Source organism: Ambystoma mexicanum, chromosome 11, assembly GCF_040938575.1.
Source record: "Ambystoma mexicanum isolate Mex_15411 chromosome 11, UKY_AmexF1_1, whole genome shotgun sequence".
NCBI lineage: Eukaryota > Metazoa > Chordata > Amphibia > Caudata > Ambystomatidae > Ambystoma > Ambystoma mexicanum.
Window position 1 is genome coordinate 279,316,586 of NC_090934.1, and position 144,179 is coordinate 279,460,764.

Genomic DNA, 144,179 nt, shown 5'->3' on the forward strand with positions numbered 1-144,179 from the left:
GGAGATGTCAAGCCCTGCCAAAGAGAGACCTCCTCCCACCCAAACCAAGACAATTTGATGCAGACAACGAAGAAGAACCACAACCACGGCTAACCTGGTCCAAGACCAAAGAGTAAGGGAAGTATAATACGCACACCTAGATTAGACACATTTAAGCCTCATTATGACCCTGGCGGTAGAGTGATAACGGCGCCGGTAGTGCTGCTGGTGCAGTTATCACTCTACTGCCACATTACGAGTTCTGCTCGCGGGGCCGCTCTTCACGCCTGGTCAGACCAGAGGTGCAGAGCGGCACCCGCTAGCCGAACAGGATGGTAGCAACAGACCCGTTACGAACGGGTCCGTTGTTACCATCCTCCTCATTCCCATTGAGCCCTGTGGGGTCTCAAATGGGAATGGGGACGTACCGGGTCTGGGTCCCGCGAATGGGAATACCCAGGCCTGCAAAAGTCGGAATGGCCCGGTTAGTCCCAATTAGCGGGACCCAGACCCCGGTTTGGGGGTAGCCATGCCGGTAAAAACTCATAATGAGGCCCATTATCTTTTCCTTACAAAAAGTATTCATCGATAAAGTGCAGACTGTCCAAGATATATGGTCCCCCATCGACATATGTCTTTTCAAGAGTATTTCATTAGATTTGTGATACAGTCAAAAACAGAGCAAATGATTCCTTCCTGATTGTTATTTCATGTGTTCCTGCTTTATCTAGCTCCGACCTACACACCGTCGACCCGTGGGGACACATCCATCATTGTCCTATGCAGTGATCGACCGATTGATGATTTATTGGAGCGATTGTTCTATGAAACACTCTCTCAATACTTAGCTATAGACGTAGAGCTTAAACTGAAACAATGACCTCATAACTATGCATTTTTGAGAATTTTCAGGAGAGTTTTACAGGCCCTGGAGCAACACAAAAACATGCTCAGTAATAACAAAATGGGAAATGTAATTTGAAATGCTGTTTTAAAGTTCTGTGCCTTCTGCTGTCTCTACCTCTTTACCCTCCTTGTTCTACGAAGACCTTTATTTTGATATGCACAAGCTTTAACCTCTACTAAAGTTACCCCTTTCTATGCCATCACGGAGGCCATAACTGGCCAGCTGATAAGCACTGCTAAGGAAACAAAGAGACTTAGGCGCAGCGCAGAAATAAACTTCAGCCAGGTAAATTCTCATCTGATTTGGCACGTATTTCAAACAACATGTGGTATAAACACATGGCCAAGGTAGGGAAACAGACCACTGGAGAGAGCTGTTACGTCTGTTCTTTCATCCCCTAAGCCATGAGTACATCCAGGACATGCGTAGCAACTGAAATTCCAAAGGCCAGAGCACAATACCTCATGCATGTAACACTCTACACCACAAGAAGTTGATTACAAGGGAGGTGAGTGACACCAAGATAGATGTCCAAAAGACATTCCCGCATGAAGATAGTTACATCAAGACTCAAGAAATGATGGACAATTACTGGAGTACAGACAAGACCATAGAATATTTCACTGAAGGCCTGCAAAAGGGAGAAACAAGGGTAGTGACGCAAAAGTAGTTACACTGCCCCAAGACAGGACCAAAGGAGATAGGAAGAATGCCAGGATGCTGGGAACGACCCCAGATGCTAGTATATGGACAAGTATACACAGCAGATGGGTGGATTGAAGGAGTGGTTGGGAGATAGACACATGCACTCCTAACAGTTCCAGTGGAAGTAGTGCAAAGGGAAAATTACAATTACCTCAATGAATGGGAAGCAAGTGCGAAACTGCTCACATGGGTGGAAAACAAACCAGGACCCATGCCCATCATACCACTAGAAGACACTCCTTTATGTTTCCAGAATGATGGTACAGTAAAGCTTGGCGACAATAAGGGATGAAAGCAGATCCCTGAGGTACCAGGCATGAAGGTCGGAACCGCAGTGCTTATGGACCATTACGGGACCTGCGGGTCGAGGGCATACATGCAACTGCCATCTAACTAGGGAGGAATATGTTCACTTGTACTAACACAAAATGCCCCCCAGATAAAGCAATGGCAGCTAATGCAGACAATAAATTCAACTGTCAGAGGGTTCAATGCCATCAGGGAAGAGCTGCGAGCAGTGAGGTTATTGGCTCTCCAGAACAGATATGTTCTCGACCTCTTAACGGCCATCGAGGGACACGTTTGTGCCAAGATTGGATCTTCTTGCTGTACATTTATTCCTGCCCATGATGAAGACAACGGAACCATGACAGAGGCGATTACCCGGGTATCAGAGCCGTATGCTAAGCTGGAGGCAGAAACAAATCCTGTAGGAAAGAACAAAGGCTGGCTGTCATGTTTATTTCATGAAAACCAACATGGTTGTGCCAATGGACTGAAGGTACTGGTGGCAGCCCTTGTACTAGTGTGGTTTGCCTGTTGTGTCATAATAATAGACATAACACAATGCAAAAAGACCACTAAGAAGAACATAGGGATTAGGAAGTATTGTTAGACATAGAGACTGTAAAAGATGAAGAGACAAAGATATGGAATACTCTGAAATAACAACTGATGCAGTGCCATCTGTTCTTTGCAGGAACGGTGCTCGAGTTCCCATTCAACACCCGTGACTATTGGGGAGAATGGGTTTGTTTCAACCCTGGTGGAGACTGCAGTTACTTGACATGGAGTTTGGACGACCATGCTAAATACCATGGACATCTCGGAGGGATAACAAAGGTTTGGCTCCCAAAGTTACATGTGAACAGAGAGAGTCATGTAGGTAGTGTGGTCGACACCTCAAACAGAGTGGGGATTGAGTACAGAGGTCCAGACATTCATAAGACTCTGAGCCCCAAGACTGAGACACAACAGATGCACCTCTCTCTTAGGCCCTCCACTGCCATCGTCAATGTATCGCAGATGTGAAAAATGTTACTCTCTCAGACAGCCATTCAGGCCATACCCACTTTATCCTCTGGAGGAGATGGAGAAGCCATCAATCGAACAAGTAGACTGACCGCAAATCAAGAAATTAATGACATCATCACAGACATCACAATGTAACTGCACTTAGACATGAAATACATATCCATCCATTTACGAAGTTACATGAACATGTATTAGCTTATTGCATATAGACACAAAACACATGCAGGTAGATGACAGATACACATACATATCTCTCTATATATGTTGTAGTCCCTGTACTTAAGTGCAGGGGAATTGGAAGGCACTCCAGGAAGCGGTCTTGCATGCGGGAATCGCAGCAAAACACAGAAGCAGCAGACCATTTGTATCAGCCAAAAAGTCTTCTTTAATACATTAAATGTCCAGGACAGAAAGAAAAAGCAGCACAAAAAACGACGCGTTTTGAGGTAACAAACCGCTAGCTCACGTTAAGGGTGAGAGACACAAAGGAAGGACTATTTGTACAGATTTACACTCTATGATCGTGGTATAGAGAGTCACACACACTTCCTCTGACTCTATTGCACAGATCGGCCATCTTTGATTGGGTTAAAAAGCTAAGCCACACGCACTTGCAAAACAAAAAACAAAACATGCTTATTTGTTTTTTTGATTTCTTGGAAATAAAGCATTCTAAAAAGCGGGCAATGACATATTACAGAATAGTAACATTTCTTACAAATTTTTTCTATGAAATAAACAGTACAGTATTTCAAATTTTAAGTGCCTAGTGCACTCCTTTAAGACTCTTGTGTATTAGAATTACTTGTTTTAATGCAAGTACCTGTTTAGTCTTGCTGTGCAAAATATGCCATAACCAACAAAATGTTGTTAAAGTGCTATGTGCAAACAGCAGCCACGGAGTACAACTCCTAGTAAGTAAAGTGCAATATGCATTTAGCAGCCTTACAATATTATTCTCTGTATGAGAATAAAATAAAGTGCTTAGTGCATAAACAGTTATTTTGTACTATAAAAATACACAGATGTCATTAATTACCGCTACCGTTAAAAATTCTCAACAGTCCACAAGTCAATTGCCTGCATATAAGAAAGCCTGGTTAGCAGAATAGACCATAAATAATATTGCCAATCCAAAAATTATAATCAAAGATGGAAAGAGACAGGAAGGGAAAAATGTGTGTATACAAATGATTGTGTACCTCTGTTAATTAATACTTCAACAAAAAATGAGTTGCTCGCCCTGACAAGAGAACGAAGTGAAAGAAATATAGGAAAAAAAAATTATATATTTTAAAATATATTTTAAAAAGGAAACGCAATATCAAGGTAGAGGAAGATCTAAGATATATTTAGTCCTTCATTGATTGAAAGAAATTAATTTGAAAGACCCTCTAACCTTTATACTAATGGATAACCAGTGTTCTGTCTGAACTGCAAACAACCTTATAATCAACAGAAGGTATTCGCATTTACATTGGCACAAGGCTAATGGTAAAATTCATTGTGAAAGAAATCATTAAAACACATGTTATTCGAGGAGACAGGAACTACACAGTCTTTGCCGGTATCTGGGATTTTCTTAGGCAGTTCATACTTGTACTTATTTCAAAAAGTTGTTATAGAAAATCAGGTGCCTATAAAGGTATATAATTCTTCATCTAGATTGTGGCCCTGTGGTTTCTTGGTCTCATAATCCAGAAAATATCTGGTTTCTGTTTGTCTCAGTAAAAGTTCCCTGTTTCCCCCTCTTGCTGGTTTTTTAATGGCATGTATTCCAAAGTACCCAAAACCATCCAGTTTCCCTCCGTGTTTCTCTTGGAAATGTAGGGCCATCGGATATGTTGGATCGACATTTTTTATCGCTCTTATATGTTGTAAAATTCTGAGTTTAAGTTTGCCGATGCTACTCCCAACATACCACTGGTTACCAGGGCAGGTAAGGACATACACAATGTACTCCGCCTCACAAGTGAAACTAGACTTTATGGTCACATTATTTTTTAGGCCCGGATGTTGGTAGTTTCTGATATTTTTTGCAAATTTGCAAGCCTTACACTTGGTACATTTGTGGAAACCTTCAGGATTGGCACCTAAACCAGTTCAGGACCATAGATGTAGTTGTGGGACTCATGTAACTGGACACTAGGCTGTCCTTCAGAGAGGTGGAACGCCTGTAAGTGATGTTAATGTTTGCCTCCAAGGTTCGTCCCAGATGCTCATCTTGCTTAAGTACATGCCTGTGTTTGTGTATTATGTGGCAAATGTGCTGTGAGGCCTTGCTAAATGTCAAGATGAGTTGTGTATCTTTTTCTTCTATTTCATTTTCTGTTTGAACCTTAGGCATCAGCAACGTCAAACGATCCTTTTGTCGAGCTTTAAGATAAGCTCTCTCCAATACTTTTTGTTCGGATAGCCTCTTTGTTGAAACCTGAGGGCCAGAAGTCTAGATTCCTTATCAAAAGTTTCCAGTAAGGAACAGTTCCATCTAATGCGGATAAATTCTCCATAGGGGATGCTCCACTTTAAAGACGTGGGATGATTGCTTTTTGCATGTAATGGTGTGTTGGAACTTGTAGGTTTCCATACATTTCAGTCACTAGACTATCTTGTGGCACAGTTACAAGTATGTCTAAATAGACAATACTGGTCTTGCTGTGGCACTCGGTAAATTGAAGATTAGAACAAATAGATTGTCTATGTAACGCAGCCACAGGCCCACTTTGTCCGTTTGGTGGCTGTTTGAGGGGACCCACACTGCGAACTTCTCCCACCATCCCATCGTTAAGTTTGCGTATAGGGAGCAAACGTTGTCCCCATGGCTGTTCCTTGCAACTGGGTATAAAACTTGTTATCAAATAAGAAACTAAGAAAAATAAGAGGTTGATCATCTCTAAAATCATTTTTCCATGCTCAAGATAGTTCAACAATCTGGTTTTGATGAAGTACTCACAAGACTGTAGTACATCTTTGTGTTTGAGTGAAGTGTACAAAGATACCACGTCTAGTGTGGCTAGTAGATATGTCTTTTCCCAAGGTATGCCGTCTATTTTATTCAGGAAGTCCTTTGTATCTTGTAAGTATGACGGCAGGCTTGTGACAAATGTTATCAATGTTTCGTCTACTAGTTTCGACACGCTTTCTAATAGTGCCCCACATAGGGTTGCAATAGGTCGCCCCGGTGGTCTAGTTTTGTTTTTGTGGACTTTTGGTAAGAAGTAAATTGTGGGCATCATTGGAAACATAGGATGCAGATATTTACACATTTCTTCCCCCAATAAGCCTTTCTCCCTCCATTTCATCAATAGCTCAAAAAGCTTATCATTCATTTCTACTGTTGGGTCCATATCCAGCAATTTGTAACACTTGTGGTCCCTTAGCTGTCTGTTATCTTCAATGATGTAATCGGACCTATTCATAATGACAATGTTTGTGCCTTTGTCCGAAGGTTTGATGATATCATCTTACAATGTTCTCATGCTGGATAGGACCTCCTGCTCTCGTCATGTTAAATTGTTAGAAATGTAGATCTTAGTTTTCCTGAACTTCTTGAGATCATTTATAACCAGATCTTGAAAGGCCTCTATGTTGCCACCAGGATTGAACATGGGATTAAAATGTGATTTGAGTTTGAGATTACTGTTACAAGGCCAATCAGTGCTGATGTTCATGAGTTCCCATTGGGGATCACTTATGTCTTCATTTTCTTGCCATTCGTTTTCTAGATGTATGAGATCTCATAATACATTCATGTCTTTGATGACCAATGGAGTATATCCCGATCGTGGTTCGTCATCTTTAACCTTGGGGGGATTGGCTGCGTAGAATTTTTTCAAGCGGATCTTACGAATGTATTTGTCAAAGTCTATTCTTGTCTCAGCGTAGTTATATGGTGTGGAAGGGCAAAAATTCAGACCAAGTTTGAGCACCTCTAGTTCTTCTTCTGAGAAGACACGTGATGTTAAATTGACAATGGACATGTCTGGTGGTTGATTTTGTATTTCCATCAATTTTTTGTTCCAGAGCGTGTCTGTCTGTCCGTCTTGTCTGCTCCCACGTTGTCTGAGGTGCTTGCTCCTCCTTGTTTTTTTGTACCTCGAGACTTGGTCAATTTTCCCCGTCCTCGACTCATCTCTCTATATATATCCACATTCTACGTCAAAACTGAACTGCAAGATGACAATATATTCTTATACCAAGCTTGCATATGCTTGACTGCTGCTAACATGGAAAAGCCGTAAGGACAAATATGGAAGCTATAGTCCCCCTGAAAGGAATGAGGAAGGGGAGAGAAGCTTCAAGTACATGGAAGGGCTTGCATGATGGCTGCAGTCAGAGGATAGCAGAAACGATGAACTCAGCCAAGGATGAGTGGAGACGGAATGTTATTGGTCACCGAGACGATAAGCCACCTGTGAGAAATTCAGACTAATATCCTCATACTTTAAGGCAAGAGAGCTCCCTTTCGTAGTCTCAACACAACTGACTCAGCAGAGCAAGACAATGTCCATTCGATTGAGGCGGATGGAGAAAAGCTGTTCCCACCAAATCAGAGGAGGAAAGATCAAGAGTTGCTTACGAATTAACAACTGAATGCACTCTCCCAGGCTTAGGTGAACAGAGATGGTAACATTAGGGAACACACATCCCTTCCATGTTCATTCTCATTACCTTGAGAAGGTACACTCAGCCTGGTAATCGTCCAGAGTTCCAGGGTTAAGACTGGCCCACTCTACCCAATCCAGAGTCACCTTTAACATAAAGATATAATATGTTGCAGGAGCCAATGGTCACCCTAACACCATGCAACATTTTAGATTGAAACATGCAGAGGTGGTCCCAGGAGGGGCCACCAGATATGGCAATCCAATAGTAGAATTAACCCCATAGGACATATACCTTTTTTGCCTAAACTGACCGATGTGAACGGGACAGAGCTTGGTTTTGTTACGTCACACCTGGATAAAACTGGGTGACACATGCTCAGAAGATGAGAACCCTGGAGAATGCATGTTTTCATAGTATGATCCCTGTTGTTGTGTTAGATAATAAAGACAGAGCACATTTCCCCATGGCTGAGTGTTCTGTTATTGCAGTGGGGTGTTTTTGAGGGGCTTGAGTGTCTGTCTGCTGGTAATTGGGGTGACTGCTGTAGAGCCCCACCACTACAATACTTAGCAGGGTGAGTGTGTAGTGAGCTAATTCTTATTTTAGGGTGAAGTTGTACCTTCTGCAACCTGGTTGTGTAGTGGAGATGTCCTCTGAGAAGTCCACTGAGATGTCCATGGTGAACGTGTAAAAAAGATACACCGATTGCAGATGGTGTTTAGCATATTCTCTTTGCAGAGAGTGCAACAAAGCTGTGCACTACCATGAGTGAAGAGAATATGCCATGTCCTGTAAAGTGAGATGATGTCTTGGCAGGGGAAGGGTGAAGCTCCATTCTCTATGGAGCCTAGCAGATGAAATCTCTTTAAAGGCAAAGAGGCACCTTTTGCAGATATAAGGTGTAGTGTGCAGATGTCTTCTGCATGTTGAATTGTGTTTGGGAGATGCAGGGTCATTTTGGCAAAGCAGTCCATAGAGAGTATGGGGGTCATTACGAGATTTGCAGTAGAGAGTTAATGGGGTCTGGTAGAGTTGCTGGCCCCGTTAACCCCCAACCGCCTCATTACGGGTTCCACATGCGGGACCCACAAAGGACGCTTGGTTTTACCTGGCGACCTTTGCGGGTCCCACGAGCGGTCCTGCATGCTAATAACAGGCCCGTGGTTAACGGGACCATTGTTAGCATGCTGCCCATTTCCATTGAGTCCTATGGGGGCTTGAATAGGAATGGGGATGGGTTCCTGGAGTGGGGAAATACTGGGCCCTCCAAGGACGGAATGGCCCAGTATTTCCCCATTCCAGGAACCCAGACCCGGTACCTGGAATGGGGGTAGCCATGCCGCAAATAGCGGCATGGGTACCTCCATTGTCGTAATGACCTATATATAGAGAGGAGATGACCTCTATAGAATGGATGTGTGGTGAGGAGATGCCCGCCACAGTGTGACAGTCTGGTGAAGAGACACCCTCTGATGGGTCAAGGTGTAGTTAGCAGATGTCCTCAGCTGGGAGGTGTTGTGTTAGGAGATGCATGCTGCAGAATTAAATTATGTTGTGGAGATACCCTCCACAGAATAGAGCTTTAGTAATGAGATGCCTTCTGCATGGTGAGGGTGTGCTGGGTAGATGTGGAACACTGAAATGCAGAATTAGGGCCCAATTCATGGAATCAATTGTGTGAAAAATAGGGTACTTATGCACCATTCTGTGTGCAGATCCCCGTTCTTCGATTCATGGAATTGAATGCAATGCACTTTTCCTGGAGTTCAGTAGAGTTTGTGCTGGCTCGGCACGTCTCTGCGAACCGCTGAGTGTCTTGCGTGAGACTCAAAGCTCAGCTTGGGTGTGACTTGTGCAGAGAGATGAGAAGGGGGGCGGAACACCAGAAAACGGGAGGAACTTGCGAAGTTCTGAAGGATGGCCAGCAGGCAGTCCCTTGCATGCCCACAATTACGCGGCAGGAGACGTATTCATGGATTTCATCGCGCAATCTCTCGGCCGGGAAATAGTCACGCAAGTCCCTCATCTGATCAACCACCCAAAGGCAGGCGTAAGTACACTAAGGTGGGGTTGCATGTCGGATTTATGGGGGTGTGTACGCAACTGTGGTTCTGAACTTCCTTAGGGCTGCATATAAGCAGTGTAGTGGGGTGCAGGAAAGGTTTATGGGTGTTTGCACACAGATTTTGTGAGTTTAGACTGAGTTACAATTTTTCATTAGCAGGTTGTCAGGGTGCCGAGAACAGTTACGGGGGACCCTGCACAGGGTCCCCGAGATGCAGGCCTGCTTTCGGGCGAACACACAGACTGTTTGGAGGGTGTGTGTATTCGCACCCAGGGAGCGCACAAAGGTGGCTGATCTGGCTAATTCTACTTTGAATGTGGGTGTTTTTGGGGCACTCCGGCTGCGAATACCGTTACTTTGTACAAAGAATTCCATGAATACGCGACGCACGCATTTTTAAATCTGCCCACAGGCTTGCACAGTGTCCTTCTCGGAGCGTTGCACTTGCAAGATTTCTGCTACATTCCCATGAATGGGTCTTTTCGATATTAGTCTTGCAGATGGGGCGGTGGGAGGAGTTATGAGAATGTCAGGGCTGTGTGTAAGATTGGTGTAGTAGGTGCACATCATCCTTTTGGATGGGGAAGCGGAAAGAAAGAAAGAAAGAAAGAAAGGAAGTAAGGAAGAAAGAAAGAAAGAAAGAAAGAAAGAAAGAAAGAAAGAAAGAAAGAAAGAAAGAAAGAAAGAAAGAAAGAAAGAAAGAAACACCCTTATATTTTCGTTTTTTTGAACATTTGCAACATGATCAAATCATGTATAGCTGTTCAGTACAGTACTTTTGAAATCAACATGCATGCCCTGCCCTTTTCTTTGCACACATTAGTTGAATTTACATACACTGTATTTGTAACTTGCCTTAGGAATCAACCCTTACAAGTCCTGTAGATACTTCATTATAGGTTGCTTTGCATTATAGTCATTTCCAAGTATAGCTGGTCTGAATTACTTGTGCGGTTGGGTTTCCGATCTCTGCAAATAGAATGTTGAAGGATCTCTATGGAACTATCACTGGCCATTACACAAGCCCGTTACAACGGCTTGGACGTGTTTGCAGAGTAACATAGATTCCTCATAAAATGCAGGAAACCTCAGAATGGACTTCTGCTCCAGATGATGTTTGTAAAATGTGAGAAGGGAAGAAGAAGCAGAAATTGCAGATTCTCTGACTGATGCCATGTCACACTCTACTGGATGTGGCCTCATTGTACAGATTTGCGTGGAATCCCCTCTGCCGGAGATCGACGAAGACAAATCATTTGCAAACACATTTGCAATGCCCCCTTTTCTCTTAGCCAGAATCAATGAACAGTCGTGTGTTTGTATGAATTAATTTTCAGGGTAATTTTTATAACACATTTGGATATTTCACTGTTGGGACTTTACACATGTTCAATAAGGCGGTTGCTTCCGTCTTGTCTCATGGCACCATTCTCATACGTTTTCACAGTGTCTCTCCCCTTCGTCCATTACAATTCTCCTCGCAATTGTCGATACTGTCATGCATAGCTTTCAGTAGCCACTTCTGGTTGTTCTCGGGACTGCCTAGGCCCTTAGTCTATTTCCATTGGCCTTCCATTAAGGCCTTCGGGGTCTCCTCGTGGACAGTCTGTAAATACTTGTCATTTCGTACCAATGGCAGGTACGGTTGTCTGATTGGGTACCGTGCTGCCCAGGGTTGCCTGGTTACGGGCATTTCAACAGGTATAGATATTCTAATGTACAGAGGGCAGCGGCCCATTGCCGCCCTTTGTTGGTTCAGGTGTTCCTCGTACATCACATACCATGGCGAGTACCTTACAGGCAACTCGCACTGGGGGGCAGGGGTGCAGGTCATATCTGGGACCTCCTCTACACTCCCCCCTCTGGTCGGTTCATCGACCACTCCTACTTCCTCATTTATATTCAGTTTCTTTGATTCCTCAGCTTCTTTCTCGTTGTCTCCTGGGTTTACACAAGAAGTCGTGAAAGTATGCAATTTTGGTATCCATATCTTTATCACCCCTTTCAAGCTTCCTGCTGTTTTCACATGCTCATCTTTGTTCCAGGTCATCAACTGGCATTGTCCATTTGGACTGCAGTAAATCCATTTGCCTTCATACCTTCTTTGTTTCTTGGGATAAGTGAATGTTGTTCTCTCTGGTGCAAATTCACTGGCCTTCACAAAGTCCTTTATTTCCTCATCTGTCAGGTCTCTGGGCTTCCAGCCTGGTTCGACGTCAACCATAATTCTCATCCCAATGGCCTTCTTTGCAGTTTTCTGGCACTGTGTGATGATTATCTTGATAACACAGAATCCTAGCAGCACCATTGCTAGCAAAGCTCCCAGGAACTTGAATATATCTGCCATCCATTTCGGGACCCATGAGAATAGGTTCCCAAACCAGCTGTCATCATCTACTTCATCTGTTTCCTCAGTCATCTTGTTTTTCAGGGTCGTTAACATGCTTATGGCCTCTGTGAGGGTTCCATTTTCTACGTCGTGTGATGGTACATATGTGCAACATGATTCTCCGATTTTTTCACAAACACCTCCATCCATTGCTGTGATCATGTCAAGCACATATCTGTTCTGGAGGCTCATCAGTCTAACCGCTCTCAGCTCTTCTCTGATCGCATTAAATCCTTTTATTGTGGTGTTGATGGTCTGCAGTAACTCCCATATGGTTATCTGCAACCATTTAGTATTCACTCCAATTTGGATGTGTGGCAGGAGCATTGTGGTGAATACTGCTGAAGTGAGGCTGAACAGCCTACGTTCGTATGGAATCGCATCGAATGCTTCTTCTGATTTGGCAGAAAAGTAGTTTTCTCTCTTCATTCTGGATATCAGTTTTGCGGATCTCCTCCTTCTCAGATGGGCATCTGCTTTCGGGAAGCTGTCCAGATTCAGATCGTTTTTTGGAATCACCAGTGCGGGACATGGACAGTGACCAATGTACATATGCCCCCCCAGTTTCTTGGCAGTCTTATGTACGCTTTGGATCCACACGCCCAATAGCGGTCCATCAGGACTGCAGTTCCTTGTGCCATTCCTGGTGCCTCATATATTCGTCGTCAGTTTTGATTTTCCCCCATTTTCCTTGTACCATTATTTCTGAAGCACAGTTTCGGGTTCTCCAACAGTACTATTTTCAGGGGTCCTCCTTTGTCTTCGACCCATGTTAACAGCTTTGCCAATTTTGGCCATAGAGGTTTACATAACCTCTGTGAGTTTTCTACTGCTTCCTTGCAGGCTTCAAGGACCATCCAAGCTCGGCAGATTACTACTCCTTCTCCTCCGTCTGGGGAAACCACTGACCCCCAGATCTGCATTTGGCCTCTGTTCTTCCAGATTTGAGCCTCTTCTGCAGTGTTTCCTTGGACGTTCAGTCTTGGGTTTATTTCCCATGTAATTCCTGATCCTTTGACGTCAGGATTTTCATATATAATAACGTGATTCTTGGTGTGCGCCCTGTTTCTTGTTTTGATGTCCTGGACAAAACCGTCTTCATCTGGGAAGTCTTTTTCGTTGGCCCATATCAGTGAGGGCCAACTCTTCCCATAAACTGCCCTCTGGTGTTGCACATTGCTACGTGTGACAATCAGTGTGGGGACGTCAACTTCAACTGCAACAAAGATTTTGGACTTGCCCATGCTATATGGCAGGAGTGCACATACGCGACATTCTCCTTCTGATTGTCTTCGTCCAACTTCCTTCATGCCTTCGTCCAACTTCCTTCATGCGCTGGTACCATATGTTGTTTCCAAGATAGGCTGTGCTGTCCAGGTAGTAGTTTAGTTCAGTGTCCGTTTTATATGGGCTTCTCTTGATTCTTAACATTTTTCTGTCATTGGCCAACACTATGGGCCTCATTACAAATCAGGCGGTCCAGAAATAATGGTCACGGTAAACCCGCCACCGCCGTTGTTTCCGGACCGCCTGATCCCGACTCCTGCAGGCGGGAGGTGATGTTCCCGCCAGGTTTGACCTGGCGGGTTTAACACTGCCCACCTGCAGGCGGACGAGGAAACACCGGCAGCATCACGAGATGCTGCTGGTGTTTCCATGATCCCGATTCCCATTGAGTCCTATAGGACTCAATGGGAATGGGGATTAACACCATTCCGCTTCCGTGATTCCCGGGAAACCGGGGTTGTAATGCCCGGTAATTCCGGGAATCACAGAGGCGGAATGGTAATACGAGTGCGGCAGTAACCGGGCGGTTTTACCGCCTCGGTTACCACCAGACTCGTAATGAGGTCCTATGTCTCTAAATGCATCTGTACTGCTCTTTTGTTCAGGCAGTCTCTCGGGCGATATCCTTGGTGGGGAAGGTCTCACTTCCTGCACTGTCATAGTAGAGGAAGGGCTTGCATTTCTTTTCCTTCCCTCGTACACTCTGTTGTAGAACTCTTACCACCACCTTTGGCTCGTTATCTTCCCAACGCGTGGTGGCATTGTAGGCCTGTTGCTTATCTCTGGCGTTGGAGCAGACGTGCTCGTTATTACAGTTTCTGTGGTTTTCTTGCTCAACTCCTCATGTAGTTTCTTTGCTCTGCGTATGAGCGGGAACACATACTTGACTACCGCATGCGTTTTCTCAGTGATTTCTTTTGCGGCTTCCTCCATTTCATTGAGTGATTGTGCTATCTCACTTCGGTTCGGTTTCTCACTTTGCTCCCTGCTTTCTGGAGCTGCTTGTTCCACCGGGGATTTCTCTTTCTGGAGCTACTTGTTCCACCGGGGATTTCTCCCTTTCAGTTAGTTTGGCCTGCGGTTTTGTAGCCATTGACACTAGACCTTGTTTGTGTGCACTCAGTGTATGGGTGCGTGCCGTGGACAGTGCTATGTTATCATTCATTCCGTGCTGACCCTGTCTCCAGCCTTTCTCACCATTCATTACTTCAAGTGTGTACGTGTTGCTGCTAATTACATTCATCTGTAAATTGGTTGTTTTATCATCAGTTTTTCTTGGAACAGGGATGACAATATAAGGTCTGGGTGCTTTTGTGGGCCCCAGATGTTCATTACCTGGTGAAAGCATGGACATTGGGATGCTTCGTGCACCAATAAGAAAGGCAGTTCTGACAGTTAGAGACAAAAATACTACAACAATCACTATGCATATAGATATGACGGCCTTGAAAGACATCTTACAGCACCTTCTTCCAGGAAACCGGGGGTGCCCCTCCACTGGTGGCTCAACTAAATTACTGTTTGGGCCCCCTTCTCTAACAAGTCCATAGTCAATAGTTTATTTATTTTCTTATCTTGATTTTCGTTACTTAAAAGTTCAGCAAACACTAACATGGCAGGTGCAGTTTAATGTCCCCCCTCCTGCGAGTGATGACCGAAGTCTCTAATTATGGAGTACAGATCCTTTGCTAGACTATGGAAAAAGGTTAGACTACCGTTTTTAGCACATCACATTCTTCCTGCATTTGTGTATACAACGCATTTCCAGGGCCCCATCCCAATTCGTCTTGGCCCTGAGGACATGCAGGAATTTGTTTGCAGTGACACCATTAAAGGATGGCTTCGCTGCACATCACACATAGATAAACCATTGAAAAAATAAAAACAAAAATAACAATAACAGTGAACATATGAGAAGGTAGGAAAAAAATAAGAAAAAGGTTGAAAAAAGTAAACACGGCAGTGAAGTTTGTTGCTCTGCTCCTTTCGCTTGGTTCTTTGAGGTCGAGTTGCTGCAAAGTCTCTCCCCCCCCATTTACTCCACTGCGAGATGATGATAAAAAACAGAGAAAAATAAGAAAAATAGGAAAAGAAGTTCAGGATGTAGTTATCCCCTTTCGATTTGTTCTATGTTGGAAGCATGAAGAACTGTGTCTTTGTTTCCTTGCTCTGCCCCCGGCTGGGGCTTCTAACGGGTTTTATCTTGGATCTCTCCTTTCTAAGGCTCTTCTCAGCAGCAGATGTCCATGATTGCTTCTCAGCTGTGATGCAATAGGTGTCAGGAGTCTGTTGAGTTGTGCATTTTTTGCTGGATCACAGAGACACGTGGGCACGTCGACAGTGATGGGTCTACCCACTAGCTCTGGAAAGTTCTCAATGAGGTGAAAGAAGACTGTGAAGGCAATTCTGCCATCTTCAGGTGATAATGACAGTTGCTCTGATTCTCTGTCTCTTATGTCCCCGGTCTTTTTTTGCAGTGTGATCAGTCCTTGCCTTCTCGATCTGTCCCTCGCCGACTAATTTCACTGGAATTCTCTCAGAAACTCCCTCTGAAGGCTGGACAGTTCCATTTGTAGCTGTATGCTATAGAAGAGTGTTCCTATCTTTCTCGCGTTGACACGGTCTCTGAGGAAGGTGAAGGCATCAACCTCGGCAGGTCTCCCTACAATTTCCGGAAAGTCATTTACTAAGCCAAAGAGGACATTGTGGGCTATTAGGTTGTCCTCAGGGGGCAGGGACATTTATTCGTTTTGCAGAGTCTCAATCACATGCCTCGCTTTTGCTTTGAGCAGTCTTTGCACTTGCCTGCTGCGTGGATGGCTACCACATTATGTAGTTTACTCCACATCTGGTTAAGAAAATGATTGTTTCGGGGATCTCTGATGAACGTCAGTGTATCTGTGGTCCTCCCGACAAGTTTTGGGCGCTCCTCAATGATTCGAAAGAATAACGTGTAGGTCACTGCGTCAATGACTGCTTGAGGCGGGAGCATTGGTCTTTGAGTCACTGTGCTCAGGCAACTCGGCGAAGACCTCTGCAATGACAGTCAATAGTTGCTTGATTACCTTCTTATTTTCTGGATCTTGGATGAATTCTGTGACACTTGTTTCTCTCCCTATGAGTGATGGATAAGTCAATGTCACTAATTGGAGGCAGGTGAGTAAATCCCACTTAAGGCTTCTGCTGGGGTGTACTATAAATTCGTGAACAAAGCCTTTATGCTGGGTCCTTCAGGATAACAGTTTCAGTTCTCAGGAATATCCAGTTCTGTTGCTTACCAGAGTCTTAGAGTTATTTGTCCAATGCTCTGTGGCTCTACGTGTTTAAGTTATCAGTGTCACTGCAGGTTCAAAGTATGCAACCTTTTCCTTTGCCCTGCGACTTCAGCTGCAGATTGCGTTTGTCTGAAAAGTCTTGTATCTCATTCAGTGCTTAAAGAAAAGTTCAATGTATAGCCACAGTTTTCACAGCGAGCTCTTCAATTTGTCTTTTCTGCTTGTGAGTCCTTCTTCCTCATCCTAGACCTTATCTGCACGTGCTGTGGTCCTTCCCCATTGTCTGTAGCTTCCACGGTGGAGGCAGTAGGAGCGCCTTCTCCTATAAAGGGCTTGACGTCATTCAGGAAGATCCAGGCTCTTCTTCCTTGGAGCTTGACAGTGGATGGGGTGCAGTCCTCTGCGATGAAAGGGCCATTAAATCATGGTTTGTCCCATTTCTTCCTTGTAAAGGCTTTCACTAGAACTCTATCCCCCGGGAAGACAAGAGGTGCGCCTAGCCTGAGAGTTGCACCTGCATCAGCATTGTCTGTTGTGGTTTGTGCTGTGCTGTCCCCTTTCCGCCGTCGCAGCAGCTGGCCTGAAATGACAGATGTACTAGAGGTAAGACAGCCAAGGTAATTCTTCATTTCTGCTCCCAGAACCTCCCTAGTGGGCTGGGCATCACATCTAGCTCTATCTCGGGGGGTAAGAGGGGTTCTCATCTCATCCTTCTACCAGTGATAATCTCGTGCGGCGTGAGGTGACGGTCGGAGCCTGGCTGGCTCTGAAGCGCATATAATGCCAGTGGTAGGCAGTGCAGCCATCCCTTCTTAAATGTGAGCTTCAGTTTGGCTATAAATATCTGTACCCATCACAAACCTGAATCATATCAACATAGTCGATATGCAGGTGCTGGAAAGGCCCTTACGGTGTGGGAATGATTCCTCTCATCACTTTCAATGTGTGCCTACAGCTGAATTGCTGGCAAATTATGCAATTGACCATAAAGAATGCAACATGCTCTGCTAAATTTGGTGCGAACCAGTCTTCAGAGAGTGTTGCAGCAAGATTTTCTTTTGACATATGGAAAGGGTAGTGGAGCTGTTCTAACTCTACCTTTAAGAGGGTGACAGGCATTACTGGTTTACCAGTGCTGTCCTGCCTCCATAACCCATCAGAGGGGTTTAAAGAACACCCTCAACGCTTCCATGAATTCTTCTCATCCTGAGGTGCCTCCCCCTGGAGTTCCATTAACTGTGTCTGCCCCATATTGCTATAGGCTTCTGGAGTGGCTCGGGCTATCATCATTCGCTCATGGGTATGTGCCACCTCCACGTCCATGATTGTCTCACCCTTGGATGCCATGCGCTTGGCTTCCGTGTCCGCTTCATGGTTTCCACGTGACACGAAATCTGTTCCCTTGGTGTGAGCGGCGCACTTGACAACCGCTATGCACACTGGGAGCTGTAGTGCTTTTATCAGCCTGTCCAACAAGGCTGCATGTTGCACTAGCGTGCCGTCCGCTCGGAGGTAGCGCCTCCTTTTCCATCGTGCCAGGCCTGCGTGCACGGTGGATGTCACATAGGCGGAGTCACTGTACACTGTTACTTCCTGGTCTGCGTGATTCTCGATGGCGAGTATCAATGCCACTAGTTCTGCAGCCTGTGCCGAATAGTGGGATGGTATTTGTGCACTGACAAGTACTTGGAACTCTCCATTTGCCATGTGTTTGATCACGGCCACGCCTGTGTACCTTTGCCCGTCTTCTTGGTCAATTCTCAATGACCCGTCAACGAAGGCGACTTCTCCGCTTGGCAGAATATTCTCTCTTCTTCTGGGGATTTCATCATAAAACTCTTCATAATTGGCACAGTCATGTACAGGTTCTCCCTCTGTGACTGGCTCAGCAATAAACATAGCAGGGTTCACAGTTTTGCATCGCACTATTTTGATCGATGGATTTGAGATAATCACCTCATATGCGGATGCTCTCTGTGACGTCAAGGTGCACTTTGGCTTCTCCAATATGGCAAATAATGAGTGCTCAACATATAATGGCATGGAGCACCCATCACAATGGATGATGCTTTCTCGATGACAAATGCGGCGGCTGCTAAATTTTGCTCGCATGGAAAGTGGCCCCTCATGACCGGGTCCAAGCTCGCACTGTAATACGCTAGGTGCTTGTACCTCAGCGATGTTCGCTGAGCGAGCACTGCCGTCATAAAATTGCCATCGGTATGAGAGAAGAGATAGAATTCCTCTGCATAATTGGGTATCCTGAGAACTGGGGCCTTACAAATTGCCCCCTTTAGTTCTGCAAACCCCTTTTCCATTTCTTCAGTTTATTCAATTTTTCCCTCTGTTTACTGGGTTTTCTTTAAGGCCTGGAGCAAGGGCTTGGTGTATGAGCTGTAATCGAAGACCCATGCTGTGACATAATTGCATAGGCCTAAGAAGCTCTGCATTTGTTTTACCGTGAGCGGCTTAGCCGTGTTCATGATAGCTTCAGCCCTCTCTGGTGTTACCTTTTTCCCTTCATGTGAGATTAGTTGCCCTACGTATAACACCTCCTGTTGGCAGTATTGCAACTTGTCCTTGTCCACCTTGTATCCCTTCTCAGCTAATATGGTCAATAGCTGAACAGAGTCGTGTCGGCATTGCTTTTCAGTGGTGCTGCAGATCAGAATGTAATCTACATACTGCAAAACAACACTGTCTACCGCAATGTTACTTAGGTCCATTTGCAGGACTCGGTTAAAAATGGACGGAGATTCACAATACCCCTGTGGCAACCTTGTACTTTTCAGTCTGAAAGTAAATGACGTCAGGTCTTGTGAATCACGGTGCAATGGGATCGAGAAAAATGTATTCTTCAAATCGTTCACCGTGAAATACTTTGCCTCCGTGGGTATGTTGCACAAAATAGTGGATGGATTAGGGACTAGAGGGAACTCGGCTTGTACTGTGTCGTTCAATGCTCGTAAATCCTGGATTAAATGCCAAGACCCTCCCTTTGATTTCTTGACAGGATAATTCACCGTGTTACAAGGTGATTCTGACGTTACCAGAATGCCCTACTCCATCATGGTAGAGATTGTCTTCGCAATCCCCTCGTCCGCTTCTCTGGACAAGGGGTATTGTCGCGCTCTTGGTAGAATCGTTCCAGCCTTGATTTTAATCTTCACCTCTCCTGCCCCCTTCAGGAGTCCTACGTCATAAGGCCCTTTTGTCCATACTGTGAGTGGCACCTGGGCCATGTCCTCCTCAAAGTATTCTGGTCGTGCCATCACTAGCTTCATTCGCTGTGGCACTTCTCGTTTGATCATTTTGACCCAGAATATGAGACTTACTTCCACCCATGTCCCCTCTAAGTCAGGGTGCTCTTCGAACAGATCATCATCTGTGACGTCAGTCACTCGATACCCTTCTTCAATGGCGATAACTGTGCACCATTGCCTTCCTTCGTCATCGTATCCTTCTACTAAAACCATCTTCTCCTTTACTGCGGCAAACTGTATTACCAAAGGAAATATTTGTCCCTCTTCTTCATGCATGGGTATCCTTGGTCTAAAAAGAAACTCGTCAGGGGTCCTCATATTTTTGCCTGCGAGGCCCGGCAATCCCACCATGAGCACTCGCACGCCATATTCGAAGACCTCCGGCTCCAGCGGTAAAGCTCTCATAGCTGTTCGTCCCGAGTATGCTCTGATCATTTCGCAAACGTTGGAATAATGCATTCCTGGCATGGAGCACACTATGCTATCCTCAGTGAATGAGATTGACATATTCAGCTTTGTCATTAGATTTCGACCCATGATGTTTATAGGGGACTGATGTGAGTACTGTAAAGGCACATTCATTTCATCCTCTCCCACGGAGACCGGGAGAGCGTCTGTGAAGGGAACTCTACTATGAGCTCCAGTGAAACTCTGCGTGTCTATTGCCTCAACGGACAAGGAAAACTTGCCTTCTCTTATGCACGAACGCATCGCGCCCGTGTCAACTAAGAAGGAATACTCTTTTCCTCCTATGGTGACATTTACCCTTGGTTCCCTATTGGGGTCTGGTGTCACCGATAGGATAGAGCACATCTGAGTTTCCCGTGAGCTGTCCTATTTTATGTATAGGTTCGGCCCACTATAAGTTTGCGGAACACCCCCATTGTTCATCCCTTGTGGTACCGGCGGTGGTGCCTGCTGGGGTTGCCCCTGTTGCAAGTTCCCCAAGTTCGAGGGTTGAAACCCGTGCAGTGCACCTTGCTGCAAGCCAGCTGCCTGCTGCTGCACGGTATAGTTTTGTGCATTGCCCTGTTGTGGGGTAGCCGGTTGATTTACCATGCCTGCCCCCATCCCTTGATTGTTCTGCCACATGCCTTGGCTTCTGCACATGCGTGCCACATGTCCTGTCACTCCACACAGCCAACACACTGGCGGTGGTCGGGCCATCTGTCCATCTGGCATAGCTGGAGACTGCCCATTGGTGCACTCTGGATACCACCTTGAACATTTTGAAAACCTCCTTGGGTACCTCTAAAGCCTCCCTGATTACTCTGCCATCCTCTTCCTCCAAATCCCCTTCCTCTCGGATAATATCCAGCATTACCCTGAGTGTTCTGTGGCGGGCTAGTGGCACATTGCGCACTCGAATCGGCTGGGCTTGTTAGCATGGCTCCCTCGAGCGCATACTTCGTGAGCTTCCTTTGCACCAGCTTCACCTCTTCTCCCTGACGCGTTGCCTCTTTCTTTCGATTCTTTTCTTGCAACAGCCTACAATAATGGGCAATTGTCAACTGGATTTCGGCCCACGGTTTAGCTTCTATTCCTTCCATTTTTTTTAGTTGTTTTTGCACCGGTTCTGGTAACCCTTGGCACAGTATATGATAGAATACAGGGATAGATTATGTCCAAGACTCATGCGTTTCAAGCACCCACGCATCTTGAAAATTCTGTATATAAACAAACGGATCCTCTGACTCTTTCATCTTCCGAGTCATAATGGCTCCCATGTCTGATGTGTCAGGGTATAGCGTTCGCAGCCCTTTCCACACTGCGGCTCTACAATTATTAAATGGCGCTCCATCATGAGAGGTGTTAGTTATGGTTACCCTAGGGTAGCTTGCCCTCTTCCACACATCGTCTGCTCTTTCTCCGAGTATAGCAATTAGGAGACCCTTGATGTCCCCTATGGCTAAAGTGACTCCCCCCGTCATTTTTTCTATCTCATGTGTCCACTTCCTGGCTCCCGATGTCAACATTGGAAGCTTATTCTTTAAATATTCCCGGTCCATGTGTGGCCATGGAATATATTGTGGTCTTACTCCCCCTTTCTCTAGCAGTGGGAATTGGAATGCGCAATCCTCCTTTCCCTTTTCTTTACCTCCTCGGTCTCTTGCAGGGGTGGCGTTCCCGCCTTGCTTTCTACCTGGCAGCGCCCTTAACCTATCTGTATAGGCAGGTAGGTGCCGACGCCCCCCTCTGACCGTGGGGTGTTTCTTCATGTCGGCTGGACTGTCCAGCGGACTTCGATGTCCTACTTATGGACTCGCCAGCCTGTGACCATTGTACCCTTCGGTTCCCTGGGAGCCGCCTTTTGCGCCGTCTCCCTTCGTCATACATCGCTTCTTCTGCGTCCCCATCGGAGTCAGACTCTGAATACTCCCAGTTTGCACAACTTCTTGCATCATCTTCATTCTGCCTATCTTCTAGTCTATCTAGGGAACGTCCCCTACTCTCACTACTTTGGGTGACTTCCTCAGTGTCATATAACTGAGTGCTTTCTAAGCGCTCATCCTCCTTTCCCCCTTGGGAGATTCTTTCCAGTCCCATTTCATCATATATTTTATCAATCGCTTCCCCGATGCTTCTGGTGTCGAAGTCATCATCAATAATTGTCCTGCTTGTACCTGGTACTGCATCACTTGCTGGAAAGAACTCTTCTATGTCTTCCCAGTCTACAACAGGATTGGATTTTTTCACTTCCCGCTGCAGATATTCTATGTCTCGCGCCCTTTGTCTATGTTTTTGTTCTATTTCCTCATCTGTTTCCTTGGATTGGATTGGATTGTAGTTTTCTTCAAGTTGAGAAATGGCAAACACCCATTTCTCGACTACAAAAATAAAACTCTTATAGTACAACGTGCCAGGAAACTAATAGAAATATACCCCTCTCTGTGGGGGGAATTACCAGTGCCAAGTGCAGGCTTCTAATTTATCCCCCGGGACATTACCTACATGTTAATACCCCCCAACTCGGGATGTATTGCTTAAATGTTGATTAGCAGCCTGTGCTAGAACTTTGGTTGCTCTGTCTGCTCAAGTGTTGACTCTACAGGCAGCTCCACTTCCCCTGGGCTGAAACGTAAATAACTTCTGCCTCATAGAAGAGGTCCAAAAAGGGTGTGTCCCATATGCGGAAGCCTTCACAGTCTTAAACAGATTTTAATTGTGGATAGGAACGGGACATCATCTGTGCAAAATTTTGATTCTGTGTGTTTAGTTGAAAAATGTATTTCAGACAGTAAGTACCTTGGAAAGGAATATATTATTTGATTGCCAGTGTATCTCCACAAGTGTTATATAACCTCGTTATCACGTCTTTTGGGCTTCTTCTAATATGAGCCTCTATATTGGCCAGATCGGAACATCTCCATGACTGGTTTCGCCCCAGCATCCAACACTGCCGGATTTTTTCATTGTGTAGCCAGGATGGTGAAAGCATGATTATATGGGAATTGCTGGTTCCTTGACTTCTGTGTGTGATTGGTGATGGTGGCTGTCATGTGTGAACATGACTGACACCATTACAATGAATGCCTATGGAATACGCCTTCACAAATCCATAGAGATTCAAGCTACTCTGCCTGCACCAAAATGACATGCAAGAGGAGCTAATATTATTGGTCTGATATTTATATAGCACTTTAGCCAAGCAATTTCATATAGGACATTTTAGATACAATTATTTTACCGAAATTGAAATCATTATTCATTTAACAACCTTGAAAGGATGAAAGGCTGATTTGCCTTGCCTGGATTTCAGCAGCAAGGGCTTAACTTGCTAAGCTATTTTACAGGTGACATATGCGATCTGTATGCCTCCCATCCAGAAGGGATATGCGCAGAGCACATTTCCTGATCCATCAGAGGGATCCACTCCAAAACAGAACTGATCAGAAGCAAGCATGCAGAGGGCTTGTCCATTCATGTTTTCAGTGAACCGTGTCATTTTACCAAGCAACTGGTTGGCGTACATGGGCACTTTAGGCCCTTATTTGACTTTAGATGAATTACAGAGTTCCTCGGTAATCAGGAAGCATCGGCAGTATAGTTTGAACAACACTCAGACCAATAGAATGTCCAACCTTTTCGCCCAAGTTGAACTTGATGGGTTTTTCCAGAGGTTGATCAGAGGTTCGACCTCGTTCTTATATAAAAACAGTAGAAACTTGAGACAACTGATGATTGGTCTCTTTAGAAACAGGAGCGAATCGTGCCTGTTAGAGAAGGGGTTTGTAGGATAGTTATTTTAAGGTTCACTTACATCGATAATGGGGCATGGGTAGAGTTAGGGAATTGGGTTGGAATTGATTTGGTATGGTTGAGGGACCTATTTTGTGGGTTGGTGGAATGCAAATTGTTGGTGGAGGGACAGTACAACTCACATGTATTCTGTAGGAGAAAGCCAAAGCAGAGAGAACCCTGTGCACATTTACTAGGCATAGGGGAAGGCCAATGCACTGAGAAAACCCTGAGCATTTACTGGGTGGAGGAGAAGACCAAAGCACTGAGAATCCCATGTCGGTTTACTAGGCATAAGAAAAGGCCAAAAAACTTAGCACCGCACATGGATCTAGAAGGCGGAGAAGGCGATAGCATTGAGAACCCCACATGCATTTAATAGGCATAGAAAAAGGACAAAGTACTGAGGATCCTGAGGATCCCATGTGCATTTAGTAGGTGAGGAGAAGGTCAAAGCACTGAGAACCACGCCTCTAGTTAATATGCAAAGGAGAAGGCCACAGCACAGAGAGTCTGTGAGTGGATCGCCTCTGCAGGCATGCAGGGTGCATTCTACATGGGGCTGAGGAGATGCAATCGGCAAAGAGACTCAATATTATGGCAGGCCACAATCCCCTACATTAAACCCATGATGGATTTTGATCATCAGAAAATTATGCATGAATACTGTGGTGTGCGTTCATCCTAGAAGAGCTTGATTTCCCTATTGGGAACATTTTGGGAAGTTCTCTCATCCTAGTAATCAAGTTGCAATGGCATTGCAATTATTCTGAGCTCAGCAGGGATCCCTAAACACTACAGGACCCTGCAGTCTTACACCTTCTTACACCTTTGACTTTGCCTCTTCATTAAAAATGCTCTCTACAAACCCAAGGACAGTAAACACCACCATCACATGTTCACATTCACAGGTCAACAGTGCCATGTTCTATGAATGCGTGTGTGGGATTAAATTACTGCTGCACTGCAGTGCAGTAGTGCAGGGGGAGAGTAGTAGTCAAATCACTTACTCAGCCCTCACACTTTTACAAAACAACAAAGATCACAATAATAAAGGTAAAACAGGCACAGTTAAGAGAAATACCTCCTTTGTCTTTAACATCTGGTAAAATGGGCCATGGGAAGACTCTCAAGAGGAGTGTGAATGTGATCCAGTAGAAACCGAAAGCAAGGTAAAAACCACAATATGATATAACAAGACTCTAGGGAGCAGAATGGACAATGGGGGCAGTTATGGGTCAGTAGAACATTTTTTTCATGGTTCAATAGTGTCAAACCAGGCTTTGAGCTGTTGTGTGAGTTGATCAAACCCAGTTCGGTTGTGATGAGTCACGTAATCCCATGGGTCAAGCGGGCGTCGTGACGGCTCAAATGCAGTGGCTCAGAGCAGTTTGAAGGTGGCATTCGAGCGATGCAGGTCGGTGTGCACACTAGGATTAGCTCAGAGTCTAGCCGGTTCAATACATGTAGTAACCACTGGGTACGGTCGATGTGTGATGCTCCAGCAGTTTGAGTGGAAGGTTGATGATGGTTGTAAGCAGTGATCATGATGTTCCGGTGTACGTTTTGCTGAAACAGCAGTATGAGGTCGAGCTGGGTCAAGTCATATGGTAACTGCTGTTTCGAGTAGATGAGTGACACTCCAGTGGTTCCAGTTAAGTCCAGGGATGAGCGGATGATTCAAGTTGAACAGGTGATGGGCTCTGCTAGGACACAATGTACCATCAAGCTATTTCAAAGTTGCAAACATGTAGGTTTGAAGGTATATTGAGTGCCAAAAGCAGCACCAGCGGTTGCTGAAGTTCAAATGGCAGCACACCTGGTTTGAAGGCAGTTTGATGCGTTCAAGGGAATGCACTCCAGGGATCCTAGGTGTCTTAGCTCATAGGATGCTGTGAGTCCCACTCTGGTGTCTCAGGGAGAAGTTCAGTCCTTATTTTTGGAATCTAAGCAAGGGAGGCTGACCCAGATATTCAGGAATCCTTCACCATAATGATGTGCTGTGAAGCAGTTTGACTGGCAGAGATGTAGGTTTTGGTCGAGCAGCAGGTCACCCCAATGTCCCCTGAAGCTGGGTAGGAAAAAGTACATGCTAGTGCCTGGGACACCCAGTCTTCACCACACTGATGGGGGGCTTTGGAAAGTCAAAACTCTCAACAGATGTCCAATTGATTCTTTATTAGGTGTTCGCTTCATAGTGAATCTGAAAGGGAGTGGGTGACTCCTTCTTTTAAAGACAAAAACTCAAAGGTGATTGGACTGATGCACACCTGCTTTAGTGGTCCAACCCCTATCGTGGGAACAAGTGGGTCTTGCCTTCTGAAATTAAACTCAAAGTGATTTGTGTTAAAGAAAGTGGAGGGGACAGGAAGGAAGAGAGATATAGAGAGACAACGAGATGGTGGAATGTCCCTCCAGCTGGTCTAAGCATACCCTGTCTACACTAACTGTGCCCCTTCCCTGAACAATAGCATCACAGGATGATTTGGTATGCAGCCCTCTGGTGTGGGTCTAGTCATTTTGGGATGTGTGTGTCTATTTATTCCTCTTTCTAGGCTAGTCCCTGCTGGGAGGCTGGTCTGCTTAATAGGGTGTTGTGAGCCCGCACAAAGGCTCAAAGAGAGATACATAGGCATCCATTCTCCTTCCCTGTCACTTGGCAGGGCCAGTCTGCCTGTTCTGAAATCACATAAATACCACAGCTGAGCTAGGCTCACAGTGCTGACACACATATGAAATCAAATGGATGTGTTTGTAATAAGGCTGAGTGATGCTAGCCACTATACCCTAAATTAGGTATGGTGTCTCTTTAAAGTTGACAACTGACACCAGGATTGTAGCTCTCATAGTAATGTAGTTTTGAACAGAGGTGCATATCCTAAATGCAACCTTTGTGCTGCAGTGACTTGGCTGTCACTGTATCTGTCAAGAGCGCCTCTGTGACTGGAACCTGGTCTGTGGCAGGGAGAGCATGGCCTGCAGATCAGACAACTGATTCAGAAGGGCGCAGATGTATGCTATGCTTCATGCATGTCGATACCGCTTATTAAAGCAATCCTCATCAGATAGAAAACAAAGTGTTTTTGCCCTGGGCTTGGGTGCTGATCCAATTATTTTGCCTCATGAGGAGGTTCCATCAAGCCTGTGGGGTGGCATGAGCACGACCGCAGGTGCTGCACGCTGCCACATGTGTATGCAGAAATTCCTGGGTGAGGACGCGAGCTGCCAATAGCTTCCTCTAATGATGATGTCCCTGCAGGGAGAGCGCCATCTTTACATGGCTTAGAAAATGATACAGATTTCCTCCCAATCGATACCCTATTACGTTTAATGAGTGCAGAAACCAGCTGTGGGTCCTGGAGGCCTCAACCCCTTAATTTATGCAGTTTGGATCGCATAATGAAGCATGCTTACATTCTGCAAGACACCGGTCCCCGTGGGCCAAACTGTTTTGTTGGTGATAAGCTTTTCCCCTAAGAAGCGTCTTGAATTGCAAATGTCCTGTCTCTAATCACTTGATGGTATCTCGGTGCAGAATCCTTCTGAGGAAGATGTGCAAATCAGGGCCAATTGGAACATGTGGGCAACCGCGCATTCAAGATGCAGATCAGCGAAAAGTCTATGTGTGCTTAATAAATGAGTGGCTTAATGCACCTGTGGCAAAGGTCTGCGTGCAACCTACAGGCCGCCCACTTGCAATCAAGTGAAGCTGACATAGCCATTCATCCTCCTAAGTTCGCGAGAATGAGACTCCAGAAATAGTAAGACCTGCTACTAACACTGCTGCCTTAATAAATAGGCTGGCGTGAAGTGGCCCACGGCCGGTATTCCTTAAATATTTTATCTTGGGCATGTGTTCAGCAGGGGTCTGCCACTGGTGTAGCCGTGTAGCACTGTTGCATTGTCCAGAGGTTTGCAGGCAAGAGCAATGGTGTGCGAATGAAAATGTTCTTGGATGAAATGTGTCCTTTTTTGATCATGTTGTGTGTCACGTATGAACAGGCTCGGGCTGGCCTACAGGGCAACAGGGCAATGCCTGAAGTGCAGGACACACATGCTTGTGTGGATAACTTTGTATGGTGAAAGGGGGCCATATTTTTGGCCAAAGTGGGCTAGTTTGTTATGCAACTACACAGTGCAGTTAGTTTTGACCAGTGTTACTGACACGTTCTTAAACATGTACAATTTGCAACGCATTTAGCAAAATGTCCCCCTCGGCTATTACTATTCAAAGAGTCTTTCACAATGGGCCCATTTTCATTGATGGCCGAGACAATGTGCCTCATTACGAGTCCGGCGGTAACTGAGCCAGAAAAACTGGCAGGTTACCGCCGGATTCGTATTACCATTACCGCCTCCGTGATTCCCGGAATTACCAGGGCAATACGACCCCGGTGACCCAGGAATTCCGGAGGCAGAATTCTGTAAGTCCCCATTCCCATGGAGTCCAATAGTACTCCATGGGGATGGGGACCATGGAAACACTGGTTCCATCTTTGAAAGTGCCGGTGTTTCCATGTCCGCCTGCAGGCGGGTGGTATTAAACCCGCCAGGTCAGACCTGGAGGGAGTGACACCTCCCGCCTGCAGAACTCTCAATCAGCCGGTCTGGAAAGAATGGTGGCGGCGGTTTTACCACCACCGTTCTTTCCAGACCGGCAGGGTCGTAATGAGGCCCAATGTTATGGCAGTACACCCCTCTGTATGAAGGACATAGATGTGGATTGAATGCCGTGCTGAGCGGTGCTCAGGGTGGAGGGGTTGTTGGATGATTGCTGGAGAAGGTAGTGTTGCAATTGGGCTGGATTCAGTAAATGTCAACGATTGTCTCCCGAATACCGGTGATCCTCTGAAGTGAAAAGAGCTCTGCTATGGTCTGCCTTTGTTTTACATTTCAACGCATGATTATTGCCCTTTAGGAGGGACGGATGGTAGGTGATTAGAACTGGAGGGGGGCATAAAGCTGCATGAAGAGTGAAATAATGATTCAGGTGACTCTAATGGTTTTTCTTTCAGTGTTTTTCTTTCAGTCTTGATAGTACATTTAAAACCGGATTAGGTTTTGTTGCGCTGGTCTTGGAAGCAAGACCACGCATAACAACAAGGTTCAAATCCCGGATCCGCACTTAGAAACCAAACTCAGGTATGGTATTAGGCACATTATAAAAAAAACAATTAAATACATACAAATAAATAAAATGACTTTGCATGCTAGTGATCCTTCAGGATGTAAAAAAAAAAAAAGCTGCTAGCATAATCTTCATTCTCTTTCCTCCATACTTGGATATAACATTGTGAGTTGCCGATACTGAGAAAACTTGCTCAAGCTGGCGGGCCATATTGACTCAGTCCCACCTGCCCCTGAGATGTGTTATGAAGTGGAGTGGAAGAGGCTTAGGAGTTAGAAGAATGCCTTACTAATGATTAATTTTCCCCAACCCTATCCCACTTCCAGACACGGTCCCTACAAGTGAATGAGTTCATCCCAAACTTGCAGTCCTTTCAGCGGAATCCCGGACTGTGAATTAGTCTACCCCCACGTTGACTGCCTTTCATAGGAGAGCTAGATATGCAACTGAGCAAATCCCATGTGAGCTGAGAATATGGGAGCACTGCTGGCTCAGCACTATTAGCTCTTCAACACAAGCCTTACACGCTATTGGGTCTATGACCAGGCGTGTTGCTAGGTCTGGAAAAGAACAAGGACTGGCAGGACTCGGGGCTAGTTAGCATTTTGGTTGTAGCACCTGAGCTTCTATCCGGGGGTGCAACCAAAAGACCCGGGACTATATCCCTCTTAGCCCCGCCCCTAACAGCTCTGTCTATGACAGACTTTCAAAGACTGGCTGAGTGTCACTGAGTCGATCTCAGTTGCGTCTGTCTTCTATAAACCAGCCAGATGTGACTGAGTATCTGTATCTGAACTACCTCCCATAGGTGAGCCTGAAAAGTCTAACTCAGCCCGGATTGCCTAGTATAGATTAATCTAAAAACAGACTGCGTCTGTGCCAGCCTTTCCATGGCAAGCCAGATTTGCGGCAGAGTATATGACATCATTATGTGCCCGTTGTAGGGTATTAAGATCGCGTTTCCTGGGCCGACCCTAAAAGAGACGACCCAGGAAACGCTATCCAGACAAGACCTCAACTTGATAGGAGGAGGAACAGCGTTTGGCACACCCAAGCCAGAATAAAGAATCAGGGAGCAGATAAGTGGATTTTTGAGGCCATGGGGAGGGGTTGGAGAAGGTGAAGGAGGAAACTTTGAGGGTTTGGGGAAGGGCAAGTTAAGTAGACACAGAGGCCAGTATGGGGCAGGGCAGGGGCGGGCTGGGAAATGGGCAAATAGGCAATTGCCTCACGCAGTTGGTTGGACTGTTGCTCACTGGGCCAGAACTGAAAAATGCATAAAGAAAAAGTATTGAAAAAGACAAAATCCTGTACATTCTAGCTTACCTGTAAGGAGGTGAGTGCTCAATGGCCTGTTTGCTTATATGTAGATGGCGTCAGTTAGTCTTAATTTCAGCAATTTTGCAGGTGCGCCTGGGTGGTCTTCACATGTAAGCCTTCACGTTGAGAGGAAAACATGCCTATTCCGCAGACACATCTTCATACTGCCAAGCGGCAAGGTACCCATTTAAATGACAGATTCTGTGACCCTGGACGATAATGTTGCCTACCACTTTGGTCCATAAATCTTTGGTCTGTTGCAACCCTCAGCAACTTACCATGACTTCTACTTGCCAAGGAAGTAAGTTTCCGTCTCTTATTAGAGTTTGCCCTTGGTTTGATTCTGTAGGACTGCTTCTCTGTTTTGATGATTTTTTTTAATCACTTGTTACTATATTACAAAAATAGTTTAGTAGCAGCCTAAATAACAACTATGGATATTAGTATTGTAATTAAAGAAAAAGCAGTTAGATTGTTTGTGGTACTCACTTGGGGGCACAGTGTTTTTTTTTTTAATTATTAATTGTTTTAATTGAAAGTCAATTTTTACAAGAGTCGATGATTGGGGCACAGTTGTAAAACATGCATAGAAAGATGTAACAGCACCTATATTATTTATTAGTAGAATAAAACCAGGCTGGTTATTCAGAGTTGGACAGATATTTTGCGAAATAACGCTGGATGTGCAAGTGGTACTTCTGAGTTTACCACTAGAGTGAGTGGCATTTTTGGAATACCTCTGGAGATATTTCAGAAATACTACCTCTGCTGGTGGTAACATAACAAGGTGTCCTTTTAAGCATTTTCTTCAGCCATTTCTACCTGCACTGTGAAGCACCTGTGCAATGGCTCATCTACAGTAGTGGCGGATACCATTACTGGTAATTTTTTAAGCACCCAATTGTCAATTGTGTCCCTTTTTTTACGCATTACATGGGAAAGGCAGTAAGAATGTGGGCATCAAGCCGTTTCCATGACCCGTTGTAAAAACGTCAACAGTTTTAAGTAAAGTGCCTGTGATTCATTGAAAATACATACAATAGGTCACTCTTACTCCCCATCCCACATCAGATCCCAGGCTGACACTGCTCACAGTTCCCTCTGCTTCCATTAATTAAAATATTAACCCAATCGTCCAAAAAAGTGCAAATCGGCAGCACAATAAAAGCCAAGTTCGCTCAGCCTCTTTTGCTGTGTTGTCCAAGTGCAGTCTCCATAGCTACAATTACCAGCAAGACCCCAGCCACAACTTCTTGTCGTGTCTGGCAGAGGATGGATGGCAAATAAAGGTGATCTACCATCTACATGTGAGCCAGGGCGATGGAAGGAGGTGAATGACAAAGAAGTAATAACAAAGCAATGTGGGCAAGGGAAGGGGTGCATGCGAGGTAAGAGAAGGGACTAAAGTTAAGGATAAACTGATTGCACAAAAGGGGAATAGATGTAATATAGTTAATTGTAAGGAGGTTGAGGGTGAAGGGGCAATGAGGATGTGTGTGCAAAGGAAGCACACCAGAGGGTGATGTGTATGGAAAATAGGGTACATGTGATGGAGGTACAAATCAAGAAAGGTAGGTCAGTATATTGAGTGACTGTTACTCAGATCTGTGCCTCACCTGCAAACCAATGCAACTTTAGTGGAACTGGTTTCACTCCTTTCTTATTCTAATGAAGTGATGCATACTTGCTTTATGAACATATGTTTCAATTATGACTTCTCTTATATTTTGTCAGGTTGCTTTATCATGCGACTCAGTGCACTGAAAGACAGATTTATTGAAAAGTGTATTAGTTTACCCCTTTCAAAACTTTAAATGTATTTTGCTGGTTTTAATATTGAAGATGAAATAGGAAAAGATAAAGTCTCCCATTCTGTGTACATTCGAAACTGGAATCAGGAGCCAGTGCTCAAAACCCTGCCTTCTCCACTTCACACAATAAACAATCCTACAAAAATCACTTTGGATTACTGTGCCTTATTTTCCTTAACTATCTGTAAGGAACATCTTGCACTCTGAAACATTTGTGTACAAGCGCAATAGAAATAAAATATCAATATGGCTTTATAATCTATACTGTTACTCCATAAGTAAGTATTTTATTATTTATTTAATTATTTCTTTATTTTATTCATCTGTTTATATAGCGCTGAAGCCCGCGTGCATCGGAGCTCGTTACATGAAGACAAGACGGATTGGTTCAGGACAACAGGACAGTGGTATCAGCCACACATAAAATATCAGTGTTTGATAGGTGCAGTGTGTTTACTAGAATGAATGGTGGTATCTTATTTGAATAGGAGTGTCTTAAGTTTTTTCCTGAAGCATAGATAGTTTCCAGTCTCAATGTTGGGGGCAGTTCGTTCCATTTTAGAACTGCTTTGGTCATGAAGGCCCTACCTAGTCCCTTTGCTTATTTTGCTGGCATCACTTGGAGGAGGACTTTGTTAGTTGATCTAAGATTGCGGCTTGGCTAGTGCCACGTGAAATGTTTTTGAGGTATGCAGGGGCATTACCAAATAAGCATCGATGGACCAGAGTAAGTGATTTGAAAATGGTCCACTCCTCTACAGCTAGCCAGTGTAGATCTCTTATATAATGTGTAGTTGCAGGGAGGCAGAATGCCAAGTGAGAGTCTATTTCGTGGGGGCTGTTAGGCAGAGCGCCGGGTATGGGTTTTACGATGCCAAAAGGCAGGAAGCCAGGTATGGGTCTTTTTTACTGTGATAGCTCTTGGTTGACTCTTACAGTGAAGGCAGACTCCTAGCTTGGCTCTACCAATGCATTATCTAGCTCCCCCACCTCTTTGCATTGGACTTACCCTAAAGATGGGATGGAAGGGAAGGACATAGATGTAGCCTGCTGTGAAATTGCTATTGTCAAATTGCAAACTGGGACACAAGGAAACCTGGGCTCAAATCTCTTTCCAATTTCTTTCCAATTTCACCAAATTGTATTATCCAGGAGAAACATTTTATAAGTTTGGTATGTGGAGGAGGTTCCCTGGGGGCTGGGTCTCTAAGAAAACACAAACATAGCTGAAAGGTATGTTTCATTAACAAAAGTAATATCAATAATGTCCACCATATTTTACTTTCGATTGGGTTGGTGGGGAGCGATTAATTTGAGGTTATTTCTTCTGGACCTTGGGGCCACTGCGTTGTGGACTCTGGCCACAAAATTGCATGTGCCCCCCAAGCCAAAAGTTGCCAAACCTATCACGGGCAAGGGGTGACCAGAGACACAGGGCTAGGAGGGTTTAAAGCGTGAAACCGCCTGCTGGTTGTCAAATGCCACCCGTTGGAGGCTGCTATAAGGAGATAAAAAAATGGCAGTCTGTTTTTAACTGACACCCACAAGGTCGCTTAATGACATAGATAGCCCATCATCATCAAGGTAGGCTTTTGTTTCATGTCACCATGATATGATATGACATGATATGGCATTTGTAACACGCCTATACACAAGTGTTTCAAGGCACGACGAGGTAAGGGAGGGGGAAACAGAGGGAGGACAGAGACAACGATCCTACTAGGCCATTGTAAGCGTTTCAGCTGTGGGCCTTCCACTTGAAAGAACTTGCTCCATCACTCCCTGCATTTCTGAAGTGAATATGACATGTTACTGGGTATAGCTTACCCATTGGGAATTCCATATTCGAGCCTGGCATGTGACTGAGTATACGTTAGTCTTACTGGCATTTCGGAATTGGGTTGTACGCAACTGTGGGCTTACCCCATCATTGCTGGCTTTTCAGGGACTAACCTCATAAGTCCACGGTGGCCATTTAGATTTACGTCTAAGATGGGACTGTGCTTGTCTAAGTCTTACTTGCTGTAGGAATAAAGCCTTATGTTTAACTGGCACTACTCCAGCCCCAACAGCCGCTCAGCAAAAGTTGTACAGCTTGTACCAGTTGTCCATGATTAAATATCCCTTTAGTATTGGCTCTTGGCCTTCTGCTCGGTGGCTCTCAGGCAGTGGTCGAAGTGAGCGGGAGCAGTGTACCTCTACTTTGTTAAATTAAGTTTTACTGTTCCTATACTCTTAAAAGAAATCATTTCGGAAAGGTTTGATTTTAAAATAAAAGTGTAGGAAGAAGTTGAAACTTGCACTTTCAGTGTGCTGCACTGAACGTTCCCTCAAACAGCACCTGCATGTTTTTGGGGGTTTGTATTGCGTGTGGGATGGGGTATGGTGGCGTGGTTTGGGAGGAGTGGGGGCAGGCCAACAGAGAACATAGTTATACTACTTGTTTTCGTACACTTCGACCACTGTTCTCAGGTTACGCGAGTAGGAAGAGATTTCAATGAAAAGTTATTCTCTTGAATTGTGCTGTGCAATTGCACCATACACGAATTATGAGCTGCAATAAACATAGGGTGGCCATCACTTGAAAATACAAGTAGTTGCCAACATGACCCGTTCCAATCTGTAGGTGATTATCCAGTCCTTGTTTTTTCTTTGCCTGCTGGGGAGAAAAAGCAATGACTGGATAACTACCTACAGATTGGAATAGGTCATGTTGGCAAGTATGTCATGCACACAGGCGTTCACGGTGCCAATGTCTGCTGGTTTACACACTGTGTTCATCTGGACACGAGTCTGCATCTACCGTGGCAGCGGGAGGGGGCCAGCGAGCGCAGGTTGATGTTTTCCTCCCCCTAAATAAACCCCCCAGCTCTGCGCCGTGTGCTCATGTTTGCTTGAGTTGCATCCATCTGTTTTCTCAGGCAGAAGTAACATGGCATGTACGGCCTGGCAACGATTGCATGTGGACTGATCTCAGCTTCTTGGCTGCCATCTCCCTTTCACACTCATCTCTGGCCCCCTGCATGCCCTGGACTGTAAGGCATCTGCCAGAGTCACCTTTTTTGTGCAGATCCCTGACTTACCCTGTGATGTGGGGAGGAAGACGCTCCTTCTACACACACTGCGGTGGAATTGGTGCTGAAGACACCTCGTACTGCTGTCCCCTGCATGCTGCTGTGGCACAGGTGGTGATTCAAACACGTTTGCGATCTGCTGAAGCTTCAGGGGTATATCACTTTAGTGAGTTTATTCATTGGTTCATCATGTTTCCGGGGCACGTTGAGGCAAGAATGCTTTATGTGGCCGTGCACGCTGCTGCATGTATAGGTTGCACGTTCTGATTGAATGGTGTACAAATAGTGCACCATACCTGTTATAAAGCAGACATTACTTGCACGCATATTTTTGTTATTTGACATGAGGGCAGACTGAACTTCTCACGCTGGAAACCCAATGCAGGGCCTACTAAGCCTTTCATCCTTCCAAGGTCAATAGTTCGAGTGCCATTAAAAACATGTATTTTTTTAATGGGGTAATACTTGACACCCGTTATTACAGCGCTTAAAAGCAAAATAGATCTGATAGGAAGATCCACATAGCAATGATAATACTGATGATGATAATAATAATAATAATGATAATAATAATGATAATAATAATAATAATAATAATAATAATAATAATAATAATACGTTGTATTGATATTATTGTTATTAGTATTAGTTGTAGTACTACACGTTGGGCTCCTTTTCCAATGAGTTTAATTGCTTGAGCACTTTGAGATGTATGACCTGTAACATATTGTTTCAGTAACCACCACCACCAACAATAAACCTTTTGTAGGTGTGGGGGAAGTACATTAGCAGTCACCTTTTGGAAGTGATGACCTTTCAAAAAAGGATTCGGTTTTTGATAGCAGTTTCTTGTGTTTTTTCATCTTTAGAGCCACTTACATGGAAGTAGTGCAGAGAGTGCAGCTGCAAAGCTGTACCTCATAACATTCTGTGGCTAAAAGTTCATATCTGATGATGACGGTGTTATATGATTTCCGTAATCAAAACATGTGATGGTGGAAGGTGTGGTTTGTGAGCAGTGTGTCCTGTGAGGTCTGGAGAGCAGTCTGCTAATTACTTTGCTCCAGCTATGTGGATTTAACTCTACTTGGCAATGTTGGATTTTTGGCCAGTCTGCTTTCTGTTTCATTGCAAACCAAAACTCTTCCTCTAAATGCACTGTGCATGCACGGAGCGCTGCATTGTGTGCACTCAGTTGTCCTGTGTCTGGTGGACAGGGAAGTGGGGAAGTGGTGCTCTCTCACAAAGCCGGTAAGCCGTAGGCTATTGATCGTGCTCCATAAGTGAATACCATTCTTGCTGTGCTCTATATGGGCTTTTTATTTTCGTGTTATCGAGGATGTCAAGCAAGCCTCTGTGAAGTTACATCGCACACTTTTCTTTGTACAAATAAATAGTGAATCTGGGATGTTAATTGTTCGGGACTGCATAGTAAATTCACGCGTGCGATCTATGCAACTATAAGTGTCAAGCCTTGACAATAACAATTGGTTTTCCTTGACTGTGCCCACGGAGTGCTCTCAGTAACGTTCGTGTCTGCAGATTTTAATCTCTTTGAGCGACCTATTCATCTTTCAAGTTCCAAATCTTGTGTTCAACAACAGATTCTTTTTGAGCGTGCCACGGAGTGCTATGAGTAATGGTCGTGACTGCGGAGTATAATCTCTTTGCAGTGGAGTAACTTTGCTGAAAATGTTGGGGAGGCATGACAGCTGAGGACAAGGTGCCCCAGCCAAATGAATGGGGACAAAATGGTGTGCCATGAAAGTTGGGGGGGACCAACTTGGGGGGGACCCCCCTAAAATTACGCCCATGTCTCTTTGAGCGTCCCACCCCATTTATCAAGCATAAAAATCCCATGGACAATAATAATAGACTTTCCCTGATTGTACCATTAAGTGTTCTGTGTAACAGTCGTGACTGCGGAGCAAAGCTCCTGGAGTGACCCATCAAAGACTTGCTCCCGAAATGTATTTGCCCTTGATTGTGTTCTTGGAGTATCCGGTGCACAATTGTGGCAGTGGAGCAAAATCGACAGAGTCACTTAAACTTAAAAACCTGCCTCCAACAACTGTTTACATGTGTCGTAAACATATCAATTATAGCATCATTTTCGCTTGCTGAATTGGAGACTAACAGCTTGTATCAGTCTCCAAGCCTATTTGATAACTCAATGCAGTCGTTGAAAGAGTCGATGATATTATCCACCAGAGACTGCTCGAAAATGGAAAAAGATCAAGCGAATCACAAATTAATGACGGCATCTCCGAGTCAACCCCAAACGAACTTGCTAGGAATTACTTGTAATGCCATGCACTTGACTATACATTGACTAAACTATTTAATACTCTTGATCATAAAATAATGCAACAGAGCAAAAAGATTGACCAGATAGCTCTATGGATGAACGATATTGTCAAGGGCCAAAAATGTCGTATCCAAGGGGATCATAGTGTGTTTATTGTTGAAAACCTCATGAATTCATCTAAATCCAACCCAAATGAAGAACGTTGTGGTAGAACAGAATGCATTAGTGTTCCTCATGAGATATCCGAAACTATTTGTGCAGTGGAATCCTCCCAACTGGTAACCTGTCCTCTTGGAGCAGTAAAAATAGTGGAAGAATGTAAAAGTGCAGAAAAACAAATTCTTCCACCCGGCAGCTAATTACAACTTGTTTGATGCCAACACCCGACAAAAGAATAAAGGGCGTAGTCCCACCAAAAAGAAAAGTAAGAATCAAAAAGGATATTCCATTCGAGCAAGGTGTGGTATCAAACAATTTGTGAAGAGAATTGCCCTGAAGTTTCGATCTGTGGTTCCCATGCGAGATGCTTCATCTAAATTGAAGCCTCTAAGTTCAATGCAGAAAGATGCTTTAGAAGAGTCAAGTACACCTGTTAGTTCCTATCCCCCCCTAAATGATCTGGTGGATGATATTGCGAGTTGTCATGAAGTTGATCTAGCAACTAAGATGGATAAAGAGTTACCTGTCACTGTGCCACCAAGCCAAATGAAGAATGATGTGTCACCAGTTCTGGCGGCGACCCGTGTTGTACTAACACAAGATAAAATATTGTCTGATATTAGAATGCAAATTGAGAAATCTATTTCAAATTATGTTAAGTTACAACAAACAAGTCAATGTTCGACTACAGGGGTTCCCAAAACCATTAATGATCAGGGTGTAGAGCCTGAAAACACCAAGAATTCTACAGTGGACATTTCCTCAAAGATGATTTGAATAGCCCCCTCCTCTAACTTAGTATTATCTAGTTGTACCGAGGATAATGATGTCAAACAGCAGTCCCTGTACAACTCAGAAGTGAAGGAGTTTGTAAGTGGACATGGAAGAAAAAATCCTCAACAAGTAGATCCTCAAGCTAACGCAATCAGAGCGTTATCTTCACACTGCAACCTAGCAAAATAATGTGTTGATGGTACTAATATGAAACATCTTATCTCGAGTTTAACAGTCCCCATGTTTCGGTCTCTAATGCTCTGCCAGTCAATTCCAATCAAATACAAGGGGTTGATTTTGTCTGGGAGAATGTAACTGGTGTTGACATTGATTCTCATACTGTGAAAGCAATAGAAAAGTACATTAACGAGAATTTTCACATTAGTCAATCACCACATTTGAATAGGTACCATGAAGCAAAAAAACACGTACACTTCGAATCTCCATTAAACAAATTGCACTCTGCACACGTGGGAGGTGGCACTAATAGGTCTAACTTAGTTAGACTTAACAATAAGGCCACACCCAAGTCTAAGAATAACAGTATGGAAAAATTGAAGAAATACCATAGGCTGATTTTGAAGTGTAGAGCTGCAACATTCACAGGATATGTACTAAATCGGACGAGTATATTAGCAATCTGTGAAGACGTAGCAAGTCTTCAAGAAATAAGCTTGCTGGACTTCGAACAGGTTGAATTTCTTAATGATGATCATTTACCTGTTGTGCACCTGTGGATGCAACCCAATATTGTAAGAAATGCTTTGTGGCAAGCTCGCATGGAGCTGTTTTCCATGGGATATCTTTTGGTGTGCAATCCTACAACGCCTGATAATGAGGAAGAACAGATAACAAACAAGAATCTGTCAACTGTATCGTATGAGAGGACAACCTTTAGTCAAAAACAATGGGTGCCAGTTCACAAAGACCAGCACACACACATCCATCAACAAACAGAGCATGGGCTGGAAGTCATGATCATAAGACTCTAAAGAGACAAGGACCCATATTCTAACTGTTGTCAGTTGGAATACATGTGGTTATTCACACTTGCTCAGTTCTAGTGCAGATTTTCTTGGGGACTACGACATAGTCTTGCTCCAAGAAATGTGGTTAACCCAGATGCCAACATTGGAGGGGCACTCCATAATTTTACACTCAGCTCAAAGTTCAAAAAGTGCCATGCCATCTTCAGGCCTTCTTGTTGCAATAAAGAATCATCAAGATTGGCACATATCACTATGGGAAGCCCCACGATTATATCTGTTGATGGTCAAAGTAACACATCCTGGAGGAGTTATATCCATTATTAATGTCTACTGTAATCGGCAGGCATAACAGATGATACGTTTCTTACTGACTTGGAACATCTATTGCATGTGGTAGCTCTTGCTCCTGACATTACACATTGTATGATATCTGGAGATCTAACCAATTGCTATCAAATAAGCAACATAATAAAACGGTATCTTCCAGAAAATGGTTGATTCTGATGAAAAATAGAAACTTTGTCATGTGTAACAGCTCACTGCAGGGTAACACACCCGCACGAGACACCTGGCGAAGAAACACTAGTGCCTCCATCATTGATTACACGTTTGTCAACCAATCCACGTTTAACAAAGCAATACAATTCACTGTACAGAATCAAGTATACAGCGACCATGAACTGCTGGAGTTACATTGGTCTGAAGACCACAGGCAGAACCAAAATAATGAGATAAAATATCGGCCAGCTCTGATAGTAAATAATGCGCGAACACTATTTACATGGAATCACTCAGCCCTGAAAGCCTTCAACACGAAGTTAGAAGAAATATATTTGAAGACTCCCAGCTCTAATCATTCATAGACAAGCTTTCTCCACTTATATCAAGTACACTCTAAAGCATCGCCACATATCTTTTTTAAACCAAGACATTAATTTAATTCAGAGATAGAGGAGAGGAAAGCTTGGTTAAGGGCTACAAAGAGAGCCGTTGCAGCATCAGCAGATATTAACAAAAAAGCAGCAATCAAAGCTGCTCAATGTAAATACAGGAATTGGATAGGTGGATATCGAGCACAGTTGTTACAGACCGACGGGGAAGCAGTGTTACATGCCATATCAAAAAGGAATACAGTTCAGATATGGTCCTTTATTAACTCAGCTAATCATTCAGCTCAAAAACCAGTCCAAATAAATGGAGTGAATGAGACTCAATGGGTTGCTCATTTCACACTGAGGGTGAAACTGTCATCGAACCGCTGGGTTATAAGGGATTGTATATTTCGAAAGACGACATTCTAAATTGTATTTCCAAACTAAGCAATTCACGTGCTCTGGGCCCTGATGGGCTAAATAATTTCATGTTAAAAAACATCCGGCCCTATGGTCCAGCATTTTAAATAACTTCTTTACTTGAATAATAAAAACTAATGTAATCCCTGCGACTTGGCACACTTCAGTGATTGGCCCCATTTTCAAAAAGGGCGATCGGTCTAGTGCGGCATCTATAGACCGATTGCCCTTCTTGATGCCCCATGGAAAATATTCTCCAAATTTATACTCAGAGATTTCACCAAATGGACACAGGATCAATTTCAACGTGACCCGTTTCAAACTGGGTTTATTTCAGGTTTAGGCACTTCTGTAAACCTGTTAATGCTGTCTTCCATCATTTCGCATCATGCCATTTAGAAGCAGCCTCTGTATATGGTCTTTGTAGACCTACAAGCTGCGTTTGACTCAGTGTCAAGTCAGTTGCTCCAGAAGAAATTCATCTGTAAAGGATGCCCATCATATATTGTTTCTCTGATTTGAGATTTACACCATGGTAGTACCATTCGAGTGAGACTATCAGTAGATGGAAAATTGGCTGTGCCAATTGGGACTCATAGAGGGCTGAGGCAGGGTTGTACCCTAGCCTCGGCCCTCTTTATTTTTTCATTTCAGACATAGACAATGCTTTTCAGAACTTCATCACAGATGCACCTTAAATGCACAACAAGCCATACCATCATTGACATATGCAGATGATCTAGTTTTGATTTTGAAAACTCCAAAGGGGCTGCAGAAACTATTAGACAGCTATTGTCAAGTAAAGTATCTCACAATTAACTTGCTCTAAACCAAAGTTATAAAGTGCAATATAGAAAAAATCATAGGATGAAAAAACAAACATGGTCCTTAAGAGGTGTTACTCTGGAATGTGTGCAGCAATACACATACCTGGGCTCGGTCAATGCAAATCAAGGGAACTTAAAGGTCTATATAGAGACCCTGATAACAAAACAAACAACTACTATCTCCCAAGCTAATATGATTCAAGCTAAGTACGGTACATTTTCCTTGACACCAGCAATCAGCAATTACCTGCAGAAAGTGACTCGTATTCTTTTATTTTTTTATTTTTATTTAATTGTGTTTGGTTGAAACAACCTTTTTACAAAAACAAGTCTCACTGAATAAATTCTTTAAACAGACTCAACTGAATACATTCTTTAAACAGACAAAGAGATGAAAAGACAATTTAAGCAAACAACAATACCTAGAAAACAGACAAAAAGCAGACAAAAAAAGATAAAAAAAAAGGATACATGTTGCTACCAACAAATATCTTACATACCACTAATTACCGCAAATAAAACCATTCATTATAAAACCATATTTTTAAAATTATACAAGAAACTTAAAATGGAGAAACCTTTCCTATAAAGAGGAGTTAATCAACAATGTTGCAGCTGGCCAGGACCTGAACAACAGCAACTGTTAAAGCAATATGGACGCCAGCTATTAAACGGTACCAAAACATTTCTGGTATGAAGTTAGCACTCAACAAAACCAAATCTAGTGAATAATCGGCTCTTACCTCACTAGTTCCTTGACAGTCCATTAAGAGATGTTTCAAAGTTTGGGCTTTCGGGTTCGAACAATTTTCACACAACTTTAATGCTGAATCCCCTTGGCCTTTTTGAGCCAGAACTCACCATTTCTTACAGCATTTAAACGGATTCTGAGGAAACAGTTTCTTATTTTCCAGTCTGGAAATTTAACCAAATAGATTGGAACAAAGCCCAGATTCTTTTCTTCAACTATAAATTGATTGGATCTCGTTTTCGCCTGCATCAAGTCAATTGTAGTAATCCAATCCATTTCTGCCCGTTTTATTCTTTGGCCTTTCAGGGATTATGTAGCAAAGTGTCCAAATCTGTGCTTGCCTTTTGGTAGTTCCTCAGTGGCCCATTTTTCCAATTTTCTCAGACTATCCGAACCGCCCCTCTCGGAGTGCTCTCTAATGTCTCGGTATAGGGATTTCTCCTGTGCAGCGGAAATAAGCCTAAAGAGTGACATCAGCTTCCGTTCTGCAATGATTTTTAAGGAGCTTACCCCTAGTTCGAATCTGAGGAGTGTAAGTGATTTCAATCCGGCACACACCCAAGTCAAAGCACAACTGAAATCCTTATTTATTTTTGTCTAGAAGTTCATTATTCTGAACAATATACCACTCATATCACACCCTTCTCCTGGAACGCCCCCGGTCACACTAAACCAGGAATCAGGCTGGTTTGCAAAGGTAAATATTTATTTATGTATTTAAAATGTAATCACTATAGGTTTTAATAGGTACACAACAATCACCAATGGGGTGATGTAACACTGAATAATCTCTTTAATACACAAGGAGTAAGTAGTGAGCAAAACTATTCAGCACAGTTAATAATACTTTTGTGTTGGTTCAGATCAGATAGCACTGTGGTTGGAGGTTCCCCCTGAACACCCCTCAACCCCCAATAGGCAATGTAAAGAGATAGGAGGAGAGAGCAGGTATTCAGGAATGGAAACAATCAAACAGAATATCAATCCCACTTTCCCCTTTCAAACACAAGAGAAAACAGAATTGACTGTCAAGCTGTCAGAATGGTTTTTAATGTTATCTTTAGAATGGACTGGGCAAAAACACCCAAATATGATCAAAATTGCTGAAATTGTTATACATTCTTATGGGAGCCGCTTTGGATAGTTGCACACCAACACAAGCAATGATTTAATCCAAAGAAAACATTTGAAATCTTAAAATTCAAGTCGGAAGCAATTAAAAGCTGTTTTACACGTGTAAAAATTTCCCAAAACGAAAATTTGCGGCAAACTTTTCACTGCACAATATTCGTGATAACGGGAGAAACACATTTATTTGGATAGATAATATAGATAAGGATTTTAGTTACAAGCAGGCGTTGAAACTTTGTTTCTGTCACAAAAACGGAGGGAGTTACAAACGTTTTAGTAAAGGTCGTTTTTCGAGATAGGCGCAAGAATGGAAAACAGGAATGCACTTTTAAAAATGACAAATGGGTTTCTTACACTAGAGGATGACTATCAACAAAACAAATACCACACAGGAACACAGTCACTTGATCAGGGTGACTGCCTGATAAGGAAACTCGCCTTCTTCAGATGAGAACAGGATCAGCGCAAAGATAATTTTAACAATACTAGTTCTGGAGGAAAGATAGGAGGTTTGGAGAGAGGTTTCAGACAATGCAAAGATACTCCTAACACTACAGGTTCTCAATGCAAGGTAGGATTGGTCTAAGATAGGGATAAGACTATGCAAAGTACATATGCTAGTGACACAATTCTTCCTATTTATACTCACTGGATAAGTTTTTTTAAATGGGACCGTCAGTTTCGGTCAGGGAATAGGATCTGGTTTGGGAAAGACTGCTGGGCACATCGGACTGGGCAGGGTCAGCAAGGCATTCCGGTCAGAGCACGGCACAGGGCTGGACTGGATGTAGATTTCAGCAGCAGGGTGCTCCGCCAGCATCAGGAGAGTGAGTGAATCTGTCTCTCCTCATGAGTGGTGAGCTGTCTCTATTTATGCAATGAAATGATATCATAAAGGGGGTGTGTGAGCCGGTTTAGCCTAAGCTTGCCACTTTGAAAGGTGATTGGGTCAGAGTCTACTCTCTGTCTTGATAGGAGGAGAGAAACAGAGTGTCATCTTAATGGTGCAATTTTATGAGGCTGAGAATCCACCTAAAGACCCTGGAACACAAAATCTACTTTTGGCACAATACATATTTACACATGTGCAACCTCTATAAAAATCACATATACAGAGTGAATATTTTACATAGCAGCTATTCCTCAAAACCCCGTAGCTGTGGGATCTTGTCTCCGCCTTCCACAGAATTTTGCCCTTTTCACTATGAACACAATGTCCAATTTTTAAGCAAATTTCTACAAGTGTGCGTGTTTAACATGGGAATGAATGTATAAAGTTTCACAATTCTAGCGGAAATACATTTTGCTTAAAATCACATTTCTTGCCATTGCTGTCCAGAACATGTCACACAGTTCTTGCACCTCTTCATCCGTGCCCCCAGAAATTAAATTAACAACTCTGTTATTTTTATATTTTTCACAATTTTAAATAACAAGTTATCAGTCTTTTTAAAATGTGTTCCCTGTGCAAGTTAAGCAACAAATGGTTGCTTGGCTCCACCTCTTGGTCTCTCCCTGGAAGCCCAGGAGCCATCCCCCATGTTTGTTCATTGCAGAGGCCATTTACGACTGTCTTCACACTTCGAATTTCCTTGAGCTGCAGCTTGTCATTGTTCCTTTTCCCTTTGTAGACCACGTTCTTTCCTACCCTGTAATTAACGCCTCTCCGTGATTTCCTGCTAAGGGGAAAGACCTTCCTTCTGTGAGAAAACCTGCTATTCCAGTTTGGCAGCTTCAGCCAGGTTTAATTTAATTGTTAACTCTGTTGAATTTTCCTTAGCACAAAGCAAACTTGTATCAAATAACAGCTAGAATTCTCATTCAAGATTTTAAACCCATGGGATCAAAACAATTACAATATGGGTTACTATCAGTAACAGACCTCTTATATTGCAAACATTTGACTTTCAGTTTATACATGTTAAAGTTTAATCAGGCAATCCCCTGACAGCTGTCATCATAGCAGCCCTCTGCTGCACAGAGATTGTTTTGACAGATCCACAGACAGGCCGCTTTTGCTGTGGAAATCTCTTTATGCTCTCAGCTTTTCAGGACATTGTAAGCTCACAGTAATTCCTTACCAACTAAGTGAAATGTAGCACTCAGAGAGAATTTTGAATATTTGAAGGTGTTCTGTACCGTATTCTGAAGTTTCAGCAGCAAAGAAAAAGTGATTTAAAGAAATATTGGAGTTTCATTTAGCAAAACACTGCTTTTTTCCTTCTGCACTCCACTTTCAATTATTGTGGAGTCCAGTGACACATTTCAGTAGTGAGAGCTCTGTTCCACCACTGACAACATGCGTGGCTGATTGGGCAGCCATCTTTTTGTGCGTTGAAAATCACGATTTTCAGGGGTTTTGGCGCGCACAAGGGATTTGCGGCCATTTTGCTGTTTCTGGCACTATCATAACAGAGTGATGCAGCATAGCAGAGCAGAAGTGAGTCAATACATACCACAGGAGGCTCATTGAGACAGACATGGAGAGATTAAGGACTTTCTTCCACATCATACCCTCCCATTTCTGCCAGTCTGGTGCCACAGGAGGGGTTTAGTTTTGGGCCCATAAAGTATGACTGGTATGACTTTTGCTTTATAGAAACGGATCAAAGGCAATATGGACAAATTTACAATATTAACTAAGATTTTTTTCATCTGGACCAATAATGACAAAGTTTTGTTTTGCAGATCTTTTTCCACATTGCAAATCGCAGGAGACACATACATTTTGAAGCCCAGATATAACAGCTCTTCGACTCTCTCAATGTTCTGTCCTCCTATCTTCCATGAACTGTAAGGTATTTTTTTACGATTTTGTCTGAATACCATGATCTTTGATTTTTTTTGGGTTGTGTGCTAAGCCATTTTCCCTTGCATAACTATCCAGTCCATGAAGTAATCTCTGGAGTCCTACAGGGGAACAATTTAAAAGAACCACGTCATCCGCTTATACTAGCCAGTGAACCCTTGTTCTACCAATCACTGGACTGGCCAACGCACACTTCAAGCAGTCTCCACATATGACAAATATAAATTTAAAAACAGCGGAACACCCAAGAAACCCTGCCAAACCCCCTTTTCCACTTTGATAGACTCTAACAGATTTCCTTCCTCATCAAGTCAAATTCTTATGGTATTGGGCCTCATTATGACCCCGCCGCTAAACCATGGTGCTATTAGCACCATGGTCCATGCCGGGGTCCGCCATGGTGAATGGCGGAATTACCGCCCCATTCCAAGGTTGGCGGGGCGGTAATTCCCCATTCACCATGGGCCCTTCCCCATTCCCATTTTTGCCCCATAGGGCTCAATGGGAATGGGGAAGGCGCTAAGTACGGTGCAGCAAATTGCGGCACCGTACTTAGCACCAAGGTCCCTTTGCGGCATCCTACTTTAACGCCTGCTAAAAGCAGGCGTTAAGGTCGGGTCCCACAAAGGGACCTCGTAATCAGGCGTTAAGGGTTTAACGGCGCCGACACCTTTTACGGCCCCGTTAAACCCTTAACGCCAGGGTCGTAATGAGGCCCATTGTCTTTGTGGAACTCTACCAGCATGGCACACAACCCCTCGGGGATGCCCCACGCTCTTAACTTTGCCCATAGCCTGCAAATGTCCACCTGATCGAACGCTCTAGAGAAGTCCACCCAGGCCCCATACAGCAGACCTCCTCCAGGCTTACCCGACTTCTCTGACATAACCCCATTTAAAGCTGTTGAGAGGCCCTTAAGAAAACCAGTCTGGTACTTAGAGAGGATCTTCTGTTCTTTTACCCATTTCTCCACCTCACCTCAGAGGATTTTCATAAAACGTTTTGCCTCTATATCTAAAAGGGCGATTGGGCGATAATTGATTGGTGACATGCGATCCCCCCCTTGGAAAAGTGGAATTATTATGGCCGACTTCCATGTCGGACTGAGTGCTTTCTTTGACAGAACTTTTCCATATAACCACACTTACAGTTTGGCCCATATAGTTGAATTCTCTTTTAACACTGCATAAATCAACCCGTTTGGACCCGCTGGTTTGGAGGACGAGCTCTTCTTGATCATTTCCTCCAAACTCTGTGTGTCTAGAGGGAGTTCCCATTTCACACACTCTGAAACTACAGAAGTGGGACTTTTGCATGTGCTGAATGCAAGAGCTATAGTCCACCCAATCCTTTTCAGGGACCAGGTTGCAGAGTGAGCTTTTTGAATGACCCTCCAATGAATGTATCACCTTCCAAAAAGTCCCTGTTTGCCAACAACCTTAGCATATGTTCGCTGTCCTGCTGGAGACGCATGGCCTTCCTTCCCACCAACCATTGTTTGTACGACTGACGGAGCACTTTAGATTTATTTCTCTGTTCAATCAAGCTCAAATTCAGATTTTTTAGACCACTTATTTCTTGATTCAATCGTTTTTTCATCAATATTGTGGCTTCATCAAAAGCATGACAATGGACTTGCGTTTGCCCACCTCCTACCACACTCGGCGGGCAGGTGGACCAGATAAATTAAGTGAAACTGACTGGAGTGCAATTACGCCTTAGTATGATGTCGGGAGTTTCACTGAGACACTTATTCAGATTCACCCCATCCCTCTTATATTTTTGGAGATTTAATCTCCCTTTCCTACATTCGACCAACTGTCCTTCCCTACATTGCTCTTCAAAGACAGTTTCTGAAAAAGTCAGGGCCAGCCTGGAGGGGTCACCCCACGCCCCGCTTTTGTCTATGGTCATTTAGACATTCTGTGAAAAAAGGTCAAATGACAAAAAAAAATAATCAATAATTGAACTAAATTTTCCTTGTGATCTTGTCGAGTTTGCTGGGATGTCCCCCGGAAGGGAGCCATTCCCCATTTTCTGTCCCCAGCCATCCAGGAACTCAACCCAGGATCTACCTCTCCCTATTGAAAGCTCCCCCTTCTTAGTCGGGCATAAACAATGCAGATTTAAATCACTCCCTAATATGATTTGTGCGCCCCCATGACTCCTATTCTTCGGTATGCTTCTGAAACAAAATCACTCTTATCAGAAGACATTTGGGTAAAAATGGACGGAAACTATTGGCGTAGTGTACTCCATCTGCCGCAATGTGTACCTGTGGTATGGATTCGAAATGAGCTTAGACTGATTTTGCTATATGCACGCTACCAATGGCAAGTAATAGCCATGTTCAGAAAGTGCATTTTAGCACTTCAGTCGAATATGGTAATGGGCATGCTGGCTAAATATGTGTTTTACTTCAGTGACAAATTCATTTCAAAATGGCGTAAATTGGTGGTGTATGCCTTGGCCATGATTGATGTCTTATTGCTAGTACTCATCCAAAATCCGATGAGAGTAAAAACTAAACTCTTCCAGATTGACTAGATTCAAATATGAGCCAGATGCGAAAAAATATTGCGACTTTCATGAGAATTCATCAGTCGGAAGAGATATAGTAATCCTGAGAGATACATAGTTCAAGCTCCATCTGAGTCTCATAGACAAGACTTCACTAGACTAAGATTTAGGGGCTGATTCATGGAACAAACGTGCGCCGAAAATCTTCGCGCAAGCAGGCGCAAGCAGGCGCGCGATTCATGGAAGTCCCTGCGCGTGTCTTCCTTGGGATGTGCGCCAAACCCGTGCATGGCGCACACGTCACTGCAACATCCCGAAAGACGTGCGCAACGCGCACAGTGAAAGCGCACAACCTCTGCGCATACACTAGAAAGTGGGCGGAACACGGGGCGTAACGCGCGGAATGGGGAACAACTCGCGAAAACAAGGGCGTAACTGGGGATGTACTGCAGGGAAGCAGACGGAACGCCCACACGCACCCGAACCACACGTATTCATGGAATCGAATAGGGCAAAGCCACGCACAGTGAAAGACATGCACAAGCCCAAACACGTCCGCCACACGAAGGCAGGCGGTAGCGTCCCTGCGCATTACAAAAGTGGCAACATACAGCAATTGTGCTAGCGGGGCACGTGTATTTCGGGGGTCCGCGTGAACTTTTTCACGCGATTGGGCCTGGGGGAGCGGGCTACGTGTATTTCAGGGGTTCGCGTGAACTTTTTCACGCGATCGGGCCTGGGGGAGCGGGCTACGTGTGTTTCAGGGGTTCGCTTGAACTTTCTCACGCGATCGGGCCTGGGGGAGCGTGCTACGTGTATTTCAGGGGTACGCGTGAACTTTCTCACACGATCGGGCCTGGGGGAGCGGGCTACGTGTATTTCAGGGGTTCGCGTGAACTTTTTCACGCGATCGGGCCTGGGGGAGCGGGCTACGTGTATTACAGGGGTTCGCGTGAAGATCGGGCCTGGGGGAGCGGGCTACGTGTATTTCAGGGGTTCGCGTGAACTTTTTAACACGATTGGGCCTGGGGGAGCGGGCTACGTGTATTTCAGGGGTTCGCGTGAACTTTCTCACGCGATCGGGCCTGGGGGAGCGGGCTACGTGTATTTCAGGGGTACGCGTGAACTTTCTCACGCGATCGGGCCTGGGGGAGCGGGCTACGTGTATTTCAGGGGTTCGCGTGAACTTTTTCACCGATCGGGCCTGGGGGAGCGGGCTACGTGTATTACAGGGGTTCGCGTGAAGTTTCTCACGCGATCGGGCCTGGGGGAGCGGGCTACGTGTATTTCAGGGGTTCGCGTGAACTTTTTCACGCGATCGGGCCTGGGGGAGCGGCCTACGTGTATTACAGGGGTTCGCGTGAACTATCTCACGCGATCGGGCCTGGGGGAGCGGGCTACGCGTATTTCGTGGGCCCACGGGAAGTGACACACGCGATTGAGCGGGGTACGTGTGTTTTGGGGTGCCCGGGAAGTTCCACACGCGATTAGCCTGGGTACGTGTGTTCCGGGGTGCCGGGAACTTTCACACGCGATTGGTGGAAATCCAAGTGTGTTCTGTCATCACGTGCAATGAGGGAAACACCTGCGCACGTCACGTCACTTACGCGCATAGGCCCTTTCCTCGTATTACACGCGGACGTGCAGTTTTTCACGCACGCTGAAATGCGCATGCACGTCTGTACGCGTCACGTCACAGGGGCGCTTGCGCTTGAGGGGCCTTCTGTCCAATGAAAATGCGTGTGCGTGCAGACGCGATTACGCGCTAAGGGCCTTTCCTCGAATTACACGCTGACGTGCAGGATTTTCACGTGCCAAATCACTCCGTATCAAGCTGGCCACGCGAAAACACACGGAAGACCACGCTCCTGCCCAGAAGGCCGAATTAGTGCCCCCCAGTGCCCCGAGCAGCCTCCCACGAACCATCTGCTGCTGCCTGCCTGCCTGCCTGCCTGCTGCCACCGTGCCCTGCCATTTGGTGCCTGCACATCAGCCATCTGCAGGGGTCCAGTTGCTGTGTCCACCCCTGCTGGAACAGAAGACTCCCGACTCGGATAACATCGCTCCACAGCCCAGCCCCAGGACCCAGTTGCCCACCCACTCCTGCCCCTGGGGTTGCCATGTCGGGCACATCAACATCTGGCACCAGTGGCAACCCCCGGCCAGAGGGGCAGAGGGGCACAAGCTTCACTGCCACCGAAGTTGGTGTCCTGGTGGAGCAAGTCCTGGGGCAGTATGATGCCCTCTTCGGATCGTCCCGCGCCAACAGGGAAGGACGGGAGGGGATCTGGGCCGACTGTGTGGTTGCCATCAACGCGGAGGGGGTGGCAACCCGCACCATCCAGAAGGTCAAGAAGCGCTGGGAGGACTTGAGGTCCAGGACCCTCATGAAGGCCCGGCGCCTCGTGGAGGGGGGCCGGGGCCGCATGAGTTCCATCCAGTTGAGGGTCCTGGAACGCGCACACCCAGCGCTCCACGCCCAGGTCCTTGAGAGGGAGACCCGTCTGGAGTTGAGCGGTAAGTGGCCAAGCATTGCTGTGTGAGACAGGGCATGTTGCAGTGTGCTGGTTGTCTGATACTTGCCTGCATGTGTGACATAGGCCATGTACGCATGTATGTGTGCAGGGACATAATGGGAATGCATGTGCGACCTGTAATGTGTGAACCGCACGGTTGTTGCATGTGTTTGAATGCGACATGGGGAGCCCTGTGCAGATTGCACACATGAGAGCATGGCAGTCTCTGTTCCTGGACATGGGTGGGGGCGAGGGATGGGTGCTGATGCCAGATACATATGTGGTATCTATGTCTGTGTGCCTGACCTGCGTGTCTGTGACTTATGAGTGCCATGGATGCATGACACATGTCTGTGACAATGTACAGATTCACTGATGCAGCCTAGTCATCCTTGTATGCACTGTGATTGGGGTGTACGGGGCCAGATGGATGTGACTGGGGTGAAGTGTGTGCATGTGATAGGCATGACCCATGATGCATGTGAGTCCCATTACATTGTATGATTCGAGAGTCCATTGGACATGCATTGAAATGTCCATGGCACGCACCATGACTGTTACTGTGTGTGTTTTGCCTGGACTGACACATGTGTTGTGGTGTGACATGATGGAAGTGTACTTTGACAGTGGCACTCATCTGCTATTGCTTCCTGTCTAGGGGACCATTGTACAGTACCCTGATGCTTGTGTTCTATGTCTCCCTCTACGCACCGGCTAGTGAAGGAGAGGGCGGAGACGGCGCTGTGGAGCAAGGCGGCGGGGATGCCCCCACGGCTGCAGCGGAAGGGGTGGGTGTGCCCCCACAGGGGCCTGCTACGGCGGTAGACGGCAAGGAGCCATCCAGGTTGGTGGTTTCCACAGAGGAGGAGGAGGCCGCCACTGAGGCGCACATGGGGTCTGGTGGGGGCATCCCTGCTGGTGCAAGTGGTGCAGTCCAGGGGCAGGGGCAGGAGGCAGCACAGGTCACCGTGGAGGGGCCTGTGCATGTCGCTGTCCCTGAACCTGTGGGTGCACCACCTTGCACCAGCAGGGATGCCCCGTCCCAGGCCCGTCCGCAGGTAGAGGGGATGTCCATGTCATCTGACTCCCCTCCACCTGCGGACGAGGGGACCCCTGGCCGTGTGGAGAAGGTCCTGATTGGGGTCGCGATGCGCACGGCTGTGATTCGTGATGCCGTGCGTGCTTCCCAGGAGGAGCACGCACGTCATCACGAAGAGCACCGTGCCGACGTGGCCCAATTGGGATCGGCCATGTTCGGGGGTTTCCTGCATGTGTCGGCCAATCTGGCGGCCCTCTCCTCCTCTGTGGAGACTATACGCCAGTCGTTCTCCTTGCCGTCTTCGGGCCCAGATGCCACCAGGGCCCCCTGTGGACCTGCCCTGACCAATGCAGCCAGCTCGGTGGGGATCCCATCCCTGCCACAGTCGGGAGTCAGAGGTCCAGCAGGGGTGGACAACACAGCAACTGGACCCCAGCAGATGGAGGATGTGACGGCATCATCGGGCAGGGCACGTGCACGACGGCTTCGGTGGTTTCCATCATCCTGGATGCCGTCGTGCTGGCAGAGGCAGTGGCGTCAGAGGCAGCAGCAGGCTCGACGTGGGAGGCATCAAGGCTCGGGGCCATCAAGATCAGAGGGGCAGGCATCGGCCGGAGGGCAGGAGAACCCTGGGATGGTAGTGTCTTCCGTGTGGGAGCAGTTGGTCCAGCGGATAGGTGCGGAGCGGCAGCGGGCGGAAGAGGAGCGGCTCACCATGGTCAGGGCGGAGTTCTCCATGCGTCGGGCGTTGAGGCGGGCTGAGTGCCTCGAGGAAGCTCGCAGGGAGTTTGAGGGGAACATGGGGTTATCCCTGCGAGACCTCGGGGCCAGGACAGAGTCCCGCCTCCAGGACATCGACATGGAGTTCGATGATGCCCTGGCCGGCAACATCACAGAGTGAGCCGCAGGACTTGCCTGCTGCCATTGTATATAGTTATATAGTTAGTGGTAGGTTTCCTTTAAATTATTTTTTTTTAATTTGGTTGCGATTGGACAATGCGCCACTTTTTTGTATATAGTTCAGTTTTTAGTTAGTTGACATAGTTAGGTTTCATTTGGTTGGGCTCATGGACCCGGGATTGTCTTGTAAATAGTTCTTCTATGGATTTTTGGATTTTTTGGATTTTTTTCATGGACATTCATCTTCTTTTTGTTGTTTTGCTTTGTGGTTTTTCTAATTTCATTTCCATTCTAGTTGATTTTCAATACATTTTTATTTTCATCCTTCAATGTGTCGTATCATCTCATTACTTTCATGCATGTCATGTTGGTTGTTTTGACATTCACTTGCAGCCATTGTGTGTGACAGACATGTGTTCATTTGCATTATTTACATTGGGTGTGTAACATGTAATTGCCTTTGATATGTGGGTGGATGTGATAGTTGGTTGGGCCTTTTGGCAGGGGAGGATGGCCATTACGGACATGATTGGGGATTGTTGGGACCCAGGTGCAGGGGGGCATGGATGGGACATGGGCGAGGGCCTGGTGGAGGGTGCCCCGCAATGCTGGGGGGTGGGGGTGGTGGGGGACATGAGTTGGACATGGGTGGGGGCCTGCTGGCAGGTGCCACACAGTGCTGGGGGGTGGGGGTGGTGGGGGACATGGGTTGGACATGGGTGGGGGCCTGCTGGCAGGTGCCCCACAGTGCTGGGGGATGGGGGTGGTGGGGGACATGAGTTGGACATGGGTGGGGGCCTGCTGGCAGGTGCCCCACAGTGCTGGGGGGTGGGGGGGTGGGGGACATGAGTAGGACATGGGTGGGGGCCTGCTGGCAGGTGCCCCACAGTGCTGGGGGGTGGGGGTGGTGGGGGACATGAGTTGGACATGGGTTGGGGCCTGCTGGCAGGTGCCCCACAGTGCTGGGGGATGGGGGTGGTGGGGGACATGAGTTGGACATGGGTGGGGGCCTGCTGGCAGGTGCCCCACAGTGCTGGGGTGTGGGGGGGTGGGGGACATGAGTTGGACATGGGTGGGGGCCTGCTGGCAGGTGCCCCACATTGCTGGGGGGTGGGGGGGTGGGAGACATGAGTTGGACATGGGTGGGGGCCTGCTGGCAGGTGCCCCACAGTGCTGGGGGGTGGGGGTGGTGGGGGACATGAGTTGGACATGGGTGGGAGCCTGCTGGCAGGTGCCCCACAGTGCTGGGGGGTGGGGGTGGTGGGGGACATGAGTTGGTGTTCATTAGTTCAAGGAGACATGTGCCTTTGCTGGGGGGCATGCCCATGTTGGGTGGGCTGCCTGCGGGACATGACCAGGGATGCAGGGTAGTCCCCTGTGGTGTGGGCTGCCTGCAGGGGCTGTGGAGGGTGTACAGGGAACACCTGGGAGGACCCACACTGTCAAATCACATGTAGGACTCCCCGGCACCCCTGAAATACACGTACCCTGCTGAAATCGCGTGTAAAACTTCCCGCGCACCCCTGAAATACACGCGCCCAGGCTATTGGCGTGTAAAACTTACCGCGCACCCCTGAAATACACGCGCCCAGGCTATTCGCGTGTGGAACTTCCCGCGCACCCCTGAAATACACGTACCCTGCTGAAATCGCGTGTAAAACTTCCCGCGCACCCCTGAAATACACGCGCCCAGGCTATTCGCGTGTGGAACTTCCCGCGCACCCCTGAAATACACGCGCCCAGGCTATTCGCGTGTGGAACTTCCCGCGCACCCCTGAAATACACGTACCCTGCTGAAATCGCGTGTAAAACTTCCCGCGCACCCCTGAAATACACGCGCCCAGGCTATTCGCGTGTGGAACTTCCCGCGCACCCCTGAAATACACGCGCCCAGGCTATTCGCGTGTGGAACTTCCCGCGCACCCCTGAAATACACGCGCCCAGGCTATTCGCGTGTGGAACTTCCCGCGCACCCCTGAAATACACGTACCCTGCTGAAATCGCGTGTAAAACTTCCCGCGCACCCCTGAAATACACGCGCCCAGGCTATTCGCGTGTGGAACTTCCTGCGCACCCCTGAAATACACGCGCCCAGGCTATTCGCGTGTGGAACTTCCCGCGCACCCCTGAAATACACGCGCCCAGGCTATTCGCGTGTGGAAATTCCCGCGCACCCCTGAAATACACGCGCCCAGGCTATTCGCGTGTGGAACTTCCCGCGCACCCCTGAAATACACGCGCCCAGGCTATTCGCGTGTGGAACTTCCCGCGCACCCCTGAAATACACGCGCCCAGGCCAATCGCGTGTGGAACTTCTCACGCACCCCTGGAATACACATAGCCCTCTCCCCCAGGCCCGATCGCGTGAAAGAGATCGCGTGAGAAACTTCACGCGAACCCCTGAAATACACGTAGCCCGCTCCCCCAGGCCCGATCGCGTGAGAAACTTCACGCGAACCCCTGAAATACATGTAGCCCGCTCCCCCAGGCCCGATCGCGTGAAAAAGTTCACGCGATCCCCTGAAATACACGTAGCCCAACCCCCAGGCCCGATCGCATGAAAAAGTTCACGCGAACCCCTGAAATACACGTAGCCCGCTCCCCCAGGCCCGATCGCGTGAGAAACTTCACGCGAACCCCTGAAATACACGTAGCCCGCTCCCCCAGGCCCGATCGCGTGAGAAACTTCACGCGAACCCCTGAAATACACGTAGCCCGCTCCCCCAGGCCCGATCGCGTGAGAAACTTCACGCGAACCCCTGTAATACACGTAGCTCGCTCCCCCAGGCCCGATCGCGTGAAAAAGTTCACGCGAACCCCTGAAATACACGTAGCACGCTCCCCCAGGCCCGATCGCGTGAGAAACTTCACGTGAACCCCTGAAATACACGTAGCCCACTTGCCGTGCTAGTACAGGGTTAGCGCAGCCCTTTGCGCTGGATTTGGGGATTTTGATGGCTTTTCCCTGCGCGGAAGGCGTTCTTGGGGGCGTAACTGGCGCTGCTGCAAGGTCGCTGCCCCACTGTGCGCCACGGCTGGTTTTGGTGGCTGGAATCCATGAATACGCTGTGCGCGGAAATGGGTTTTGGCGCACGCGGCTGGCGCAGGGATTCGCACGCGCACACTGTGCGCCAGCCGCGTGCGCCACTTGTGCGCTGAATTCTATGAATTACCCCCTTAATCTTTGGCAGACCAGAGAAATACAGACAAAGCGCAAGATGATGAAATCATCTGATAATGTGTATCACTTTTGTAAGCAGCCTGAGCAGAAAGAGTCTTTAAAGCATCTTATGGTTGAGTGCCTAGCCTTAGTGAATCAAAGAACCAAACCTTTTAAAGCAGCATTGAATGTATATCGTGAGCTTACTCCTGACGTCTTATGGACCATGATACATTTGGGATTTCTTACACATTTGCGAATCAGACCCATTGATTTTTTTAAGGAGCTCAAGTTAAAAGAAGACAGACATTCCATTCACTTGTTGAAGGGTTGTGGTGCCAATATGTGACACAGAAAACAGTGTAGGTAGCCAGCCCACATTGAGCTAAAAAAAGAGCTGAGTTTAGGCTACCAATGAATTGATTGAAAGGCAGATGTCTTTTGTATTTCCTACATTTTAGATTTGATGTGTAACCCGTCTTATTTTGGTTCTCTTTTTAATTCATTTTTCTTTTTTACTGTTGGTTGTTGTGTTTTAAGTGTTTATTTGGTGAAAGGAAAATGAATAGTTTTGCTTTTTGTATGAATAATGTGTTTTATATTGTAAGGTTGATTGAGTACAGCTAAATCAATAAACAAAAGTTTTAAAAAAAGATGGTGGAATGTTATGAATGAATACCTGCCTTTGCTCTGGGAAACCTTCCCAGCCACCATCTAACTTTTAACCTTTTGAGATCACAGAAAAATAACACTACCTTACCTCTTTCAGGGCCTTCTATGTGTTTGATATGATAGATTGTGCAATGTCTGCATTTTACTTAATTCCAGGCTCTCTCGATCTAAGAGCAATCTTCACCCTGCTGCTATCAGAGGAAAATTAGAATTATAATGCCTAAATGCAGTAAGCTCTGTCCAGGCTCAGAATAAATATGGCCATTTCTCGGTTTCTGTTATAGTCCAGTCTCAAATTAGTGCACAGACTCCCTAATGCAGAATTCTTATAGTAGACACAATACCTATAGGAGACGACCCCAGTATAAGAAGCTCCAACCTCCTGATGACACCATAGAACATGGACCATTCGGAGATACCTCTATTGCTATTATGGAATTGGAGAAGGAACTATCATCTCCTATACCCACGCTGATAGTTAAAGTCCAAGCAGATATGTATAGGGTAACGTCACTGGAGAATTACACTGGTAGCATAAATACCCTAGCGTCTTCACTGGCTGCAGTAATTCAGTCCCCTACATAAAGTATTGAGGAAGTCCTATCAGAAGCCTTACTGATCAATATTGCCAGACAAATCTGATGGAAATCCCTGTTCAAGGAACCTCAAACATAAAAACTGTGGAATGTTCTGTGATGTTGTGTGATGAAAGATATTGCAAATGGTGTATCTCTATTTGTCTTCTCGTTTGGTGGCAGTAATTACTATAGACTGTGACCAGATCTGATTTGAATCATCCCAAATTGCAGGACCCTTCAGACATTACAATTTTTCGTAACTCACCACTACCTGGGTTTAAAGATGTAACATGTTCTCCAAGGTGTTAAAGAGTGGTTCCAGTGCTCACTTAGATTCTCTAGTGCTGGACCTAACAGGGGCAACGTGACCTTATTTCCGTGTGTTTTTATTCGGTGTCTTTATGCCAGTCACCCTTGCACTGTTATATTAAATCAGACTTCTGGGTTCAGGAGTTAGGAACATCTACCCCACATTTCGTGGGTTTTGTGTATCTTGAAGCAGGAATTGTCATTTCACAAAGACGCATAGTAATTAAGTCCTAGTTTCCCAGCTGTGTCATATCAGAGTCCAGAAAGCTATCCAAACAGGGAAAAATCATTGGGGAATACATAGGGCAATGGAATCGCTTACGCTTTTTCAAACCTCTACGTCTCACCACATCAACCAACAAGCCTTGTGGGTCTTACCAGGCTTGCCTGTAATTGTTTGCACGGTGGCAAACAAATCTGGCACAGAGTAGCGGGGAGGTGAAGAGGGCCCTCAATGTCAAGATAAGCACTTCATTTCAGCTCAAGAACCCCTAAAACAGATTCAATTTTGTATGATGCATTGAAAACTGCTGGGTAGAGTCCATGCAGGTAAATCAGCAGTTGGAGACCCTGGGAAACCTGCACTCTACATTCCTCCATGCAACAAGCAATCCGACCACGTCACACTAGACGTATCTAAACGTAATAGATGTGGTCGCCATGAAGAGATTGTTGCTTGGAGAGGACCTTTCTTTGAGCCAAATCTTGTGTCAGTATGGAAGTGCATTGCAGGCGTGTGGGAGTCGTCCCCCTTTTAGTGGAGACACCTGTGAGTTGGGGGAGGCTTGCCATATCCGATAAATAGTGTGGATGAGGGGTGCCATTGCAGTTTGTGGAGGTGTGGGTTGGACTATTACAGATATAAAACATGTTTGCTTTAGTTCTGCAGCAGCATAACGTGCTGAAGATTCCTTTAGAGGAGTATCTTGGTAAGTACACCCCAGATGCAGGCAGAAGTTCAGGTGCCTCAATAGGTTTGGCGTAGATTGTGAGGGTTTGGCCAGACACTGTACCTTTCTTCGTCCAATAATGGACCATTGGTTAACAACTATATAGACTATGTGCCCGACTCATGGCATTTTTTGCACGGGTCGAAGTGACTTTCACTTCTAAAAAGTGACTTTGCACTGCCGACACCCACCCTGATTCACGAAACTGTGCAAAGTGTATTTTTGCAGTGAAAAGTGCGTTCAAAGTCATGTTGTACTGCAAAAATGTCCTGACTTTGCACAGTTCCATGAATCAGGGTTTTTAACGGCAGTGAAAAGTCACTTTTTAGAAGTTAAAAGTCACTTTGACCCGTGCAAAAAATGCCATGAATCCGGCCCTGTGAGTGCAGTGACATACCTTATAGGGTGGTTTTGTAGAAAAAGATTACTGCTATAAGAATAGAACATTAGGAATGTACATGGAGAGTTCAGTCACATGCCTTTAATGTGCATCTGTACACTATGGTGCAGTCACAATAAGTACATTCCATTGGCTCGAGAATGTGTTCATTTTTCCTAAGAGCCAGTTAATATGCCTAGGAATGGCTTTTTGCAGCATTGCGGGTACAGCTGTAAATGGCTGTATTGACTCCCGATAACACAGGGGCAAACAATCAGTGAGCAGGGAGCAAGGACATTACCTGGGGGCCAATGCCACATTCACAGTGCTCCCATGCTGCAGCAGAATGCCCAGGTGCCATGTTCTTCTTGCCCCCTGTTACCTCCAGTCTGTTCCTTTTCTTTCCTGTGCCACTGATCCCTTGTCCTATTGGCAATCCCAACATGCTCTCCTCTCTATCGTGCAAAGCTGCCTCTGTCTTCACGTGTTCTCCCTCCTCCCACAGCACACCACCTCAATGCCTGCCACCGTGCTGCACGTGTTAACTTGTGAACAAACCGTTCCCCTCTCTAGTTTCTTTTTTTTTGGATCAGAGCCATTTCATCCACACCACCTGATTTCTAATGGTGATAATGGCCTAAGGGTGATATATACTCTCTGGCAACGGCCTCTGATAATGACCTTGCTTCCTTCACAGCAATACAATTGGGTGGCAGGTTGTTAGCAGATAGTACAGCCTGACCCCTGATCCCACTATCAATAAAATTAACCCTTAAAGTACAGTGATGGACCATGGGAATACAGCTATAGGCATAGCACGTGCAGTTCTGTAACTCAATAGGGAAGGTATGGAGTTTGGGGTTTATTCATGCTGACACTGCGATTACGGCTACTTTGTAGATGTACTCATACACCCAGAAAGTTCAGTCATCAATTCACGAGTCCAGTCATCAAACCTAATTTGTACATTTACTTCAATAGGTAGCATTCTATTGCCAAACTATGGATTATTAAGGCGCTGATACCACTACGGTGGTGATTTGACACAGTATAAAAGCTTTTTAACATAACGTATTGGACCATACTAACAATGTTTATTGTTATTTTCATTGTGCAGCACTTCTCGGTCCTTGTTACGTAGACAGGGCCACACACCCACACCCTTCCCTAAGGATCCCTTCCACAAGGATCCAAGCCTGTCTGGAGCCTGAAGAACAGAGCATCCAGGTCATTAGAGGTGCAGGAGCACCGACCGCTGTAGGAGCAGTGGTGCCAGCATCCATGCTGCAATCGGCCGCTCAGGTAGGCACTTTGCCTTAAACCCTGACCCCAGCATCGAAATTTGCCCTAACTCGGAGACCGCCGTATCAGCGCTGCACAATTTGTGGCATTTCAGGATAATATCCTGCCTGGCTTCGACTCAAGCCTCAAAGCCCCATTTTCGTTTTTATCTGGGTGCCACCATTGAAACCCTCGAGGTGAGCCAGTTCCAAGATGGCCGCCTGTTGGAATTGAAATAATATTATGCCTCCTATCGCAGTAATTGAATGTGTATTGGCCTACGCCAAGTTGTCTAAAATATCATGGAAATAGATTTCGCGGCAAGGTCTTGACCTTAACGAAAAGTAATGTAAGTCGCCATCTTGGATTTAGCCGCCATTTTAGGTTCTCTTGTAATGTGGAAGTCACCCTGAACATCAAAATGGAGGCTGAATAACATTCTGAGTGAGATTCTGGCCATTGTGACCTCCGCACACACGAAAAATTAATATGCCTGCAGGCCACTTGTCGGGGTTGCGAACTAAGACCTTGTCCTATCACTGACCTATGTGTAAATGAACAACTGTATCAGCGGAACTGATCAAAATGCATACATTATAGGATTGACCTGGCAAGGAACCCTAGGCCTGATCCCAAGAATGGTTAACCCGCGATGGGGTTGGCCAAGGGCTGGATAAAGGATATAAAAGCCCAAGTATTCCGAATGTACGCTCTCTCTACTAATGCATCGAACCCTCGTTGAAGTTCGTTACGTTACTCTGAGAGCCGAATAGCTATCCGTTTGTCAATTGACTTTGGTAACTGTTTTAGCTTTTAAATAAAGCACTTGTATGTCCTTTGTAACCTGTGTTGGTGTTTTTCCTTTGGGCTTCCCAGCCTCATATCAATTTTTATGTTTTCACAGTTGGCGCCCGAATAGGGAACCTCAAGATTGATGCCGGATCATTGAAGGTTGACGCAGACTATCGAACCGGGATCGGACAGTGTGATTCTGCGGGCCCGACCGAACGAGACGCGATACCTCGGCAGTGCTGCACGATCCGATCCTTGGACGATAGTCGTGTGGTCTGACACGGCATCTTGACGAGGGTCCATTTTTGAGGCGGGCAGATTTGTCGAAACCACCAAACACAAGGTAAAATTTGTTAGGTAAGTTCTTTGATAAACCGTACGGTCCTCCTTAGGTTTGGTCAGGTGCAGTCGTGGCCCGTCTCTTAATTTAACCCTGACAATTTGAATTTGGCGTATTGTATCTGCAGACACAATTATTGACCGGGTAACACCAATTTTTTGTGAAATGCCTGGGAAATTGTCTAGCTACTTTAGGGCTCTGTTCCGCAGCGATCGACATTCCTTGGAATTTAGCCGCCCGGCACCCCAGGAGGGGTTGCCGGCATGTACTATGTACTGTAAGTATGGCATTGGTAGTATAGTATTTAATGATATTTGGCACAGACAGACCAGACATGCCTCTGAATTTCAGTGGCCAATCAATGGCAGTTTTGAGATCTCCCGTATTGAATACCTAGAATAGGTCTTGCTAAAAAAGAAGGTTAGACCTGCAGCCTTTGATGTTTTACAGAATTGGAAAAAAGAAGCGTTACAGCAGCTTAAAAGTAGGGATAAACATGCACACCGTCATAAATCAAATGCCGAAAAAGTGTTGTCATATGATAAAGAAAAACATTCAGAATCAGTTAAAAAATATGGATAGGGCTTTTTCACTTGGAATCCAGAAAATTTACCCCCTAAAGATTTTCATGTTTCCGAAGAATTTATTTGAAAAATTGTTAAACGAACGCAGGCCTGGTGCCTCTGCGCCACCTCCGTATGATCCTCTACCGGGTGCTCTGCCCATTCCTGCTATTGTTCCTGCTGTTATTCCTGCTCCCCCTGTACAACCTATTGTTCCTATTCCTCTAGTTGTTGTTCCTCCACCTATCGCACCGCCCCTTCCTCCTGCGCCGATAGTTGCACCTTTATTAAATTTACCTGCACCTCCGCTCCCGAGTAGTCCCGTATTGACTTAAGTTGATCAAGGTGCAGGATCAAAGATCGTCACTCGTAATACTGTTTCTGCAGATAAGAAACAGGAATTGTTTACATGGGCTAAGAACTATATGGAGAAAGGTGATCAAGTTAATGTTTTTTCCACATTATCTAATTTGAACAGTTTTCCTGAGAAAAATGTTTTTATCGAAGGTTTGGGGACTCATTTATGTGTGATGTGGGGTAGATTACAAAATTCGGATCTTCCACAAGGGGTGAGAGATCTAAATGCTTTGGCACTTTCGAGGGACACAGAGCAGAAAGTATACGGTCATGTTGAAAAACTGTTTGAGTATAGGAAGGACTTTAAAAAGTCATGAGATGAGGATGACGTAGACGATAGTATGTATGTACAGAAACAGTTCCTTCCGTGTCGTAGATCGGCACCTGAGGAAGTACGAATTTGTACCAAAGATGCGATTCGATGGATCTCGGATTCATCGATTCCGCCAGGTGAAGTATATGACACGTATAGTCAGTATACAGTAGAAATGCAAAGAAAGGTAATTCAGGTAATGGTAAAGTACCTGCAAGAAGAATGTGTAAGAAAGAAGGTTAGTTGCCCCATAGAATTGTTGGGGATTTGTAAAAGGGCTTTTTCGCCCGACACTTCTTCGGCTGCCTTAGCGCTCGACCTGGCTCTGTTGCTTAGTAAGCGGCCGGAGGTACCTATATCTCAGTTGCCTATGAGAGAGGGTCCTCCGACCTTTGTCCCAAAGGTTGAGATTCCCGCCAATGCTGGGACTGGTGCACCCGTTGTGGATATCCCTGCACATTATGTATCGCAATTCGTTCACGTCCCGTTTTCACGACAGGAAGTGAACACTGTTAGACAATCAGTTCCCGATATCAGGAAAAACCCGACGGGGTTTTACAAAGAGATAGAGTCCGTCTTGCAGCCCTCTGTGTTCACCTTAAGTGATATTGACTTGCTATTCCCTGTACTCCTACCCGTAGATGTATGGAAGCAGGTTCGGACAATAGACGATGTGCCAGGGTTGGGAGATACGTGGGCTAATCTGATTAGGATTGATGGGGAAAGACCAGCAGGTGAGAAACCACCACAGGTAATACTTACTTTGCCTGATAGAATTGTCGCAAAATTAAAAACTATAATTCCAGAGAAAAGAATTATTTGGGACAAGCTTACGGCCTGTGTTCAAGGGAAAACTGAAGGCGCAACCGAATTCTTTAATAGATTCGAGCAGGTATTTTCTGACTTCAGTGGGCAGGATTTGGGTACAGAGTCTGGGAAAAGGTTGTTTGTGGACAAATTTGTACGTGGATTGTTGCCCGACATCCAGTCACAGATTATGTCCTCTGAGAGCGCTTGGCAGGCAAAATCTCAATCTGAAGTTTTGCACATGGCTCAGTATTATGAGAACCGTATTAATAATGAGAAGGAGAAAATAGAAAAGAGGAAAGGAGATTTGAAAACCAAAGTATTATTACAACAAATTGTTAGAAACCCCAGAGGAGGCACGACACAGACCAGAGGTCAGTATGTCCCAAAAGTAAATGCTCCTTTGGGTCCTGTGAATATTAATCAATGTGCTTATTGCCGCCAGGAAGGTCATTGGCGAGCACAGTGCCCCGTCCTTCGACAAAGGTCAAACAGTGTGTTTGGGAGTATGGGTAGACGACCCAGGGGCCGCCCTGGAGCAGGGGGCCCTGATAGAGATCAGTTTTTGCAAGATCCTCAGCAACCTTTTTCACGGGAAAATCAGACCTCGAGTGTGGACTCGAGGAGCATATTTGATCACCCTTCTGCTGCCTACCTTTCTGAAGAGCTTCCTTCTGACGATACTCTATTTCATTAGGACTGCCCGAAGCAGGGTTTGGAACCTTCACCTATTCCCGTTAATCAGAAAGGCCCCTACGTTGAATTATTAGTAGGGAATAGGAAACACCAGTTTTTGATAGACACTGGAGCACAGAAGTGCTCCATTGATCATTCTCGGGTTCCAAACATTCCACTGTCAGGGCAAACAAATGTTTCTGTAGGGTTTTCTGGTATACCAATCGTCTGTCCGGTTTCTTCACCGGTGTCTGTTTCTTTGGGTCCCTTTACGGACCATTGCCCTTTTCTTCTCACTTCGAACTGTGGAGAGAATTTGCTGGGGTTGAATTTGTTAAAGAAATTGAATGCAGTAATTCATTGTTCCTCTCATGGAGTACGGCTGACGGTTTCACCACAGCAACTTCCTAATTCTCAGTTTCTGATTCGACCCTTACCTCCCGAGTTTAGCATTGTCCCAGAATGATTATGGGCGGTTGACGACAATGATGTCGGGTACTGCAGATTGAGCCCGTTAAGATAGTTTTGAAACATGGAGTTAAACCACCACCCATTCTGCAGTATAAAATATCAGTTGAGGGCGAGCGTGCTTTGAAATGCATTGTCTCTGATTTTGTGCATCGTGGGGTGATCGAGGAGATTACAGGTAGTTTGTGTAACAGTCCGATCTTGCCTGTATATAAGAAAGGCGACAATGCAATCCCATATGGGTTCATAATTGATCTTCGTGCTATTAACAGAGTTGTCGCCCCACAATTTCCAATCGTGCCTGATGTGACGACGATATTGACAATGATCCCTGCTACGGCTACGCACTTCAGCTTTGTGGATTTAAAAAATGCTTTCTTTAGCATCCCTTTACATAAGGAAAGTAGATATTTGTTTGCGTTCACCTTGGGGGGACGCTCATTTACATTTACTAGGGCACCTCAAGGCTATACTGAAAGTCCAAGCATTTATAGTAGAGCTTTGAAAGAGCAGCTCGACACCCTTGAATTGCCACCTACTTGTACACTGCTTCAATATGTTGATGATTTGCTTTTGGCTGCAGACTCTGAAAGTGCTTGTAAAGAAGGCACTGTACTGTTGCTTGTTCATCTAGCTAAAAATGGTCATAAAGCTTCGCTCAAAAAATTTCAATATTGTTGTCAGGAGGTCGCCTATTTAGGCTACCTCCTGTCAAAGGAGGGGAGAAGATTGACACCTGAAAGAATAAAACACATTTCTGGCATGTCTGTTCCAAATACACAGAAGGAAGTCAGAGCCTTAATAGGTATGGCTTCTTACTGTAGGTTGTGGATACAGAACTTTTCGCTAGTGATAAAACCGATGTTGGCTTTGACGAAGAAGGGCATTTCTCTGCCACTGCCATGGAAATCGGAACATCAACGATCATTTGAGCTTCTCAAAACCGCGTTATGCTCTGCACCAGTTCTGGGTACCCCAAATTATGACAAGGCCTTTGTGTTGTTTGTGCATGAATGTGATGGATGTGCTTTGGCTGTGTTAACACAGGAACACGGAGGGAAGAATAGGCCGTACGGCTACTACTCCTCCGCCCTTGATCCTGTCGCATGCGCTTTGCCAAGATGTTTGCGAGCTGTCGCTGCTGCTGCCGCGTCTGTAAAACAGAGTGAGGGAATGGTCCTAGGCCATGATTTGATTTTGATGGTACCTCACTCTGTAGATATCCTATTGAACAAAACCCAAACTCAACACCTCACCTCTGCATGGTTAACAAGGTATGAATTAATTCTGTTTGCCCCTCACATTCAAATTAAGAGGTGTTGTGTTCTTAATCTGGCTGAACTCTTACCTTTCCCGGAAAACACTGTTTGCGGTGACGAAGAATTACATGATTGCCTGTATACCACTGAACAAGAAACGAAGGGCAGGATATATCTTGTAGATACTCCTTTGGACAATGCAGAAGGGGAGCTGTTTTGTGATGGCTCCTGCTTCAAACTTTCAGATGGTACATCTACAGCTGCTTACGCAGTTACTACATTGAGTAAAGTTGTTGAAACTAAGAAAATTTCGCATAACTCCGCGCAGGCCACAGAGATTATAGCATTGACCCGAGCTTGTGAACTCTCCGAAGGGCGTATAGTAAATATATATACTGATAGCCAGTACGCCTTTGGGGAGGCTCACAACTTTGGGAGGCTCTGGTCGGAAAGAGGGTTCCTGACCTCACATGGGACCAAGATTCAGCATGGCCCCTTGATAGTGCAATTGCTCTCGGCACTCTCACTCCCTAGGCAGTTAGCGATCATGAAATGTGCAGCACATCCTAAGGTCATAGATGATGTGGGAAAAGGGAACGCCTTTGCGGACCTGAAAGCCAGGCAAACGGCTACAGACCTTAGCACAGACATGTATGCGCTAAGGGAAACAAAAGATGCCTATGTAATGGATGAAGGTATTGGGTCTGTGCGGGATATTCAAACTGAAGCTACAGTAGAAGAATCTAAAAGGTGGGCCGAAGGAATGGGGAAACTAGATGATGATGGGTGTTGGGTGGATACATCTGAAGGAAAATGGTTGCTCCCTGATTCATATGTACTGGCAATGGTCACGATGGCACACGGTCCTACACATGTGTGTGCTCAGCAGATCACGAAAATGTTAGAACAAGTTTGGGTGAATAACAAGATTCTGGAGACTGCAAAACGCCATGTCCGAAATTGCATGATCTGCTTACAGCACAATGTGGGTAAGGGGACAGTAACTCCAAGGGGAAGCTTTGGGCCCCCTTCTGTTCCCTTCGAGGTCATTCACTTTGATTTTATTGAGAAGGAATGGTGTAACAATCTGAAATATGTTCTTGTAATTATTTGTGCCTTCAGTAAATGGGTCGAGGATTTCCCCGTTAAAGATGCGACCGCCATGACCACTGCAAAGATTATGGTAAAAGAATTCTTTCCTCGATTTGGGCTCCCAAGGGTAATTTGGTCAGACAATGGTCCTCATTTTGTTGCAGCACTAATTTTGCAGATATGCACAGCTTTACATATTGAGAAACGATTTCACTCAGCTAGACATCCTCAAAGTGCTAGGTTGGTGGAAAGACACAATGGTATCTTAAAGAATAAGCTTGCAAAAACATGTCCCGATACCAAACTGAAATGGCCAGATGCCTTACCTATATATTGGCTATGCGTACCACACCTCAAACTAAGACTGGGCTTTCTCCATTTGAGGTAGTGATGGGGAGACCTGCTAACATTTGGGGTCTCCCAAAACCTAAAGCCCTAAGAGAGGTGGAAAATGTATTGCTTGTAGACTACTGTAACTAGTTAACTAAAAACCTGTATTTCATTTATCACCAGGTGTATTCGGCTTTACCTGTACGGTTCACGGGCCCAGGACACGATATACAGCCTGCAAGTTGGGTCCTAGTGAAGGCCTACGAAAGGTCTTCCTGTCTCACCCCTCGTTGGAAGGGAACCTACCAGGTGCTGTTGGTCACCCGGACAGCAGTGCGGGTGGCTGGGAAGAAACACTGGATCCACGCGACGCATGTCAAGAAACTTCCTCACCCGACGCCACACGTTACAGAAGAAGCAGAACCCCTCGTTGATGCTACAGTCTCTGATCTTGGAGTAGCAAACAGCGCTGTGAGTGCGTCGGAGAATTTCTCTGAGCCCGTGGAGCTTGGGGAACAGTCCATTTCGTCTCTGCACTCTCTTGAAAAATCACTTCCGGAAAACACTGTTTCAAGCTCTGCGACTTCCGTCGCCTCCGATAGGTCGCTTCCCTCAGGAAGTGACGACGCCTTGTTTTCGGATCAAACAATCTTGGGTACCACCAGGTACAACCTTCGACGAAGAAAATAGAACTACGGCACGGGTTTTTCCGTGCATTTGGAAAAGAGAAGTGATCGAAAGTTTTCTTTTGTATAAGAAAGTTTCTGTTGAACAAAAGGAAAAAAAAGGGATTCTGCTGGGTAGGGTTGGGAAGGACTAGGAAATCACGCGACCATAGCGTCGCCAGCAACGAATATTGGGGTCGTTGATTGAGGAACTACAATGCCTGCCACCTCCACGGCTGCTCCCCGCAATGGACTTGTGAATAAGGGGGTGACCAACTTGGACAATGAACAATGTGCCTGGGCCCCGAAAACGTACTGCTGTGTTTTGATAACGATAATTGTTATTTTTGCAATTACTGCTGTAGGACTTTGGTACTTTGAAGAAATCTATCCTCTAAAACCTCTACTACCGATCGAGATTGTACCAACTGCTTTGACTCCCTCTGTACACCTTCACACTCTGTCCCCTAGAGACTCCCAACATAGACAAAAGTATCATAATAACACTCTAATGATAGTAATGAATGCAACGCATGCCATTTTTAATAAGAGTAATTGTTGGATTTGCACTCATTTACCGCAACATGGGAACAAGGGACTAGGATGGTATATTCACCCTTTACCTTTAACAACTGCTTGCTATGCCTCTCTTCGAGCACTATTCTTTGGCCGTTGGAATGATAGCATCTCAGGGAACTTTGATGGAACTAATTTGAATGATTTTGAGAAACGTGAATTAACTCCCCTGGGATGCTCGCTTTTTGCAAATAGAAGTAAACCTAATGTCGCTTCTATTAGGCCGTCTGATAAACTGTCTCTTCCTTTTCAAACTTTAATTTCCTTTAAAATGCCTCCTTCCTACTCTATAAATCATAGCCCTGACTCGGTCCCCTTTTGTGTACAAAGAAATGGCACTCGGCCAATGGGAGATTTTGAAGGTTGTATGAACATTGTAAATTTGACTGGAGAAAACAGGCCTCTGTATGTAGGGGGGCCTGTTTATTTTGTTTGTGGTAGTTTAGCATTTCCCTAGTTGCCCAAGGATTGGCAGGGAACGTGTTATTTAGGAATCATGTTACCCGGGGTATTTGTAGCTAGTACATTGGAGGTTTCTAGGGCTCGCCCACGGCGGGACAAGAACGGAGATACCCCTGGGCAAGTATTGGGAGATATAGCAAAATCAGTTGTGCCCTTTTGGGGACAAATAACAAACTCTGAGACATTAGGGGATTAGCAAGGGTACTGGAGAGAACGATCAACCGGACCACGGATATACTCTACAATATGATCTAGAACAAAAAGCAATAAGATTGGTAGAACTTCAAAATGGGATGGCATTAGATGTCATTTTGGCAGAACGAGGTGGAGTATGCAAATTGGTGGGGTCCGCTTGCTGTGTTTTCGTACCAGATTCCACGCCGACAATTTTTAAAGCAATACATAACTTGCATACTCTTAGTTCGGAAATACATATCCCTGTAGGAGATTGGAATCTTAGCACCTGGTTCTGGGATTCTTTACGATCTTGGGGTTGGAAGGTGCTTTCTGTTATTCTAGTTATTTTGGGGATCCTGCTATTCCTTTGTTGCTGTTTTCAATGTCTTCCGAGTATATGTGGAATGCTAGGGGGATGTTGTGCCCAAGCAGTGAGCACAATAGGGCATAGAATATATGCCCCAGATACAGCATCCAAAGAGTTTGTGTTACAAGAGGTTCTGATGAACGACCTAATGGCTATAGATATTACAGACAATGATTTGGGATGTATGAATGAAAATACATGGAGTTATTTGCAAAAGTATTAGAAATGATATTAGCACTTGGCATAGGCCAAAAGGAGGGTCCGTTGGAATTGAAATAATATTATGCCTCCTATCGCAGTAATTGAATGTGTATTGGCCTACGCCAAGTTGTCTAAAATATCATGTAAATAGATTTCGCGGCAAGGTCTTGACCTTAACGAAAAGTAATGTAAGTCGCTATCTTGGATTTAGCCCCCATTTTAGGTTCTCTTGTAATGTGGAAGTCACCCTGAATATCAAAATGGAGGCTGAATAACATTCTGAGTGAGATACTGGCCGTTGTGACCTCCGCACACACGAATAATTAATATGCCTGCAGGCCACTTGTCGGAGTTGCGAACTAAGACCTTGTCCTATCACTGACCTATGTGTAAATGAACAACTGTATCAGCGGAACTGATCAAAATGCATGCATTATAGGATTGACCTGGCAAGGAACCCTAGGCCTGATCCCAAGAATGGTTAACCTGCGAGGGGGTTGGCCAAGGGCTGGATAAAGGATATAAAAGCCCAAGTATTACGAATGTACGCTCTCTCTACTAATGCATCGAACCCTCGTTGAAGTTCGTTACGTTACTCTGAGAGCCGAATAGCTATCCGTTTGTCAATTGACTTTGGTAACTGTTGTAGCTTTTAAATAAAGCACTTGTATGTCCTTTGTAAGCTGTGTTGGTGTGTTTCCTTTGGGCTTCCCCGCCTCATATCAATTTTTATGTTTTCACACGCCAGCACACTAATTTCCTCACCAGCGTCCACCTGACCGAAGTGCCCATCCCCATTGGCCAGCCTCCACCTCATCAGGCGAATCACGCGCCGGCAGGCGAACGCCGGCCCCTTCCCTAAGGATCCCTTCCACAAGGATCCAAGCCTGTCTGGAGCCTGTCCGGAGGCGTCCGAGGCACAGTCCACGGCCTTTGCCCTTCGGGCTTCCCCAGGAGCACAACAGCATCCACTCCATTCCTGCTGAAAGAACACACGCGCGTGTTCCCCAAGACCCTCGGTCCACAATGCATCGGGCTGCAACATGACAGATGACTCTACCGTCCTCCTTGGGGAACCAGACCTGACTACCCACACGAGGTAACATTCAACATCAAGCCCCCTGCCACCCACATCTTTGCCAGCCACGCTCGCATACCCACCTAGCAACCTGCCTAAATAACACTCAGCACGGCTGACCAGCACCCTCTAACATTCGCAGAACTTCATCTTCTAACTCCCACGCACGTGGCATGTGATCTTATCCCACCTAATGCATCGTACGGCCAGCGCACTTGCACTGCCCCAACCACCAGTAGTCCATGTCCTGTCTATACTGAAGTAGGCAGCATCCTGCACCTAGTCTGCGCACTGCCCTAGATTTTGCTTAGCTCAGAAGCAACATACCTATTGTTGATTTTGCACTGCCTATCTAAAATCGAACCTGCCTACTGCTGGTTTTGCACTGCCTTAGCTAAAATCGAACCTGCCTATTGTTGATTTTGCACTGCCTTAGCTAAAATTGAACCTGCCTATTGTTGATTTTGCACTGCCTTAGCTAAAATCGAACCTGTCTACTGCTGATTTTGCACTGCCTTAGCTGGAATCGAACCTGTCTATTGTTGATTCTGCACTGCTTTAGCTGAAATCGAACCTGCTTCTGCTGATTTTGCACTGCCTTAGCTAAAATCGAACCTGCCTATTGTTGATTTTGCACTGCATTAGCTGAAATTGAACCTGCCTACTGCTGATTTTGCACTGCCTCAGCTAAAATTGAACCTGCCTACTGTTGATTTTGCACTGCCTTAGCTAAAATCGAACCTGCCTACTGCTGAATTTGCACTGCCTTAGCTAAAATCGAACCTGCCTACTGTTGATTTTGCACTGCCTTAGCTAAAATCGAACCTGCCTACTGTTGATTTATTGTTGATGTATTGCCCTAGCTAAACACTGAACTGCATCTACCATGCTCCTTAGGGCGCTCCTCCTCTTATTGCTCCACTCTGTGTCATCTGGAATAACAATCCTCACTCAGCCACTCACATATCCGTATCGGCCCACTCACCCTCAGCCACCCGACATTATGTCTCGCCTCAGCCCGGTCTCACAAACATTGCGTATGACGAATTCTGCACTGACACCCACCTCAGGCACCCAACACCTCACCACAGACTTCAACCCCTACCTCAATGACCCGACCCTCTGGCTTGAACACTTTGCCAGCAAGCCCACGCCGAACCAACCATGCCCCCCTTCTCTCAGAAATAAAAGATTAGGCACCAGATTCTGCATACGCCCTATGCGCTGCAATTTTCCAAAGCAATCACGACACACACTCCTGTGCCTACCAGTAGCACCCAACATCAACAAAACCCCCTCTTCAGAGGTGAAACTGCCTGTCATCAAAGGCGCTCTTATCAACGCCAGATCCCTCCCTCCCTGCCCACGCCTTAGACATAGCAGACCTTATAACATCGTCAGATCTTGACTTCATTGCCATAACCGAAACTTGGCTACATGCCGCTTCTGGTCCATCACTATCCCTTGCCATACCACCCGGCTTCAGCATAATGCGATGCAACCGTACCTCTGCTTCCCTCTCTAAAATGGGTGGCCTTGCCATTATCCATAAAATCACTCCGGACCTAAGAGTAATGACCAATACCAAACTTGAGTCAGCTGAACTACTATCAGTCAAACTCACACTAACACCCAACCAAACTGCCACCATCCACTTAATCTACCGGCCCCTAGGCCCCGCACCGACCTTTGTTGGTGACATATCCACCCTCCTCCTTGGTAACGCCAAAACGAATTCCCAAATCATCATCCTTGGCGACCTCAACCTGGGACTTGGTGACCCTAATGATCCCGCTGCACTCGATTTGGAAAACACTCTCACCAATTCCGACTTCACCCTGCACATTCTAGGGCCCACGCAGTCCAAAGGCAGGACCCTTGGCCAGTTCTAATTGCAACATCAACGTCCTAGCCACCACCCCTTGCCTTTGGTCAGACCACCACATTATCACCTTTAATATTAAAGCCTACCCACGCATCCCGACCGTGATAGCACCTGCGCTCCCAACCAGAAACAAAAAGGACATTACCAAAGAGAAACTCCTCCCTCTACTACTCCCTACACTTAAAGTGGCCACTGACGCCTGTAATGACCCAACTGTTTTAGCTGACATCTACAACTGTAGCATGCTGACAGCTATAGTTACTATTGCCCCCATCAAACTGAGGAAGGCCAAACCACGTGCACATTTGAACTCCTGGTTCACCCCACAGCTAAGAGCACTCCGTAAATCCAAACGCACTGCTGAAAACTGTTGGAAAAGCCACCCATCTGACGTGCATAAAGACGGCTTCTTCCTGGCCTCGCTCACATACAAAGCAGCCATTATAGAAGCAAAAAAAGAATCCCTAAATAATCGCATTCTGCATGCTGACTCCAACTCTAAGGAACTATTTAAGATCCTAAAAGAGCTTGAAACCCCCGTTACCCACCCTGACAACTGCATTAAAGACAGCAAATGGTGCGCCAATATCCAGGCAGCATTACTAAATAAAATCACCATGCTTCAATCCATGCTTCAATCCAAAATTACAGCCAAACAAATTAACCTAAAACTGCAATCGATTTACCTTCTCACCGCTCACCAGTGCGGAGGTAGAAAACATTATCCTGAGGATCAAACCATCCAACTGCCAGGGCGACCCCTGCCCTGCCTCAATTATCAAGGAATCCGCCCACTATCTGGCCCCTTTCATCACATCCTTCATCAACTCATCCTTTAAAACGGGTACCGTCCCTGACAACCTCAAGGACGCTTGGGTGATCCCCCTGCTTAAAAAACCCTCCCTCGACCCCAGCATACCTACCAACTACCGACCCATCACCACTGTCCCGTTCCTATTAAAAATCCTGGACCGTGCAGGATACCTGCAAATCCAAGAGCCCTCGGAAGCCAACAATCTCCTAGGCCTCAGACAATCCGGCTTCCGTCCCAGACACGGAACTGAGACAGCTCTACTAGACTTAAAAACCCAGATCGAAGTGTTAAAGGACAACGGTAAACTTGCCATGTTACTTCTACTTGACCTCTCTGCGGCCTTTGATTTGGTCAATCACCAAATCCTATGCAAGCATCTTCACTCAGCCGCCCACTTCTCACCATCCGCTACGGCCTGGATCAAATAATTCTTGAGCAATAGATCTATGCAGGTCTTTTCTCAATCTGCAGCTGCAGATCCTTCCCCGATTCACTGCGGCATCCCCCAGGGTTCTTGTGTGTCGCCAACGCTCTATAACGTATTTACAAAACCACTCTTTGATGTACTTGACCATCTGGGTGTCTCCTATACTAACTATGCGGATGACACCCAGATACTCATTCCTATCACTGGTGACTTCGTGGCGAACACCAAGGCCCTGAATGAGGTCTACCTGGTCATTCAAGCCTGGATGGCGCAACACCAGTTATGCCTCAACGATGACAAGACCGAGCTTCTCATCTTGGGCACCACGCAACGTCTCAGTAAACTTGAGCCATCCTGCTGCTCATTTATCATCGATGGCAACACCATTCATGTTTCGAAGGACACCAAAACTCTTGGCATCTATATTGACGCCACTCTATCACTAACCCGACAAACAAACGCAGTCAGATCCTCTTCAGCCTACACCTGCAAACCCATTACAGCCTGCAGGCCATTTCTGACTACACCCAACACTGTCACCCTAGCCAGAACGCTCATCATGTCAAAAATTGACTATGGGAGCGCCCTCTACCTTGGAACGAGACAAGAGAACTTGAACAAACTGCAAATTACCCAAAATAACGCTATTAGAGCAGCCCTAAACATCCCTAGAAACCATCACATCTCGGAATCCAGATCCAACCTACACTGGCTACTGGTCAAACAGAGAATTTCTCTGAAAGTCTTAGGCCTCACCCACAAATGCCTAACTAACCAAGCCCCACCATATCTTTGCAGCTGGCTTTCCAGACACGCGCCTACTCGCCGGCAAAGAAAGGCTCAGACCCACTGCCTAACCATTCCCAAATATCATACTCCAAAAGGCGGGTGGATCTAGCTTCCCCGTCCTAACCTCTAAGCTTTGGAATGCTCTCCCTCTCACCATCCGTGCTGAAGAAAGCTTTAACGCCTTCAAATCTAAAACCAAATCCTGGCTCTTTAAACAGCCTTGATGCCCAGACACACTTCGGCAAACACTTGCTACAAGCTACATCTGTATATATGTATATATTGCCTGTATGCTACTGTAAATTTGTTGATTTTATGTAACTGTTCGCTCATGTAACCATGTCTAAGTTGCGCCCTGATGCCTCCGGCCCTGATGGTGTGCGTTACAAATAAAACAAATACAAATACAAATACAATGCTTAATATCTGGTTTAATGGAGGTTATGGAAGCTTGTGTTGACACAATGGTATGAGGGTGGGATTACTGGGTGGTGAACAGGTATTCTGAGTGGGGAAACATTGAGGTTGCTGGTATCCTGTCATATATTAGTCTCAGTAGCATGCTTCTGACACTCAGGTATGCAAGGGGGCTAGACAATTCGGGTTGATTTTTATACACACGATTTCGTCGCAAGATTACTGCTTGAAAACAAAACGCTTGCAGTTCACAAATAACGTTGTGCTGCAGTGTTTTGTTCTGTTCCCATTTTGGCCCCCTGCCCCACTGTCACGGTTTTATACCACAGCACACTCCAACCAGGGTCTCCTTCCCCTGACAATGAAGGTGGTGCACAATAAAAACACTTTTTATCTTTAGTAAACCACAGGTTCTTTTATTTGAGTTAGCCCCCAACAAAGATCCTATGTCACTATGGAGTAGGAACCAGGCCGGTGTGTATCAATAGGATATTTATTAATTCATGGTTTAATGAAAAAGAAAAATCAAACAATTTTACAACACCTACCAATGTTGTGGCAACACAAATGCAATGATTCCTACAGAACAATTGGTTCAGAAAACCTAACACAGTTCACACAGATCGTTAATGGCAAAACAGGAAAAAAAGTTTTGAATCCAGTGATAGCGTGAAGGTTAAGAACTCTCCCTGCAACACTCACCCCCAAACATCAGCTAACCTAATTCCTTTCAATGGAAGGCAGTGTCAAGGAGTAAGGATAGAGAGAGAACAATTGTATTTGGAATTAAGCCCACCACCCCAAGATGGGAAGCCAGAAAAGAAAATGAAAATGCATTTTTGGATCAAAACAACAAATCTGATTTTGCTTATTACTCGCACAGCTACTCACAACTGCTATGGGACAGCTAGAAAGGAAATTTGTGTTGCTACTCTTGAGGAGCTAGGGAAGCTGAAAGACTACTAATCAGCACACAGGGCAACGTGGAAACATGGTAGGAAAATTGATTTTGGGAAGAAAGCAAATCAAAAGAAAAAAACACACAGCAAATGGAAATTCATTTTTCATGGGATTGGCAATGATAGGTAGGGAAGGAAAGGGGCTTAGCTTTCAAAATCGGAAAACATTTTTTAAGAACAAGGACAGAGGCACATAACAGATAGGATACTAGACAGAAGGGGATGCTCTCAATGGGACTACGGTTTGGGGTTTTCAATAAGACAGATGTATGTTAGGAGTTCATGGGGTAATGCACACAATACATGGTCAGATTCGGTTTTCAGTTGTAAGAAGACTAGTTCTGTTGAGGCTATACTTTAATAACTATAGTTGATAAAAAGACTCAACAAAATTGTTGATTTCGAACGGCAACAATATTGAACATGAATTTCAATGGGGGAATGAATTGATTTATTTCAAAATGATAATAAGAACTTATAAAGGCAACTGGAAGATTTATCAAAGGAATACACTAACATACACAGGCTAATACAGATTCTACTATCAGAAGGTGAACGAATAATACTGGCAATGAGGGACTTTCAATGGGATTTTCCATGGGATTTTCAAGGAGAAGAGGCATGTAAGGTGGGACTGGGGTTAATTGCTATTTACAAAGTAAGCCTTGGTTTCGGATTCTGGAAAGTCAGCTAGATCTCAAGACCCTCTGGACAGAAATCTAGATGGGATTCTGGATAGCCAGCTGGATCTTAGGACTCTCTGGACAGCTAGTCAATGGGTTTGGTCTCTGCACTCTCTTGGATGGGATCAGCTGTCTCCTCTCCATCCTCCTCCTTTCTCACCAGATTCTTGAGTGTGTGTTTTTCTCCATCAAGTACAGTCCCCCCTTATATAGCCCAAATGACATAATTAATTTTACAATCTAGGGGATTACTCTAGAATTACTCCTACCCTGGGATAGGACGGCATACTATTCCTTTCCCCGCCCCCCTGTAATCATTGGTTCAAGAGGAGGGAGCACCATTTGTCTATTTGGCATTTATGACAGTTATTTTTTCTCTTGGCCAACTTTTTAGCAAAACTAAGTTATGTATCATAGCTTCAAACTTATACTAGACACCATCATAAGAAATAAATCGGCAGTTTCAGGGTGGCATAGGGAATTAGGCAAGCTTATCGCCAATTCTGTGTGAGGTAGCATGGCCCTTTGGCACATTTTGGTCACTTTTATAAAATGTGTAATAGTTATAACTCTTCAAATTATCAAGCATATTCATAATGCCCATCTCCTTCTGTCCACCAACTTTCATATGTGTCAAATGTATAATAAGCCAGAAACAAGTCTTTACTGCCATTTCAGTCCACAAAGTCCTAGGAACAGGCGCTTAGCCTCTTCAGAACCCCCTGGAACTCACATGGAAAAATATCATAAATCAAAATTATTTCTTATTCTGAGTGCTGGGAGAAATGCCTAAAATAAATCAATACTTTAATGTACATTTGGAAGATTTGTCACATTTGGGAGGGCAGTGCTTCATCCCCCACAGCAAAATGTCTCCCCATGGCTCAGCTTGTAACAAAAGACTTTTATTACGCACTTTGTAGTTTGTCAGTTTGTCCTTGGGAGTGGGTGCTAGAGGAACTCACACTTCTTGGTCAAACTCTGGCCATCCTTGCTTTCTTTGTCCTTCCTGCTAGTCCTGCCTTCTAGGCTGGCAGAGCAGAGAATGATCACACCCTCAGCCACATCACATGTCATTGCGTAATAGTTCACTTATAAGTGTAACTTCCAGTGGGAGGAAAAGCTTTCAATTGAGAAGTGTCCTGCCTGAGCCCAAACATTGGTTTTACCATTTTTCTGAGCCTCCTCCAAGTTGATTGAAGTCTTGTGGGGGAAAATACAATGTACGTTGTTCAACCAACCCCCGACCTCCAACATATTCAGAGACAATTATGTGCGAGCAAAGCTGTCTTTTCATATTTTCTTTCACATGTGTGCAGGCCGTATTTTTCATCTGATGTTGAAATGTGGTTCTGTAGGTCATGGGATTAAATTGATTTGTGCTTTTGAGCGGGTTTGAATCTGCAGCTGGTCTATTGACATGGAGGGGTGAACCCCTGCACGGAGCTCTTTGATTTCACATGGGATAAAAAGAAAAAGCCAAGCTGTTTTTCATTTGCAGCGTTTTGGGGCGCTGCTGTTCACATGAAAGGGAAAACACAAGCAAGGCTTGTGGTAATGTTGAAATCCTTGCCCCTCATGTGATTTAACAGTTAAACAAAGCCATTTTGGATGTATCACATAACTTTGATGTTATGATGCAGGAAAAACAAACACAGGGCTGTTTTTGAAAGTAGGGCATAACTTCTTATTGTTCAGATGAAAGAAAAGCAAATGCAGAGCCGTTTTTCAATGCAGTGCATAACTTCTTTTTATTCAGATGAAAGAGAAGTAAACACAGAGCCATTTTTGATCAAATGTTTAACTTTTCTTGTCATTCACATAAAAGAACAACAAATGTAGGGCTGTTTTCCGGGATTCAGTGTTCACATGCTTGCAACACATGTGCCAGGGACAGTCAAGTGCAGCCGTTTTCGTGGCAATGGTTAAATGCGGTTTTTAGGTGAAGGGTATTTCTGTTTCAGGGCCTTAAATGCAGCCCACACCAGTTTTGTAATGTGGGGGATGGCCCTGCAACTCCTGTACCATCCCCAACCCACCTCTCCCCCATTCCCGGTGAGTTGAATCCTGCCACCCCTGACACCCATCCCAGCCACGCTTTGCATTCACACCAGCACATCCACCCAACCCACACACATACACATATCCCCACCCTTTCCCCAAACCTCCTCCTTACCTTCCATACCACAGCTTCTTCCTGTCTCCACTGTGCACAGTAAACGCATGTGCAGTCCCCAACAGGCTGACGTTCGATGAAAGAGGCCTGTCGAGAAATTGTTTACGATGAAATCTGAGAATCCTGGCTGGACAGTGCATCTTTGCACTACTGTCCAGTACCTCCTGAAATGCTCAGGTTACCCTTGAGAGTCAGGTGCCTGAGCATTTCAGAAACTAGCACAAACAAAATGAGTGCATTCTCTGCGCTTCTTTGTTCTGTGCTACCTTTTTGAGAATCTGGCCCCTTAAGATTGAAGTAAAATCTCTGCAAGACCACAGCTTTTCTTCAATCACCAAACTGCAGTAGAGATTCTCTGGGAACAAAATCTAGGAATGTAAATCTAACTCAAAAGAAACCTGTCCACATTGCAAATAAACAAATCTCCAAATGTGTGTGTTTCTATAGACATCATACGTGTGATATCATGCAATAATCAGTGCCTCACTATAGAGTATGTGCATGAATGGGGCGATTCATGGAATATCGTGCAGAAATCGCACAAGGTCCACACGTCAAGAAGAACATAGCTTGAGCCTGCGTACAGAAAGAAAAATGCATGCAAAGCGTGTACAAGGAAATTTTCACGCAAAGTAACCGTATTCACAAGTCACGGCTGAAACCTCCTGGACACGTCAACACGCAAAGCAGGAAACTGCCAGATCAGCTACCTTTGTGCGCTCCCCCGGGCGCAAATACACACACCCTTCAAACAGTGCGTGGGGTCCCCTGTAAGCAGGCCTGTGATTCAGGGAACCTGTACGTGTCCCACATGACTGTATCTGGCACCCCGACAACATGCGTATGAAAATTCCTAACTCTACAAAAACTTGGAAAATGTGCGGGAAAACCCACAAATAACATTCCTGATCCCTGCTACACAGCATACGTTCACCCCTACGCTACATCGGAACTCCGATTGAGTACACGCACCCCGAAATCCGACATTCAATCCCACCTTTGCATTGATAATCCCACACGCAAGTGTACTTATGCCAGTGGCAGATCCTATGAAGGATTTACGTGGGCATTACCCAGCAGAGACCTTGCACAATCGATTCCATGAATACATCTCTTGCCATGCAATAGTGGGCTTTTGAGGGACTGCCTGCAGGGCGTCCCTCGGAACGCAGACTTCTTCGTAAATTAGTCCCCATTTCTGATGTTCCATCCCCTTACCAGTCCTCTGCGCCGGCCAAGCCCACTCTCTGCTCGGAGTCTCGCACAAAGACCTCAACAGCCCGCGCAGGCATGCCAGGCCAGCACAAAATCCACACATGTCCAGGAAACGTGCCACATATTCGAATCCATGAATCAACAGGGTTTGCATGTAGATTGGGTGTAGATTGGGCACAAGTACCCTTTTTTCTGCACAATGAAATTCCATGAATCGGCCCCTAAGAGACCCCAAGACTCAATTTCTGCGCATAGCAGAAATGTTAGAGCTTTGCTTAGGTATGTATGTACAGGCCTATGTATGTGTATAGGGATGCAAGTTAAAAAGTGCCAACCTAGCTGGAAAGCAACAGAGCGCTGCACAAAGAGGTACATAGATATTATATGATGCTAATTGGCAGACTTGGCAGCATGATGGGCCTGAGCGCCTCCACCCGTCAGATACACACAACTATTACAGCAATTAATGCAACAGCAGACCAATTTGTTCTGTAACAAAAGAAGGCGGTGTCCTGTTTTCTTTCAAACTTATTTTTGTTTGCCGCTGTGCCTGGAATTGCACCGGCTTCCAGAGATGCTCCATATGGGATCCTTCCGCTGCCACAGCCGTTATGTGACATAAACTGTCTTAAGGATGATCGGGCTGATTTAGCAAGTCATCTACTTTGCTTCCGCTCATTTTCACATATTAAGAAAAGTGTAATAGCATCCATAGCTTCTTTCAAACCATTACATCATTAGTCCATGAGCAGCCATGCGCTCCCTCATTTCATGAACAGCTTTTCCTTCTAGCCATTCCGCACGCTCACAACACCTTTCATGCATCACCACAGCTTCACAGGTGAGACCCATTCACAAGTTTCTGTGACCCACAAAGGGCTCTCAGTCCAGTATTATTTTGCGGTGTATTAAGAAGAAGGCTCCCCGTGTGTCCGTTTTTACGGATTTGTACACATAAATACAGCTGAAAATCACTCTTTTTCCTTTTAGTATTTATTTGTAAAAACATTATGAAAACGGAAATGCATGTGGCTTGGTTTAATTTTCAAGTTCTCAATCATGCATTGCAGGTCCACAGGCTGTGCGAATTAACAGAACAGAGAGTTTGAACAAGGAATGTTATGACTTTTTAAGTTGATTTAATAGCTGCAGGTGTGCAGCCATTGACTTTTGGCCAAGAATGCAGATCTACAATCTTCCCATTATAAGCATCCAAGTAATCATTTTTCTTTTTTAATGTAAATAAATATAGACCAATTATGCTTGCAAACTTATTTATTTACATAGCAAAAAATAAATGTGGATACACACATAAAATGAACATAAAATAAATATGGGTACATACTGATGAAAATGGTGCAAACATACAGGCAGACAAAGAGAATGAAATGCTGATACTGCCCAAAACAATGTTCAAAAAGGTATTCCTGAATTCATGTGTATTGTCTAGTTGTTGCTTCATACCACAATTCCTGACCTGCCACTGTAGAGTGGGGCTTCTTTGATAAGTAATCCAAAAGTACAAGAAGGAATACAAAGAAGACTACACACCATGCAAGCGACTTTATTGGACTGAAAAGCTGGGAGAAAAAGGTCAGACAGTACTGTGGAATTGAACTTGGTGGAGCATCCTTAACTCTGCCTACTGCGGCTACACTATTTAACTAGACAAACCACACAATTACAATAAACACATTAGTTGCATTTTGGGGCGGTCCAAATCATTTGATTGGACAGGCATCATAGAGCACCAACACAACTACATGCATTAGTTATATTTGATTAGGCAAACACATGCCCTGGAACAAAAACCACAACAACCCTTCATGACATCATGATCCTGCCTCCAAAATCCCTCAATTACATCACGAAGTCCTGATAAACAGAACATCTCTCAATTTGGATTACTGGCACAGCTCACAATATAGTGTTATCACGCTGTTACAAGTTGCTGGATTGGAGGGAGGGGGTAATGGCCCGGCAGCCTGTGTTATATGCCAGAGCAAAACGAGGGCCAATAACAAGGGCATTGGGACATTACCCACGTTGGAGCCCTCAGAACAGGGTGCTAATGCTATGAGAATCCTGGGTTACCAAAGCGGTAACTCAGGGTGTTAAAAAAAAGTATTTTCATTCAATGAATGGGACGTATCCCGTTCATTGAATGAAAATACTTTACTAAGATGGGCCACCGTGTTTGGAGAAGGCAGGGCTCCGTACGGAGCCTCTCTCCTATTTCCATGGTGGACAGAAAAGAGAAGCTGCTGCGGTGGCAGCAGGGTGGACGACTGCAAACAATATGTAAGTGGGGCTTGCGTGGGGGAAATTAGTGCTGTGGGGCAAGGGAGGCAGCCGGTGGGTCCTGTGGAACACAGGCTGGGATTGGAGGTTTCAGCCCACGATCCATGGAACCTGATTGGCTGCGACTCCCGCCCCGGGTGCTAATCCAACTGGATGGACTGGCTGAAAATGTATTGGACCCTTGTGTTTGGAGACAGCTTGAGGCGAGAACACTCCAGTGAGCCCAACCAATAGTATGCCCTGCAGACACCAGCAAGGTCATATATATTGATGCAACCCCCGGATACTAACTCTCCAGCTCCTCTCCCACAACATACTGCCTACTATACTCTACGGGCCACCGTGCTGAAAAGGGAATGTACTGTGTTTGATTTATTTTGGCCTCCTATTCATACTTGGGCTCCAGGTGCCAGGCACCTCGGCTTTTTGAAGAAAACTCTGCAGCTGGATTGCGTTCTTAGAAAATCATAAGCTCGCAACATTAATTGACATTGCTTGGCATCTTGTTTCATACTGACCTTTGGTGCTCTAATTTATTTGCTCGGTTTGCAAACATAAAACATGGCAAGCTGGCCGCACTACTGCGTCCACACTGCTCATAAAAACGCCTAGCACTCTTTCCCACGGGGGCCAACCGACACCACCATCCATGTGCCCTTCTGCCCCTCCATACCACATTGGTGACATTTTGTAATTCTGCCACACGCATAGTAAGAGAGACGGAATTCTGCACAATAGACCAAGAGGCATAGTTCTGCTTATATTCCTGTGTACATCACAAACAGGGTCTGTGTGAATGTACTGTTTCAGTTCTGGTTTCATGCATAGCGGTTAAACATGTTACTAGACGTCAGAAGGATTCATAGAAATTGTCCACATCTCACTGTCTGTTGCAATAACTGAGGACTGCTACCATGCCCACTGCTTTGCGGAAAGGAACCTAAAGCTGGCTAATACACCTGGGTACCACATGAGGAGTGACATCAACGTTTGTTAACTCTACACTGTCATTTGCAAACCAAACAATATACCTATTGAAGGAGTGTCAGTTTTGTGAAAAATAAAAATGAATTGCACAGTAAGAAATCAAGCCTGAATTGTGAAATGTGTTGGGACATTTTAGTGTATCAGGGACAATGGTAGATATTAGAACAGTAACAGGGATTGACCTTTTAATTAGCGGCTCAGCCATGTGTAGTCTTACATTGGTGACTAATGCCTTAGCATAATCCTCATACAGTAGCCAATAGGGAGGGCGTAACAAGAAGGACACATCTGGCCATCCATGTACTTTGCTGCAGATGGAAAAATAAATATGAACTCTAAATCTGACTGCCAGGCTCTGAGAAAAGCACAGCTCCTCCATGCCAGGCCATGTTGGTATTCTTCTGCGACCAAGTCAAGCTCCTTATTTCATCAGTAGTGATAGGATTACTCAGATCGATCCAGTCATACTCTTAAGTGTTCTAAATGAATTGATCTCTCCTAAGGTTCTATGTTGCTAAGCAAAGTCACAAAATTGAGGCGTCCCACCGGAAAAGGAAATATCATCAGTCTGCTGTGCATTTCCCACGCAACGCTGTTCTTGCAGTGTGTAACATGCAACCACACTGGGATGTCCTGTAATTGCAGTTTCTTTGGTAAGCGGTAACTGGTAGGGCTCCCAAGACTTGCCAGTCACCACAGTGTTCTTCTAGTATACCTTGATGGACCCATGGCTGTGTGGTGTCAACGTCAAGCAGATTTCTCCTGGCTTCATCAGCAAGGCCTCCCATATATGCATATAGAGACCCTACAGAAGATGCAGGCTTCTTTCAATATTCCAATAACGTGTCATCAGCTAGATAGATGAATGCTTGCAAAGGCCTTTCTCAGGCACAGTGATACGTGTAGACACATGGAACATCCTACTAAAAATTCATGAAGACTCAGACCTGCTTTCCTGCTTACTGTGCTATGAATACTAAAATAATCAACCAGTCACTTTCCACATGTCTCTGTACATATTTTAGCCAACATATTTCTATTGTTCTAATTATGCCTCTCCACTGCCCTGGTAAATGAAGGTGAGGTGAGCAGTAGAGTTTTTGCTGTATCTCGAGTGCCACATACAGACACTTTACTACTGGACTGGAACATGTGTGCTTCTGACACTGTTTATGCTAACAGGCACTTGAAATGAGGTACAGAATCGCATATCACAAGTTTAACTGGTCAGTCAAGTGGCACAGCGAGTAGAGCCCTCGCTTTGACATCCTTGCAGAACTTGCTAATGCAGGTTCGACTCCCTGGCAGAGCCAAACTCAGCCTTTCATCCTTCCGAGGTCGATAAATTAGCACCACACACCGTGGGTAATAATAAGCAGCGCTCAGATACCTGATGGTTCGTAGCACTATATAAATGCCAAATTATTATTAACCATGTTACAGTGTCTGCCTTGCGGCATGCATAGAACGCCCCGCCTGGCATTGTGTTTCTGAAGCCATAAGAAGTTGACTTGGACATTGATGAAAGGGGCATGGGTGAAGATGTGCTCTTGGGGCTGTTTTAATATTCTTTACAACGTTATTTTGGTGACAAATAACACACTGTCTGCAGTAGGCCTCTACCATGGCTGGAAAGTATACAATTCCTGGTTCAAGGTGGCAAACATGCCCCTTTCCCACATAGATGAGTCTATGATTATTGCAAGCTAAGTAGGATAGACGTGCTTTTGGTGTGACTGAGTGACCAAGTCCATGTCGCTCAAGGTTATCAGAGTGCAGGTGACAGTACTTAGACTTCATGACCTTAAATTGATCTTATTGTGTTCCATCAATGCTGGGCATTTAAACTAAGGAGATGCTGGTTCTTAATGAATTATTCCAATCCCAAAAGGCTTTCCTGGAGTGTAGGTGACAGCCCATCCTGGACGAAAATCGTTTTTATTTTAAATGTTGGATCAACATGTTGTATTAGTGCTAATTCTTCCAGGGTGGGTACTGGAGGGGACTTTGCCTGGCTCTTTATTCTTAACACAGATTTATCACAGATGTATCTAGTGATCCAGAAATGGCTGCCTGTTTGACACCTGTATCACCTAAAGTGCTCTCTCTTGTTCTATCATTATTAAGGGTTTGATGAGCTGAAGACATTACAGTTGCTAATTGTTTGCTTAACATTATTGCATATAAAAGAGCTTACACATAACAATTTTTTGTATAAGAGAAAATGATGATGTGAGAATCCCTCTTCTGCAAAAATCTTGCGCTACACTAAAGACATGCAGGGTGTCTTTACATATTCTGACACTATGTTGAACATCTAGTGTGCATGCTCAGGAAAGGGCGATTAATTCTGCAATCGGGGTGAAAAATACATTGGATAGTAGGACACTTTCTACAACCTGCATATCCTGCAGGCATCTTCCCTGAATTATCTCTTGAACATGACCTGCTAATATAATAAATGGGATACAGATTCTGCAAGGGAGTGTTAAGGATTTTTCCCCTGTGATATAAGAGCTCATCAGTAATACTTACACAGCCATGCAGTTCAATGACAAGGGGGCTAGGTAACAGGGAAGTTTGATCCAGCAGAGAAATTCAGAAGTAGCATCTCATATTTAGTTATACAGGTCATTGAAAGCTATATAGCTGGTGATGGCATGGGGATTGGCTAGTGGTGATGGCATGGCTGGTGATGGCATGGGGATTGACTAGTTCAAATAAAGATCCTAGGTCAATCAATTCATATTGTTAAACCTTAAACATGGATCCAAGTCAAGGAAGAAGACTGGTGTCTACAGAGTAAAGGAATGTACTATCTAAACAAGCAGAGTACATTTCACCCGATGTTTTGACATGAAGATAGATAATGAGAACTCTTTTGTCTCGTTCTGTGTCTATGCACCTTGAGAACACCCTCAATTAGTGTATTAGTCAATAGTCAACAACCTTCCATATTCTCATGCCTTAACCTTTTCTTGCACATTTACAGCTTCTGCTTAGATGCTTTATGACCCTTGTGAGCTAAAGCAGTAAACAGCACCATTTCATCCTGTTTGAAAGCATCTTAAAAAGTTGAGGCCAAAAGAAAGTTATCCACATACTGCGGTAAAACAGATTTCCTCAAAAGCTTTTTATCATCTAAGTCTTTCTTTAACTTTCAGATTAACAAAGTGAGGGACTCAGTGAACACAAGTGGTAGGTGGGTCCAGGTGTATGGGTTTCCATGGCATAATAAGGTGACATGTTAACAGCTGTTTCAGATACCAGGATACAAAAAATAGAAGAAATATATTTGACAGTGACATGAGTGACCAACACTGGAATGCAGGACAATATGGAAGCTGCATTTATGATTACTAGGAGTTAGGTTGACTCAACAGCATTGACAGAAAATTAATGAATGTCTTTTTCTGGCTTCTTCATGGGAAGAACGAAAACATTACAAAGACTGCTTCATGGGATTTTCTTTCCTTGCTTCAAGAGCCACTGGGTGACAGGAGGATCCCTCCCTCTACTTTGGTTCATAAATAATATTGGAGCATTCTGTGTGGACATTTACAGGCCAATTCATGTAATTAATGTGCGCTGAATTTGAAAGCATCTTAAAAAGTTGAGGCCAAAAGAAAGTTATCCACATACTGCGGTAAAACAGATTTCCTCAAAAGCTTTTTATCATCTAAGTCTTTCTTTAACTTTCAGATTAACAAAGTGAGGGACTCAGTGAACACAAGTGGTAGGTGGGTCCAGGTGTATGGGTTTCCATGGCATAATAAGGTGACATGCTAACAGCTGTTTCAGATACCAGGATACAAAAAAATAGAAGAAATATATTTGACAGTGACATGAGTGACCAACACTGGAATGCAGGACAATATGGAAGCTGCATTTATGATTACTAGGAGTTAGGTTGACTCAACAGCATTGACAGAAAATTAATGAATGTCTTTTTCTGGCTTCTTCATGGGAAGAACGAAAACATTACAAAGACTGCTTCATGGGATTTTCTTTCCTTGCTTCAAGAGCCACTGGGTGACAGGAGGATCCCTCCCTCTACTTTGGTTCATAAATAATATTGGAGCATTCTGTGTGGACATTTACAGGCCTATTCATGTAATTAATGTGCGCTGAAATTTTCGGCGCAAGCGTGCAAAAGCGTGCGAAAGCGCACGAATCGCAGTGCAAGTGCGAAAATCGCAGCGAACCCCGCGCACAGCGATTCATGGAAGTCCGTGCGCGTGTAAATCCCTGGATGTGCGCCAAAATTCTGTGTGGCGCACGCTGGCACACACGTCTCCAAACAGCATGCGCTACGCGCAAAGCGAAATCGCACATAGCGCGGAGCACACAACAAAAGTAGGCAGAACAGGGGGCATGACACGCGGAATGGGGCACAACGCATGAAAATGTGGGCGTCACGGGGGAAGTACAGGAGGCAAATGCGCGGAACGCCCACACGCACGTTCAAAACACGTATTCATGGAATCGAATGGGGCTAACGTGTGCACCAAAAAAGACACGCTAATCCGGAAACACGTACGCCAGCATGAAGCAGGCATACATGGACCCGCGCAGCATAAAAGTGCGCGCAAACAAACAAGCTCAGAAGCCAGGATGAATATACCGTTCCTAGCAGCAGTGGTCGTGGGATACCGCAGGAGGAGGAGGAGGATAGTCAGGCCCAGAATTTTTACACCCAGAACCAGCCTTTTTGGGATGCCTGATGACCAGGTGTATAGGAGGTACAGGTTTCCACCTCACATAATACTCGACCTGGTCAGTGAGTGGGAGGATGACCTCACATCACCCACCCTGTGCTCCCAAGCACTCAGCCCCCTGGAGAAGGTCCTCAATGTACTGCACTTCTTGGCCACTGGATCATTTCAGCGGACAACTGCTATAGTGGGGGGGTGTCACAGGCCACGCAGTCACGCTGCCTACACCAGGTGTTGGCCATCATGACTGTATGCCCATCAGTCCGCAGGCACATATACCTGCCCAGAACACCTGCAGAAAGGCGGGCTGCCGTCCAGAATTTTTACGGGGTGGCACAATTCCCCAAAGTGCTAGGTGCCATTGATTGCACCCATGTGGCTCTACGTCCCCCCAGAGCATAAGAGCACATCTACAGAAACCGCAAGCACTGGCATTCCATCAACGTCCAGGTAGTATGTGATGCCAAGGGAATCATCACCTCAGTATATGCCAACTATCCAGGGTCCACCCATGACAGTTTCATTTACAGAATGTCAACCCTAAATCGGGACTTAGAAGCTGGGCGGCATGGCGATACATGACTGCTCGGTGAGTATAAATGCCTCTGCACATGCATGCATATGAGATACTGAGTAATGTCACAACCCCACTAATGATGCCCATCATTACCTCCCCAGGGGACAGTGCCTACCCTCTGAGAACCTACATGATGACGCCAATTCGGAATCCCACCACGCCACCCGAGGTAAGATACAACACAGCCCATATTGCAACCCAGGGCATAGTGGAGCGCACATTCGAGTGCTCAAGTCACGCTTTCGCTCCCTAGACCGTTCTGGTGGGCAGCTACTATACGCTCCCCCAGTAGTGTGCAGGATCATAGTGGCAGCATGTGTCCTGCACAACGTTGCAACACGCCGGGGCCTGCTGGTGGACATGGTGGTTCCCCCACATCCCCAACCACATGCACGCCCGCTGCGCATGGGAGGGTAAAGGGCACGTGGTGAGGCAGCCTGTACGCAGCTGGTGGCCAATTAATTCACCTAAAATCACACCCCTGCGGAGTGCACACAGCCGTGGCACATACCAGGTGACAATCAATGTTGATGACATAAGGGACAGTCAACTGTCACTACCATACCAGCCTGAGTTTGGTCACCTGGAAGTGCTACATTGTGTGCATCCCTACCTACTTAAACAAAACCAAAGATGTGTGATAAAAAGACACACATTCATGCTGCATGAATGACTACCCCCTTGCAAAATACAACATGAAAATAGTGCCATGTCACCCAACCCCTCCCCATCTCAGCTACCCAACACACCATGGCATGTCATGCAATGTGAAAGCAACCAAATGAATGCACAACACATGACACAAGTGTCACAATGTGCACTGTCCCAAATGGAAACAGGCCACAGACAATATGCTCCCAGTAATCAATAAGAAACAGCACACATGAACAAATACTTACCAGCAACACAATACAGAAACACAGGATGAAACAGTGGCAAAATATGACAGTACAAATTCAAAATAGTGCAAGTCTTACAACCTGAATATGCCAGCACATCGACCCCTTCCATCTGTACAGTGTTACTGCCACGCAGATGTCTCAGTGTACTGCATACAACATGAACTCCATCTGCAAAGTAGACGGCCTTGTGAAGACATGAGGAAGGAACCTGCAAATTAGGAGGAAGACAAGGATGCACAAGCACATATCAATACACCATGCAGTGTAGAAAACAACAACAATATCCACTAGGAATGTCTACACAGTATTGACTACAGACTGCCCACACAGCTCATGGGAGCCCAACGTCACTGTGTAATTCACTGTCACTTGGTCACACCCTTTGCAAGCCCATGGTAACGGGAAGCAGGAGGGGTGTGTGTCTCACGAACCCAAGCATCTAACCCAAACTCAGGACAAGCCTGCATGTGCCCAGCCGGAATACAGTGGATGCCCACGGGAGCCACACAAGGCAACACACTATAAAACAAAATAAACAAAAAATCAATAATGGCCATGTGAGGGTCAGGGGGGTGGGGGAGGCTACCCAGGAAGTTCGAGGACAGGGTGCACACCAACACCCACCTGCGTGGATGTTGCAGACACGGCTATGCCATTGTGGGAGAACTGTTGTCGCTCTCCTCACCCTCTGCTGCTGCATCAGGATGTGGTGGCACTTTGGGAGGCAGCCCACGCAAAGCCCGGGTATGGTCCTCCATGGCAGCAAGCATGCGGGTCTGGAAGGTCTGATTCTGGAGGATTAATGTGCGGAGATCCCCATGCAGCACCTCACGGGTTGCCTGCATTTCTGCACGCATGGCCTAGCGTGATGCCCGGATCTCTTCACGTGTTGCCTGCATCTCAGCTGAGAGCGAACGTTCGAGCTGCTCCAGCTGCTGTTCTGCCCTAAAATTAGTGGAAGCCCCAAGGTCAACCAGAGTCTGCCTGAGGGTATGTAGTTCTTCCCTCAGGGCTTCCCTGTGGGCCTGGGACTCTATTGATATCGATTGGCGCAGAGTCTCCAGTGTCGCCCGACGGTCCCTGTTGGACGCCAACATGTCTTCCCTGTGTGATTGGCAAATGGAGTCTGTTGCCTGCTGTTGTTGCTCCATCTGCCTTTCAGGGGGGATAATGAAAGTGGCCACCCTCTCCATTGCCTGAGCCATCATTTCTACTGATGCTGCCTGTTGGGTTGCAATACCGTACATGGAGTTTTCCCATACAGTATTGCCTGGTGGCACACGGCCACCGCGTCGACGGGCACCACACCTGTTTGGGGCAAGGCGATCTGCAGCTTGCTGTGCTGGCACTGCCTGAAACTGCAGGACTGCATTCCCCCTCTGATCTGCTGGCCCAGGAACAGTGGAGTGTGACCCTGCATCCGTAACCGCCAAAGGCGGACCTACCAACACTGACATCCCCATAGAGGGTTCTCCCCCTGGTGCAGGTGGGTTGGACAGAACAGAATCCTTGCCAGAAACACTTACCTGCGACGGCACATAAGTCTCATCATCCGATTCAGCGCCCGAATAGAGGTCTGGCAAGGTGCACCCAGAGACACCCCTGGAGAGTATGGCCTGCAGTAACATTGTGTTCTCACCCACCACCACACCACGTCCCCCACTGGTGCCCGGTCATGCCAGAGATTCCTCCTGGGTCTGCACCATCTCCTCAACCTCAACAGCATCAAGTGCGTCATCACCTGCAAAAACATGAAAGACAAAAAATGGAAACAGGCATGAGCACCATAGCACACACATAGGCTGTGAGAAGCCACAGATCCAGTACATGATCAACACATGTCCCACATGACTATAACCCTGCCATGCATGCACTGTCAAAGAGTTGGAAGTGGAGTCAAAAAAAAAGACACTGGGGAGAGCAAGATGGAAAAGCAACACATTTGTAGCATGTTGGGTAGCACAAGCATCAAACATCAGGCTGTGAGTGGCATGACTAATACACATACATGACACATGCCACCACACAGATGTCATGTAGCATATCCACGGTAAAGTACAAAACTACAGCAATATGTCAGTGATTGAGTACTGTCACACATCCATGTGACATCGACATGATGAGAAGATTAATGCTGAATAGTGTTTCAAAATATGCGTGTGCCACACACTGAAACACATCCAGTGTCCAAAAATACTGTCATTGTGGGCTGATCAACGGTTGGTCACTTTGACATCACAGGAAACATCTGTCATGTTCCACATGCAAACAGCCCCTTCTAATAATTTTTATGCAGGCCAATACTCCATCAGCATGAATGGTGTAATCATTAACATAACCAGGTAATAATAGTGCCCCAGTGTGGCCTGTAAACAATGACCGAAGCATATCACATATGTCGGAATAGGGCATAAAATTGTCTAGCAAAAAGGGGAGAGTGCGAACAATCAGCATGAATGAAGACTTACTAAATCAGACCAATGTAGTTGCAAGACAACAGTTCAAGGTAAAGTGCACACATGTGGGCTTAATAGGCAACTGTGGCCAGAAGGGATACAGTCATACCCAAATCCAAGGCACGTGAATGTATGGGAGGAAGCACATGGGTGACCCATACCACTCAGGTGCACACACCCTCACCTGGCACTCAATCTAAACCCGTCACCCAAACAAAATACACATGGATTACACACACATGCATGGGCACTCACCGGACAGTGCATCGTAATCAGGTAGTTCTCCCACGCCTTGGATCTGTTCCTCTGTGACGAAGGCCCCAGCAACAGACTCATGTTCAGTGAGTTCGTTGTCCTCTGGTGGAGACCCACCGCCAGTCACCAGAGTAGCGGCATGATTTGAGGCCAGCTTGTTCTTTGCTCTGCGTTTCAGGTCATTCCACCGCTTGTAGCAATCATCAGCTGTGCGCCTCACAAATCCAAGGGCACTTATGCGGTTGGCGATGATCTGCCAGTGTGCCTTATGTTGACCAGTTGTGGTCTTGGACCTTGCAGTCACCAGCATTTCGTGGCTATGTGCCGACACATAGGACACAAGTGCATCAAGTTCCGCGTCATTAAAAAAGCAAGGCTTCCTTGACGTGCCGGAGTGTGTAGCCGTGTCTGGGGTCTCAGCCTGTCGTGCCAGAGCACCCTTCTTCCTCTTCTTTAAAGGTGGAGCAGAGCCAGAGTGGCTTACGCCGCTCTGGTCAGTAGGTGCAGAAGCAACGGTGGACTGGGTAGTAGGAGTGTGGGAATGCACAATGACCATAGGTCTTGTTGCAGGCATTGGTTGCAGGGTAATGTTGGCAGGAGGAACGTCAGTTTGATGGACCTATACTGACACTGTCCTGGCTGGGAGAGTCAGAGCTGGGGCGGATGGAGCTGCAGCTGCCCCTGCAGCCTCCCCACCCTGCCTACTCAGGGCAGCAGATGACATAGCTGCCCCAGATCCACGTGGCTTGGTGACAACAACTTTCACTGCCACACATGGCCTAGACTTGCTGACCTGGAAGTCAGCCTGGGAGTCATCCTGTGCCAGGTCAGGTGCCACAATGGGCTGGTCCAACAAGGGCTGAGCTGGGATGGTGTCAGCCATGTTTCCCTCACCATGGGGGGGCATGGGTGTCCCTGATTGGTCCTCCACACATGGGGGTATAGGGGCACCCTGCAAATCCCGGCCACGTCCCCTACCGCGCCCATCACAGCCACCTTTTGAAGGTCGGCCACCTTTGCCTCCCTTACCGCTTGGTCGCCTCCCAACCATGGCACTGATGTTGTTGTGCGTATGGGAGTTGCAGTAAACAATTGTCCTGGGCAATTGGGGGTCAAAGGGGTAGGGTACTAGATGGAATTCATACCCTAGTGCTCTAAGAAAGCTGTCTGTGACCCCTGGGGGAAGATGACGAGTCACGCAATGCACAGGCAGCCCAAAATCAAAAAATAACATGCACGCAACCCCTCGTAGACCACGTGCGTGTAAAAATTTACCCGCACTACGTTGCGGCACCCAGAAACACAAGAATAAGCGTACGCGTAATACACACAGCCTACAATGACCTCTGAAGGGGTACGCGACACACGGGGCAAGCACAGTGGGTAAATACATGCGTGACTCACCGTCTGCCTGGAAAAAGAATGTGAAAAATACACGCGTGTGCGCATTGCCAACACCCCCACTAAAAGAAGAATTGTACGCTGTCTGAGGAGACAGGACACAAGAAGAAGTGAACGCTGTTTGAGGAAACAGGCCCAACAAAAAATCAGAAAAAAGCTGTCAGAGGTAACAGGGAGTACGAACTTGAAACGCTGTGAAGTAATCGCGTGTGAACCAACAAGAAGTACAGAATTCAACCACTCGCCCTCCACGAAAAGCACGTACAAGGAAATGGTGTGTGATACGTAGTTTTTAAACCGGCCCACATGTACACGTCACATATGCGTGTACGCGCTAAAGCCCTTTCCTCCAATTACACGAGCTGACACTAGGACGTGCATTTTTTGGACATGTACGATGAACATGCACCCGTGTTGATGGAAACGCCCACGCGCGTCACGTCACTTATGCGCGTAGGCCCTTTCCTCCTAATACACGCATCCACACGTGGATGTGCAGTTTTTCCACGCGCGATGCCACGTCATGAGGGAAATGCCCGTGCGGGTCACGTCACAGAAGCACATACGCGCTAAGGGCTTTTGGTCCAATGAAACCGCGTACGTGTGCTGACGCGCTTACGAGCGAAGGGCCTTTCCTCGAATTACACGCTGACGTGCAAGATTTTTACATGCCAAATCATTCCGTATGAAGCTGACCACGCAATAACATACAGAAGACCACGCTCATGCCCAGAAGGCCGAATTACTGCCCCCCAGTGCTCCCACTTGCCATCTGCTGCTGCCTGACTGCCTGCTGCCCACGTGCCCTGCTATTTTCTGCCCGCACGTCAGCCAGGGGTGCAGTTGCTGTGACCACCCCTGCTGGAACCGAAGAATCCCGTCTGGGATACCATCGCTCCACAGCACAGGACCCAGTTGCCTACCCATTCCTGCCTCTGGGGTTGCCATGTCGGGCACAACACCATCTGGCACCACTGGCAACCCCCAGCCAGAGAGGCAGAGGGCCACCAGCTTCAGTGCCAGGGAAGTTGGTGTCCTGGTGGAGCAAGTCCTGAGGCAGTATGATGCCCTCTTTGGAACTTCGCACACCGACAAGGAAGGACGGACAAGGATCTGGATGGACATTGTGACTGCCATCAAAGCGGAGGGGGTGGCGGTCCGCGACTTACATAAGGTCAAGAAGCGCTGGGAGGACTTCAGGTCCAGGACCCTCAACAAGGCCCGGCGCCTCGCTAAGGCAGCAGATGCCAAGGGGCGCCGGGTCCAGCTGTCGGACCACCAAATGAGGGTCCTGGAACGCATATGCCCAGCGCTCTACGTCCAGATCCTTGAGAGGCAGACCTGTCTGGAGTCGAGCGGTAAGTGTACATGCATGGTTATTGGACGGTGTGCGTGTCGTGGTGTGCCTGTAGTGTGCAGGTTGCACATGTGTTTTTGTAGGGCCATGTAGGGATGTGTATGAACATGGGTGTGAGGCTGCCACATGTGAGTCCTCTCAGGTGTGAGACACATCGATGTGTTGGTAAGCATGCTGGGCAAATTCAGGTGTGGGAGCACACATGTTTGAATTTCTGTGTATGTACATTGGCATGGTTGTGGCATGGATGTTGGTTCATTATGCATGTATCTGCACTGTGTACATGTGCATGTATGTGTATTTGACAAGTGTGCAACTGTGATGCAACATGGATGCACGTGACACTGATATGTAGAAGGCTGAATGTCAGATGTGACATGTATGGCGATCTCATCAGTGCGACAGTTGGATATGTGCACATGCATGTAAGTGTGGTGGCGTGTGTGCATGTCTAGTGCACTCCCATTGTTTCATGTGATGTCCGGCTCACCTTTGGCTGTACATGCTGTTCAATGTGTATGGATGCTGCTGCCTGGTGCAATATCGCTGTGGAAATGCTCCTGTGTGTGAGTTAAAATGACATGTGTGTCGTGGAGTATGATGCCGTGTCTGAATTTTGACTATGCCACTCATGTACAACTATCATGTGTGTTTCAGTCCAATGTACTGTGCCCTGATGCCTGTGTTTTATCTCTCCCTGTCTGCAGCGTCGACTGATGAAGAGGGCGGAGACCAGCCGGAGACGCAAGGCCCGGCTCCCCTCCCAGATTGTCATCTCATCGGGGAGTGAGGAGTCTGGTGCTGCATCCCAGGCCGCTGCTGCCAAGGGTAGGTCCAAGAGGGGGAGGTTGGAGGTGGACTCCTCGGCAGCAGAAGGGGCAGCTGAGACCCACAGGGTCCGACTGAGGAAGATGTCATGGAGTCACCCAGGTTGGTGGGGGGTTTGGTGGAGGAGGAGGCCGTGGAACGGACACATACGGGGTCTGGAGGTGGGGATTCCACTGGTGCTAGTGGTGCAGTGCAGGACCAGGGACAGGAGGCAGCACAGGCCACCGCGGAGGTGCCTGTGTGCAATCCTGTCCCTGATCCTGTCACTGAATCATCTGGCTCCAGCAGGGATGCCTACGTCCAGACCTGTTTTCAGGGAGGGGATGAGCGCACAACAACTGGCCTTCCTCTCCCTGCGTACGTGGCTATCCGGGACCGGGTTGAGCCTGTCCTGGCTGGGGTGGCATTGCGTCAACGGGCCATGTGAGGTGACCTTCAGTCTTTTCATGTGGAGACTGCACGTCATCTCGAATGGCTCGTTGACTGCGTTGACCTACTGGGACAGGTCACCAGGGCCGGATTCCTCCCTTTGCAGGACATTGTTCCGACCCCCTCCTCACCTGAACCCCCTATGCGCCATTCTTCCTCCATGCCATCTTCCCACCCATGTATCACCTGGGTACCCTGTGGAGCTGCCTCTGACCCTGCGGCCAGGCTGGTGGAGGACGCATCCCTGCCACAGTCGCGAGTCAGACGTCCAGCAGGGGTGGCCACCTCAACAACTGCACCCCAGCCGGAGGAGGATGTGCAGGCAGCAGGAGCCAGGGCACAGGGAGAGGCACAGCAGCAGCAGCAACAAGGTGGGAGCTATGATGGCTCAGGGCCTTCAACATCGGAGGGGCAGGCATCGGCCATAGGGCAGGAGGACTCTGGATTTCAAGTGTCTTCCATGTGGCAGCGGTTGGGCCACGCCATAGATGCAGAGCGGCAGCGGGCGGAAGAGGCACGGCTCACAATGGTCAGGGTGGAGAACTCCATGCGGAGGGCCCTGAGGCGGGCCGAGTGCCTCGAGGCAATTCGCAGGGAGTTGGAGGAGAACATGTCGTCGTCCCTGCGAACCCCCCAGGCCATGGAAGAGGACCGCCTCCAGGACATTGAGCGGGAGTTCGATGATGGCCTGGCCCGGTACATCCAAAAGTGAGCCGTCGGACTAGCCCGCTGCCATTGTAAATAGTTTTTAGAGTTAGGTTTCCTTTTCTTTTTCCTTTAATTTGTGGTCAATGACAATGCCACAGACATTTGTATAAAGTTTTATTTTTAGGTAGTTTCTTAGTTAGGTTTCATTTGTTTGGTTGGACTCATGGACCCTTTACATCGTTGTACAATGGATTAATTTGATATCTTTTTTGGAATTTTGCACATGGATTAATGGATTTTTATTTTGGACAATAGATTGTATATAGTTTGATCATGGATTAATTTGGAAATTTTTTTTCATTATGGACATGGAGAAATTGTTTTTTTATTTTTTTTCGGACAATGTATTGTAAATAGTTGGACTATGGATTGATTTATCTTTTTTAGTTTTCATTATGAACATGAAACAATGCATATCATTTTTGTTACCTTTCCTTTGGATTTGCGTTGGTGGAGGGAGAGTTCGGACTGTTTTTCTTTCAAATTTATTGGGATTTGTTATCATTTTCATTCACTCATCTTTTTTACATGCTTTTCATTTCATGTTTGATATTTTGGTATGCTTTCATTTCATTTATTTATTTATGTACATAATACATTTTCATATGTTAGTTTCATGTGTGGGATTCGCTCATTGGGTTGATGCATGTGAAAATGTGGGTTTACACATGCAATGCCAACCAGTGTATGTGTGTGATGGACATGTGTTGATGTACATAGTTGAGTTTTGGTTTGTGTCTTGAGATGGGCATGTCAGTGTGGGGTGGATTGGGAAATCATTGCGTCTCAAGAATGGGGTGGCGGCATATGGTTTTTTGGTGTAGAAGTGGGCCATGATTGTGCATCTTTATTTCGTGTAGGGGGGGGGACATGAGTGGGACATGAGTGAGGGCCTGCTGGCAGGTGCACCGCACTGCTGGGGGTGGGGGTGCAGGGGGACATGACTGGGACATGAGTGGGGGCCTGCTGGCAGGTGCCCCGCACTGCTGGGCGGTGGGGGTGCTGGGGGACATGAGTGGGGGCCTGCTGGCAGTAGCCCCGGACTGCTGGGGGGTGCGGGTGCTGGGGGACATGAGTGGGGGCCTGCTGGCAGGTGCCCCGCACTGCTGGGGTGTGGGGGTGCAGGGGGACATGAGTGGGACATGAGTGGGGGCCTGTTGGCAGGTGCCCCGCACTGCTGGAGGGTGGGGGTACAGGGGAACATGAGTGCGGGCCTGCTGGCAGGTGCCCCGCACTGCTGGGGGGTGGGGATGCAGGGGGACATGAGTGGGACATGAGTGGGGGCCTGCTGGCAGGTGCCCCACACTGCTGGGGGTGGGGGTGCAGGGGGACATGAGTTGGTGATCAGTAGTGCAAGCTGAATTGTGGCTTGGCTGGGGGGCATGCCCATGGTGGATGGGCTGCCTGCGGGACATGACCAGGGGTGCAGGGTAGTCCCCTGTGGTGTGGGCTGCCTGCAGGGGCCGTGGAGGGTGTAGAGGGAACACCTGGGAGGACCCACACTGCCAATTCACGTGTAGGACTCTCCGCGCACCCCAGAAATACACGTACCCTGCTCAAATAGTGTGTGAGACTTCACGCGAACCCCAGTTATACACGTACCCCGCTCGCAGAGGGCCATTCGCGTGTGAAACTTCCCGTGCACCCCCAAAATACACGTACCATACTCAAATCGCATGTGAGAATTCACACGAACCCCAGTTATACACGTACCCCACTCGCACAGGGCCAATCACGTGTGAAACTTCCCGCGAACCCCCAAAATACACGTACCATGCTCAAATCGCGTGTGAGACTTCACACGAACCCCAGTTATACACGTACCCCACTCGCACAGGGCCAATCGCGTGTGAAACTTGCCGCAAACCCCAGTTACACATGTACCCCACTCGTACAGGGACAATCGCGTGTGAAACTTCCCGCGCACCCCCGAAATACACATACCATGCTCAAATCGCATGTGAGACTTCACGCGAACCCCAGGTATACACATACCCCACTCGCACAGGACCATTCGCGTGTGAAACTTCCCACACACCCCCGAAATACACATACCATGCTCAAATCGCGTTTGAGACTTCACGCGAACCCCAGTTATACATGTACCCCACTCGCACAGGGCAAATCGCGTGTGAAACTTCCCGCAAACCCCAGTTATACACGTACCCCACTCACACAGGGACAATTGTGTGTGAAACTTCCTGTGCACCCCCGAAATACACGTACCATGCTCAAATCGCGTGTGAGACTTCACGCGAACCCCAGTTATACACGTACCCCATGCGCACAGGGCCAATCGCGTGTGAAACTTCCCACAAACCCCAGTTATACACGTACCCCACTCGCACAGGGACAATCGCGTGTGAAACTTCCCACAAACCCCAGTTATACACGTACCCCACTCGCACAGGGCCATTCGCGTGTGAATCTTCCCGCGCACCCCCGAAATACACATACCATGCTCAAATCGCGTGTGAGACTTCCCGTGCACCCCAGTTATACACGTACCCAACTCGCACAGGGCCAATCGCGTGTGAAACTTCCAGCGCACCCCCGAAATACAAGTACCATGCTCAAATTGCGTGTGAGACTTCCCGCGCACCCCAGTTATGCACGTACCCCGCTCGCACAGGGCCAATCGCGTGTGAAACTTCCCGCGCACCCCTGAAATACAAGTACCATGCTCAAATCGCGTGTGAGACTTCCCGCGCACCCCAGTTATACACGTACCCAACTCCCACAGGGCCAATCGCGCGTGAAACTTCCTGCGCACCCCGAAATACAAGTACCATGCTCAAATTGCGTGTGAGACTTCCCGCGCACCCCAGTTATACACGTACCCCACTCGCACAGGGCCACTCACATGTGGAAGTTCCCACGCACCACCGAAATACACGTACCGAGATCCAATCGCGTGTGAGACTTCACGCGAACCCCAGTTATACACGTACCACGCTCGCACAGGGCCTATCGTGTGTGAAACTTCACGCAAACCCCAGTAATACACGTTCCCCGCTTGGCGTTTGCTTTTTGGCAGCTCTGTAAACTGGTCCAGGGTTAGCGCAATCCTTTGCGCTGGATTGGGGATTTTGATGGCTTTTCCTTGCGCTAGGGGCGTTCTTGGGGGCGTAACTGGTGCTGCTGCAGGGTCGCTGCGCCACTGTGCGCCACGGCTGGTTTTGGTAGCTAAAATCCATGAATAAGCTGTGCGCGGAAATGGACTTTAGCGCACGCCGCTGGCGCAGAGATTCGCACGTGCACACTGTGCGCCAGCCACGTGCGCCACTTGTGCGCAATATTCTATGAATTACCCCCTTAGACAGGTCAATTCATATTTGAATTGGTTCTGCATTATATATGCACACTACTTAATTTGCATGTGTTGATCATATGCTTGAGGACCTGTGATAATAATTCAACACATTCTGAGAACAAATGCACTTCAACTAGATATGAGACTATAGGAGGAGCCTCTTCAAATTTCTCTAAAACAGCCTGGAATAGCTGAAAATACCCCACCTGGCGTACAGTAAATTGTGGCATTCAACTTACATCAGCGGTCTTGCCCTAACAGATTGACCAGGCTAAGGAGCTCAACGACGATGCATTTTTGTAAGTATGTGGACCTTAGTTAACAGATACAAGTTTAGTGACAGGATAACACATGGATGTATTGGAAATACCGACTGTATTAATGGTAGTTGAAAACAAAAGGGATGTCAGGGAAATAGCGAGACTGTATGGCTGATTTGGTAGCTCTTTTGTCCACCACTCATGAAATAATGTGCCCTTGTATAAAACACTGAACATAGAGACTCTCTTGATCTACAGATAAGATTCTCTCTCAGTCTGTCCTAATTCTGATCTCCATCTGTAGAATTGGGCATTACCTTATGTGTGTTAAATGCTGCCGTGCAAGGGGCAGATCTGGAAGTGGTTGCTGAACAATTTATTGGCGTTGATTATGGAATTCCTACTACAACTCAAAAGAGGGTCCTGAAACCTAGTAACAGAGAGAGGCATGGACTGATCATATTGGTAAGAAAACAGGAGAAAGACACACAGCAATAAACGCTGGTAATTAATTTATCCAAATACCCTTTGACCACCGATGAAGAAATAGTACTTAATACAGGATTAGGTTACAATGTGACCAAACACTTTCACCCGTTCCTTTTCTGTGTTGGGTTTTAGCAGTCTTTAAGGAATATTAGAATAAAATAATGTTTTTAAAATAACACCTATGACTCGTCTGACAACCATACCAAACTAAAAACACTGTCCATCTTCATGCACCCCACCAGCAAATGTTCTCCAGAATCGGTAGTCTTTGAGAGAAAATGTTTAGCAGAAGGGGAGGAATTGGAACAATCTGACAATAAGCAAAACCAGAATTTGACCAAAAAATAATGAGGACTTCTACAGCAGAACAATGAACAATTTTTCATCAGAAAGGTATACAAGTCCATAGTATTATTGGATAAAGATGAGTACATCGGGGAATTTCAGAGGCAACCTTCGGATGAGAATAGCTATCAAAAACGAATGGAGGACCCAACAACAGATTTGTTGCAACTGACCGATAATAAAATATCTAAAGCTGTAGAAAGGGGCTGAATTAGCAAACAAAAGGGCACATTTTTGATAAACAGGCATTCTAAGATCCCAAATGTCTATATCTTCCCAAAAATACATAAAACTTTGCAGAAGCCTTTGGGTCAAACGATTGTATTAGGGATGAACTCAATACTCAAACCCCTATCTAAATGTGCAGATCAGTATTTAAGACGCTTTGTAATGAAAAGGCAATCTTATGTCTGAGACACAACGGATATAATAAACCAAATTGAAGATCTGGATGTTGATCCAAAAATACATGTACTTCTGAATTCAGACATAACCTGCTAATATACAAGGACCACAAAAAGATCTACTATGCAAATAGTATAGGATGTTACGCTCACCTGGTCTCTGCGGAGGCGTTGGGGCATGGTTGCAGCCGTCCCTGAACTTGAATCACCCCCTTCAGGCCTCTCCCTCAGTAGAAAAGCTGTGAGCGGTGGTATGTGGTGATACTGCTCCTGTGAATTATGGAAGATGAGCTCTCCGTCCTGCTACTTCTGGCAGAAGCGCGTTGAATGGGATCTAGTTCCTTCATTGATCCCTGATGAGGATTAGTCCAGTCCGGCTGTCACTATGCTTCTCCTTATGATTGGTATTTCTTGAGCTCTTATGATGCTGTTCATTCGGTTTAATGTCTTTATATGTTGCTCCTATTTATGGCCGCAATAATGTCTCTCTTCTGTTTTCTTCCCTTAGATGGAAGTGCGGCCTCAATGCAGCTGTGAGATACAAGACGCGGCAGGATGGAAGATGGATGCTACCACAATGTTCAACAGCAGGAAAGTGATGGTTTAATGAAAAGCACAAAATATGGCAAAGCGCAACCTTAAACTGACAGATTTTTTAATGTCTATCCTTGTCTTCTGTTTTTCCTTGCAGGCGTTCCTGTCGACGATGGAGCGTGTCGTGCTGTGGTGCCAAGATGAAGATTTCGGCATTCTGGAAAGTGTAAAGATGAATACTTGGTTCGCCGAAGAGCTGTACAGGTAAGAACAGCTTCCCCCAGTTGGTAAGTATGCTGGCAGGAAGCAGCCGGTCCAGGAAGCAGGATCTTCAAAGGTATGTCTGACCTCAGGCAACGGTGAGCGTTACGCTGCGTGCAAGCAGAATAACACAAAGCATCTGTCTTGAGGATCGGGGCAACTTATAATGCTGAGATTGTGGCCACGCCCATTAGGGCCGGCTTACCAGCTACACCCTGCCACTCCTAGAGAGTGTGCACGTGCAAAGGCAATCCATTAGAAGCCACACCCACGAATAAACTTGGGGCTGTTTAATGGATGGAATATTCAAGGTTAATGCATCCTGCTTAATGGATGGTATGTTCAAGGTTAATGCATCTGAAGTGCTATGTCCATAATAAAAGCTTTTTGGTGTTAAATGGATGTTCTTGTTTACTTGTGTTCATGAGCCTGGCACCAAAGGCGCCAGGACACGGTCCACCCAGGTCTCCTGTGCATGATACACCTGCATGCCTGTGCCTCTGACTTCATGACCATGACAGAGGAACACCTATTGGAGAAAGATGACCAGTACCAACTTTTTTCACACTCTGGTGCATCTAATTGGCTCTCACTGAGAACTATTTTCAGTTTCCCTGGGGAGGTGTTTAAAGATATAGAACATACGGCAATGGGAGAAATACAATTCTAGTGCAAATAATCAATTTATTGGAAATATCCTGGTATGGAGGAGATCCAATGACAATATTTACTGATTTGTAAAGGCAATGGAAATGAAGCAATGGCCCTTATTAGACGGATCACCGAAGAAAGTTGTTATTTACAATTCACAAGAAATTAACTTCCTTGATATAACTGTTTTTCATCCAGAAGGCATACTTAAGGTGAAACCCTTTCATTAGAGTACGGATAAGAATGTTCTTCTGCATTTTGAGAGTCACTATCCATGCACTTAAGAGAAAATGTACCATTCAGACAATTTCTCTGTATTAAACGAAATAGTAGTAACAGAGAGAGCTTCAAAAAACATGAAGTGATTCTCATTGATAATCTATTGATTAGAGGATATCCAAACACGATAATACAAAAACAAGAAAGAGAGCTTACAACAACAACAACAACAACAGGGAAACACTACTAACTAATATCAAAGATCGGATTATGAGAAATGGAATTGGATCTTACACCCATATGTAACACCCAGAAACAACAAAGTGTTAGAGAGATGTGGTATCTAACAACTGTTAAAGGGCATTTTCCTTGTGGTAAATGGTGAGTTGCACTTTGATGCTACAAAGCAACACGAGTAGATATAGGTTTAAAAACCAAATGGGTTCAACATACATCCATGCCTTGTGAGTCACCCAATGTGATTTATATGATCACATGCCCTTGTGGATTAATGGAAGATATGTTGTTTTGCTGGTCCTTCCAGATGAAAGAAAATAATGTCATTGATTGTATCGATTGTGGTTGTCCATTGGTGTTGGGCAAGTCACAGGCTGTCTTACTATGTTGATGTAATTGAAATTTTAAATTGCGTAAGGTTAAGATAATTGGAACTCCTGATGAAGGTTTAAGATTCATAGAGACAGACCAAAACGTATTGAGGCTAGAGAAATAACACTACTTAATGGTTGCATTGTGCAGTAAAAATAAATAACATGTTAAATCGTACAACAAAAAAAAAACAGAATACAGAACCGGATCTTGAGTAACAACAAGTAGTGTGTATTCTGATGGTGTAGAGGTTTGAATAAGAATATGATACCCTATGCTAAAGGATTTAGTGACACATGATGTGTACCAGTACACATTGTAGTATGCTGGATTTTTTATGTAAAAGTGAACAATACATTTATATTTCTCAAAAAAATGATGTGATAATTATATTGAAGAATTACATCATTAATCATGTGTTCTACTTCAAATAAATTACTATTGTGCATCACTGGAAGTGCCAGTAACAATAGAGGAAGACCTATTGGGTTATATTGGTTTAAGGATTGGGGAATGTATTCTTCCAGAGTCCCACTTACAATAATTGCATGCTGTGGGACTATCATACTGATCTTCTGGAATTCTATGTTGTCACTCTACCTATACCCTTACCTCACCCCTATTGCCTCCCCTAGGGAATCCTCTCCCACTTGCCAGGGGGTTCTGCTCTTGAAGATAATGCAACTGAAAGGCCATATGCATCTTCTCAGTGTTCTCTTTCTTTTGTTCTTGGCACACAAATTAGTAGTGTGCTACAGGAACCAATTGTGTGAAGGGATTATTTGCCATGCAATACACATCAGCTTGAGCTTTTGTTTCAGCATTGGTTGCTTTCCCATGATGAAGACATTTGCTTTCTCTTCTGAAATGTTGGTTGGTTTACTTATACCTGAATGTTCAGTGAACATGATCCTGACCTTGTCCCGATACTCTGCCTGAGATTTATCTTTATTTCGTTTATAGTTACGTATTTTAGCCCTATCTGATTTAACGGAACCCAATTCAGGAATAGCATTCAACAATCTCCCTCTTGCTATTCCTGGGCCAGTCTTGCCCCACCTCCACCTTCCTGAGTAAGTAGCTGTCTAACCTCCACAGGCAGAATAGCCCACATCAACTGATCCATGTCCATCTAGGATTAATTATAATGATGAAATAGGGTCTTCAACTCCTTGGTATATTTCTACGGCTGTTCTCTGATGTTGAGAAATGCATTTGGTCTCCCAGTGGCCAAGGGACATGCGCTGTGACTAAATTGTCAGCCTCCCAGTACTTGTCGCCGGAGCCTGGAAGACACCTTCCTCTCTTCTATAATTGGCATCGCCTCAAGTAATGGACACTTGGAAAGGAGAAATGACAGGAATCTGTGAAAACCTGAGAGTTGCCAACTACTTAGATATTTCATTAGGGTAAAAGAATGGTGGAACCTCCGGTGTGAATTGATGGTAAGAATACTGAAGGCCTGGGGACTAATACAGGGACAGCAGCTGTCTGTTGAACAGCAAGTTGCTGAATAAGTAGTACTTTGTGAGCTTGTGGGACCATTATCCAGGTAACATGTTATGTTAGTAACATTTGTACAGCGCACAGTCACCCAGAGGTATCTTGTACCAAGGCCGCAACCACCGGGGGGCGAAGAGTAACCAGTAACATAGGAAACACCTTTTTTAGTATTTTGAGCTGAAAATTACCTGCTTTACAAACTGCAGATACTTGGTCATTCATAGAAAGAGAGGCTGAAAGAATTACTCCCAGATTCTTCACCTTGGTCACAGGAACAGGAAGAGCACCAATGGACGAAGGCCAAAAAGAAGACACCCAAAGTATAGGACGAGGGGGTGCCTACCACCATCACCTCCGTCTTCTCCCCATTTAACCTCAACCAGTTACAACTCATCCACTCGCCCACAGCAGTCAGGCACTGACTGATGAAGGCACAACAACACCTCAGTCCAATCTAACCGTATCAGGATCTGGGTGTCGTCGGCATAGGAGTAGCACCTGACGCCGAGGGAGCAGATGAGACAGATGAAAGGCCAGATGTAAATGTTGAAGAGAATGGGTGACAAGGCGGAGTCCAGCGAAACCCCACAGGTAAGGCAGCAGGAACCCAAAAGTAAGGAAGCAAGAGAAAGCACTTGTGTATGATCAGCCAAGAACGATGAAAACCAGGCTAACACCTGACCTGTGATGCCAATCTGAGTCAGGCGAGTAAGCAAGGTGGGGTGGTCAACCGTGTCAAACACTGCTGACAGATCTAAAAGAATCAGGGCGTCTACCCCACCTGCATCAACCAGTCTTGCTATGTCATCCAAAACCGAAACAAGTACACTTTCGGTGTCCTGACCAGGGCCGAAATCTGATTGGGCAGGGTCAAGAAGTTTAGAAGATTCCGAAAAAGAGGACAGGAGAGGAGAGAACAAAGATTCCAAAATCTTCATAGAAAAATGAAGTAAAGAAATAGGGAGGAAATTGGAAAGGAGCAGTGGGTCCAATGAGGGTTTTTTTCAGAAGGTAAATGACTGTGGTGATCTTCAATTCCGATGGAATAACATCGACTGACATGAGATATTTATGGCTGATGTGAATTCTGTTAAAAGATCATGGGAGATCTCTTTCATAATTACCAATAGTACCACATCAAGGGGAAAGCCTGACATAATGTGTTGTGCATTGTATGGCAGTTGATACCATCTCCTCAGTGAAGAGCATACAAGATTACCATTATTTCACTTCAGCTAGGTCACTCTGGCCTATCTGTTGCTTCTCAGGAGCAAGTGCTGAGGCAGACACATTAATTTTGGTGCAGAGGGCCTGAAATATAGACACAAAAAACCGAGACATGGAATCACAATGATCCTGAGAGGGACTTACCATAGGGGTAAATTTGTCTGACAGAGACAATGGGCCTCATTACACGGATGGCGGTAAACCATGGCGCTATTAGCGCCATGGTTCATGCCGGTAAAATACCGGCACCGCCTTGGTGGAAAGGGGAATTACCGCCCCATTCCAAGGTTGGCAGGGCGGTAATTCCCCCTTCCACAATTGCCCTTCTCCATTCCCATTTTTCCCCCAAAGGGCTCTATGGGAATGGGGAAGGCGCTAATTACGGTACCGCAATTGTGGTACCGTAATTAGCTCCACTGGTCCCTTTGCGGGTTGGTTTTTAACGCCTGCAAAATGCAGGCGTTAAATTCCCCAACCCGCAATGGGACCTCGTAGTAAGGCGGTAAGGATTTACTGGTACCGGTAAAATACCGGTACCGGTAAACCCTTACCGCCATCCGTGTAATGAGGCCCAATGATTTGACCGCTGCAAAAAGAGCTTTAGGCTGACATAAGGCAGCCTCAATTTTTTGGGCTAAATAAGATTGCTTAGCTGTTGTAATAGCTAAGAAATCAGCTACTGAGCATGTTTTATACTCGGCTCTAAGGTTGCAATCATATGAAATACGCCATTTGATCTCCGACTGTCTGAGTTCAAGACAGGCCTGATTATGGCCGGATTATGAAGCAGTTGAGTGTGGAATATCTGAAAAACCTGACTGCTCATCCTGACAGATGTTGGTTCTAGCATTTATAAAGACATTGATTATATCATCTGCTCTTTCCTTCTCCTGCTTACCCACTATTAACTGAAGATATAAGAGAGCGAGCCAGCCCTGTGTTTACCCCTTCTGTCTATTAATTGCTTTCAGATTTTGTATTTGAGATTTTTGTTTCTCAGTCAAATCTTTCAATCCCTTCATTTAGAAGGGTTTTGCTTGCATACAATCTAAAAATCACAATGAATCCACCATTGTTAGAGGCACGTTTCCCCCTTTTTAAATTCTAATGCATGCTTTAAAATTGATAGTTGATCGACATTGAATGTACTCACTAGTCGTAATTGTTATGTTGATTCCCCCACTGTAAAACATGCCATTCTTTCAAGTATCTGTTCTGCTGTTATTTCGTATGCATACATATAATGTGCCAGAGTGGCCTTAGTGGTACTAGCATTCAGCACTACTTTGGACTGTCCAGCAACCATTATTCTAGCTATGTCGGTTTGCCTTGGTGCTAAGCGCCCAGCTACTTAACTGTTTCAGGGAGTCTGGGAAACCTCTGCTAAGTGGCCCTAAAGACTAAAGGATATTTGCCCATAAACAAATCAGCAATTTGCCCTCTTTCTATCAGAAGTGGACTATCGTCTTCATTGAATGTCTGTCATGAGTCCCTCAGGAAGAAATTATCTTAAGAATTGTATAGGATAGAAACCAAACATAGAAATATCATCACATTCTAAGGGTAAGCGTACATAACTACCTATTAAATGTTTCATGAAGAATAAGAGACATCCTAAAATATAACAATTCAAGCATCTAGCAATTATTTGCATCACTCTTATTTTGGCAAAACTCACTGAAGTCAATTATTATGAATGGTTGAGGTAACTACTAAAGGACCACTACACGCCTGTACATTTTGGTGAGTATGTTAACACTTTTATTTTGACATTGTTATACTATATGAATTAAAACAGTATATCATACTTGAAATTAAGTTTCACCTGATACCTAATTGTGTTCTATTAACTATGTTTTAAAGTATGATATTTGTATTATGAAGCCCAAGATTAATATTCATTTGTATTTTGTATTACGTATCATTTTTCTTTCTTTTATTTTCATGTTGCCAGCTGATCAATGAATTTCTATATGATCACATTTATAATGTGTAAATTATGTTCTTATAATGCATCTCTGTTATGCAATGTTAACTTATTTGTGTGCCTATTATAGTCACTTATGATTTACGTGTCACAAATAATCGAAGGACTTGCCCTGCAGAAAGATTTCAAATCGAAACATGTGTTGCCACTTGTGGCATATGCAGCACTGCGAAACAAGATCTGTAACATTTCTATGAAATATACAGTATACAATATACATTTTCCTTACATTTCTTATTTATGTTGTTGGAAAACAGTAACATGAATTATCTTCTCAAGATCTTGATTGCAAATGAGAGTACCAGAAAAAAAACTATTTTATGAAAGCATCATTATCTACTCGGCCTAAGGAGAATAGCAGAGTATGCTTTGTCTCAATTTGTAGCATTGTTTTGTGTTTGATCTCGTGTGGGTTTTCTGTGTATGTTCAACGTGGTTCCAGAATCCATCCGGGTTCTGGAAACAGTTAGCAGTTATAGATGAGCCGGGCTGGGTGCCTGTTGCTTGCTCTGCTTGATCTCAATAAAGTAATCTTACTCCATTTACTCACGGGTGTGTGGCCTTCCTCGCATTACTGGCGACGAAGATCTCAGTGCAGGAAGCAGAGCGAGGCAGCGACCGACTGCCCCGGCGCCACTGTGAACCCTCTATGCCCCTCCGGCTTGGGAGAATGAGACAAATAGAGGGAGCTGAGGAATGAGGAGCGACAGGCACCGCAGCCGCTTTAGGAACCAGGTCAGAAGGGGAGCGCTGCACCTGGAGGGGGGCGGGGACCAGCATTCCCCAAATGTGGGCCCTGTGTGTGTGCGCGTACTGTGTGCAATGTACATGAACAAGGACAGTGAAGGAGCGTGCAGGAAGCACACGTATCTATCCACGTGTCCTTTGTCATTGTGATGCGTTGTTCGGCAAGGCAATGTGTCACAGGAACTCCTGGGGACAACGGAGGCCTGCGTTGACAGGATTCAGCTGGCAAAAACAATGGTTTTACCGGCACACAAGATGATTAGAGACTCGGTACAGAACTGAGCAGCTCAAAGAAAATAAATATATTACATAGCCATTAAAGGCACAGCCACACACAATCCGAACTGAGAGGCATCACAGCACAAGCGATCATCACACTTAATGGCAAATTAAGGTTATGGGAATGACATAAAAGGAAATATGAACAAGTGTTGAAGGCACTCCCACGTTACACTGCTATAAGGGTCAAGTGGTCTAGTGTGGAACAAAACAGTGCTCCCAGGTTGAAGTCTCTTGATTAAGTAAAAGATCTGACAATGGTTGCTCCCATTCCACCTCCTTCCCCATTTTTAGCAGAGACTGTTATCCCACCTATGAGGTGGGAAAGATGGGGAAAGATGTTTGAGAACTATTTGGTGGCAATAGGAGGTGATAGATTAAGTCCATCCAGGAGAAAGGACCTGTTTCTCCACAATTTAGGTCGCTGTGTGTTCGATGGGCTGTCAAATCCGCCAGAGCAAGGGGCAGGAGACCTAGATGAGTATGCTGTAACAGTCAAAACAATTGAGGAACATTTTGAACCCAAGAAAAATGTCACATTTGAGGGACACAAATTCTTCCAAAGAAGTCTGGAATGTTCAGAGTCAGTAGAGACCTATGTGGCTGCGCTGAGAACATTGAGTTACACCTGTGACTTTGGAGGTCTGACTAATTCTCTAATCCGGGACCAATTGGTCAGATGCACCAACAACCCTAGAGTCCAAGAGAAGTTGCTAGCTAAGGACATGTCGTTGGAGCAGGCTGTAGAGCTCATAGAAAGCATTGAGCAGACTTCTCAGTACATGAAGGAGATAAAATTGGAGAGACATGTGGTGCAAGAGGTGTGTGCAATTGCTCAAAAGAGAAGACTACCCGGACCATGGAAAGAATGGTGGGGACACAAGTGTCTCAGGTGTGGCAACCCCAGGCACACGACGAGCAGCACATTTTGTCCTGCCAAAAGTACAGAGTTTTTTAAGAGCAGGCAAAATTGTCACTTTGCACATATCTGCAAGGAAGCATCTATCAACATGGTGGAACAAAAGGAGAATGATGGTGATCATCCAAGTCCCTTAGCACCAAGTTTTTCAAGTACTTCTAGTCAGGCGAGCAGTCCACAGCACGTTTTTGAAATCTCTGTCTTGTCCGAGTGAACAAATGGTCCAGTAGATGATTTCATTATAGATGGGTGCAAGTTGTCGATGAAGGTGGATTCTGCATCACTGTGGACGAATATATCAGAAGACATCTTCAGGCATACCTTGCATCGGAATGTGAGGGATGAATCATCGGCTCAGGTACAGCCATGTGGCTATGGAGAAAGTGTGATAGACTTGCTGAGTAGATTCCAAGGACAAGTGTGTTACAAAGGAAAAGAGTGTCGGGCCAATATTCTGGTTGCAACAAAAGGTGCTTCGTTATTAGGATGGGGGGAGCAAAGGAAGTTGGGCGTGAGGATTCAAGCCAGCGTACCGACACCCATCTCCATAGCTGAAGTAAATGATAAATGGGCTGTGGAAATTCCAGAGGTATTCTCAGAGAGTCTTTGAAAGTTGAGAGACTTTGAACACACCAGCAAATTAAGAACCAATACATGCCCTGTAGTTCACATGGTGAGACCTGTCCCATTTAAGATGAGGCAGCAACTACACAAAGAGTTGGGCAATCTCCTATGAAACGGTGTAATAGAACAGATTCAAGGGTCTGAATGGTTGTCCCCAGTGGTTTTGGTGGCGAAAAGCAACGCAGGATGAGACTATGTGTTGACCTCAGGGGCCTCATTAAGAATATATTGGTGGAAACACACCCCCTGTCAATCATATCTGAGGCTTTGGCCGTGCTGGGAGACTCCAATTGGTTTTCTTTTATTGACCTTTCGGCGGCAAATCACCAAGTGCCACTAGACTTTACAGCCTTTATCACACCTGAAGGGACATTTAAATACCTACGAATGCTGTTTGGGTTGGCGTCAGCTGCCACAGTATTCCAACGTGTGTTGGAGGGCATGGCGAATGTAGTGGTTTTCCAAGATGATATACTGGTGTTCGCCATGAATGAGAGGGAGCATGAGGATATCTTGAGGTCTGTGTTGGAAAGATTGAGGAGCTGGGGTTACGGTGCAGAGGAACAAGTGTAAGATAGGGGTACGAGAGGTGGAGTACCTATGTCACAAGATATCGGGGCAAGGTATTGCACCAAAAATTAGTCTTGTGGAAAGTATTTGTAATGCCCCTGCTCCGCAGGATAAGGACCGACTAAGATCCTTCATGGGAATGGCCGAATTTTACCGTAGGTTTGTGAGTAACTTTGCCACTATTTCATTTCCCTTGAGACAGTTGTTGAAAAAGGGTGCTAGCTTCAGGTGGTCCAAGGAATGTCAGAAGAATCAAGAATCAAGGAAAGCCTCAGTGGTGAGCTATCCTTGGGGGGGAGTTGTGAGTGACAGGAAGACAGTGCTGTCTGTAGATGCGAGCTTGTTGGGCCTAGCAGCTTCACTTTTGCAAGTGGACGCGGGGAAGGTAGAACATGCCATTGCCTTTGCTTCAAGGCCACTGAGAGGTGCTGAGAAAAAATTACTCAGTTATTGAGAGAGAAGCTCTAGCTCTGTATTGGGCAGTGTTACATTTCAAAAAATGTTTGTGGGGTCCAGCGTTCTTGATTCTAACAGATCAAAGTCCGCTGGTGCAAATGATGACCGGTGAAGGTTGGGCGAAAGGTTCTCGCAGGATAACAAGCTGGATGTTGGGGTTGCAAGTTTACAATTTCCGGATGTATAATGTACCGGGCAGGGAGAATGTAGTCGCAGACCATTTATCACAGCTACTGGTGGAGGAAATAGGGGAACCAGTAGGGGCTGCACAGGAGGAAGAAATAATTATTGCACGTTTTGATCTTAATGGAAACAGAAGAGTGGGTAGTGACAGACAAAGAGAATATGGTGTTGGGCAAGGTGAAGGAATGGACGGTAAGAGGATGGCCCAGGAAAGAGGAAATTGAGAGGACGTTTGATCATTTCTTTTTAGATTAACAATGAATTGTGTCTGTCGGAGGATGGTGGTAGACTTAGAAGAGGCACGAAGGTCATTACTCCTGAAGCGATCAGAAGCAGGTTCATAAACATTGCTCATCAGGGCCATCCAGGAATGAGTGGGACAAAAAGGCTACTGAGGCAAACGTTTTGGTTTCTGGCTATGGACAGTGAGGTGGACAGGAAGGTCAGGGGATGTAGAGAGTGTGCAGAGTATGATAAGAATAAGGTTGTAACAGAGACTCCTCTTTTGCCTGTACACATGCCGAGAGAACCATGGCAAAATGTAGCTGTGGATTTAATGGGTCTCATCCAAGGGTCGGGTGATGGGTTCAAGTTTGTGGTGGTCATCATTGACTACCACTCAAAGTGGTTAGAATGGTGGTCCCTGAGAGAGGCTACCACGGGGGAGCTACTTTTGTTTTTTTAATATGTGTTTTACAGGGAGGGGTTCCCTTCAGTGATTGTTACCGACAATGGGCTCTAGTTTTGTTCAGAGAAAATGAAGGCATGTTTGGGATATGTCACATGTGCCCAGCTCTATATCACCACAGAGCAAATGGCTTGGAGGAACGAGCCAACAGATTTCTGAAGGGGGGCGTTTAGTTGGCCATAAGGGCTGGACTGTCATGGATGGAGGTTTTAAAGGAGATGGTATGGAGTTATTTCACTATGCCCCATTCTGTCATCAAGGTGTCACCATTTGTGTCACTAAAAGGGTGGCAGGCAGCCACCACGTTGTGTCCAGGTTGGATGGGACTGTCTAGGTGTATGGATGTGGACTGTAATGAGATTATGAACTTGATAGGGAAGGCTCAGTGTCAATATAAGTGTAGTTTTGATGATGCAGCAACAGTTAAGGCACAGATTCGGTCAGTAGGGGATATGTTCCTGATAATGAATCACAGATTTGGGCTTAAATGCTTGGAAAGCAAATTTTTGGACCGCAAGAGAATTACAGCTGTTCGCAATGGCATGGTGATTTTGGAGAGGGTTAGATTTGGTCCAAAGGGAGGTTGGTCTTGAGTGGTGCAGGGACACGTGATGAGGTGGAACAGGAGGAGGATGTTGTGAGGGATGGTGACTTGAAGAGTGTGGTTGAGAAGGAGGTTGTGTGAAACAACGGGAGATAGTTGACCAACCAAAAGGAAGGTTAAGGAAGACTCCCATCAGGTTGAAAGACTGTTGCTTGCTCTCAATAGAGTAATCTTACTCCACTTACTCACGGGTGTGTGGCCTTCCTCGCATTACATTGCTGACCAACACAGTTAAATTGAGATTTAAACTGAATATTGAACGTAATGGCCACGGTTCTGCAGGTAACATTATCCTTAATCTTTATTTTGTTTCTTATTCCAAACCTCATGAACTACTTTACCCCAATCGTGATCAACGGACTGCATACATTCGACCAAATGACTGACAGGTGTTGTTGTGTAATATATTCTGATACTGAGCAAATGTGTGCCTATTAATCCTGACCAAAAACATCCATTACAGAACTATGTATTGTTTTTTTCTTTGGTTGACTCCTGCAAATTATGAACCCTCATTCTTTACACACTGTACAAAACTAATGGTCTTCTGGTCCATGATGTACTTTCTACTTCATTAAGGTTGGCTCCCTGTGTAGCCCAGGGAGAACAAAAACACACAGTCAGCCTTCTTCTGTCATCCCGCCAGACTTTTAAACAGATGTCTTGACTTTCAGATGTGTTGCGGCTGGTGTTTGAAGGGGAAGACAGTCCTCAAGAGGGTAGTGTTTTATTTTCAGATCAGCAAAAGGTCTATGGCACAGCACCAGCTTGTGGCAGAGAGGAACCCACACAGCGTGTTTTGAGGAGTAGCAAGAAACTGAAACATTTAATTAATTATAATGCAATGCTTAGAACTGACAAACTGACAGCATTCCCCTCTGTCCTTCTAGCAGGAACCAAGACACACCCCTGGAGCCCCGATCGTTATAGACCATACACTGATGATGAAAAGGAAAGGAACTCTTCAGAGGAAGATACCAGGAATACCCTTAACTGAACCTGGGACGGTGCCTTCTTGCATTGCTTTAGCACTGTCTCACTGTCCATTTTCAATGTCAGTAATAGTCAATTGTCAACCACAGTCCTTGTGAGACCACCCACTGCCAAGGCCACAAAGTGCTAAGTCAGCATTGCTTAGTGCCAACTGCCTACTGCCACACGGAACTAATAACTGATATCTGTACTGTCAATCCTAATGTATACAGTCTCATAAGCCAATGTGTTATGGTTAGGAGAGAATGCAATCAATATAATGCCAACATCCAGAGTAAAGAAAATCTATAATGACGGAATGACAGTATCATAGGGGGCACCAGCATCTCATTCTGTCCCCACCCCTGTATATCACAGGCCACTGCTACCATGCGTCTCTAACAATCCCAACCCTTGAATTTCAGTGAAACAGCCTCTGACACCTACTGCCTTATAATTATTTATTTTGATCTTGTTCTTCTCTTTTAAAGTTTCTTCATACCTCTCCATCGCTCCTTTCCCTCTGTTTCTCCTTCCATCAATGTATTTTCTTTTGCCATCTTCTCTATTTCGTAGTCCCTCTTTCTCTCTTGATATTGAACTGCCCTCTTTATCCATCTTCCCCATTAGTCCTCCTTCTCCACTTGCTCCATTGTTTCTCTTTCTTGTTTCTCATCCTCACTCCCTCTCTTTCCTCTGTATCACTGTCCTACTCTCAGTCATTCCCTCTCCTTATCCATGTGTGTGTGTGTGTCTCTGCATATCTTACGTCATCATTTACTCTGCTCTTGAGTATATCGCTGGTTCCACACACACAGCCTTTCCAGGAAAGCCTCTTGGGTTTGTGAAAATCCATAAATAGCCTGTTTCACCTTTTTCAATTGTCCAGCATTGATGGAAAGCATTTCGATCAATGTAAGTGGATGCAGTCCCAGCCCTCTGCAATGAATACCTAACAGGCTGAAAGAAAACATGAACTTTATGAAATATTAATAAAGGGCACTTTGGACAGCAAAGACTGGGCGGTGTTGGAGGCATTCAGATGTGTGTCAATGAAAGGTCAGTAATACTCGAACGGTAGGAGTGGGTGTCTGGCGAGAAACTAAGGCCTCTGAATTAGGAATCCTGGGGAATTGAGTTACGGTTCAGCCACTGAGACCGAAGGTAAGTAGCACTTTCACATCATCCGCAAAGTTAAGAATATAAAAGAGCCTGGGTGGTTGGAAACCAACCAATGATATGAAGGGATCCAGGGACCATCCATCATGTGAACTGGACGAGTAACTGACTTCCCAAACTATAACAGCATACGCAAGGGTCAACACATCAGCAAATCTATATTAGCCAGTGCAGCTCAGCTTCTTACTGTATTAAAATAATGTTCACAAAACAACCTCTACAGATGTTACCATCATTTTCATTTGTAAGCTCGGTTTTCTTTTCTCAGACGAAAAGCTTCTCCTACCAACCATCTTTGCTGACAGCTTAAAGGGATCCAATGTGTCTCAACACCCAGCATTCCGGAGAAGGGCGCAGAGTAGCAGATATGTAGATACATATCACAACACGCTTTGGCAAAGCCAGTAGAGGTGCAGCTTTGCAAATTGACTTTAACAGTGCTTGCTTTTAGAATGTGGCTTTGCATTACAAACTTAGCATGACTGCAAGTACTCCCTTCAGATACAGTTTGTTTGTGATTATATATGCCAGCACTGTACCCCAATAATGAGAATTAGATCTGAATCTAGCATGAATCGTATATGTACCATGGGTCCCTCGATTTTACGTTCATATATTTACTGCCTTGCATTCGCAAATCACACCGAGGTGGAAGCATGTGATCCAAAAAGGATGTGTGGGTGTTTATACTCTGACTTTACAGAGTTGGGGTGCTACAGGAGAAATTATCCCCTCACTTTCCTGGCAGATGAGGCAGAGCCAAAGCACACACATGTTTAATCAACTGTTTTGCCAAAGACAAGGCTGAACCACACTAGCTGAGATTGGCTCCGTCTGGCATGGAAATGCAAATTGCTATCCTGTCAATTAGCAGATATCCAATTATTTTTTTTTATTTTTTTTTTTTTACGAGTGTATAATCACCATGGTGATTTTTACAAGAAGATGAACGAAAAACAAAAAAAACACTCCCCAGTTCTAACAATTGTCTGTCAGACTGTCTAACTGTGGCCAGGCCCGTTAAGACGGGGGTACATGTGCGAAGATCTGATCCAAAATTTTTGTGGCTGCAATAGACCAAGATGTTCTCAAGCCTCCTATTAGGCGCTCCCACCAGAGCTCTTCCTCCCTCAGATAGGAGTTTTTTAAGTGATGAAGAATGTATGGTGATCTATATTTGTCAGTACCTGGACATAGTAGTAAAAGGTGCCGTAATGTTTCGCTTTGTTCGATGTTATTACAAAAGCGGCAAGTATTTGTTGTTGAAAGGCCCCTTGTGTACAGAATCTCATTTGTAGGTAGCAAATTTAGCCTCGCACGGAGTAGAGTGTTCCTAGTTTTTTTATCTGGGTGCTTTGTCAGGAAGGGTTGGAGTACATTCAGTTTTCTGTTTGTTGGTGGAAGGTGGCTAGTTAACTTGTACTCAGATGCCTTTTCCAATGTATTTATCCAGTCCCATTCTTCTAGTCGGGTTTTAGTTCTTGTCGGGTTCCCCAGAAGTTCTTCAATCGAGCTGCCGCAGATATCAAGTTGATGTAAACACATTTGCTCCCATTTGGGCGATAACATGGATTTGCTTGAATTCATCTCTTCATGGACCATCTGGAAAATTGCAGAGGAAGAAGGATCTATTATTTTCCGATATAACATAACTGACGCTCTTTTCACGATTGACTCTAAGGAGGAGAGGGAAAGTTCACGTCTAATCAGAGCAATCGGAGTAGAAGATGGCATGTTCAGTACTGAGCGCCAGAACTGACTCTCCAGTCTGGCCCATATGAAGTGAGGTAAAGATGGCATGGCCTCGGCTCCATAGGTGATGGCCGGGATAACTTTGCCCCTGTAGAATTTGAGTAGTGGCAACAATGAAAAACGTCCGTATTTGTTGTCCAGTATTTTTGCTTGCGAGGCTAGAGTTTTCATTTTTCCAGAAAGATGGTGCTGCATCGCTGAGTCATTGGCCGTGGAGTCAATGAGGACTCCAAGATATTTAAATTCAGCCACTTGTTCGATTTTGTTAGTGGCCAGATACCACGAAATATTCTTCATCTTTATCTTTTTTTGATTCTTTCCAAATACCATTATCTTCGTTTTCTGTTTGTTTACCTCTAGGTCGTTGGCGGCTGTATATGTGGTCAATGCAGACAGCTGCCGTTGTAAACCAATTGGAGTCTGGTCCAATTGAATGAGGTCGTCTGCATACAGGAGTCTCGGGATCTTCTCTTTACCCAGTTCTGGGGGGAATACTCGTTTGCTGATTAGAGAATCTTTATAGTCCCCAAAATAGGACAGAAAAAGGGCTGGTGCTAGTGGGCAGCCTTGTTTGACCCCTCTGTCTGTTGTTATGGATGTCGAGAGTAGGCCACTGGTGTTCAGTCGTACCTGCATTGATGTGGCAGCGTGCAGGGCCTTGATGGGGTTCAGGATCTCCTGAGGGCAGTCCCAACTGGAAAGTTTTCCCCAGAGCTTCCTTCGGTTGACCAAGTCGAAGGCCTGGGACAGATCTATAAATGCCAAAAACAGGTTCCGATTTTTTTCGCGAGCTTTTGCTTTTAAGAGGCTGAGTATAAAGATGTTTATACTAGTTCCTACTCCTTTTTTAAACCCCGATTGGAGAGGGTCATTACAGGGCGCACTTTTTGCCCACTGATTAAAGTGATCCAACAGAAGGGAACCATAAACTTTCCCTATCACATCTAGGAGGGCCACCGGGCGAAAATTTCTAGGGTCGTCCTTCCTTCCTTTTTTGAATATAGGAATAATGACTCCTGAGGTCCAAGTGGGCGGGATTGAGTGGGAGGTAGTGCATTTGTAGAAAATTATGCTCAGCAGGTTTGCCCATTCTTCTGGCGCGGATTTCAAGTTCTCGTTTGACAGACCGTCAGGCCCTGGAGCCCTTGATTTCTTTAGCTTGAGTATTTTGTCCAGGATTTCAGCTCTGTCCGAAAGGTCGACCCACCGAGCTGTCGTCTGGGGATATAAAGGTCCTTCCTCAGAGTCTGGAGATTTGAAAAGTGATGAGTAGAACCCATTCCATGCTGGTTCCGATATACTGTTTAGCATCATTGTAGATGCCTCCTTAGCTCGTGGGTTAACCAGACTCCAAAAATCTCTAGAGTTGCATTTTCCAATTTGTTCTAGCATGTTTTCAGAGTCTTGTTGGTGTAGTTTTAAACGGTAGCCCCGTAGCCAGTTTTTATAGGCTCTTGTTGTCTCCTTCATGTAAGCCCTAGTAGCGGGCGAGTTGTTTCTTGCAGCCATTCTTTTAGCTCTGCGGAGGATGTTTCGCTGTGCCACCAAAAGCGAGTCAAAAGTATGTGCATGGTAGGTCTGGGTTGTATTGGGCCCCTTCGATCTTTTTAACGAGGCTCTATAAGGTTCCAAAAATGGTCTGTAATCCACCTTTGAGGCCTCCTTGCTGCTTCCATACAAACAAGTAATTTCTTGAATGTTGATCCGTGAGATCCTTACCCGGTTGCCTTTTCCTACCGGTTCGATTCTTTCAGAGTAATGATCTGTATCTGGTTTTGTGGAGGCCCATTTAATGGCCAGCAGGTTGTGGTCGCTTTGCTGTGACTGGCAAATGTTGAAATCTATCAACCGGGCTAACAGCAATTCAGAGACGAATATGTAGTCTATTGTTGAGCTGGTCAAACCTCTTTTCCATGTTGGTAGAGAGATAGAATCAAGAAATGTAGTTGCAGAGTTGAAAAGATGTCTGGCCGTCATCAGCTTCTGCCAGGCTAAGCCTTGTTTACAAGGCTTACTCTGTGCGGGGTCTGTGGTGCTATTATTAACCAATGGGCACTTGATGTTTAAGTCTCCACATATTATAACATCGCATACCCCAAACTCTAAGTAGACTGAGTCCAATGTGGAGGTTACTATATCAAACAGTGAGGTCTGTTGAATCCCTTTGTGGTTCCAATAAATCGACATCACCAACAGGGGGGTGCATGTTTGATGTTCTTCCCCAGCCTCCTTTCGTTGCCACGAGATGAGTACCGCGATGGCGTATGGGGTCTTCAAGACGGTTTTGATTATTTCTAAACCCACACCCATCCGGACTGCGACGATTAGGCCTGATGATGGTCTTCCTTTAGGGCCCGCTAATGCTTCTGAAAAGGCAATCTCAAAACCATCCAATGTTGGTTTGGTTTGTAACCAGACTTCTTGGAGGCATAAGATGTCATAGTCCCCTAAGTTGATGTCTCCAGAAGTTGTCAAATGTAAAAACCCTCTTGTGTTCCATGTTGCCAGAGTCAGTTGATGTTGGTCTTGGTCAGTTTTTGAAGATTCTGATGGCTATTTCTGGAGGCGTGTGGATAAAGCTTTTGGTAGCCAGGCCCATGAATCCAATTATCTCAGTCTCCCATTGAGGCAGACAGAGGAGTGGTTTTTGGAGTTTGCACATTGACCTGCCCAATTTTTCCTGCCAAGTTTCTGTATTCAAACTGAGCAGGTAAGAATGTCTCTGCAGGAAGCCACATGCAGCTTAATATCTATAATGTGCAATAATGGTCTAGAGTGGTGACTGTGCTATCATGTGAAAAAGAAAAAGAATATCAGATTAATAATATATAAACATATACATTTAGAGATTACACGATGTGTAATTATATTTGTTATACTGCCATATGTGTTTCTTACCCTATACATGTATTAATAGACATATGCCTTTAAGGCACACCATTTAAATTGGGTTAAGATAGGATGCATCAGAAGGAAACCACTTGACCTTCACATGCCCCCCAGAATGTTTTTCATTCCTATTTCCCTGCTTTATGGCTATCAATGCTAGAGCCCCTTGGACAAATGTGTAAAAGAACACAAGTTTTTAATGAGTTGACATTTGTGTTTTGCGATGTGCAGTAACCTTTGTATTTGCAGAAACACTTGTGTACCAGAACAGATAGAAGAATTGCGTGTGTATTAGTAAATACATATATAGGAACATGTGTGCTTCCCAAATCACTGGTATACAGCATCAGAGGACATCTATAATGGAATTCGCCAATTAATAAAAACCTCAATCCTGCTATTACGAAAGCCTGTGACAGCCTGTGACAGATAAGGAAGAATGGATTTATAACCCAATATTTACCCATGTGAAACAGAACAGTGGCACATGTTCAGTTTGGCTGCACTCAAAATACTTAGGCAAGACTGCACTGTACCACCCATTAACCGCTTTTTGTAGTGTATTCCCATACATTCAAAATGGAGTCCAAGTGCACAACACTGTCTAGTAGAGGACTGCAGCAGTGGACTAAGTTGGCTGGTTCACATGCATGTTGAAATGTAAAGAAGTGCAAATGCATATCACTATCGCCTGGACAACAGCGACATAAGGGAAGGTTGTTTGCAGGTGCTTATCTGAGTCTGCACAGAGCCCCCTATTAACCATGAGGGGTAGTGGACTGTTTTAGGCACCTGTCAATGCCAGATTGCCCAGTACCGCCAAGGAATGGCCTCTGGTATGTCACCCGTGTGCATCCAATGTTAAAAGCCTTTGATAAGGCACTTTTATATACCAAGCGCTGCTGCCAGACTCCATTGTATTTCACAATGTCATGGTCCATACATAAAAATGGTGACATACCCAAGCACATGAGAATTTCCCAGGCCAATATGCGTCCGTTTTTTAAGCCATGCATCATGGAGCAGCCTGAATACGAATGAGAATAAGAATAAGAAATAAGAATAAGAATAAGAATAAGAATAAGAATAAGAATAAGAATAAGAATAAGAATACATGCAGCAAATAGATGAATCACTAAGCAATGTGCTTCAAATCTAGCCTACATTTACACAAGAGACCAGGCTTTTACAAAATCACAAACCCTATGCACACAGAAGCCGGGTGGCTCCATTTTCTAGGAGTTAAACCTTTCTTTGAAATGAGCATCTCCTTCCTTATCCTTTCAGCTCGTTTAGTATGAGTTTAAGAGAGGCTGATGTTGCATAGTTTGTTGTGATTAAAGCACCATATTTTTCAGTGTTTAGCCATTGAAAGCTTGTTCTAGACTGCACAGTGTATGTTAACCATATGTGGTACTGCACTCTACATGCAGTTTGGAAACACAAAAATACACTTTAGAAAATACAATTAAAACATTATCCATCAAATATCCTTCCAATGTAGAAAATTTCAATCATTTAAAGCAACATATGAACACACATTGTATGTTTGTTTGTTTGTTTATTGATTTGTAGGGTGCACCAACCCCTCAGGTAACTGGGCGCACAGCATAACAAGAAAGCTTAAAACTTAGTTACATGTATAAAACGGTACAGAGAGTATTTCACTTAGAAGCTTAGTTACCGGTGTTAAGAGGTACAGATAGGAAGCATACATGTAAACATGCAATTATGATCATAAGTCTTAAAGGACATTGGATGAAAACATATCAACACACCTGGCACGGTAGACTAAACAAGCTCTTACCGGCAGCCTTCCATAAACAAAGTCCTAATGAAGCAATAGGCCCTGAGCAGGGGGGACATTACCAATTCAGGTAATGCCTCGGGCCCATGGTCAATGAAGGCCACAGGGCTTTACCTGAAGTGGTAATACCCCCCCCCCCTGCAAGGGGCCTATTGCTATTAACACCCCCACCTGTAAGACCGGGGTACTAAGAGCATCTTTTTTCTGTTCTGAACCGCTTTGGCGTTTCGGAACAGAAAAAAGAATGTAAAAAAAAAGGCCACCAGGGAATGGATAATGAAGAAAATTTAAAACAAATAAAATAGATGCCATGGAAAGGAGAGAAGGGACTACATGTAGTCCCTTCTTCTTTTACATGATGACCTGTCGCAGATCGGGAGCGGACGTGCTGGGGACAGAAGTGTTCCCACTGCGTCCACTCCCGGAATGGACAGAAAAGAAGGTAAGTGGGGTTGGGAGGGTGGCTTGGGAATTCTTTGGATTCGGGCGGTTTTGGAGGGGGACCAACACTTATCTTGCTCCCCGGCGGGGAAGATGGCAGCCTCCAGCCATGTGGTGGCTCAGATCGGGGATTACCCTGTTCTGAGCCTCCTCATTGAATGAGTGGCTGCAACCCCCACATGCTGGGGGCAGAAAAGAAGGAACATTGTGGAGGTGAGGGATTCCCGGTCGGGTAACACCCGGGCGAGTGCCAATGAGCTTGCTTGTAACTTACATTCCCTATGTCGTTTCTCTGTCTGTTATATTTTGGGTAACATTTTTAGGTCTGGTTAGAGAAAGATTGCTCTCTGCCAGCCTATTGGAGGAAAGTTGGCAGATTTAACTCCAGCTCAGAGCTGTAGGTAAATCTGCAGAGTTTCCACCCAACTTGTAGTTGGGCAGTGGTAAAGTGGCGGTAACAGCACTACCGCTGATTTTTTACCGCTCCACCCAACTTGTGATGAGGCCAATAATCTTAACCAATATTATGGAAATGAACCTGGAGAAAACACAAGTCGACTGACACAGTTTGCTCCTAGATCCCTGCATGTATGTTTTGGAAATTCTTCAAAAAGATTATGAGCTATGCTTATGAAAAGGAGATAAACTACAGAATACAAATGATGAAAACATGTACCATTGAGTGGATCATATGTTAGGAAATGAAAAACTGATAAAGTAGTTTAGTGTTGTGATGGATGCACAAGTCTCTCCAGAGCAATGACTTTGCTTGACAAGCTCAAAAGTAGAGGAGACTATGTAATATTGTTAAAATGTCAGTGAGAGTATTAATTTAGTAAGGTCGGGAGGGAATGGGAATTGAAGCTGGCAGGGGTCTGAATCAGGAAAAATAGTGCATCACCAAGATTCTTAATGTTAAGGGCAACAATGATATAACAAAGTAATTGTTGGCCGAATGTCAGGAGGACATTCCTCCCTCTCTTAAGTTCAGCACTCGTCCCCGGGGGCTGGGCATTACCACTTACTCACACCAAGCATGACCAGGACATCAAGAGTAGAGAAGTAGCTGGTTTTAGTTAAAGTATGTGCTGCAAGCTAGGTAGCCAGGGGCTCTGCTTTCCTTTCTCACAGCAGGCCCTTATATAGTGCCTGGATGGGCTATACATAAAATTGATACAACACAGAGGGGCTGATTGATGGAATTATTTGTACCGAACAGGGATTTGTGCACCATTCTGCCCGCAAATCCCAATTTGTTAAACAGGGATTTGTGGGCAGAATGGGGCACAAATCCCCATTTTTAAGCGCAAATAATTCCATGAATCAGCCCCATAGTCTTTCCATGTGCCACAAGACAAAAAAATGGCAGGGTAAAAAGGGAGAAAGACACAATGCTGTCCTACTAGGCCTTGTCAGATTCAGATTGTGCAAGTGCAGAACAAGAAGTGCAAGGGAGAGGAGGTGGTTGAGTGTCGCTCTGCGCAAAAGGCAAAGTACTAGGGTGGGCAGGGAAGCATGGTAAAGAGGACCAGGTGCAAGTGCTAGGGAAGGTCAGGAAGGAAAGTGCCAGGAAATGTGGTGGTGCAAGGAAGGGCTGGACTGTGCAGGGGGGCATGGAGTCCTGTAGAACCCATAGGGAATGGGGCTTTCAGTCACTGCAGCAGTGTGAGGAGTTTGCGGGGGAGGGGGAGAGGGAAGGAAGAGAAGAAGAGGAAGTTCTTGAAGAGCTTCTGTAACTTTCGGAGATCTGGCTCAAGCCTGAGAAGTGAGATCATTCCAGGGGGAGGCTCCTGTGGAGGTGAGAGATCTATCCCCCACTCTCTGCATAGTGGAGTGTCTTGCCTGCAGAGAGTTGGAGCTAGCAGACCAAAGGGCTCTAGCAGAGAGGTATTTAGGGAGAGAGAATTGAATGTAGCACGGTGCCAGGCACCAGACAGCTTTGTGGATGATGCAGAGAGTCTTGAATTTGAACCTAGCAGCAACCAGGAGCCAGTGGAGAGCGATCAGGGCTGGGGAGATGCAATCTCTGAGTTTGAGGCCAAGGATACGTCTTGAAATCCTGCTCTGGATTAGTTGCAGTGGGCAAAGTGAGGATAAAGGTAGATCGAGGAACAGGCTGTTGCAGTAGTCAAGCCTAGAGAACACCAGCGCTCCGAAGACATTGGGATTTCTGGAGTAAGGTGAGGACAGGGAAAATGCCTCTGAGGAGGTGCAGTTGATAGTGGGCCTTATTGGCATTGTCCTTGATGTGAGGAGAGAAGGAGAGAGAGACTACCCCCAGTTCCAGAATGTCATGACATATGCAATGTTTTCAGGCAGAGACAACTGTCTGTACAAATGGCTGGATAATCGCAAGTGTGTTTGCTTGTGTTGTTGTGGATTCCCTCAGGTCATCATGCTTGTGCTTTGTGCAGGTCCAAGCAGGGACAACTTTGTAACACAATGACCTGGTAAAGGATGTTTGCCTGTGTTGCTCTAGGTTTTATCAGGTGATCAAACTTGTATTTTAGATGTGGACAGCTAAGTGTTTTTATCAGAAGCACGTATGGCTTGTGGTAACCAAGACATCCCTATAAACTTTCCCCTTAGCTGTACTCAAGCTTGACACATCATGTCAGGGCAAGTTTGACTGATTTCCTTTCCCTGGAGGTAAATGCGCAGAGCAAGACCTTTTATTGATAAGAACACATATTTCCAATACCCTACAGCACCACATTAAGCCAGATTCAAGTCTCAACTTGTATTTAAACCCTTCCTGCTATTGATCTATCATTAATAGAATTGTGCAAGAAAAAAAAAAGCATAGGTTGGGGAAAATATGATAATAGGACAAGACATTGCAGAATGCATTAACACCATTAAAAAAAAATGGGCAGTGCATTTTAGAAAAAGAAACTCCTTTCTGAATGGAACAACACAACTTAGAAAGTGGAAACACCCTTCAGAATGAGACTACCCATTTTAAAATTGGGCAATACAATTCAGGATGGGGCAATACATTTCAGAATGGGCAAACACACTTCATAAATGGTAAAACATTTCAGAATGGGGAATTACCTTTCTAATTGGGCGAAACACATTTCAGAATGGAGAAGGCATTTAGAATGGGGGACGATTTGAGAATGGGGAAACCGATTACGGAAAAGGGGCGTTTGGAATGAGTCATCGTTTCAGAATGGGATAGCATTTCAGAATAGGACAGTCATAATTTCATATTTCAGACTGGGACAACTTTGTGAAATGGGACACAATGTTTGGACTGCATTTCAGAGTCTGACACTAAAGAAAATCGGACCATATTTCAAAATAGGGTTATGACACAAGTAGAACAAGTTCAAGGTTACACTACTTTCCAGCATTTTGCAAAACTACATCTATGATTTAGCATGAAGAATAAGTAAAGATGTTGCGGGCGGATTGTAATTTCAATATTATCACCATAAGGACTGCATGTTTTCCAAGGGTGTTTGACTATGATCTAGGCACAGTGGGAAGTTTGCATAATCGCACAGCAGGACACCCATGGCAATATATTTGCAAATATAACACGAGACATAAGGGGACGATACGCAGATCATAAAATCAACCCTACACCACTGTAATATGGAAACCCTTATTCTATTGTCAAGTATAAACTTTCTCTCCACCACTTCTTTGGCCTAGTGATTCTGATAAAATATGAGGGCTGGATGTATGGCTAGCAGGGGTCGTGGTCTAAAATAAAAATGTGTGGGACTATGTTCCGCTCAATCCCGCCCCCTGTTGCCAACTGACCCCATACCCTCCCTTGCCATGCCCAATACAAACTCTATAACTGGGTCCTGACTTTCCTCTTTTCCATCTCCAACAGTGGCCCTCATTACGACCTTGGCGGAGGACCATGGTGCTATTAGCACCATGGTCCATGGCGCTAAGGGTGCAATTCCGCCATGGTGGTTGGCGGACTTACCGCCCCATTCCGACCTTGGCGGGGCGGTAAGTCCCCAATCCCCATTTACCCTTCCCCATTCCCATTTTTGCCCCATAGGGCATAATGGGAGTGGGGAAGGCGTTAATTACGCCACCGTAAATTACGGTGGCGTAATTAACAACAAGGTCCCTTAGCGCCATGGATTTTAACACCTGCTAAAAGCAGGTGTTAAATCCGCCATGGCGCTAAGGGAACTCGTACTCAGGCGGTAAGGGTCGGCGATGTTTACTCCGGCGTAAACCCCTTACCGCCTGGGTCGTAATGAGGGCCAGTGTGTTTTACAACTGTACTATCAGCACTGAAATAAACATCATGCATCTTTATTTACCATGCCCTTTCCAATCCTACAGCATTAATATGTCTTATGGACCATGCCCAGGACTATAGCCATGCCTGTTCCCCCATATTACATGCACACAGAGCTGTGCCTTCAGCAGTTTCATATTAAGTGTGCTCAATTTCAGAAGACACACACTGATCACTGAGGTGTAAGGGAACGATGGTGGATTTTCCCAAAAAGAAGAGACACATGGTACCCTTCAAATTCCTCCCACTTTGACCTCTGATGGCAGCAGATTTCCTGTTACCACACCATCTTCAAGCAGCTGCTGCTTCAATAGCATAGCAAAGAGGACTTTGGTATTAGTATTGATAGGATCTGATTGGCCACCAAGTGGAGCAATGATGGAGGACAGGGAGGGATGCTCAAAGTTTCCTTTCCCTAAACTGATGTGTTAGATAAAGGCTCACATCACAGGGCCTACGAGATTGGGGAGATGGTGAGTGCAAGCCCACCTAGCTAACCCTTGCCTTTCCACTGACACAGTTCAATAGAAGCCCCTCTATCCTACATTCACAATCCACTCCTGCAGAGCATGGACTCATCTAACAAGCTGGATTGTCAGGATTGCGGGGGATTTCCCAGTCAGCCTCCTCCCCAGGGGAGCCACAGTTTGTGTGGAGGAAGACAACCCATGAGGCATGATCTACTACCATTATCTGGAGAGAACACAACTCTTGCATCCTGGATGGCTCCTGGAGGGTACTCAGAATTCTCATTGAACCCTCTCATTTCGTAGACCTCAGTTTGATGGTCAGTGTGTGGCAATGTAGTTTCACTACATTCCTAACATTGGGAGGTAGCACGCCACATACCCTCTCAATGTACAGGTTTCTTCAGACAATACCATTGGTAGAGGTGTGTCAATAAAAGTAATGGGATTGTGACCTGGGCTTTGGAAGCACTAAGTCTTCTACATGATTATCAGTCAGGGTCCGCCCAAAGGGTAGCATCAAGACAGCCACCATCCAGGTGGTGGATGATGCTCCTCAAATCATGGATACGGGTGACTCATGCCTCCTCATCCACCTTGACCTCTTGGGTGCATTCAACACCATTGATTACCGCATCCTTCTCTCCCTCCTTGCTCACAGATAGGATTCTCTGGCACTGTTGTGAATTAGTTTGCCTCCTACCTCTCAGGCAGACACCAAGCTGTCAAGATGAACTTGTTGTGTTTCACCAACTCCAGGTCTCCTGCTGAATCCAAACACACAATTCTCATATTGGGGCTTTGGTCCTGGCCACGTGGCCCCTGCAGTCTCACAAAAGATTAGTGTTCTCCTGCGGAGTCCCCCAAGGCTCCATCCCATCACCAATCTTTTTTAACCTTTACATGGAGCCTCTGGCCACTTTCCTCAAAGATTCAAATACAGCCATCCACCAATATGCCAATATGCTGATGATACTCAGTTGTGCATGAGAGTAAATAGCACATAGGACATCATTTGGATCCACAATTATCTAGCCATCATCCAGTACTGTATGTTGACTGCATACCTCAAACTAAACTCATCCGAGACTGAATTTGTCCTAATCCATTCACCCACTAAAAAACATCTTTTCCAAAAATCGTTCAATGACATGCACCTAAAGGATGTGCCCCACAACTCTCAGACTCAGCAAAAGCCTTTGGCTTCACCATTGACAGCAATCTTCCCTTCCAGAAACACATAACCAAGAAGGCCCAAATAGCGTGGTTCAGAATAGCTACCCTTTTGAAAAATCAAACCCTTCATCTTGATTCAGGATATCTGGACCGTAGTGGACCGTAGTGCAGGCCCTGATAAAAGCAGTTCACCATGCTGCAGCACGTCTTATTACGGGAGCACAGAAATTTGACCGAATTACTCCCATCCTACATGAACCACATTGGCTTCCACTCCAAGCCAAGATACTGTTCAAGACTGCATATATCATCTACAAAGTTCTAACGAGTAGCACACCAGCATACCTGGTGACTAAGCTCCAAATGTCTGGTTGCCCACGTTCCTCATGGAGGAAATCAACCAACCGACTTGAATAAAAACTTGTCCACAAAGAGAGTACCTGCAAACAATCCTTCTCTTGACATGCACCCACCTTCTGGAAGTCGATCCCAGTGTCGGCTTGGAATGTCCCAACAATTCTCCATTGTAAATTGCTCAAAACATGGCTCTTTCAACAGCACCAGACATAAGTCTAATTCCAATGGGTGCACATACTGACTCACATACCTCACAGTACTGTGCCACTGTTAAAAGATGCCTGCCCAAATGCTGGCTACCCACACTCTGACTGACAAGGTGTTGTGGCTGGGGCAGGTCGACAGCAAAGTAGGTGGAGCAGGCGAAAGAAGGTGATGCTTCTGTATTGCTTTTCTTTTTTACTTAGGCAGTGGGATCATTTACATATTGCCTACACTCGATGATCATGCTTCCACTAGAACTTAAAACTAACATATACTTGAACAGATGCTGCTTCAACAGGGGACAGGAACTAGAAAAATATTATGTTGTCATAAACAGAAGTTTGTAATGTACTCCAAATCCTGGTTCCCGAGAAATGTATTCTTAACTACTCTGGCATAACAGAGTTTTAGGGTTGAATAGTCTGTGATCCTCCATAGACCAGAGATTCCATCCTGAAATATAATGTGTGATGCTATCCTGAAGGTAGGCAGGAACAGCCCCATTGAAGACACAAGGGTGCAAGATGTTTATGCTGAATGTTGTGCTCTGGTGAAAGCCAAACCCAGATCCTATGAATAGCTTGGACATGTCACTGTTCCTACATCCAGAAACAGAAATAGTTTTGAGCCACCTGGAGTCTTCTAATAAGTTCATTGAAGTGTCCTTCAGGAGTGCATTGAATAGTCCAAGTGTCTTGACACCAAGGCTACTACTACAAATGTACACATACCCAGTGATCATGAATGGGCAGATCCTCTATAGCCATGGGATATTAAAAACTATCCCTTGCGAAAAGCATGGTCATTTATAAAATATATTTTCTTAGCAGTTTATCTAAGATAACAAATTGACAAGTTTCCCAACCATCAGAGGGGATGGAGTTTGAGAAGAGACTCTTTCTTAGTGTTACAAGGACCTATATCATGTTTTCCTGTCTAAGATGAATCTCTGTACAAGGAAACAGGTTACCACTGCCTTTCACGCTTAGATGTATTTTTTTTTACATCTACAATTCTTTTTATTTTTTATTTTAAATACTTATATGTATTTGGTCACACCAGATCATGGTTAAACATTAACCAGGCAACAGAAAACATGTGCATGCGTTTTTTTTTCAGTAATATAATAGTTAATATGTATTATTACAAAATTAATGTAGAAATAACATACAAGACTAAAACATACATCTGCTAGTTCATTTACATATTGACAATAGTAAGTGTTGAACATAAGCAGTAAAAAGGTAGATATTGCCCCCAGAGGTTAGTTACACCGGCTGTGTATCTATTTGCTTTTTTTTTGTTAACCTCATCAAAAACAATTTTATCCAATTCTCAAATTATATGCTACAAGTGTCACACCTTATGCATTGGCAAATCAATTGCTTAATTTTGTAAAACCCTCTTCATGGGAAATCAATAATTTCACAGTATAATGGTGTGGTACGTTTTGGCAAAGGACATTGTTTTGTCCTTTATAGGAAACGGACTAGTCAACAAAAGATATCTAGTCGGGTGTTAGGTCAACAAGTTGTGTTTTGACCGATAGAGGCTAAATTCGATTTGCCAAGATGCTCTAGTAGGACTTTGTGAAGGGCCTTCATCAGGCCACATATTTCTTTCAAATAATTCAAATCAAACTGGCGAACCAGGGCAAACTACAATACAAACCAACCAAACGAATTTTTTAAACAACTATCTTCGGCTGGGGCCTCACTCTGGAACAGCCTCCCTGCCTCTGTGAAAATTGAGGAGATCCATCTCTGGTTCCGGAAGCACCTCAAAACATTCCTCTTTGCTTCTGCCTTCTCTCCTCCACGCCCCTTCTGAGTTCCTGGCTGAAACAGAAACTGCACTGGTGCCCTGGCTACCCTCTCTTTTCGGGCCCAGGTCCACTTGCTGCAGTTTCACACCTGCACTGCCCCCCCTGGCAACACTTGCACTCAGGGGCTGTTTCTGTATCCCTACAGCCCCGTACCCGCACTTAACACCTGATGTCTGCACCTACCCTTGCACCTGCCAACAGCTGGCCGCACTTCTTTATTGTTCTTATTCATTGTTTTTATTTATTTACTGGTATCCTATGTACTGCACTTCCCCTCCCCCTTCCACCTTGCAGTATTCCCTTCCCCCCAACCCCTGAACTTGCGCAATCTCAATGTCATCTGGGCTAGTAAGATTGTTGTCTCTGTCTTCCTTCTGTTGCCCTCCCTTGCCTTGTCACGCCTTGAAACACTTGTGTATAGGTGCATTATAAATGCCATATCATATAATCTCTGGACTTTTGTAGATTTTTTTAAAATGCATCTCTAATAAAAATGGAAAGAACTGACCTCAGTCTTTTCATGCAGTGTATATGGCTATCATGTTCATTCTTCTCTACTGTATTCACTAAAGAGTACTGTAATCTTCCACTAGATCACCATAGGCCTCTATAGCTCTGCTTAGTATTTGTGTTAATGATATGATATGATAGGTTATTTATAATGTGCTTAATACCCAGAGGTTTCCAAGTGCGGACCAAGGGATCGAACTTGTGTTATTCCTTGTCATCTTGTTTCCAAGGTGAGCACGTTGCCACTGAGCTATACTCCTGAGACAAATATTCACTGACCTTACTCTGAAGGGGAACAAGTTATGTCATCAGGATGGGCACAATCCTGTTGGCCACATTCTTCATTTTCTTTCTTTTCACCAATTGTTCACAATGTTCTCACATGTTTGTTCTCAGAAAACCTTCATTGGCTGTCCAGAAACCACTATTTAATTTCGGGGGCACACTGTGGAGTTAAATCCAGAAAAAGTGTTTCATTCTCTTATTACAACTTCTTACAGCCGTATCCAGTTTCCTGTTTTTTGTTGGGGCATGAGAAACATAGAACATCTAGAGCCTAGCCCTCATCTTAAAGCCATAGGATAATTGTAGCTGTGACTGTGCCAAGGTGGCACTATTGAAGGTGTCTATCCCATGATTCCTAATGAGGTCTTGATTTTTATATTATGCTGCGGAAGCCAAGAGAATACATTAATTACTAATTATGATACATCTCAGTGACCCATTATAGTCTTCACACACAGTGAGACCCTTACGCTTCAAGTGTGAGTCCACTGAGAAAACACAGTGTAGTGGAGTTCCCAGCACTTTAATGCAGAAATTATTCAAACATCAATAATCAAAACGACTCAGGTAATTGGCAAAAGGATAACTGTTTTAATATCAATTATCTAAAGCAGGGAGTACAACGGACATCAATGGACACCTCAGCCAAAATCTCTCAATGCGTCTTAGAAAAAAGCTTGTTTATAAAACAGAAAATCTTCATAGGTGATGTTAACCTGCGTATTACTAACGTCATCCTACGTGGCAAATTACAAAAACCTAGTGGCAAGTGTGATAGGGTCTAAGACAACATCTAAGTATATGATCCATACTCATTTAGGCAGTGGAATAAAGTGATAGGCTTCTTAACATCAGATGAGGCAACTACGCCCTCCCTTCAAACAGGTCACTATGAACGTCACTAAATACACGACTTTCTATTGGCTAAATAACTATAGGTCCTTTGATGATGCGATCCCCTATCATTGGTTGACTTCTAACCTCCGTCAGTTCCTTCACACCTACGAATAGCAGCACACAGGCTAAGTGGCCAGGTTCTGGTCTGCTCGTCCTAACCATAGCTTCCCACCAATTAGCATATCCATCCATCATCACCTCAGAGGTCTGCTGTCAATTAGGACTTTGAACTTGTCCTTTGGTAGTGTTCTTTGCTCTGGGAAATTCAGGGGAGTGAAGGCACGCTATACCCTTGCATGTAGGTGTGACCATCATGCTCATCTAACTTCTTCTCCCCACATGACTGAAGACCATGAAATTGAGCTTCTAGTTTTTTCAAAATACTATTTTCTAAATACCTCTGATGTCTTCTTGTTTTCATCCATGCCTTCTAAACAGGAGCGTCATTCTTTCAGATGATGTGTATGCTCACCCCAGCCGGATACGCCCTTGGCTTCTTGGCTCACCCAGCCTCGCTTTTCTGAGATTTGCTTGTAATTCACCTGTGTTTCTAACTTCGACATACTGGAAAATCGGCTTTACTTCTTTTGCTCAGCTCTGCTATTGTACGTAGTGGGAACATCCATTCTGTACTCACTTTTATATATATATATATATATATATATATATATATATATATATATATATATATATATGCTGGTGCATGCCGCAATCCATTCACTATAAAGGTAGCCTCAGGAATACTTCGTCTCCTTGCATTTCTTTGCATATGTATCCCAAAATGTCACTAATCTTCAATACTTTCTTGATGCCTTATAGAATTGCCTGCATCTTTCATCCCTGCATCTCTTCTCATGCACATTAGCTCTGTTCTTGTATGACATCATCACTCTTTTTATTCAGTTATTTGTCCTGTTTCTTTCAAAATTTTATTTGAACGACCATCACATTGTCTCGCATGCAGATGTGGTTTTCTCAATGGGAACCTTGCTTCCATGATTCTCCTTGGTATTTGTAGTTTTAATAGCTCTGTACGTGTCTCATACTCTGGCTCCCAACATATAGGCAACATGGGCGAGGTGGTTGAGATGAGAGTACGTGGCTCCTTCTCTACACTCCCCCTTCTGGGCGATTCATCGACCACTCTCCCATCATTCTTCACCTATAAACATCCTTGTCTGAAGAAATGCTTCTTAGGGATCCATATCGTTATGACTCCCTGCAGGCATCCAGCTGATTTGACATGCTCATCCTTGTTCCAAGTCATGAGCATGCACTGTCCACTTGGACTGCAATAGATCCATCTTCCCACATTCTTCTTATGGTTCTTTGGATACAGGAATTTCGTTCCCTCAGGTGCATGGATACTAGCCTTCACAAAGTCTCTGATTTCTTCATCTGTCAGATCTCTGGCCTTCCATCCGATTCAACATTGATCATGATTTTCATCTCTATAGCTTTCTTTGCTGTCTTCTTGCACTGTGTGATTATTATCTTGATCACACAGAATCAAAGCAACACGATCAGGGCCCCAAGGAACTTGAACATGTCTGCCATCCATTGTAGAACGCAAGAAAAGAGCAATACAAACCAGCTGTCATTAGCAATGTCTTCTACTTCGTCTATCATCTGGACGTGTAGTTTGGTTAGCATCTCCATAGCCTCTGTCAAAGTTCAATTTTCGTCATTGTGAGAAGGTATGAATGTGCAACATAATTATCCGATTTTTGCAAAATGTCCAAGACGTATCTATTCTGAAGAGACATCAGGCGTATGGCTCTCATCTCTTCTCAGATAGCATTGAATCACTTTATGGCTTTATTGATCGTCTGCAGCATTTCCCATCTGGTAATCTGCAGTGATTTGGTATTTGCTCCAACCTGGATTCTTGGCATATAGATCAATGTGAAAACTGACGAAGTCTGACTGAACGGTCTATGTTCATATGGAATGGAGTCAAAAGCTTCTATTAACTTGGCAGATAAATAGTTCTCCCTTTTCATTCGGTTTATCTGTTCCACAGATCTCTTCTTCCTCAGGTGAGCATCTGCTTTCGGGAAACTGTCAAGATTCAAATCACTTTTCAAAATCACCAACGCAGAAACATGAACATTCACCAAGGTGCATATTCCTCCCCAGTCTGCAGCTAGTCTCATGTAAGCTCTTGCTGCACATGCCCATTAGGGATCCATGATCCCTGCTGTTCCAAGATTAATCTTTGGTCCATCAAAGATCCAACTACAGTTCTGTGTGATCTCTTTCTAAAAGGTGACAGAGGTTTATTCATCACAGGACCAGATGCTCTCGTGTGTAACTCTAGAGTAGGAACAATCACATAAGGTCTTGGGTGCCTTGTAGTTGCCACATCTGTACCCAGCTCTTGTACATGAGGATACACAGGAATGTTCACTCTTTTTACATCTACATAATAAGCCATTCGTACTATAAGTGAGAGTAATATTACCATGAACAAAATACAGGTGTAAATCGTACACAAACATGACCGCTTATAGCAATAACATTTGGCACATTGTGGATGTCTTTCGTGATCTGCTACTCCGGCTGCCCATCTTCACTTTTAAGGAAGGAAAAATTATCTTTAATGTGGCAACATCATGCACTATTTCTGAAATCTGCTGAGTCGGCTAAAAAGTTCTTTAATCAGCTTCTGCAGACTGATTTATACAGTAATGAACTCCAATTCCCAATGGATGCCAAAAATTGGCCTCTGACTAGATGACATGAAGATCTTCCCTCAGCATGAAAAAAAGGTTCCTTAATTAGTAGACCTTTGGATCTGTCCCTCTCGTAAACCTTATTCCCTTCTCAGCATTCTCTCGGAGTATCCACTCACTTGGATAATGATGTCCCTCAATATTTCATTGAGCACTGCATTGTTTCTCAGGTCTCTCAGGAAGGTTTGGACGTTGGTCTGTCTCCCAACAAGATGTGGGCATTCCTCTATCAGATAACAGAATACGAAACCCGCCAGTTTATACGCATAACAGGGGCATTTGTGTATTCCGCACTGGACTCAGGAAGCTGCAGGATATGCTCAACAATAGCTGCAAGCAATCTTCTCACAATTGGACCATTCTTAGGATTTGGCAGAAAAAGATGAACGTTAGTATTTCTCCCCACCAGAGCAGGGTAGGTGCGCAAGATGAACAAGAAAACAGTAAGAATGATACAGGAAATGTTATCATTGGGCACCACCATGCGTGCCTCTACAAAGGAAATTAATCTGGTACTACTCCCTTTTCCAATTGTTGAAAAGGAACTCCAGATTTGGCATATCTTCCTCTTTTTAATCAAGGCTTAAGCATTCCTCAGTCCAATGTCAACAGTTTCCTGTGGCTCAAGAACACAATAACTTCCCTCAACTCCTTTTTAAATGACTGAAAAGACTGTCTCAAAATAAGCCACAGTCCAATGAAACCTTTGACTTTATTAGCAGGGTCTGCATCCTTCTTCCTCGTCATAGACCTTGTCTGCACGTGCTGTGGTTCTTCCCCAATGCTCTCTTCGGGTGGGGGTGAGGGTGATGTGGATTCTCCTGTAAATATCTTTACATTGCCAAGGAATATCCAAGAGCATCTGCCTTGCACCTTGACTGTAGATGGCATAATGTCTTCTACTATGAAGGGGCCGTTAAAACAAGGTTCATGCCACTTCCTAGTGAAATTGCAGATTAGTACTGCATCTCCGGGGAAAAGTTTAGGGTGGCAAAGCTGGTCAACTCCGGCTGTTGTGGCATCTCCTTCTGTGTTCTGCATTGCCCTACACCCCTTTCGCTTGAGCTGATCTGAAATGAAAGATATGCGTAAGGTAATCATGTAGCTCCTTTCCTAACAATTCTGCTGTTGGCTGGGGATCACTTCTAACCCTAGAGAGAGGAGTGAGAGGTGTCTACATTCGCCTCCCTGTCACTATCTTGTGTGGGGTGAGATGGATGTCTGAGCCTGGCTGGTTTCTCAATGCATACAATGCCAGTGGTAGACAATGCAACCATCCTTTCTTCATAGTCAATTTCAATATGGCTATTCTCTCTTTAAGTAAGCCATTGAGTTCCTCACAGACACGGTTTGCTTGCGGGTGATACGCCGATGAAAACGTGTGCTTCATACTAAGCACCAAGCTTATTAATTCAAAGACTTCATTGACAAAATGAGGGCCATTATCTGATCTTAATACTTCACATATTCCTCATCTGGGAAACGTTTCTCAAACTAAAGATTTAGCTGCATAAGTGGCATCTGGGTGTGTACACCGTCTAGGTTCAATCCACCTTGAAAAGGGATCTACAACCATAATCATATATCTGTATCCATTACAGACTTGCAACATGTTGACATAGTCGATATTTAAATGATGAAAGGGACCATTAGGTCTCGGAATAACTCCTCTAATTGTGTGCATTGTGTGCCCAGCAGTATAAATTTTACATACAATGCAATGTACTTGCTAAAATGCAACATGTTCTACTATATTTGCAAAAATACAATCCTCCACTATTGTTGTGGCAAAGCTCTCTCTAGTGATGTGTGCAGGGTAGTGCAGATGCTCCAATGCCACTTTTAATAAGGCTAAAGGCATCACTGGTTTACCAGTGCTGTCTTGTCACCACAATGCCTCAGAGGGGTTTAAAGAACATCCTCTCTGTGTCAACATGTTTTTTCATCTTGGGGCGCTTCCCCTTGTAGTTCTCCCAACTGAGTTATAGAAACATTATTATAACAATTTGGCACACTCATCATCACCTTCATGCTTTCATTTACACCAGGCATATCAAATGACACAATTACTTTTGTATATGCAATATGTTTTGCTTCCTCATCTGATTTTTGATTTCCACATGAAATAAAATCTGCCCTTTTAGTGTGAGCTATGCACTTTACAACTGCAATGGACACTGGGAGTTGTACTGCTCTAAGGAGTCTTTCCAATAAGGCTGATTGGTTCACAGGAGTGCCGTCCGCTCGGAGGTAGCCCCTCCTTTTCCAACGTGCTAGTTCTGCGTGCTCTGTTGATGTCACATAGGCGGAGTCACTGCACACTGTCACTTTCTGGTCTGCATTATTCTCGAGTATGACAATCAGCACCACTAATTCTGCAGCCTGTGTGAAAAATGAGATGGTAGCCATGTGCTTATCTGTACTTCAAACCCTCCATTGCCCGTGTGGTTTACCAAAGCAGCACCTGTATATCTTTGTCCATCATTTTGATTGATTCTTGAAGAACCGTCAATAAAGAGAATTTCCCCAGCTGCCAATGCATTTTCCTTCACCCTTGGGAGGTTGTCATAGAACTCCTCATAGTTCAGACAATCACGTGCGTGCAGACCCTCAGCCAATGATTCTGCTACAAACATGGCAGGATTCACTATTCTGCATCTGACTATTTTAATTGGTTAATTCGATATAACCACCTCATAGGCAGAAGCCCTTTGAGATGTCAACGTGCCTTTAGGTTTCTCCAAGATGGCAAATAATGCATGTTCAACAAATAACATCATAGAACATCCCATTACTATAGTGGTAGCCTTCTCAATGGCGAAAGGTGGCGGCTGCCATAGATTGTTCGCAAGGGTAGTGACCCCTCATTATTGGGTCTAAAATCCCACTGTAATATGCAAGGTGCTTGTACCCTAATGAGGTTCTCTGTGTCAGTACTGCTGTCATAACAGTGCCATTTGTGCGCGAAAACAAAAAAAAATCTGCAGCATAATTAGGAATCCCTAAAACTGGAGCTATGCAAATTGCCTTTTTTAATTCATCAGACCATTCTTCCATCTCCTCTGTTTTTGCCTGTGCTTTCTTTAGAGCTTGCAATAAGGGTCATTTGCATGAACTGTAATCAAAGACCTATTTTCTCACATAGTTACAAAGTTCCAAAAATCTTTGCATATGCTGTATCAAAACTGTCTTTACTGTTTTTAATATAGCCTCAGCTCTTTCAGGAGTAACTGTCTTTCCTTAATGTGAAATTAACTGGCCAATGTTTAACACTTCTTGTTAACAATACTGTAACTTCTCTCTGTCAACTTCATATACTTTGTCAGCAAGAATAATCATTAGCTGAACAGAATCACATTTGAACTTTTCTGCTGTGGTGCTGCAGACCAATATGTCATCCACATACTGAAACACAACACATTCTAAATCAGTATTGCTTAAGTCCATCTGTAGGACCCTATTGAAAATCAATGGAGACTCACCATACCACTGGGGTAAACAAGTGCTTTTCAGGCGAGTCTTTCTGAACGTAAATGACGTCAGATTTTGTGAATCTTTATGCAATGGGATTGAGAAAAATGCATTTTTTGAGACAATCACAGTGAAATATTGTGCTTCAACAGGTATATTACATAAGATTGTCACAGGATTCGGAACTAGAGGGAACTCAGCCTCTACAATCTGGTTAATTGGTGTCAAATATTGAATTAAACACCACAACCCTCCTTTCCCTTTTTTAATTGGATAGATTGCAATATTACACGATGACTCGGATGTCACTAATATGCCCTGTTCCATTATAGCAGATATCATCTTAAAGATACCTTCATCTGCCTCTCGAGACATGGTATACTGTCGTGCTTGAGGTAAAATTGCTCCTGGTTTCAGTTTAATCTTTACTTCCTCAGCACCCTTCAATAGGTCTACATCATAGGGGCCTTTTATCCAAAAAGAAACTGGTATCCTTGCCATATCTTCATTGTAATTCTCACGAGGTTTCTGTACTAACATCAATCCTCTGTGGAACCTCTAGTGTAATTGCTCTCACCTAATAAGTAATACTTGTTTCAAAGATTACCAGCTTTGAGTACCAAGGCAGAATATGCCCAAACATATGATATTGCCATTGAATAACCCTTTTGATGCTGCACAAGTGCACAAATTGATCAGATTTTCAATGTTTACATTGTCTCTCTAGACGTTGTAAATTAATCATTCTTAGAACATGTACAGTTATAGCCTCACACCGAAATCTATGTCACCACATCACTGACAGAAAATATAGAAATGTTTCATTTCCAGAACATGTACATTATTAGCCTCACATAGTAATAAAGGTCACCATAACAACAACAACAAATACACAAGCTTAGTCATACATTGTTAGACTCACACCACACTATCAGGTAATTTACATATCAGGATGCTTTTGGTGTACGTATTAGACTTGCAACGCCTTTAAACAGTATTTATTCAGTATAGAGGGCGCACAGCATGGAGCCCGAAGGAAAATATGACACTGAATATGATTCCCACTTCTATTATTTACTATCACGCATTTTGAATCTGCATGTTTTTGCATAGTTTATGTCTTTTATGTTGTATGTTTATTGTTTCCTAAATGCATACATACATATATGTAGAACAATGCATGCAGAACAGATACATTCACAAAATGGCCGCCGTTGTCCTCTCAGCACAGCCATCTTGTCAGGCAAGTTTGTTGTAGTCATTGTCATGATAATGTAGTCACACAAAGGCAGGCAGGCACAACAGCACTGGTTTCTTCCGTTGCCGTGCCCACATGCTTCTCTCACTGTACACATACGTAAGTTAAGTCCGTAACGGACACACATATTTCAGATTAGAGCTCACATATATTTATGCTTATAGTTACGTTGTCTTCTAGATTGTGATGCATGGAGCAGTGTGCAGTGAGTAGTTTTTGACTACTTTATGACAGGTCAGTTACATTTTAGCCGGAATATGCCCGGTATAACATTCACCAGCGTTACAATAAGGCATGGAGAAGGGATTGCACATTCATTTTACTTTATACAGATCAGAATAACGCTTAACACGTATGAGTATGCTAGCACAAATTCAATGACAAGTTTGCTCTTCGGGTCTCGAGGGACTACTCTCAATAGTTAGAACCACTCACAAGTGTGTAATATGCTCTCCGAACAATGAGGAACCACATTTTAATGCTGTAAGAATTCAGAATTGGCAACTTACATGTGACGATTGAGGGGCACATGACCATATTGCCTTCACAATATTATCCTTCCTAATAGTTAACTGGCACAGTGATTTGGACATAGGGTAACCTATTAATGTGTGTAGAGGCTGCAGAGACATCCACAGGGAATGTTTTTTGGTTTATGTAAGTGAAATAAGCAGCCATGAATACTGAATGTTCTTTAGCTGTTTCTTTTTTATATATTTTTCTCTTGCATGTATCTTCTGTTGCTTGGTGGGCACCCTGTAATTGAACATTGTTGAAACTTGCACATTAATGCATTATGACAATGCCATGATGAACCAATTTGATTTTCGCGTTATCTGGTAAAGGCATGATGCAATGCCATGATCAATTTTGACATGATGATTGTATGGATTGATTTCACTAATTGGATAATGCAAGGATAATTTGTGAAAAGCAAGGATATGTGGCCATGACGAAGGAACCATGATCCGAAATGCATAGGCCTATTCTCGGGATGCTACAAATTGTATTACTTAACTTATGGAATTAAACTTGTGATTTACAGATTACTGAATGATCACATCATTTTCAACTTGTAGAATGTTGTGTATTACATGAATTATAACTACGTTTGAAGAGAACAAACCCCCTGTAGGTATTAGGTTGTGGGGGTCAACACCGAAGGCTAACTCACCTCGGTCTCTTCTCTCTGCCCCCAGGTGTTCCCTTGATTATCACAGTGCATTGTGCCCACATGAGGCATCACTGCTGTCACCAGCACATGGTTGGCCCAATGGAGGTTTATTCATCCTGCGGTGCACTGTTGACTTCTGTGGCACCTCAATTACTGCCGTACCCTGGCTCCTCTTTTATCTTCCTGTGTTTGCTGTGCCCTCTTAAGGGGGGCACATTTCCTCTGCCATGACCAGGCCCTGTGTTTTGCTGTCCAATTCTTGGGGAGAGACCAGACCTCCCCACCCTCTGTGCAGCGCTGGGGTGGATGGCTTGTCCAATTTTTCGCTACAGTCCAGCACGTGTAGCATTGCTCGCATTGGAGTTCTGCACCAGATCCACAAGGAAGATGGCACGTGGGACTTCTTTCCTTATCAACCTCCCTTGCCTGATCCTAGAGAGGCTGGCTTCACCGGCTGCCCACCTTCTGCCTCTCAGGTCATTGCTGATATACAGATCTCAGGAGGAGAGATGATCTAGGCCTGCCTTTACTTGCCCCTCCAGCTAACCTGTTCACGTGGCTCCTGGCTGGATGACCCTAATGTTCTCCCAGGCCACACATCACATACAACCAAGGGCTTACATCTTTTGGACCTGGCCAGCCTGGCCGCCAGCCAGGCCAAAATGTCTGTAGGCCTTGTGAATGCCCAGGCAGGTCAGGGTTCTCGGTTATGGCAGGAACACTCCTGGCATATTTCGCCCAGCAAGCAAAGTACTTTCAGACCCAGACGACTGCTCAAGGCTATTGCTCCCTAAGGAGCATCCTTTCCTACCACCTTCTCTTCCACTCCCTTCTTCTCTTCAACCATTAGATCCAACTGTTTTCTTTCCCTTAGTATTTCATGCTCTCTCCCCTTGCCCCATCCTTTCCTAGGACAGCGAATCCTGTCCATTGTTTCACTTACTCATAGTTGGTACAATCCGTGGTTTGAAAAAGGTAAGTTCAATAGTAGACACAAACACACTTAAACACTAAATTAAATACGTTTTACTCCCATCCCTGTGTCTGTGTCTTATATATAATTTTCCCAAAAGGGGTTGAGCAACATACAGCACCTAGCATGCCCCTAAATGGTTCAGCAGCTACATGTGCGTGTATGTATGTGTGAAGATATGTTGCTCCACTTCACAAATACCACTCCAAAATGCACATGAGTACCTTTGCCGGGAGACTGTAGTATCTGGGGTGGCCGCTTATATGTATTTGTGAGGGCTGGTGTAATGTGTAATGTGGGTATGTAATCAGACTGTGAGGAGGAAGCATTCTAGGAGAAGCGGTCGGTGGCTTGAGAGGTTCTGGATGGCTGGGGGCAGCATCTTATGCACTTCAAGCAAATAAACCTGTTTTTGTCCTAGAATTGAAGAAGGTTCCTGCACACATGAGTTACTGCGCCACAGAAATGAGTAGATTCCAAAAGGCTGGTTCTTTTCACATACTGAATATTTATTAGTGGCCCTCAAGGGCACACAATATTCAGTATGTGAAAAGAACCAACCTTTTGGAATCTACTCATTACTGTTGTGCAGTAAATGATGTGTGCAGGAACCTTCTTCAATTTTGACAAACGGAGTAGGGGAACTCTTTGTCTCCGTTCCCTGAAACACCATTGCGACACTACCAAAACTGGTACCTATCATTTGAGTCGTGGAGGTCTAAGAGTGATCTTGCAGAAAAGTTCCCTTTTCCTTTTTACTGTTTTTATCCTACCTTAAGGGTACAGCATCTTTATTTCACTGGCTATGTGTGAACCCTTGCAGCAGCCCCAGGCGCACACCAAGACACTGTGTTTGCATCTGCCACGAAGGATCAACATGTCCTGCAGGATGTGCGCTGAAATGAACATAGCATGGTGAGCGCGCTGTAAACTGTTCTGCTTTGTGAAATGGCTGTGCAGTGTATGCCAGCACCAGCAATTTTCATGGCTTCACCTGGACCAATGAGAATCAAGTGGTCCAATGAAAGAAGGGATTTGTACTTCATGTTAGGGTTGCATGTGGGAGAGAATTTGCAGTTGGCAGAAATGTATCTCTGTTGATGTATTTCCTCGGGTATGAGGGCAAGCACATTTTTGAGATGCTACCT